Consider the following 144,179-nt stretch of genomic DNA (forward strand, 5'->3'; position numbering starts at 1 on the left):
TCCACCCCTTCAGTAAGTCTCTTCGGCATTACTGGAAAAGGAAAAGGAAAAGAATAATCATAATGACTTCCAAGCCTTTATTTAAGAACAGTGTCAAGTGCAACACTAAAATGACAAACTGATGAGCACCAAGTTTGTCTGCTGCGCCTAAGGGAGACACACAACGTCAGGCCTGCAAGATATGCCTAAAGTTCACCCTGAAAGCCAGAGCTGACAGAGCAGCCCATCTAAGGGCTACTCTTTAGAAGAACTGTCAGTGACCCTACCGAGTGTTCTAACTGTATCGGTTCCAAAGGCCCCCTCTGTTCAATCGGCTCTGACCAAAAGGTCCAATATCAAAACCACATCGATTTGGTCCTCGGCCTCTCTGAAGGCAGTTCCGAGTACTTCCTGGACCACGGTTCCAGAGGTGCAAGCTATGCAGCCTCCCCATTCGGCTCCGAAGTGAAAGGAGATAAACACCGGACTGAGTCGGATCCGGTGTCTAAGAAAAATAAGGATGTCAAAGCACAAAGAGCTTAAAAAGAGAAATTAGGAAACTAGCACCATCCTCCTGCCAAGTACTGTCCTCCCACCGAAGACGCCCTCACCGCGTTCATCTTTCCCATCCCCCCTTCTCTGATACAGTGCCAGATATCATTTTTTGTGAGGATGTTTATACAGAACCAATACCCATGGAACCGGCTGGAACAGAGGGCAAGTGTCAGGTCACAACATCCCTCTTTTGGACCCTATCCAAGTAGAGGACTGGATGACCTTCTGCCGGTTCCGCCAGATGGAACAGGATGCTGGGTTGATGTTAGCCCCTCAAGCCCCATCTTTCACGGGCTTCCAGGCACCTTTTAACTAGGTTTCGTGGGGTGATTCTGAGCCAGAGCTGAAGTGGACACTCCTTTGACATATGGTTCTGAGAGCTATTCAGGCACATCTCCAGATGAGAACGTGGGAGATCCTTCGCCTATCTTGTGCAGCGAGGATTCTAGACTGCATGCAGATCAGATGTTCCGAATGGCGGAAGCCCTAGACATCGATGTCTATACTGCCCAAGAGAAGCCTGATAAGATCCTTAGTAGGCTTCACTCAGAAACACCCTCCAGCCATATCACAGCCAACCTCTAATCTTGGATATCCTCCAGAGGCTTCTCCCCTTTTACATGCCCTGTCAGCAAGGTGTTAGTGTATCTCTTATCTTTGTCACTGGGTGATTTATCTGTTTCCCCTGTCAGAGTCCACCTAGCAGCTATATCTGCCTCACATCTAGGTGTGGATGGGAGGTCGTTATTCTCCCATGAGTTAGTCGAGAGATTTCTAAAGGGCCTAACAAATGTGTTTCCCGCTGCTCTGAAGGTGGTCCCTTTCCCTACTGTTGGCAAAGTTGCTTTCATCTCCTTTTGAGCCAGTGGCTTACTGTTCCCTTGCACATCTGTCAATGAATGTGGCCTTTTTAGTGGTGGTCACTTCAACACAAAGTGAATTACACCCTGTCTTAGCAGTTACCCAAGGTCGTGTCTAGATTCCACTTAGCACAGGACATTTTGCTACCTGTGTTTTTTCCCAACCCCTCTTCCGAAGGGGAAAGAGCCCTCCATTCTCTAGATATGAAGAGAGCATTGCTCTATTATTTGGATAGAACCAGTTCAGAAGGGATAAATTCTTTATTTGTTACTGGGGCCCTAAGCAGAGTAGGGAAGCTTCATCACATCTCCAGATGGGTTATGTTAGCCATATTGAAATCTTATAAATCAGCATGGAAACCATGTCCATTGAGTAAGGTGTACCCACAAGGTCCCTAGGTACATCTGCTGCATTTCATCGTCAGGTCCCACTCCTGGAGGTCTGTAGATCGGTGACCTAGTCAACAGAAGAGACATTTATAAAACATTATGCAGTGGATATCCAGTACAGAAAGGATGCAGAGGTTGGCAGGGCGGTTCTACACACTTTGGTCCAGTAAGAGTGCTGCCCTCCTCCATCTTCTGGTAAGCTTGCTAAAATGTCCCAGCATAGGGTTGCCAACCTCCAGGTACTAGCTGGAGATCCCCTGCTATTACAACTGATCTCCAGCCAATAGAGATCAGTTCACCTGGAGAAAATAGCCACTTTGGCAATTGGACTCTATAGCATTGAAGTCCCTCCCCTCCCCAAACCCCACCCTCCTCAGGCTCTACCCAAAAAAACCTGTGCACATGAGCAGTCCCAATGTGTGTCTCCACAGAAGACCTCAATGAACAGCAGTTACAGGTAAATGCAACTCTGTTTTTTCAAGCAATGAGTTGCATATTTAGATGTTTGTTCCTCCTGCATTTGGAAAACTAGACTTTTTCAACGGTTAGTTCTATTTACAGGCTACTTTCCCCCTCAGCTCTGGCAGATTAACATCAGTTACAGGTAAGTGCAACCCTGTTTTTTTCTCCCTCGCTACACTGTTGTTGTTTTTCTTACGGAGACTGGGTTATTTTCAGTGGCTGCAAGGCAGGTACATTTTCCCATTTTTATGGTGGGCGGCACCCGTTGGTTTTGCCTGTTGTACAGCTGCTGACCTGGGTAATCCAGTAGATAGAATCCCATCATCCTTTTCCAAAAGTTGAAAACAGGCACAGTATTGTCACTATACTAAAATAATACAGCTTCTGCTTCAGATTAGGTTATTGCACACAGAAAACAGTACTTGGCTTACTTTGACAGCAAAATAAGCTTTTGTACTAAATTCATGAATCAAAGCAGGGATAGAGGCGATAATGAAACAAGAAGTGTGTGAGTATAAAATGAAATAATGCTCTGTATGTTACTGGGCTGTTGTAGCACGCTGGCTTAGTTTTCATCCTTCATGTTGTGCTCATGTAAGTTCCAATTGTGCCCTGTCCTATGACAGAGACAAGTGGGGGCATTTTCTTTTCTAGGAATATTAATGTTTTGCGTGCAGAGCTGGGTTTAACCGCAGAAGCCTCCAGACAGAGGAACTTAATGCTGCTGGGCTAGGAAAGTTTTTTGAGATCCTGGAGAACACTTGCCAGTCAGACTAGAGCGCACATGGGCTAGATCAGGGATTCCTAACATAGCATCTGCTGACATATTTCCTAGTGCCTCCTTTCTGCCCCACTTCCTTATGCATTTCTTATCCCTTTTCAGTTAGGGTTGCCTATCTCCAGGTACTGGCTGGAGATCTCCTGCTATAACAACTGATCTCCAGCTGATATAGATCAATTCACCTGGAGAAAATGGCCGCTTTGGCAATTGGACTCTATGGCATTGAAGACCCTCCCCTCCCCAACTCCGTCCTCCTCAGGCTCCACCCCTAAAACCTCCTGCCGGTTGCCAAGATGGACCTGGCAACCCTACTTTTCAGTTCACATTTCTGGTGGTCTTCCCATTCACGCACCTTCCTTTTCTACTCTTTCTTTGCTACCTTTCACTTTATTTCTTTATCCTTTGTCCACTCCTCTTTCTCTTTCAAGTCTCTCTGTCCACCATCCCTTCTCTAGCCAGCTTCAAGATGTACTAAAGGCAATAGGAGGTGGGAATGGGGGGGGATTAAGCTTCAGCTACATCCCACAAAGTCCAGACAGTAGCCACAGTTTAAAGGGTAATTTACCCCTGAGCTGGCATCTCCTTGGTTTGTCTTCATTAGGGATTCTTTTTTGCTTGACCCTAGTTGGCCAGAGCAGTAGCTGCATCACTAGCAGGAGGGTTAGAAGTACCCTCCCTATGAAAAGTGAAAATAAACATGGAAAAGCTGGAAAAGAAAGAAAAATGATCTATACTCCCCCAGTCATAGCCTCCTTACATCTACCACATCTAGAACATTTGTACATATAAAACACACACCCTAAACAAAATGATTACCGGTACTGGTCCCAGGTGGTCAGCTGATGTTTCTTCACTGAGGCTTAACAATTGGGAGATTATTCTCAGCTATCAAGAAACTACTCTATTTTTGATGAGAAATTCATCAGGCCTGGGAAATCCATCCAGCTAAGGAGAGGCAGAGACAGGTGAAACAATAATTGGCATTTGTGAAAACAAGGAAACTGAAGCAGAGTAAGAGAGTTGTGAATTGGCTAAAGGTAAAGCCTCTTGAAATACAGGGTCTGTCTCTCTTTGGGGATCTTAGGTAGAGTAATAATTTTGCTGCCTTATATTAGTGCACTTTTGCTTCCATTTACAATCCACCGGTATATTTGTAAACAAAGCAAACATTGCTGTAAGTTTCTGGTGGGCTCTCAAAGGCCTCAATCTGTTAGCGTTGTGCCCTGCACCTGGAACAATTTATTATTTAAATGTTTATACCCACCCCAGCTATCCTTTGTGGCTCAAGGTGGCTTACAGTTCCAAGATTAAACATATAAATACAACAAAACCACACACACACCCAGCTAAACTTGTTAACTTGCACCTGGAATTTCTTGCCAGGATAGTGGGGACCTCATAATGAGATACAAGTGCAGCTCGCTACAAATTGCTTCTCAGGTTAGTTGTCTAATGATGAGTGCAGTCCTACCTGATCATCACACTTCCATTAAGAGGGCCTATTTATTTTGAACAAAGTACTATGATGAGAAATTTATAAATTGGGGAACATGTTGAAAATACTCCTGGTAGGGCTGGTTCTCTAGCCAAGCCACCCGTGATCGTTGGGGCAGTAAATATGGAGGGTGCTCATATCTTACAGGGTCTCTGTTCACTCTTGGCTGTTGTTGGAGCATAGGGTTGCCATCCCGTCAGTGGGGCACTAGAGTTCTCCCAGAAGTACAAATGATCTCCAGACTACAGAGATCACTTGCCTGGAGAAAATGGCAACTTTGAAGGGTGAACTTTATATCATCACATCCCTGCTGAGCTTCATACCCTTCTCAGACTCTTCCCTTCCCAGGCTCTGCCCCTGAATCTCCAGAAATTTCCCAACCCTGAATTTGGCAACCCTATTGGCACAGGAAGAAAAAGGCGTCACATCTTGTGCCACCACCATCTGATCAGCTCAGACCAAACCACTGCTGAATAGGAATTAGTGTATTTTGCTTGGGACAATAAAATACCTTGAACCAGCTCTGGCTGCTACTGCTAGAATTCTTGATTGACTCTTCTCGGACAACAGATAGAACCTACACATTGTACATGTTGTGTTACAGAATGAGGAGGTAGACTTATATACTGTAGATGTGGGCTTACATAGTTTTGATTACTTCTACTCCCTGTGAAATGAAGCTGTCTACCTAGAGTAAATATATGGGGAAGAGAGATTTAGCATAGTCCTTTCCTACATGCATAAAAGTATGCTTCTGCACCTGCAACTTACAGTCATCCAGGTTTTGAAGCTGTATAGTAGAGCCCCATTGCAGAGTAGACTATCATGTTTGCATTGCATAGAGCCATGAACCTGAGTTCAGTTGCCTGAAGAAATTAGAATCAATAAAAGACAATGCTATTCTCAGAATAGCATTGTCTTTTATTGATTCTAATTTTAGGTTTGCAGTTATTCTCAGAATAATGCAACCGTCTTCCATATCTGCACAGATAACAAAACTGCAAACCTATGGAGTAAAAGAGATAAATCCAGAGGGCTCTAATCTCAAAGATAAAGATGGACAAGGAATGCCTGGGGATAACACCCATTAAAATTGTGTCGTTATCTTTTATAAGGCTTGGGAAGCAGAATACTTGTTCATTTATGCATGCCCTTCTCATTTAGTCTAAAAGGTAAGTGCTCCTTCCTTTGTGTTTCTAGCATTAAAAAGTAATTGGAGCTGCTCTAACTTTCTGCAAATAATTTGCATTCGGTGTTTTATGTGTGTTGTAGACTAGTTCTGGAACTCATTGACCGGTCTTTGCAAGTACAGGACTTTCAGCTTAACTTTGTTTTCCCTCTGTATCCCCCACCCACACTATCTGTTCCTTCTTTCCTTCTGGCAACTCCCATAGCCTCTCTCCTTTCCCTGTTTTCTTCTGCCCACTCCAGTTTTCAGCAGCTTTTGTCTCCCCAGACAGCCCCTGTGTGGAGACTGTCAGTGTGGTGTAGTGGTTAAGAGCTGTGGACTCTACTATGGAGAACCGGGTTTGATTCCCCACTTCTCCACATGAGCGGTGGACTATATAATCTGGTGAATCGGGTTGGTTTTCCATTTTTGCACATGAAGCCAGCTGGGTGACCTTGGGCTAGTCACAGTTCTCTGACCTTTCTCAGCCCCACCTACCTCACAAGGTGTCTGTTGTGGGGAAAGGAAGGAGATTGTAAGCTGGTTGCCCAAAGAGAAAGAAGGCCCAATTCAGGTCTTAGCAAAGCGGCTGGGGTGTTTGGAGATAGTACTAATATCCTTTTCAAGAAAAGCTTTTGGATTCTCTCCAGGTTTGCAATCAGAGTGTCATTCCAACCCCCAAACCTCCATGCCATAGAGAAGTTGGGCAATTTCCTTGCTCTGAAAGAGGTTTAAGGCAGGGTGTATCAGGAAGCCCCCTTTGCAACGGTAGAATTTAGGAATAGAGCTATCTGTACATCATAGAAGAAATCCTACTAATTATTTTCTAAAGTTAGCTTGTAAATTACATTCAACATACATTTTCACTGCGATAGCCGTGGTAGCTAACCATGTGAAGACAATGCTTAGTGAAAATTCAGAAGGTGAAGGAAGCACTAAACAGGTTTTTTCACTATAGTAAATAGTCATATACTTCATTTCTTCTTTTTATGGTTAGCAGGTTGTACAAAAAACAAACTCTGCATAGTCTGCACAAGTCTCAGAATTTCACTGTTCTTGGTGCAAGATTCCCCTCTCCCTTCTTTTAATAATCATGGTTTCAATTTTCCATTATCTTTTCTGCCAGTAGGTTCCAATGGCAACTCATAAGGAAACGAAATGTTCTGAAGGATCAAAAAATAAACATTCAATTAATGGAGCTGGAGCTTCTCAAGCGCAATGGGGAAGAGCTTGGTAAGAGATTCCTGCTACTGTTAACAAGTCTTTGTGTGATAACTTTAGCTACTTTACAAAAATATCTGCTTTAAGTACAGAAAGATCACAAGGTGTCAGACCACAAGGATGCCCTGAATCTTTAATTCCCAATTTTAAAGATGATGTGAGCCCAAACATATCACCTGGAGCAAGTTAAGGCATTGCAGGGTATGTAAGATCAGTAGAGTGGAGAAGAGGGAAAGAAATGTTCTTTCGTACCCATTGGGGTATTATTTCATGTGCATCAAAGTTTTCTGAGTGGTGATGAAATGAACAGATAATACTGATAGTTTCTTTTAGAAGCCTGCTGAACACCTTCTGTAACTAGTAGACTTTGGTAAGAGACTGAGTCCAGATGCAAGATCATCTTACATTACCTCCGGAATACTGATGTCCTTGCTTGACTCACAGTGGAAATTCCACAAACCTGAATTTAGTGTCTGTATATCAATTTAAATTAGCTTATCAGGAAGAAAATGGGTGTGGAAAAGGCTGCAAGGAAAACTCTACACCTGTCACCTGCTTGTTGCTTTTGTGCTTTAATTAGACACAGTGGCACCTCTCCCTGCCTAGATTAGCAAGAATGAAACAAGGTATCAGTAATAACCGTTGGTACTGTAATCATATGTGGTTGAAATGAATTAGAGCAAAGAAATATTGGATGAAGGTTTCCTTAATGCTTGCAAGAGAAATTGGATATAAGGTTGTTGATACACCCAGTCTCTTTTTGTTGCATTATGTTGTTCCATTCCCAGAAAGTATTGGGTGATAGCTCTATATATCATAATACCTGCTAGATTAGTACTAGCCAAACTCTGGAAACAGAGAAAAATCTTAACAAGAAAATGCTTTTTGGATATGGTTAAAGACTTAATTATTTATGAAGTTATCAGCCTTCCAAATAAATGAAGATGTACTGCTTATCTGTATATGTTTAAGTAATGATAAAATAAAAAGTAAATAAAAAATGGACACAGTGGTCCAGTATTACTGTAGTCACAAATCACAATAAGAAACTCTACAAACTGGAATTAGTCACTGCAACGTTTTGTAGATCTGCAACTCTTGCTTTCTTGCAATAAACCCTCTCGGTCTCTGTTTCAGGAGAGTTAACTGGATTTCCTTGTTGGCTGTCATTTTTCTACTCCTGTTTGCACTCCTCATTGTGTATTATTTTATAATGTCATGCGATCAGTACAATTGCTCCTTAGCTGCACCAGCTATTGAAATTTTCACTGGGAAAACCCACTCTTGGATATTTGGAACAAAACGCCATTATTGACCTGGAAAGCTGCAAGCCTCTATATTTTTTGGGTAACTTTCCAGGTACGTGACTGAGGGTTCTTTGTTGAATTGCAATAGCGTGTGAACACTGTAGTCTCAGGTATTCAATCAAAATGTAATCAAAAAGCAACTTTCAAGACTTAGAAAAAAAGTCACGTTTAAAAAACCATGCGAACGTATGGGGGTGGTAAACCTGATCATTTTCCTCTTTCTGAACATAACCCAAGCCTCCTGTCCAATGTGCCATTGTAACTCGAGACCATTCTTAGTAGCCTCCACTCCTATCTTCTGTACCTGCAGTCAGCAATAGGAATGTTTCCATTGTCTCCTCAGTTTCCTCTTTATCATTTCTCCCCATTATTATGCCTGAAACCTTTTGCTTTTTTAAAAGGAGGGGATTTGAATTAAAAGCCCGTGGAAATTAAGTGTTCCACAAAATCACTCACCAGTGGCGAGATTGTTTCTCACTGTGCCTAGGGCTGAGCATATGAACTTGTCTTATATTGGGCATCATCATGCTATCTGTGTGTGGAATCCACACAGTTTTTCCACATTCCTCTCCTTTTGCAGCTCTTTTCAACCCCAGGAATGACCATTCAGGGAGTTGCAGGATAAGTGCATAGGAGCAGCTGTAAGGGTTGGCGGGCAGGAGTGAGGAGGGATACGGGGATGTAACTGACAACTTTCCTAAGCAGAGCTGTGCTTGCAAAAGGCTGCTCCTCCATTAGGGTTGTCAGGTCCCTCTTCTCAACGGGTGGGAGATTTGGGGGGGGGAGCCTGAAGAGGGCGGGGTTTGGGGAGGGGCTTCAATGCCATAGAGTTCAATTGCCAAAGCGGCCATTTTTCTCCAGGTGGTCTGATCTCTATCGGCTGGAGATCAGTTGAACTAGCAGGAAATCTCCTGCTACTACCTGGCAGTTGGCAACCCTATCCTCCATACAGTCAGAAGGGACTGCTAAAACAGAGAGGAAAGCAGGAAAACGAGGTGTTCTGTGCACAGAGTGGAAGGATACACCTCACTGGCGAAGCAGTCTTCAGAATGTTTACTCAGAAGTAACTCCCCTGTTGTTCAGTTGGAGCTTACTCCCAGGAACATATCCTTAAGATTGAACTGTGAGTTGGTCCATCCAGCTTACTCTGCCTGGCACTGTATTTCAGGGACTCAACTACAGATTATTCCACCCCCACTACAGAGGTCCTTGAACCTGCACATGCCAGTATCTGAGCTTGGGGACCTGTATGCAAAGCATATGCGCTACACCAAGCTAATGCCCCTCTCTTTATCTAGAAGAGTGGACTCCACTGTATGAACTCTTACCACCCGAAGGTGTTTTGTCTTTAAGGTGTCACATTACTGAATTTTCTTCTCTGCCCCAACCTCACTTTTGTGGTAAACTATTTTGGAACAGGAATTTGTTTAAGTTTCGGACTAGCTCCTTTTCAGAGCAAATACATAGCATTTATAACAAGCTGAAACACTGTACAACATATACATCTTGTGGTACAAACAAAACGGTAAATGTAAAGAAATTATTAATTGGTTTTCCTTTCACAAAGATGTGAAGAAATTTATGTTTTTCACCAGGAAATGTGCATGCTGTGCAGTACTTTAATATGTTGTAAAAATTAACAAAAAAGGTTTACAAAAAAAAGTACAAAGAATTGAAAAGACAAACTGGTCAAAATTAATTTAAAAGTAAACAAAATAATCATGTTTAATTTATATACGATTGTAAGTGGTGAGCCATGAAAAATGCACGTTTCAGTCTTTTAAATAATGGTTTCCCTTTTATTTACACAGTTAGTATAAGGCCTGATCAGTCTAGAAATTACTTTATTTTTATTGTTAATATTCTGGTGGGATTGGATTTGACAACTGGCTACCAAGCCCAGCCGCAACTTGTGGAAGCCTGGAAATAAGCCTTAAGAGGCAATATTTGCAATGTTCCTAGTTGTCTATTCTAGATGTTTGTTTGCTCATGAATTCATTATGTTACAGGCAATTTTGTACATGCTTCCTGACTTTGTCCACAAGGTAATTCCTCACTATCGAGGAGGATTGCAAGAAGGCGCAGTAACGCCTGCTGGTAAGTTCATTCTTCACTGTCATTACTTCACAGGTGGTTCTAACTTTACCAAAGTCCACATGTAACATGAGGCTAGGACCTCTGTGACTACAGCTCCTCATGATTAAAAAAAATAGCAGACATTTTGGGTTTGATTTGGATCATAACTGGTACATGGTAGAGGAGTTAAGCTCTTGTGCCATTTTCCTGGCATAGGTCCCTGTACATGGCATAAAGAGAAGGCTTTATTTACGTATCTGCTTATAGTCAGCTTTTGTTGCTGAGCCTGAAGGTTGCCCTCTCCAGATCAGGCCCTGAGCACCTGCTGCTGAGAGAAAAATGCCACTGGGTTCATGGAGCTGTCATCATTGTGCCTGGTTTGGCACTAAGGGAAGGGTCTAGGAACAAATAACAACAACAACATTTGTATGCCGGCCTCCCCTGGCAAAACTGGGCTTAGGGCAGCTAACATCATAAATACATACAATTGATACTACAAGTCAATAAAATGCTGATTTAAACAATGCTAAATTATACCCTTATTTGAGGTATAAATTTATATCCTTACAAAGAATTTCTCGTGGACTTCTCTTAGGATTCTGATCTATGAACATAAACAGCTGGGGGGGAACTGCACATTATTAAATATGTAGTTGTTACAATATAGTAATTAATCTCTGTGTCAGACAAAAAGCAACATGCAAAATAGGCCTCAAAATGTGGGAGCCGGTGTGACCTTTTAACCTACATTTTCTTCTTTTTGGTTTTCTCGGCTTCACAGATTACTCTTAACCTCTTCTGCAATAAAACAGTTACCCACATAGGTTATCCTATTACACTGCAGAAGTTCTTTGAGTCTGAAAGTCTACATTCACATGTAGCTTGTCTCCAGGTAAATACATTTTGATCCAGGTATAATTGGTCATGAAAATCTGAAGCATAGCAGGATTCTTTACAAAATCTACCATAGAAATGTAGCATTGCAGAACTCTTGTCAATGGCTTGGTAGGTGTTCCCTCACCACCAAGGTCACCTGTATATAACTGATCTGTGGGCCAGCATGAACTGTATGCAATATTCTAATTGTGGCTGCTAGACTGATGAATTTTACTCAGAAGACTTTAGTGAGGGATGTTTATCAAAAATTTGTTTGGAAGTCCAAATCTGTACTGGATCACAAATGAATACTGGGAGCCAGTGTGGGGGGTTTATAAGGTCTTGCCCTATGCTGTCTCTTTGCTTTATTTCGATGTCATCCCCGCTTTGCGACTCTGACTTTCAAATTGTTCAAAAGATCTACCCTTGAACATCTTTGGCTGATCCCCCTAGAACTTCATGGTGCTAGTTCTGTCCATATCCAACAGCTTCTTCAGACTGGTTGTTTGCTAGGAAGCCTTTGCCAACACCCTTAATCCTCCTAGGCAATCCGGGCTGTGTAACCGTGGTCTTGGTATTTTCTTTCCTGACGTTTCTCCAGCAGCTGTGGCAGGCATCTTCAGAGGACTCTTCTGAAGATGCCTGCCACAGCTGCTGGCGAAATGTCAGGAAAGAAAATACCAAGACCACGGTTACACAGCCCGGATAACCTACAAGAACCAATGAACTCTGACCGTGAAAGCCTTCGACAATATTCCTCCTAGGCAAGCTTAAGTACAGATAACTGCATTCACTCCTGTTAGCCCTTGTGACCTTTGTTTCTCCTTCTACTGCATCTGTTGTCTTCTCCATTGTCTACTTTAGACTGTTAAGGTCTTCATGATAAGAGACGTTCTTTTTGCTGATAAGAGCCTGGAAAGTATCTTGTATGGTGATAACAGTGGATGTATAAATGATAAATAAAAAACTGCACTTTTGGGACAGGTAGTGAGCGTAGCACTCTCTGTTTGCATTATGTTCAAAGTAAGTTATATAACACAGGGGTGGGGATCAGAGATAAATTCATCCCTCCCTCTCTGATCAATCTCCTTACTTCTTCGCATAGAGATCAGCCTCTCGATACCATATCTAGAGATAAAAGTGTACAAGTATCTGCACAATCAAAGGAAGGGATGTCCCCTTCCTATATTTTTCTCATTTGGTATCTCTGCTGTACTGATCCATGTAACCTTTGCCTTTCAGGTGTTACGCTTAACTATGAGGTCAATGGACTTCAAGCCGGGCTTATTATAAATGCATTGTGGTTTGCAAATGCTTACTACTTCCGCTGGTTCTTACCCACCATCATTTTTGACAACTGGAGTCCACTCCTATGGTGTGCAAATATTCTGGGCTACGCAGTATCTATATTTGTATTTGTGAAAGCCTATTGGTTCCCCACTAACGCAAAAGACTGGTATGTTGGCATTGTTTCTGTAATTGTATAAACATCATACTATGTATGATGTACTCTGCTTTTTTTCCTCCACTAGTAACCAAAGTAAATAGTTATTCCCCTACTTTAGTTTGCTGCAAGCTGTTATTTTGCTATTTTGTTTTATAAAGTTAATATAGCTGTAAAAATGGATCTTAATTTTTGTATTTGTTTTTTTTATATACCATTTTTAGCAAATTCACTGGTAACTTCTTTTATGACTTCATGATGGGAATTGAACTTAATCCTCGTTTAGGAAAGTGGTTTGACTTAAAACTGTTTTTCAATGGTCGCATAGGCATTATAGCATGGACTATTATTAACCACTCCTTTGAAGCTAAACATAAGCTATTGTATGGTCACGTAACACATTCTATGACTCTCATCAATGTCCTACAGGTAAGCGCACTCATTATAATACAGGTTAATTTAAAAATCGAACTAAAAGGAAACACACTGTATGGAGCTGCAGTCAATATCTACTATAATCCTGTGACTTCCCATTTTACTGTGGCTATTAAGTGGGTTGTTACTCACAATCTGTGCATGTTTATTTTGTGTGTGTGTAGGTAGATAACACACACAATGCCTATTTAGAGTAAGGATGGAAAGTACAAGACTTTCCCTCATCCCTACTCCCTGTGTGATGTAAATCTTTGTCTTATGAAAGTAGGAGTCAATAAGATAAGTATCTGCCAGCAGACTGTCATGTAGAGTAAGTGCTCAGTGAAATCATCAGCAAATTAACACTTGGGTTGTGTCTTGTAGCTTTCAAAGGTTGTCGGCATTCGTGTCTTGAGCTACAAGAATATCCATCCTATTTCCTCATAGTGATAGATTGAACTGATTAATTCAAAAGCTGGGGAAGATCAATGTATGTTATATCATGTTCACGTGACATTTTGGCTCTTTAGTATTTCACCCCCTTTACAGGGGTCATTTCTTCTCTCCGTTTCCCCTGTAACAATGAATGTCTGTGTGGAACAGAGATAACCAAGTTTGGCTCCAATCTCATAACACAACATTTGTGGCAGTGCCTCAGACACGATTAACAATTTTGCAACCTCAAAGCAGACGTTGATGAGACCGGGTAAAATGTCCACATAGCCAGAGCATATCGAGGAAGTATACAGTGGGCAATATGGCATGGGGGGCAATCTGCATCACAGATACTTGGAACCCAGAACAAATGTCCATCATAGATGGTGCCCCCATCAGTGTGTATAACAACTAACTGCCTGCTCCAGCTTTCTGTATGCAATAAAACTCTCCAGTGTCCTGAACACATTATTTTGTCTAATTGTGGTCATAAACGGAGAAAGATTGCTTTTCAGATACCAAACATATGCAATCAATTGTGCACAACAGACAACTGAAGCACACAGTATGGGCTCGCTTTAATTTCTGCAATGGCCAAATCCAAAATGGCTTTGCTCATCTCAAAGATTCAGTTTCTGATGGTGCTAGTGCTACCTGGAAGCGAGATCAGGATCTTCTTGCTCACTTTGGCTACCCGAGGGACACACCTCACCACAGAGACTTCCGCCAGTGTCAAAGGGGGTGTTCCCGGAGCGGAGCTGATACTACTCAGCTCCTAAAGCCCTTTCGCACTAAGAATACACCTTTTTGAAGGCACTGAGTTAAGTTTGCAAAAAGGCAGGAGAGTTCCACGGGGTTTTTTTGGAAGAGGCGTTTTCGGATGTGAAAGGCAGATGATGTGAAAGACCCCTGCCTGAGACCCTGGGGAGCCGCTGCCGGTCTGAGTAGACAATACTGAGTTTGATGGACCGAGGGTCTGATTCAGTATAAGGCAGCTTCATGTGTTCCTGTGGACTGCTGCGTTTGGCAGCAGACCACTCAGGCCACCGTTAGAATTACACTCTTATGCACCCCTACTCAAGAGTTAAATTCAGGTAGAACTGGGCCTGCCCTTAACTCACAAAAGAAACAGAGGCAAAGAAATCAACAAGTGACAAATGTGAATGCTTTAGTAGAATCCATGCTAGCTGTCTTGGTACACTCTGACAAAGAAGGAATCTGCTGCCTGCTACATACATTCCACTGAGTCCTAAAACTTCTTTTCACCTTTTCGATTTTGAATAGTCTATAATAGATACCAGCACTATCCTGGAACACTGCTGCATAGCAACCTGGGAGGGGAAAAGCTTGGTTGCTCGATAGGCCTATTCATAGTGGAGGGAAAAAACTCAAATGGAAGAATTGATGATGATAGCATGCACAGTGAATAATTTAGGAATAGATTAATTAATTTAAGTTAGCTTGTTATTACCCCTCCAAGGCCTAATTACACCCAGTTTTAAGAACCCTGAATTTAGAGCAATAAAAGTCCATTCATCCCAAGAAAACAGCATTAGATGATATGCCATCTATGATTAACCATGGTAATCTTTTATTTGCAGGCTGTATATGTCTTAGACTATTTCTGGAACGAAGCCTGGTATTTGAAAACTACTGACATCTGCCACGATCATTTTGGATGGTACCTAGGCTGGAGAGACTGTGTTTGGCTTCCTTACACCTATACTCTGCAGGTATTGGTTTATTCACAGTACAAGATACCATAAACCATCATTATGGTAAAGGTGGTCTACTTTGGACATACGCCATCATTCATAAATTCCCCTACCAGTTGAACATTTTAAGTGCAGTTAACACAATTGTCTAATTCCTGGTGAGGCAAAGTGGGGGATATAGTCATCTGTTATTTATCTGTGTGCACAAGAAGATATTTATAATAAAAACTGATGTTTTACAATTCCCTCTTTGACAGGGGAAGTATTCAATTTCTAGTCTTGGGTCTTTTTGAAGAAAAACTAAGAATGCAAGTAAAATGGAACTTACAGACTTTCTTCCCTCCCCTTCTCTCCTCAGGCATTATACTTGGTCTACCACCCTGTCCAGCCTTCCAGAGGCACTGCAGCTGCGATTCTGCTACTGGGACTGGTGGGCTATTATTTCTTCAGAATGACCAATCATCAGAAAGATCTCTTCCGTCGCACTGATGGCAACTGTAAAATCTGGGGGACAAAGCCTAAATACATTGAATGCTCCTATACGTCAGCTGACGGGACCAAAAACTATAGCAAGCTGTTGACTTCAGGATTTTGGGGAGTGGCCCGCCGTTTTAACTATACAGGAGACTTATTGCGGTCCCTGGCATACTGCATGTGTTGTGGATCTGATCACATCCTGCCTTATTTCTACATTATTTACATGACTGTTCTTGTGGTCCACCGCTGCATTAGGAACGAACACAGATGCTCCAGCAAGTATGGCAAGGACTGGAAGCGGTATTGTGAAGTAGTCCCTTATAGGCTATTTCTAGGTATTTTTTAACCCCTTAACCTTGGATGCCGGTAAAGAATATGTTTGGACCCCCAAATTTGGCCACTTGACATTCTCCTGAATTGAATTGGAAAGATTTGAGTTTGTGGTACTCAGTCTGTGGCTTGCAGAGACACATTCACAATGATCAGAACCCAAAACTGCCACATGACCATTGTATGCTGTGTTCACCACCCTACCAAACACACACAGTAACATAAAACGATTAACTATACAACTATAACAATGGTTTAAGCCTGTTCCAGTGCATGATGAAGATTTGCTAAGTTTTAACAAAGTGTTCTTGAACAGTTTGTTTCCCATCCCATGTATATTGTTATGTTATTCATAAACATGATAAATCACTCTGCAGATCCAAATCCCTTAACGGGTAATTTATCCTTTTTCCAATGTTGTGCTAACAGCATACATGCTGCTATAACTACATTTTAAATCAAATATTTGGTTCCTGATTTCAGCAGTTTGGGAAAGGGTCCCTCCTTACAATACAATTTCAGGACCATATGGTATCTTTTGTTTCTTCCAAAATTTTGAATTTTATAACTGCCCATGTGCCATAAGACTGATTAAAAGAGGCCTTTTGAGTTTTCTATCCTTACTTGAGGAACTGAGAGTAAATTCCAATCAACTGTAGACCTCGTTCCCTCAAGCAGATAAATGTAGCTCAAACAGATTTTCTGGAACTGAAATACTGAAAGAAATGCTAAACTTATCCTTGGAAATAGTAGCCTGCTGTTTTATCTACTGAATGAATTGTCTCATGTATATTTGTACTGTCAAACACTTTCTGAAGCCAATCCAATGAAATCCCTGAAAATCAATCCTGATACAGCCCCAGCCTCTAAATTAATTTGGTTGCCAAATCTGGTTTGGGAAAACTGGGAGATTGTACCAGGTGGCTCGGGGAACTAGGAAGAGCTCCACCCTCCAATGCTGTTATTTCCTCCAGGGAAGCCGATTTCCATATTCTGGTGAACTCCAGACTGCATAGGTTGGCAACGCTATGAATTATGTGCATGTCAAATGAAAGGACCAGAGTTCTAGAAATGTGTCGATGTTTTTTGATAAAGCAAAACCCAAATTATTTAAACGTATATTGTTAACGTTCACAATTTGTTTAATATAGAAAGAAGCACAAATTCTGCCAATTATATAGCCAATTGTATAAAGCCCTTAAAAAAAAGACAAGTCTAGCCTGCACAAGATGGTTTACTTCAGAATAAAAGGTAAAAATAGTCCTCTGTACCAGCACCGTCATTACTGACCCATAGGGTTACATCACATCCTGACATTTACCAGGCAGACATTGGGGGTTACCGCACTTGAATTCCCAGCGATGTATTAAGAGTTTGAAAATGTTATAAAAAATACTGTTCGCACTTTCTATGTATTCCCACCGATGTATTAAGAGTTTGAAAACGTTATAAAAAATACTGTTTGCACTTTGTTTGGCCCCTTTAGCTGTGAAGACGTTTTCCAACCATTTATAAGCCGTGGTATCCAAAAACCCTTTTAAAGCGATGTTTTTTACAACATTTTCAAACTCTTAATACATCGCTGAGAATACAAGCGCGGTAACCCCCTACCTGAAACCGATTTCTGTCGGGATCGAACTCAGGTTGTGAGTGGAGCTTTGACTGCAGCACTGCAGCTTCCCTGTGCCACGGGGCTCTCCCTTCAGAACAAGCAGGGCCAACATGGGGCTCCCCTATTCAATGGGGCTTACTCCTAGGGAAGCGTGCATAAGATTGCAGCACTTGCCACATCTAGCTGGATCCGGGTCTGTTGAGATGGCAATGGCCATTGATGCCTGGGAGGTTTTGCCCTGGATTTGCCGCTCTCTAGATGCACATTTTCCCTATCCAAATTCTCAAAACTCTGCATGGGGGCTTACTGTTGGCCATTTATGCACGGGAGGTTTTGCCCCAGAATTGCCGCTTTCTAGATGCACCTTTTCCCCACCAGAATTCTCAAAACCCAATAATAAGCCCCCACCCCCCCATGCAGAGTTTTGAGAATTCAGATGGGGAAAATGTGCATCTAGAGAGCGGCAAATCCAAGGCAAAACTTCCCATGCATAAATGGCCTTTCAGTTTGGAGAATTCGCATGGGGGAAATGTGCATCTGTGTGTGTTAAGTGCCGTCAAGTCGCTTCCGACTCCTGGCGACCCTATGAATGAAAATAATTCACAGTGGGTAGCTGTGTTAGTCTGTCTGCAGTAGTCGAAAAGAGCAGGAGTCCAGTAGCACCTTAAAGACTAACAAAAATATTTTCTGGCAGGGTAGGAGCTTTCGTGAGCTCACGAAAGGGTATGAGCTTTTGTGGCTCACGAAAGCTCCTACCCTGCCAGAAAATATTTTTTGTTAGTCTTTAAGGTGCCCCTGGACTCTTGCTCTTTTCTACTATGAATGAAAGTCCTCCAAAATATCCTAACTGTGACACCTCGCTTGGATCTTGCAAATTGAAGGCTGTGGCTTCCTTTATGGAGTCCATCCACCTCTTGTTGGGTCTTCCTCTTTCCCTGTGCATCTAGAAAGCGGCAAATCCAAGGCAAAAAAAACCCGTGCACACTGGGCCAGGCGTTCTCACGACAGATATCACGGAAGGGGGACTGACCGGGGGGGTGCGTGCGCGCGCGCCTCGGCTCGACGTCGGCGTCTCGAGTCGCTTGCAAGCCGCCTCCATGCCGCCAGGGGCCGGGTCAGCCAGCCGGGCGCCTCTGGGCTCCGTCTCCCGCTCCTCCTTCCCCCGGTCTCGGGGAGGGAGGCGTCTGCGCGCCTCGGTAACCAGGAAGCGCGGCCAGGAAACCGGCGAGCGCGTCGGGCGAAGCGGGGCGCCTGGGCCTGGCCCGGAATGGAGGCAGGAGGAAGCGGCGGCGGCGGCCGCCTGGCGGTGAGGGAAGGGTCGCGGGGTGGGAGGGAAGGCGAGACGACGGTTGGTGTGTGCGTGAGGCGAGACGACGGTTGATGTGTGTGCGCGTGTGTGAGGCGAGACGTCGGTTGGTGTGTGTGTGTGTGTGTGTTGCTAAGGGAGGGGGCGGGCGGGAGGCCTGGAGGCGGGGCAAAGTGAGGGGAGGGGTGGGCCGCGGAAGGCTGCCTGGGGCGAGGCGCCCTGGTTGCCTCGCACGCGCCACAGGCCCCTAGGGTGGCCGGCGACTTCCGGTCGCTCCTCGGGGGCGGGGGGAAACGTCCACAGGGCTGGGCGAGCAGCTCCTCCCCCCCCCCCGCAGCCTTGCGCCGCCTGTTTTATTCCTCATTACATCTTCGCGGGCTGCGAGTGTTGTTTACAGAGCAAGGAGTCCTTTTTTTATTATATATATTTTTTGAAATAATGTTTTTATTTTCTTGATTTGATATATCCACCTGTAAAACAATGTCCAGTGTTACAAGATAATAATAATACTAAAAAAAATATTGCTAAATTAACAATACATTGACTTCCCCCTCTCCGTCTGAAAATAAATTGGGTAAACTTTTGCTAACGAAACTAATCCCAATGCTATTTTAATTAACATATTCTTATCCTATCTAATTTTAATTAACGTTTTAATTAACATAACATATTTTAATTAACATAACAACATATTTTAACATAACAACATATTTTAACATAACATATTTTAATCAACATAACATTACGTAATTTTACTTAACATATTCTTATCCTATCTAACGCAGCCGACTTATGGCGACCCCTTTTGGGCGTTTTCATGGCAAGAGACTAACAGAGGTGGTTTGCCGGTGCCTTCCTCTGCTCAGCAACCCTGGCATTCCTTGGTGGTCTCCCATCCAAATACTAACCAGGTCTGACCCTGCTTAGCTTCTAAGATCTGACGAGATCAGGCTAGCCTGGGCCATCCAGGTCAGGGCATTAGATCAATACCTAATATAAAATTGATGAAAAGTGTAAATAAGGAATTATATCAAAGAGTGTCCTTTAAATGGTCCCATTGAAAATTGAATTTTTCCAAAAATTTTAGCTTCTAGGGTCAGTTCAGGCTTGATTTGATCTAGAACCCACTGATTTGTTTTTTTGGCCGTCCGCAGTATCCGTAACACTCTTCTCCAACACCACATTTCAAAAGACAGTTTTGTCAGGTCCTCCAGCCAACCTAGGTCGTCTCAAAAAGTCACTCGCTCAGACAGGCGTGTCAGAAGCAGGTAAATGTTTATTGAGAGCATCTAGTAAGCATGGATACACTGCACCTTCAAAGCAGCCAATACAGAGCTGGGCTACAAGGCCTAACTTAAAGCATGGTTACATGATTACATCACAGGTGCAAGATCAAACGGCCTGGGAAACAGCGAGATCGCAGAGCACAGGGGAAAGGAGGGAAGAAGGAGTGAAACAGGAATCTAAACACGGCTTGGCCGTTAGCTACTCAAGGTCGGGACTCGGGAGGGGTGAGGAACAGGGAGTGGGAATCACAGAGCAACTGAACAGCAAACGCAGGCCTAAAACATGTCAAGAGCCTGAACCAGGACCTGACCACTTGTACGGGCCAGACCTGACAACATACTTGAAAGAAACAAATTAGCAGACTCCCTCACAAGTTTAGGCCTAGCTAATGTCAGATCTTTGAGAAGACAGGAGTCACTGGAAAAGACAATCATGCTAGGAAAGGTTGAAGGCAACAGGAAAAGAGGAAGACCCAATAAAAGATTGATTGACTCTATAAATATATAGAGTCAAAGATGGATTGACTCTATTTTGACTCCTCACACATTGGGTAAGCCTGGCAGGCTGCATCTTCATGTAAAAAGGTTAGACAAATTACAGATCAAAAAACAGCTGACAGCTAAATGAAACTGTAGCCCTGGAGGTAAATACTAGGAAGAATTGCTTTTGTGCCCTAATTGTAGGCTTTCCAGAGGCATCTGGCTGGCCACCATTGGAAATGGGATCTGGATTAAATGGATCTACATTGTGATCTAACTGAGCTTATGTTCTTGTGATAAAAAATTAATGATCACCCTGTGATCTTCCAGTCATCCAAAACCAACTGATAATTTGTCTCATGTAATAAATGTGGATTTCTCTTCTACTGGACATGTAAGGGGATGTACTCAACTGAAAGTGGAATCGATGTATACACTGTATATTTTTTCACAATATTGATGGGCCTGGAAGTAGTTTCTTTTTTTAAATGCTTTGTCTCTGTTCCTGTACTAGCATAGAATCATAGAGTTGGCAGGGGCCATATAGGCCATCTAGTCCAACCCCCTGCTCAATGCAGGACTGGCCTAAAGCAACCCTGACCAGTGTTCGTCCAGCCACTTCTTGAAGACTACCAGTGAGGGGGAGCTCACTACCTCTCTAGTCAGCCAATTCCACTGCTGAACTACTCTTACTGTAAAAAAATTTTTTCCTAATATCCAGCCGGTACCTTTCTGCTCATAATTTATACCCATTATTGCAAGTCCTATTGTCTGCTGCCAACAGGAACAGTTTCCTGCCCTCCTCTAACAGAACGCCTTTCAAATACTTTAAGAGTGCAATCATGTCCCTCTCAACCTCCTGTTCTCCATACTGAATATTTCCAAGTCCCTCAGCCTTTCTTTGTAGGGCTTGATCATCCTCATCGCTCTCCTCTGCACCTGCTCCATTCTGTCCGCATCCTTTTTGAAGTGAGACCTCTAGAACTGCACACACAACTCCAGGTGTGGCCTGACTAATGCAGTATACATTAGGACTATGGCATTTTGTGATTTGGATGTTATGCCTCTTTTGATACACCCCATTAGCCTTTTTTAATACACTCATTAGCCTTTTTTGCTGCTGCATCATACTGACTGCTCATATTTAGCTTACAGTCCACCTGTACCCCAAGATCTTGTTCACACGCACTGCTACCCAGAAGTGTATCCCCCATCCATTATGCCTCCTTCTCATTTTTGTTTCCCAGATGTAGAACTCTGCACTTATCCTTGTTGAATTGCATCTTGTTTACATCTGCCCACTTTTCCAGTGTGTTCAGATCTTGTTGAATTCTCTCTATATTCCAGGGTGGTTGCTACTCCTCCCAATTTGGTGTCATCTGCAAATTTAATGTGTAGTCCCTCCACACCCTCATCCAGATAATTCATAAAAATATTAAAAAGTACCAGGCCAGAACCAAGCCCTATGGCACCCCACTGGACATCTCCCTCCAATCAGATGCAATGCCACTGAAAATTGCACTCTGCTCAATATTCCTTGATAGAAGTACCTTAGTTGTATTGTTGATTGAGATACAGCCTTTGTTAGTACGAATAGTCACAGGGCTCTTTCTAGCTTAGTCACAAAGTAGCATTTGGAAACAAATCCTCTCTTCCTCCCTTTCAACATGGGTAGGCATGGTATGAGACTATACCTAACCACTGTTCAAACGTTCCCTCAGGACTGTACTGACCATTGCTAAGGGCAGTCACACAGATGACTTTGTGATGCATATGGGATTTCCCTCTTCAACGTAGGCATTTCATGACAATGGTATACAGCAAGTGCCAAATTGCAACTAAGCAATATCATCATGCTGTAACAACTTGTAAGTATATAACCTTCTGAGGGAAAAAAATATATTGTAAAATGTTTGTTGTTAATCAACAGTGTAAAAATCACAGCCACGCTTCCCTTGGTCATCATGGCTACAACTGGCCTGACAGGCATGAATATAAAGATCTACCTAAAGAGCAAGATCACCTTCCTTTTGTGGAGGACCACAGCAACTTCGATATTGTCAAAGCAACCCAGTAAGTCTCCGGGATATCTTTATAAAGCAAACATTTTACACATTAAAGATATATTCAGTTTCCACAAGACTGTGTTTGAGAATGTAGTATACTCTGAGGCACGGTAGGTAGGGGAGAGCTCAACCAACCACACACAGTAAATTCTGGTAACTTTAACAAGTCTCTTTGGTCATTTATGCATGGGTACTTTCACTCACATTTGCCCCGGTCTGTCTCCATTGTTCTTTGGAGTTATGCATGAGTTTTCCGTCCATTAGAGATGACCTCACTGCCAGCCCTCACAAATCCTGGGACTTCCCATTCCTCTGTTAACCTGATTCTTCCCTCTTCCCTGAGCTCAGCCTGGGTGAAATCCCCGTGCATAAAGCAAAGCGTGGGTCACGCAAGCTTGGTTTCTCTCACAGCCAATTACAAAGCAGCGTGTAAAGAACTTCCAGCATCCTTTAATCCTTCAGCAAGCAAGAATAGAAACTTTGGCTTTTAGGTCAGCCTCAATTCCTAACATCAGATATGATCTGGATGTATGGCAAAAGGGTATAATTCCATATCCTTTTTATATTGTCCACTCTTAAAGTTAGGAAATGAAGTGTTCACAGTCTGTGTTATATGAGTTAATTATCTGGAATAAAGGTATATCTTCCATTGTGCCATTCAAACATACTTCACAGTAATTAACAGTAAATAAGTAAAATGGATTTTTTTCTTGTTCTTTTAGATATGGCCTTTTGGAACGGTGCCAGGAGTTGGTAGAAGCAGGATATGATGTAAGACAACCGGACAAAGAAAATGTAACACTTCTTCACTGGGCAGCAATCAATAATCGATTGGAACTTGTAAAGTAAGTTGGTATGTGAGTGAGATTGTATGAGCTTGTGCCTGTAAATCAAGGGTCCCCAACTCTTTTGAGCCTGTGGGCACATATGGAATTCTGACACAGCATGGTGGGCACAGAAGCAAAATGGCTGCCACAAAATGGTCGCTGCATAGGGTTGCCAGGTCCCTCTTCGCCACCAGCAGGAGATTTTTGGGGCGGAGCCTGAGGAGGGTGGGGTTTAGGGAAGGGAGGGACTTCAATGCCATAGAGTTCAATTGCCAAAGTGGCCATTTTTCTCCAGGTGATCTGATCTCTATCTGCTGGAGATCAGTTGAATTAGCAGGAGATCTCCTGCTACTACCTGGCATTTGGCAACCCTATCGCTGCAGGAGGTGGAGCCAGCCACAAAATGACTGTCATAGCTTAACTTCAGTAGCACAGTGCAGATTCTTGTGCTGTGGTGGCAGCTGCTGACAAAGCAACATTTTTAAAAATCTTCACAGCCTATCAGTCAGTATTTATTATCGCAGTCAACAACCAGCATAATTAAAAAACACAAAGAATTAATCAAATCTCCAATAATCAATCCAAAGCCTTGTTGGGCAAAAGCCCTACCTGGCCTCACCTACTTCCCTAAAGCAGTTGGTGGGCGCTAGAAAAGGTGTCATCGGGCGCTGTGGAGCTCACAGGCATCACGTCCAGGACCCCTGCTGGAAATAAATTAATTAGGTATAATATGAGTACGCAGCTTGCTGAGGTAAAGGGAAGATGACTGGGGAAGGCACTGGCAAACCACCCCGTAAAAACAAAAAGTTGCCTAGTAAACGTCGGGATGTGACATCTCCCCATGGGTCAGGAATGACCCAGTGCTTGCACAGGGGACCTTTACCTTTATAATATATGTTGTCTTGTTTATGTACTTGTATTTTTAAAGAGAATCTGTCAGAATGTACTGTTTAACTTCAGAAGTGCATATATGTCTATACTTATGCCAATACAATATCATTTTATTACTGTTCACACACATGTACCTTTTCTAAGACTTAAGATCAAATATAATTGAGTTACAAATAATGGCAAAAATTTTACTTTCCAGTACTTGTAGGTAAAATTTTATTTGTTGTGTTCTTTACTGTAATATTTTAATTGAAACTAGAAAGCTTTTAAAAGTACAGTATTTCAGAATAACTTACTTAACAAAAGTGCAGTATTAAGTTCACAGCTAGAACCCAGTGTTTGTTTATTTATTCAAAGCATTTATTAGCTGCCTTTCCACCTTGCGGAACTCAAGGCAGCTTACAATATAAATAAAACTATGGTTATAAAACACAAAAGAAGATGATACATGAGGACACTCAAAAGAGTTATCCTTTCTACAATCAGTTCTGTAAATCTTGATTATTTTGCTTGAAGTTATAAGAATATTTTGGTAGCGCTAAACTACACCAAATTGTTTGGCATGCGAGTGTATTATCACTTGCTGGATATTTTGTTCCTTAAATTGTTCAGTAGGTAGATGTTCAGTGATATTTTTGCTGAAGTAGATACACATCTACCTGATCTAAAAATCTTTTGTTTGGGCATTTGTGCAGACTTTTCCTCTTGATATTGATCAATCATTTATTTATGCAATGACTTGTGTTGTTGTTGTGCAGGTTCTTTATTTCTAAAGGTGCAGTAGTAGATCAACTAGGAGGGGACTTAAATTCGACTCCGCTTCATTGGGCTGTTAGGTATGGAATTTTACAATACCAAATTTTACAACCGGTTTAATCTATATGATCTGTAGTGTGTGCTAATATCATTTTGTTAAGGGAAACTAGATTCTGAATTTTGGCTGTTATGGACAAGCTTTGTTTAAAATGCATAATCAAAGAGATGTAGCTCTGCTTTAAAGAAGTCACACTGTCAACAGGGTTGTCTTTTTGTCAGTACACTGGTTCCTGTGCTTCGTGTGAGATTTCTGTGAATTCCCTGTTCCCCTGCATCTACCCGCCCATGCTGTTCCCTCGGGCCCGCCAGTCCCAAGAAGCTGGATTTCAGGGAGCACAGACTGAAAGAAGAAGAGGGAGGTGGGAAGGGTCTAATCCACAAGCATAACTGTGCGCTCAGTGCATAGGATCCAACACATGATCCATAGGGAAGTGTTCTTAAATAAATAGCTTCTGTCTTTTTCCAGACAAGGACATTTATCTATGGTTATATTGTTACTGAAATGTGGAGCAGACCCAGCTCTCATTGATGGTGAAGGATACAGCGGCCTGCATTTGGCTGTGCTTTTTCAGCACATGCCCATCATAGCTTACCTCATAGCATATGGTCAGGTATGCTTTTTAGTACACTGTCCTTTGTTTTGTTTTCTTAGTGTGACTTATTTTGTGTGGTGATCATATGTAACAATCATTATTGTTATGCCTTTAGGGTGGGAAATGATCAGTGCTGGAGGCAGTAGTGGTTGTAAGAACTGTGTTTATTGGAACCCAACAGACAGCTAACTAAACAGGCCGCAACTAGGCCTCAGTAACTCTGACTCCTCCTCCAGTTACGGTCACAAGACCCCATTTTACCAAGATGCACACTGGGTGACCTTGGGCCAGTCACCATTTCTCAGCCCAATCTTGTTGTGTGGATAAATGGGAAGGGAGAGAACTGTGTATGCTGCTGAGGGCTCATTTGAAGAAGGCTGGGATAAAAACTGAATGAATGAACAGATTATACTGGAGTCCTAGTGTTCCCACTTCATAATTTCACAGGCACAGCAGCTATTAATCTTCTCATGGGCATTTTGTGTGTGTGCAACAAATGGATGAACCTTTTGTTATCGGTCCTGCTAGTTTGAGTTTTGCTTTAAGCCTGAACATATATCTTAACACATTTCTGTGGGGGGAATCTGTTGTGCCCCCCACCTTCTAGTCCGTTGTGCATGGCCCTCTCTGCCTGCTTCACTTACCAAAAAGCAACCCAGAGAAATCTGGATATAAAAGGACCTTACATACAAAGAAGCATTCTTCCAGTCATTCCCAAACAGCATTCAAGCAATATAAGTAGTAAACAGTTTTATTGAACTTACAGAAAGAATATGAAGCAAAGGAGAGAGCAATATTTAGTTGAACATATATTTAAAAAACGTATACATACATTTACAGACATACAGAAACAAAGGCCTTTGGATCACTTCCAAAGAGAGACAGTGATGGCAACCATTCAAAGGGTCTGTGGTCTCTCAGTGGAAGGATAAAGAACTGGGGTTTTGGCTTGTTCCTTTATAGAGAGGAGAGGGGGTCCCATATGACCCCTCCCTGTCACATTCTTAGAAAATGAGTTTTCTGCAAATCATGACTTAATTGTTTAGAAATATCTTGTTCCATAATAATTCTTTCAATGTCAGTTTTGATATCTGATTGTCTTGTCCATCCATCAATGTTCCCAAAACAATCTCCTCCTAGAGTGGGCAGACAATTTGCCGCCTGCTTGAATGGCCTTGATTTGGAGCACGCAATGTGCTTTGGTTGACTAGCTCCTGTGCCCTTTAGGGTCAAGAGCCTAATTAGAGCTGATGTCAGCTAAGAGTCAGGTCTTGTGTGACTATAGATTATAATATTAAGGTATGCATGTGGTTATTATTTTGTTAACCCAAACTCATTTAATATAAGCTAATATGTTTAAAAATTCTCACAACAATTTCAGATGCAAATTTTATAATTCTTAAAATTTAACAGATGTGGAAAGTAGGCTGTTCAATTACAATTTTTCTCATGACTTCCTTAGTGTTTTGTGCTTATTTGTGAAAAATGTTACCTGATGTGCACTGTTTAAAAATTACTAGTTTTACAGTACAGCCTAGACCAGCATTTCACAACCTTTTTACCCTTGCAGAACCCTTGAAATAATATTCATGTCTCAGGGAATCCTACATATGATTACATATGATTCCTTTCCTTTATCCCTTAGAAGCTCCTTGATCCATTGATCTTGAGCAGTATAAATCTAATGTTTGACGGTTATAAAGACTGAAATCTTGCCACTGACAATGTAGCCTTGGGATCCCTGTCACTTAATAAAAAAGGCATTATGTCAAACAGAGGCATTAGATTTATATGTTAAAAGGGGAGAGATATAACGTGATCGAAGTTCCTCATAAAACCGGCATTCCAAGAGGGCATGAGCTAATGAATCAATTGAGCCAGAAGAGCAAGGACAGGTCCTGCCTGGGTATGGTATGTTCAAAATTCTGCCCTGCATAACCATAGAGGGGTGATTACGTATGATTTACATATGATTTACATATGATCAGCCTATTCGTCACTATTTCTCGTGTAACCCCTGGCGATTTCCTGCGGAACCCTAGGGTTCCGGGGAACTCTGGTTGAGAAACACTGGCCTAGACAGAGATACTGTCTTGTATGCCCATTGACTTCAGTAGATTCAGGAGGATGTAAGTCTGTTTAGGATTGTTCTGTTAGTATTCCCTGTAAATAATTCCTTACTAGGATAATGAAACGATAAATGATTAATGGAATATTTGACTTAATTTAGTTCAATACAGCAGTGCCAGTTTATACCTCTAGTCATGGACATGGCTGTGCTAACTTCATTTCCTGAAATGTTAGTATCTTTTCATACACAGAGTGTAGATACAACAGATCACAATGGACAAACCCCACTTATGCTAGCAGCCCATAAAGTACTTGGGTGAGTATGAGTATAAATAGCAAACTACTTATCTTATTGTATTGCAATACTTGCTCAACCGAGAAATAAGAAGTGAAGAAATAAGAAGTTTATTTCCAGAGCAGTTATTCACAGATAACTGAGAAGCTGCGGAAGGTTGGATTTTATTGTGGAAAGTATGATGTGGCCCAAATAAATGTACCTTCTATGAAACTGATATACCCATGTCCACCATTTATTGTGGAAGTGAGACCTTTCTGATAAGATAATCCAAAGTGTTTTTTTCTTCCTGCTGTGACTCTGTTATTGCTCCAAAATGTTATAAGTTCTCCTATCACCTAAAAATTCTTCAACTAAAAAAACATATTTAAGTCCAAAATATGTAATCTTGTCTCAAGTGACTTTGTGAGAGTCACCTGGACATTAAAACAATTTACATAAGAGTTTAAAAGTTTTAGCAAAAGCGCTTTAGTTAGACCTTACCTTTTAAAACAAATTTTGTTCCTTTGATAGCATCTTCTGAATTTTTTTCAGATGCTAGTTATATTGTGTATCATAGATTTCATTCTCTAACATAGTGTCTAGATAGCAGAGTGTTGGTTTCAACGGCCATTTATGCACGGGAGATTTTGCCTTGGACTTGTTGCTCTCTAGATGCACATTTTCCCCATCCAAATTCTCAAAACTCAAAAATAAGCCCCCATGCAGGATTTTGAGAATTCAGACGGGAAAAATATGCATCTAGAGAGTGGCAAATCCAAGGCAAAACCTCCCGTGCATAAATGGCCAACGTTAATTCACAAAGTGTTCTTAAGAACGGGGTTTTTGTTGTTGTTGTTGTTTTTGCATTAAAGCTTAATTTTTATTATTGTGAATTTTATTGTTTTGTCACGAAAAGATACTTCAAATTACTGTGCCAAAGATTATCCGAAACATAGTCCCATGATGATACTGTTTCTGTTTATATCTGGCCATACTTGTGGCCCACTTACATGATATATCTTACCCATTAATAAGTGCTGTGCTCTTGCACGGAGCTAACCAGGTCCAATGATTTAAGTGGAAGCTGTGCTAATATAGTAGTCTGACTTTTAGGGTGGCCTAGTACAAGTAATCTTTAATGAAATATCACCCCATGCATATCTATTCTGACCAGTCCAGTCATGTCAGATAAATTTATTTTCCTCTAAACATCTCTGTTTGCTCAAATGGTCTCTTGTCAACGTGAGCTGCTCCCATTAATTTTAGAGGTGCGGTACTCACTCATTGGGCTGGATCTATAAAGTGCAAGCAAGAATACATTGGTGAATTTTTTCCTCCTCTCCCAGTAGCCCCTGGTGCTGGGGATTGAGGGATCTACAAGAACAAAATGCTGTGCAACTATAGTGAGGAAGGGGGAAGGGGGTGAAATTGCCCCTCCTCTCTGAAGCTAGCAAAGCCTCTAGTGCCAGTGATTTCACCCACTTCTCCCTCTGCTCTGCAGCCCCATATGCCCCATGGCAATTGGTCCACAGCGCTGTCCCAACCTCTGCCTCACCTTCTCGGTGGTCTAAAGGGGCTTCCAAGGTAGAGGGGAAGTTGGTGAAGATACGCTCCGTAGGCTCAACCCATTTTCCTTTATTGGCTGAGAGGTTGTTCAGCTCATAGTAGCCATGCAAAATCACACCAGTGTTTGTGGTTGCGCTCTGTGCATGAGAGAGGTAAATGGAGGAAAGAAGCAAGGGGGAGCTGTCCTTGCAGCGGTAGCTTTTGAGACCGGCATACTATATTGGGGGGGGGGGGGGAGAGACCTCAGCTTTCCTAGGTAACTATTTAGTTTAGATTTTTAGATTTTCTTAAATTCCCAGATATCACCCTGCCACATCTAATGTTAAGAACATGATTTAGTAAAGGAGAGCGTTTCTGTCGTTAGGTGCCTTGTCTTGGCTAACTTCTATATATACCTTTACTTCCTTCTAGGCTGGAACCTACTCGATTTTTATTAAAGTTTAATCCTTCTCTGAATGCTGTAGACAACATAGAAAAGAACACTGCCTTGCATAGCGCTGTTGCAGCAGAAAATATTAGCGCTGTAGATCTCCTTCTCGAAGCTGGGTCCAGTTTGGACATCAAAAATATCAAGGTGTGGCCTGCTTTTATCATGAAGAACCTTGTAACCAATAAAATCACAAGACAGTGTTCAAAATACTGCTCTAGGGCTGCATCCTTTCCCCCTAAAGTCAAAGACTCCTGAGTTTTATTTCAAACGAAAGAGCAATGATAGCTACAGGAAATATTACATTGCTATTCCATTTTCCTAAATCACTCATGAGCCTGAGCTCTGTGCAGAGAACAGAAATCAAATGGGAGTGTACCTGGGTGCCTTAATCTTTACCAAAATTTTAATCCCATAGTAAAGATGAAAACCAGGAATTCTGAAACCTGTTTGTAAATTAATGTAGGATAGTGTGGCTGTGATCCGGAAAGACCTGTTTCGAGTCTCAACTAAACCAAAATCTCCCTACATGGGTGAGGCAAATCACTAGCCCAACCCCACTTGCAGTATGGGAATAACACTGACCCTACTTCATGTGGTTGTAAGGATTAGAGAGATTATGTATTTGATACATGTACTGTTTGAAGTGCTGCGTAAACGTTGGTTGGGATCCAAAGAACCTCCTGACTTGTTCTGTGGGACCAGGAGGTTTCTCAAACAGCAACTCTGCTGCTAGTTATATGGCAAACTGCTTTTGAAACAAAATACTTTCCAAAGCATGTTTTGATACAGCATGGCATTCTGTTATTCAAAGAAAAACAATCCAGTTCCGCTGAGCATGACCAAGTCCCAAGTGACCACACTTTACCTTCCAGCTTGTAGTGTTGGTGATCTTATTATTTTATGAAATTACAGTGTTACTGAAACAAAATGCTTGTTTCATAAAGCTCTCTTGCTTTCCCACGCTTTACAAAGATGGAACAGGGTGGAAATATAATAGCACCTGAGTAAAATCAATAGGAAGATTTCTAAAGGGAGTAATGATTGTTCTGTTGGATGGTAATGCAGAGGTAGATGATTGTTACTGTTTTAAAAGAGGTCTGTCTTAAGGTATCCTATTATGTGAATTAAATGTGCGATTTTAAATGGAACGGCTAAATAAATGCGAAATGGAAGAATAACATTTTGAGGGATTTAGCCTGTGCCTTTATTAACCCTGTTATACTTCAGAATTCTTAAACATCCTGCTCTGTATGATTCCTCTGGATTATAATGCTGTTTTATTTTAACTTTGTTTGGAGGTCTGACTGCAGGGTGCGTAGAGGATTATTCAACCCACCAATTATTTAGTTATTCAACCCGCCAATATTATAATACTCCATTCATTTATCATAATTTAATTTGTTTTACATTAAGGTTATCTAATAACTTCTTTCCTTGCCTTCAGTTTTAAACATTTTTCAGTCTTGTGATGCCAGCAAAAACATTTGCTTGGTTCACCTATAATGCCAAATCATGTTGTGGTATTATCTGAATGGTTCCATCGCTCACATGCTCCCAGCTCCCTCCCTCTTTCTTTGCATGCTCTGTTTCTGTCCTTTTTTGTTGCAAACCATAGTTTGCCATTATAGCTGAACCATAAACTATGGTTTCCTCTTGCCACTCAAACATGACCTGGAAACCAAAATAAATTTATGTTTTTCAGTTCTGCTTGGAAAGCAAGCATAAAGCATAGTTTTCTGGGTCAGTTGTATGCAGTTGCCAAAAAACCCAGGGAGGGATTAAAGGGAGAAGACTAAGTAGTGCACAAGTCCAAGACTTGGACCTGATAGCCAACCTATGGCTTGGCTTTTGCATTGTGCTTTGTTATTTTTCACTAAAATAGGACTAGGCAGTTAAATGGATTTTAAAATCAAGTCACCCACCTAAGTTTCCTAATTCCTAATTTTTTCTTGGTTTCTAAAGTAATTAATGTATCTGTTTAAAGGGAGACACACCGCTTGACCTTGCTCATCGAACTCAGCATCGCTTAATTATTCACCTGATCACGGAAGAGGAAAGAATGAGAGCCAGAAAAACTTCCAGGTTTCTGAGAATACTGGCGAAAAATGAGGTATTACACATGGAAACAGATTCCAGAACGCAGCAGCACACTTAAAATAAAAAAGTACTTGTATGTAAATTAAGGATATTGTCAGACCAGCTGGAGAGTGAAGCATGGAAACAAAACTAGAATTTACTGAAATTTGGAGGGTAAACCCAGCATGATGCAATTGGTGGTGGAGTTGGTGCTGTTCAATCTCAGGGTGCCACTGGAGCGCACTCTGGTCTGAGTTGAGAGCCAGTGTGGTGTATTGGTTAAGAACGGCGGACTCTAATCTGGAGAACTGGTTTTGATTCCCCACTCCTCCACATGAGCGGTGGACTCTAATTTGGTGAACCGCGTTGGTTTCCCCACTCCTGCACATGAAGCCAGTTGGGTAACCTTGGGCTAGTCATAGTTCTCTCAGAACTCTCGATCCCTCCTACCTCACAAGGTGCCTGTTGTGGGGAGAGGAAGGGGAGGAGATTGTAAACCGGTCTGATTCTTCCTTAAAAGGTAGAGAAAGTCAGCATATAAAAACCAATTCCTCCTTCGTCTTCCCTGATGAAGTGAACAAACTGCTCAGAAGTGTGGGGCCCCATCACATCTAGACTTGCCACCGGACTGTCATGGCTGTTAGTATTATGCCAAGCTGGGATAGTTAAGGTGGCTCCAGGAAAGAATAAACACCTTTTTGTGGGAGGGTGTACTTCCAAGAGACTTGAAAGACATAGTTGTAAGGCCTCTCTTGAAGAAGGCATCCCTGGATTCCACTGACCTCAACACTGATGTCTTCTGAATAACTCTTTGAGGGGGGCAATAGGAGCCTTCTTAGAGTCTGAACCTTGGAATAATCAAACAGCAAGAAGACAAAAGGGACAGCAAGGCTCGAAGGCTTGCGCGTGTTTATTTAACCAAGACAACCATATCCGTGGCTATCAGTGCATTCCTAAAGAGAGTTACTCCAGTCTAAGCCCATTAAAATGAATGGGCTTTGATTGGAATAACTCTCCTTAGGAATGCACTGTATAGGTCTTTAATTGTAAAAGGGCTGCCAGGTGGAGGAGCTGTTGCTGCTAGGTTGGCTCTGCTTTGAGACGAATAGGCAAGATTGTACCAGAGATCATTAACAATCACAGCTGACATTTTTTCTCTCCTCACTTGGTTTTATCCATAGCACATTCCAAATGAAACCTTTCTTTCTTTTCTTAGTTCTTGCTTTTGCTGGTGATGGCATTGGTATTGATATGGGCTGTCGGATATGTAGTGGATTTAAATTCTGATTCTTGGCTTTTGAAAGGAATCTTGCTGTTCTTCCTATGTGCCATCATCTCCCTGTTTGCAAGGTATGTAGAGTTACCTTTCTCATTAATGTTGAGTCTGTGCTGTAGAAAGGGGTTACTGGAACTGTTGGTAGGCTGTACAGCTTTGGAGGATTGGCACAATCCAAATAAACCCTGCAGGCACTTCACTGGCTGCCCATCAGTTACCAGGCTCAGCTTAAGGTTTTGGCTATCACATACAAAGCCTTCCATGGCCTTGGATGCTCATAGCTGCGAGACCGCCTCTCCCCCTATGTTCCACCAAGACAGCTTCGCTCATTGGAGCAGGGTTTTCTGCAAGCGCCAACCTGCAAATGGGCAAAATCAAAAACTGCCCATACACTTGCCTTCTCTGTTGTAAACCTAAGAACATAACATAAGAAAGGCCATGCTGGATCAGACCAAGGTCCATCAAGTCCAGCAGTCTCTTCACACAGTGGCCAACCAGGTGCCTCTAGGAAGGCCACAAACAAGACAACTGCAGCAGCAATGTACTGCCTGAGTTCCACAGCACAATATAATAGGCATGCTCCTCTGATCCTGGGGTGAATAGGTATGCATCATGAATAGTATCCATTTTTACTAGTTGTGGCCCCACCTTGTGGAACAGCCTCCTTGAAGAGGTCAGGAAGGCTCCTGCTGTCATGGCTTTCCACAGACTTGCAAAGCTGAATTATTCAAGACGGCTTTTCTATGCAGGCAGTAGACTTGCTCTGTACTAAATGATTCACAAAGTTAGTTAGAAAAATTGTTAGGGACTGTGGTCTATACTACTGTGTATAGTTTGTTGAAACTAGGATCCTGCTATGGAATTTTGCATCATTTAATGTGTCATGTTAATACTTATGCCTTGCTTCAGTTTCTGTTTTTAAACTTCTGGTTGGTTCTACAACCCTAATTCTTTTGCGTTGTTTATTGAATGTCCCATCCATCGGTTGTATTGACTCACTCTGTGTCCAAGTGAGAACAACAGACTGTAAATAAATACATACACTCCTATTAATACCGATTAAATTTAAAGTGTACTCTTAATTTCAGCGATCGCTGAGTAATTCAGGGGGTTGTTTTTACACAATGTGATTCCCATGACGGGGGAACTAGTGGATTAGCAGTTATCCAGAACACACCACCAGAACTCCTTGGCTTTGTAGAACACAGTGCGCGTTTATTTTGTACAGTGCACAGATAAAAACAACCATCACGTACACTTACTCCACTATATTTCCCCAACACAGAGTAATTGTCATACAGACTTATATACAGTACTGCACCAGATACCAATTAGGCCACCTGTAGACCTGCCCACAGTATTGCATCAGCCTACTGCCTAAATCTGGTTTGCTGCAGTTCACTCTGGGACCTGCAAGGCTCTTGCTGCCTCTTGCATCAGCTTAGATGTCTCTGATCTGACAGCTCTTTGACAACTGTCTCTGTCAAACTTATTACGAGCAACTTGTATCTCTGACATCCCATGGAATGCACTTGCCTGTAGATTGTCATATTTTGTAGTTCTACACATGTACCATAATGTGCAGATCCTCAGTGCACATAATCTGGGAAGCCAAAGCCAGTCACTACTTAGCATGTACATAAACTGAATTATGTAAGCGTAGGGTTGTTACAAGTAGCATGTTGTGTTTCTTGTGTTTTCCAACATTGAAGTGATTGCCGTATAAGAAAATCATACTGTGTGAATCAGTTTCATCGTTCTTTGAGTTCTGCCCTCAGCCACATTTTATAAAGAGAATACAATAACCCCAGGAAATGGTTCCATTAAATGATTATTTGGATTGTATTTCAGGGGATATACTGAAATGTCTTTAAAATTTCCATTTCAGGCAATTCATAAGTTTCAACAAACTGAAATATTTTCCAGTAGCATTTTTGCTTGGCTCCATCTTCTGGATATCTGTGACCTGTTTCATCTGGTTCCTGCCTGATATCCTTTAGCATGACAAATATCTCTGATTAAACACAGGTCTTGTTCTTGTAGACATGAATGTGCTTCGTTTTCCGTGGACAGCTGTATGAGTGTAAAGTATGTATGAGTGTAAAGTAAACTAATGTATGAGTGTAAAGTAAACTAATGGGTTGCAGCATGCTTAAAATATGTTTCACTGGCAACATTTCTGTAGGGCCCTTTATCCTAGGAGAGGTGTGTTCTCATCTCTGTGTTTGGCACAGAACTCCTGGCTTGCTGCATACTGTATATGGTATGAATATGCATGAGTCTGACATACAAGTGTGGTATTTGCTGCCTTATATCTTCCTTGTCACTACACAGAGAGCTTTATTTTCAGATTGTAAAACACGTCTAAAAAAAAAAGTAACAGTGGAGACATTTGTAAGTACTGTTTTAAGCCAGCTTTAATCTATTCCAGTGCTAAATAGTATTTCAGCATTAATTACTTCATGCTTGAAGTGGCATTTTCTTTTTGCTTGGTATCTAATGAGATCTCATTTAATACAGTTGTCTGAATTAATGTCTGTGTACTGTTGGAGTAAATTCCAGTTAGGGTTGTGAGCCTACATTTGCCTGGCTCCCAAGAAACATATTTGATGTTGTTGCTGCCTGCCGGAGGCTTCATCTCACAAAATGTATTTTAGATGATGTCATTGTAGACCTAGGTTTCAGGCATTAAACCATCAGTCATGATCTTTTGCAAAGATGCAATTTCCACACATGGAATCCATATGAGTTTCCACCCACTGATTTCCCTGTCCTTTTTGTAGCTACACAGGGATACAGAGTAAATGGGAGGGAAAGCTCCCATTATACATCCTTTTCATCCCTGCTAGAGCTGAACAGTGCACGAATGATCACAAAAGTACCATGCTTAGACGAAAATGGTTCCACTGAAACAAAAGCACCAACCAATGATATTCTGGCCTCCAGTCGAAGGTGAAATTCCATCATTCAGTGATACTTTCAATAATCTTGCCAGGTAGCCTATTAAAATCTTCTACTAGCCCACACACTTTAACTTTTGCCTAATTCTTTATCACATGTGACATTACTATGTAGCATATATATATTGATGGGAGGAGGAGAAGATTTGCATTCATGATCAAATGAGTAGTTGTAAGGTGTTTTTCTGAACCTTATAGATATGGAGTCTTAAATCTGACTTAAAAGGTAAAAGATGATTCCTATGAATTTTATCAGATATTTCAGTGATCGATATGTTACTTCACTGTGTGTTTAAAGCCTTAGAAACAGTTTGGTGCTTCTTAAATTGCCATAAAGCAATTGCTAGTGAACCGTAAAGGATTGTTTAAGGAGGAATGCAGGCCCACTGTGACTCTTTTGTGATACATTTTGTGGGGGGAAATCACTTGCATCAGTTGTGATATAGACACCACAATGGATTGGGTTAAATCTCAGGATGCTATTGGAGTGAGGTCTGATTCTGCTTGTATAGATGGCTTCCAGTTGGTGAAGACTGATAAAGGGGACAAGCTGCAGAGAAGCGTATAGCTCACCATGTTTAGGCTTGACCCCTTGCTCTTTGTGACTGATAGTATTGAGCCTGGTTAGTTTGATTCAGTAGGTCTAGTAGGGAGTAAATGCCCTTCTGCAGGAGAATGTAGTTCCAGCTGCATTAAAAGAGGCAGTCATGAGATCCCTGCTAAAGAAGGACCCAGATTACCTAATGCCTGATAGCCAACATTCATAGCTTGGAGATGCTGCTGGATCCTAGCCTAGAGTTGGAATCTCAGGTCTCCTCTATAGTGCCTTTCATAAGCTTTGGGTTGATATGCCAGTTACTGCCATTCTTTGAAAAGTGTGATTTGACTGTGGTGATCCATGCTCTCTAGTTAGAGTGGGGGACAATACAGGCTGCCGGGGGTTTCCTTTGAAAACTTTTCAAAAACTTCATTTGGTTGAGGATATGGCAGTTAGGTTATTGTTGGGGGGCTGGACATAGGGATCATGTCCCTGTCTAGAAAGATTTACACTGGCTACACAGTTGCTTCAGGGCACAATTAAAATTTCTTACCTTTAAGGCCTTAAACAGCTTGAGGGCGGGATACTGGAAGGAATGCCTCCTCCCATATTGTCTAGCCCTCAGCTATGACCCTGTACTCAAGCTCTGTCCTCTGTGTTACCACCTCCAGAGGTCAAGCCGGTGGCAGCCAGAGATAGAGCACCTCGCCTTTGGTATGCTTTTCCCATTGATGCTCATATTGTGCTGAGCTCACTTACCTTTGGTTGTCAGGCCAAAACCGTCCACTTTACACAGGCTTTTAACTAAGAGGTTCCAACTTTTTTACTGTTTTATGGCCTGTTCATGTGTGTGTGTAAAGTGCCGTCAAGTCGCAGCCAACTTACGGTGACCCCTTATGGGGTTTTCAAGGCAAGAGACTAACAGAGGTGATATGCCAGTGCCTTCTTCTGCATAGCAACCCTGGTGTTCCTTGGTGGTCTCCCATCCAAATACTAACCAGGGCTGACCCTGCTTAGCTTCCAAGATCTGATGAGATCGGGCTAGCCTTGGCCATCCAGGTCAGGGCAGCCTGCTTATAATATAATTTTTCACTGTTCTACATGTCTCGTGTGCTTTTATGCATCAGCTTATTTTTATTGGCCTGCCTTGTTTTTATTGATCTTTATGTATTTTATTGGCTTGTTTTATTGGCATTATTTTTAAATCCTTTTTATTCTTTAGGTTGATTTTATGTTATTGCTCTCAAGCAGGTCTGTAGGGGAAGCATACAAATTTTCTAAATAAATGCTTATTGGCAGCAATATGCAGATATGACAACTTATTCCTTAACTGGAGATCACATTTTTCAGGCACAGTTTCTCAGCTTCCTTTCTTTCTTGGTATGGTGGGGCTTCTCTATTATTTCTACAAAATGTTCCGAGCTGATCCTGGATATATCAAGACTACAGAAGAAGAAAGAAAAAAGGTATTTTGATTCAAAAAGCACTTCTTCCATGTTTTCTGTGTGATTTTTATTTGAGTTGGGAAAAGCTGACTGTGACCAAGCAGCAAATTCTGAGGCTAGTGGTGATAATTTCATCTTAATAATTATTGATGTCATTAAATATTTGGTTGTTACCAAAACCTGGGGAAGGGAGTGAGAGCATAGCATGGAACACAGTAATCGGTACAAGAAAATGAGGATTTGTTCCTTGTGTCTGTCGCATAATAAGGTCACGTTAGAGGGTCTTACAGACATCCTCTATTGAAGGAAGCAAAAAGAAAGTACAAGATGTTATATCAAAAGTAGGAGAGTGTTGTAAACTGCAAATTGAAAATGCTACCTGAACTCACAATATGAAAGAAATGTAACAAGCATGCAATTACGAACAATATTCCATGTATCACTAACAGGTACGTATAGATCCACAGAAAAAAATGGACAGTATAAATGTGTGACTACATCAAAAAGGAGCTAAAACAAATGACAAAGAGATTGCCAGCCTATTTTGAGTAGATCTTCATCAGACCATTTCTGTTTTACCCTGTTTATTCAGTTTTAAACCAGTTCAAGGCAAAGAGCCAAAAAAAAAGGTCTCTCACCCCTGCTGTATAAGATGCAAAATGACATCAGCTGGTGAACTGGTGTCTGTTTGAAATTATAACGATCTGAATAAACAGGACAATACAGAAATGATATGATGAAGATTCACTCAAAGTGGAGTTTGGCTGGCAAGTAGTTTTATCTACTTTTTTGGTGTATCATATATTTACATATACTGTCCATTTTTCTGTGTATTTATATACCCATTATTGATACGTTGAATATTATTCATAACTGCATGCTTGTTATGTTTTTTCATACTGTGGGATCAGGTGGTGTTTTCAATTTGCAGTTTATAATACACATCTGTTTTTGATATGGCAATTTGGTTTCGCATTCCCCAAGCTTCTTATTGCCTCTCATAGGATGTCACTTTTGTTTGCAAGTTGTCTGTGTCTTGCATATATGAAAAGAAAAGCCACAGTCCAGTAAATAGCTAACTCATCGCCCGCAGAGTTACAATCTAAAGAAGGTATCAGATAAAACAATATAGGAACGGGAAGTTCCTCAGGCACTATGATAAATTTGAGAACAAAGAGAGGAAAGGTGTGAAAAGCTTAAGAGCAAGAGGAATAAAGACATGCTTTGAAGCACATCCTTACTAATCGAAGGTGGCTTAATCGTAGATCTCATGATGCCTGCTCTGCCTGGGGCCAATATGCAGCTATTGTCCTGGGCGTAGGACTATTTTGTATATTCTTATAGTAATCAAATGCAATAAGATGTGACCTATTTAGATTAGAATATTGTGAAACTGGTGAAAACGCCACCCCGTCGCTATTGATATTGCCAGTGGAGGCATATTGTGATAATGCTACACAAAGAGAAACAGATAATGTAACTTTTGAGAATTTGATGGATAAGGGGGGTAAGATCATCAAATATTCTCAATAATGAAAGAATAGTTGAAAAAGGAAGGTGGACTTTTGAGAGAAAAGACACATTTTGAACAGGAGATTCAGGACACTTGTTAGGGAAAATGTATAAACTGTTGCTACAGTATGAAACTGAAACAGAACAAGTAGAGAACTGTATGATAAAATGGATGGAAAAATTTAGGAGCAGTCATGGATGTGACTCAGTGGGAGAATATATGGTCAAAACAAATTATGTTTACAGCATGTCAAATGCTGAGAGAAAGCTGCTATAAAGTGTACTTTAGATGGTATATAACCCCTAAAGATATTGCAAAGGCCAGTAAAGGATTTGATGGAAAATGGAAAATGTTGGAAATGCTGAAGCATAGATGCAACATTTTTCCATATGTGGTGGTCTTGTAAAAAAAGCAAGAAAATATTGGAAAATAATACATGATGAAATGCAAAGAATATTGAAAAGTACCGTATATACTCGTGTATAAGCCGAGTTTTTCAGCCCAAAAAAAGGGCTGAAAAAGCCGAACTCGGCTTATACACGGGTCAATACGGTAGGAGAGGGGAGGGGGGAGGAGGGAGGAACTTACCGCTCGCAGCCTCGCCCGGGAGCCTTTCTCCTGCCGGCAGGGGCCTGGAGGGGCCGGCAGGAGGTTCCTGCTGGCTGCTCCGCCGCCGCCCAGGCAGCAGGGAGCCTTTCTCCTGCTGGCAGGGTCCTGGAGGGGCCGGCAGGAGGTCTCTGCCAGCTGCTCCGCCGCCGCCCAGGCGCCTGGGCGCCTTTCTTCTGCCGGCAGGGACCTTCCTGGGCCGGCAGGAGGCCCCTGCCGGCTGCGCCGCCGCCACCCACGCGCCCAAGCGCCTTCCTCCGGCCGGCAGGGGCCTGGAAAGGCCTCCTGCCGGCCCAGGAAGGCCACGCCGCCGATTCGCCGTGTCTCCCGGTAAGTAGGGGGTTCAGGGGCTCTTCCCCCTCCCCCCCTTGAATGGCACTGGGGGTGGGGTGGGGTGGGGCGGGAGGGCCTGGGAGGCCGGCGGGAGGGCGACCTGGGGCAGGGGCCCTGCGCTCTAAAATGGCGGCCGCCATTTTAGAGCGCAGCATTGCCGGTAAAGGGAATTTCTTATTGACCCTCGGCTTATACGCGGGTCAATAAGAAATTCCCTTTTCTGGCCTCAAATTTGGGGGGTCGGCTTATACTCAGGTCGGCTTATACCCGAGTATATACGGTAAGTTTCTGATAGATCCAAGAAGTATGTTGTTAAATATTTTGCCAGATAATATGCCAAAAATATATAATGAATTGTTTAAGTATATGGTGACAACGGCAAGAGGGGTGTCAGAAAGTGAAAAGCAGAAAACTGAATGGACAAATAAAGTAGCAGAATATGCATCTATGGCTAAGCCTTTAGTGAATAATAGATCAACATCTGATTTTTACGAAAAATGGAAAGTATTTTTGAGTATATAGGTGTCAACTAATAAAAATAATAGAATTTAAGAATTTAATATATGCAAATATAATATTCAAAGAAGGCATAATAGAATAGAAGTTATAAAGTAAGTTCCATTATAATGTCAGAATTTGATGTGTATGTTTGCATGTTTGTATTTTTTATTCGTTTGAAAAATTAAAAAAGTATTTTTTTTTAAACCTACCCCATCTCATTCATCACTGTTTTCATTCAAAGGAAAGATAACAAGTGAGCACATGATGTTATGTTGATGCCAAGAATCCTCAGCCTACAAAAAGTTACCGTTTTTGGCACTCCTGTAGCTATGAAATGTAACGATGATTGCAAAACATTTTATGTCTTTCAGAACATTATTACCCTTGCAGAATCTGGCTCCTTGGATTTCAGAACATTTTGCACATCCTGTCTTGTAAGTCAGGCTGTACTGTTTCGTTATATTTATTTCATTGTTCATTTTCACATGCATTATGTGCAGGCCAGAATACAGGAGCTTCCTAGAGGTTGGGCAGATACTCTTGATACCCCACTGTGTTGCTGGCTGACCAGCTTCTCAGCAACATGTGCCACATACAGGCTGATGAGAGGCTTTCCTGTTCTGTTACTTCCTGACTGCCACTGCAACTAAAACTGAAGACCTGGTCATTCTATGACAGCAGGGAAAGTGGACAGAATGTGTGATTGCATAGAGAACTATTACAGATGGGCAGTTCTGTTTACTTAAAGTCAGTGTTTCTTAGAGGATTTATGAGACTTATTTATTTATTTATTTATTTAAAACAATTTTATGCTGCCTTTCCACCCAATTTAGGGCCCCCAAAGTGTGTGTGTGTGTGTGTGTGTGTGTAACTGTTAAAAGCAATAATTCTTTACCTGCTAGCAGAAGACAATGATCAAGAAGGACAGATGACTCTCCCTGGGGAAGGAACTCCATAGTTTTGGTGCCAAGACTGAGAAGGCCCTTTCTCAGGTTGCCACCCATCTAGCCTCAGATGGCAGGGCCCCCTGAAGCAGGGCCCCTGAAGATGATTGTAGTAGTTAGGTAGGATCATATGGGTATGGGCAGTCCTTAAGATAATGCTGGGCCACAGCTGGTGAAAGGTGCTCCTGGCCAACTGCTTTTCCAACAAGAGGCTTGGGTCCAGCAGTACCCAGAAGCTATGAATCTGCTCTTTTAGGACTGCTCCTTCATACAGAACAAGAGACACCTCAATTCCTGTGCCTATCCTTTGCCTACCAATAGCACCTCTTTTTGTCAGCAATCAGTTTATTAGCCCTCATCCATCCCGAAACTGTGATTCATCATTTCCAGAGCTGAGTATCGTCTGCATATTGGTGACAACTTACCCCGAATCTCCAGATAATCTCTCCTGGTGGCTTCTTGTAGATGTTAAAAAGCATGGGGGGGGGGGGGCAGGTGAAACCTTGTGGGACTCCAGAGGCCAAGGGCCTGAGCGGCAGTCCTCCTGCACCACCTTCTGAAACCTATCTTCCAGGTAGGGGCAAAACCACCAAAAATGGTGCTTCCCTGTCTTTTCTCTGAAAGGCAGTCCAGAAGGATACCATGATGAATAGTGTCAAAAAGCCACCAAGAACTTTAGGAGAATCAACAAGGTCCCCTCCCTCCATACATCTTTCAACACAGGTCATCCTCCAGGGCCTCCAAGGTCATTTGAGTACAATAACCAAGTCTGAAAAAAGATGGGCAAGGATCCAGACAATCTGCTTTGTACAGGAGTCCTTGGAGTTCTCCAGCCACCACTCATTCCGTCACCTTGCTCAAGAGTGACACGTTTGAGAATGAACAAAAAGCGGGGTCTTTTCCACAGGCAGAGGTTGCGCAGCAGTGTGACATGGCTTCCAGTTAGCTTGCTGCTTGGCCAACCAAACATCTTATTTATTTTGTCAAAAGGGGCTTCAATAGCATATAAGTTGAGTTGCACTTGTTGAGCATTGTATAGGCGAGGAGGTGATTTCCCCCTTACATTTTCTTTATGTGGCTCTCCAGATCCTCAGAGAGGATTTTGGGGGAAAACTTCAGACTGTTAGAGGAAGGAGGGTAAAGATCTGCTCTGCCAGCTGTTTCCACGAGCGTTCCTGCCAAATCCAACTTATTGTGCCATTGATCTTGGCTGACTGAAGATGGGATGGTGGTTCGTAGTGGTTAGGGTTGCCAGCTCCGGGTTGGGAAATACCTGGAGATTTTTGGGGCAGAGGAGGGTGGGGTTTGGGGAGGGGAGGGACTTGCATGCCATAGATTCTAATTACCAAAGCGGCCATTTTCTCCAGGTGAACTGATCTGTATCGACTGGAGATGGGTTGTTATAATAGGAGCTACTCAGTTAGTACCTGGAGGTTGGCAACCCCAACAGTGGTGGATGTTGTGTTTGGTCTATAAGTTGCAAATTCAGTTTATAACGGGGACCCAATCGATAAATTTAAGCAACAGATACTATGTACATTTTGAATGGGACTATGTTTTAATTGTTTTTCTGGCATCCTTGATCAGGTGAAAAAACCTCTGAGATCCATGCATTGCCACAGCTGCGAATCGTGTGTCGCTAGATACGACCAACATTGTATCTGGATTGGGCAATGTATAGGTGAGTTTATCTGAACACAACAGGAACTCTGGGTTGTTTTGTGTTTTGGTGCTGAGAATGCTTCTGAGGACAGAGAGGTCCTTAATTAACCAGCCTCTAGTGGTGAAGTGCGGCATGAAGGGTTGCTGACCAGCTGCACAGAGGATTGGATCCTGATGAGCTCTACATTCCACAATGTAAGGCCATTTATGCATGGGAGGTTTTGCCTTGGATATGCCACTCTCTAGATGCACATTTTCCCCATCAGAATTCTCAGAACTCAACAATAAGCCCCCATGCAGAGTTTTGAGAATTCAGATGGGGAAAATGTGCATCTAGGGAGCAGCAAATCCAAGGGAAAACCTCCTGTGCTTAAATGGCCTAAGAGTACAATAGCTTCATGAGAAGACTGCACAGTTTGGATATTTTTAAAGATCTTGGTTTAAGATATTTAAGACTTTTTATATCAGTGCATGTTTTATTGAAGAATATGGTTTTCAGATACCCAAGTTATGCTGGTCCATGATGATTTTTGACTGCAGCAGTGTTACCGTAATTTGAATTCAGGTAATACTGCTAGGGTGTATTGGGAATATTTTGTGAATGGGATGTAACCATTTCACCTTTTTTAACTCTAGGTGTTGGCAACCATTGTTATTTTGTCCTGTTTCTCCTTTTCCTGACAATGGTGAATATCTGGGCTTTATATGGAACAGTTTTATGTATGTATGCCTGACTCTTACTTCTCCACGTAGTTTGCTAGAAACTTCTTTCTGTTGATCCTTAGCATTCTTGGTTTAGCATTTAATCCAGACTGTGATACAGTATCATGCTGCAGTGTAAATGACAGAAAGTTGAGGACATAGGCTTGGGTTATGAATAATCACAGCAGAAGTGAAATAATCATTTCCACACTTCTGCATGGGAATTGTATTGTTACTGGTGCAAAAAGTGTCGTCACGTAAGAGGCAGTGGAAGAATGACTAGGGCCAGCTTTTGCAAACAGAGATACTGGGTGAAAAAATTTCTAGTGCTTTGCTTTCTTGCAGAAATGTTTACACTTGTAAAGATTTGGGGTTTCATAAAATTAATAACAATGAATGAATGTCATTGCCAATACAATATTAGACAGACTTGGTCATTTCAAAGTTGTAATTCATGTTTTTCAGGTAATTATCCCTAGGAATTGTATGAGAGAGTACATGTAGGTTTTGTTGATTTGTAATTTGGAGGGTGAGAATAATACCACAAATGCATACAATCAAAGTGAAAAAATCAAATTATGAATTGACCTGATGAGCATGACAAATCAAAACCAAAGCTAAAAATACTTATTTGTGTGTCTCCTCTCACATGATGGAACAGATATTGTAATAATCAAATAATAATAATAATAATAATTCCTTCTCTCAGACTGGTCAGAACACTGCACAGTAACATACCAGAAAGACGGAGCTTGGATTTCCTTCACACAAATAGTGTCTTGTTCTCCATGGGTGTCATATATTTTCACACTTGTATCCTTTCATACTTCGTGGGCTTCACTGCTACTAGCCCTTCAGCTTTATCAGGTATTGTTTTGACTTATTTAATGTATATTGCTTGAAAGCATTGCATTTCTTGATCACTTTTCAGCCACCTACTTTTGTGTTGCCCAGATTTACCGTTTCGGAATCGAACCAAAGTCTCATACATACCTATTCCATGCTTTGAATCAGTATGTACTGCTGAGGAGAATCTCTACAAACCCATCGATTATTTAGATGATATTTGAGGTTTGAAAACGTTGTGGCTTCCCTATAGGAACTCAGAGCATTTGGCAGTGTGGTCTTGGCAGCAGCATGTCTAATACCAGTAGAGCTACAGCCAGTAATGAGTGGGTCCTTACACTAATGTCTCTGTGCAACACACTTGTCCAACAGTTTGTTCAGCTCAGGAAGTGGGGGGAGGTGCTTAGCTACCTTAAGGCTTATCCCCCACATGTTTACTTTTTAATAGCACCATTTCAAAATTTAGGATATTGCTTGTGTTGAAGCACTACAAACCTTTGTCTGAGCTCTTGCAAATAACCGGTCCCTTAAGGCTGGGTTGTCAGTGTAATTCTGATGTAGAGCAAATGGTTGTTGTTGAGAAAGCATTAGGGTTCTGGTGGGAAGACATGGGAGAAAAATAGAACAGATGTCAGTATCTAAATGTATGGGATGAATAATTTATCCTGCCCACTGTTGTGATGAGTGCGGAACTGAAAACTGTCCTGTAGCTCAGATGCTCGTTATTATTCTATGCTAAACCTTCTGTGACCTCTGGAGTTAGCTGACTTGGGAACATTAAGCCTTTTATAAAAGGACTATTATATGTGGAGAGAGGTAGTTTGGCTACATAAATAGCTACTTTTGTGGGGCTTTCCACTCGTGAAGCAAATACTGAAAATTTTGATAATCTACTTTGGTCCTTGATGCCTTGCTGAATGTCATTCAGTCAAAGGTTTAGTTGGATTTAAGAATGTAACAGTAGCATTTACAGCCTTCCGTTCTAGCTTGCTCATCTTCATTTGCTGGGCCCGATCAAGGGGGGTGTACAAAAAACAAGAAACATATTTGGTCCAAGGTTGGAGTTAGATCTCAGCTGCTGAAATCCAGCAGCAGCCATCCATACTGCCATGAAGTAGTACATTAGGACCCATCATGTATTGTAGTAAAGTAGAATAGGTATGTGTGAATTCTCTCTCCATGTTCTGTGAAGAGATACAGGTAAAGCAGTTGGAAGCGAATGCTTAATTATTGCTGCCAGAATATCATTAGCGTGTGTGGAAGGAGCCTGGGAGACCAGGGATAAAAATGTTGACCTGGGATGCTGATGATCAACCTGACAACTTATAAATATGTGGTAGAGGAAATCTTGCTCTGAAGAAAATATGGTCTCCTTTGTACAGTTCTGGAACTAAAGTAATCTAATAGATGAAGTTAAGCGAGAAGATTTGGAATATATTTAGTCTTCTTTTGGTTGTTTTTAGTGATTCATGTCTATGAGACTTCTTTGGGTTTGATCTGAGATATGAGTTACTTGATGTTGATTGTGTAGTTACGTAATCTGTAATAATTGTGTCAATTATGTGTAGGTATGTGGGGGGGGTTGTATAATTGTATACAATATAAAAGTCGAACAGAACAGGAAAACTTCAAAAAGCCTGCTTAGGGAATTAACTCAGTGTTTGATCGGGTCCTTGGTTTGATGTCCTCTGTCCACTAACATGATGGTGCTGTGAAAGGTCCCTGCTATTACGTACCTTGGTCAGGTTTAACAACTTTAACTGTATTGCACAGACTCTCTGGTAGTACATTAGGGGGAGACTAATAAGTGAGGTTGATTCCAGGATTGCATCTCTGACTTGATTATTAATGATTGACCAAGTTCTGCAGACCAGTTTCCCTTTTACTTTTGTGAGTAAAGAATAGACTATTCTCTCTCAATCTAATCTACCCCACAGGGTTGTTTTGATAGAATGGAGGAGGAAAGAGTTGCCCTGAGCTACTTGGAGGTAGCAAGATTAAAATGTGATTGGTCGATCGTGACAGAGAGCTCAAGCTTCATTGTTAGTGTTGCCTCTCTTTCATTGTACTAGTCACCCATTTAACAGCATCAAAAATTGTTGTATTTATGGCTGGTTTAAAATGCAAGGTGGGGGGAATTGATTTGGGTACATATGACTTTTCAGGTGGCACATTTCTTTCAACGCAGTTATTGAATTGGCCTTCAAATGTCTCTTTCCCCTTTTTATTCTTCTAAGGTTGTATTCCTTGGATTGACCTCACATGAAAGGATTACCCTCTGGAGGCAGAGCAAGCGATCAAAGCATCCTGTTTCACTCAGGAAAACTCCATATAAGTAAGTGGCTTTAGGAGAGAAGCATTCTTTTTCAAAATTCATATTTCAGCGTCTGTTATGTCCTATGCTGCATGCCCATATGCAGTCGGCATTGCCAAATACTGAACTATCTTCACACAGCTTTTTCAAAAGTGATCAGTGACAGCGGGATGGCTAGAGTGTACATATTTCCCTTACGATACATTATGTATGGGGAAAGAGAGGAAGCTCTGTTGTTTCACTCTAGTGAAACACCATCACGTGTATGCTGCACCTTGCTTTGGTTCTGGCAGAGATTCAGAGAGGGGGAAAGAATCCGCACCTGACTGAAGTTTTTAATTCCACCTGAACTATCTTGTGTTGGTTTAAAATATTTATGCGCTACCTTTCTATTGCAGCCTGGAATGTAACTAAAACCCTGGCCCAACTAATTGCAAGTCCTGAAGTTACTTTAATTCCCCCTTTCTTTTATTTTGGAAATTGTCTAAGTGCTTGTGGTGCTATCTTGTGCAGAATGTCCTTTGGGATTTCATAACCCCTCAACTGTCCCTGCACAAAAGTGGCAGTGCTCATTAAAAGCAGGCCCATATCCTGTCATGTTAAAACTGTATCACAGAAGGGGTTCCTACGAAGTGTCAAACACAGGTATTGTTTTTGAGGGGCTAGGTGAGTGTCATTTTCATGTTAGCTTCAGTCCCAAGCCATGCCAGGACGTTCATCTAAACTTTAAAAGTGATACTGGTCCAGATCTTAAGATCTGTGTCAATTTACAGTAGTGTCTTGAGAGGAGAGCCTTCCAGTCACCTAGTTATGCTCTTGCTTCCCAGTGACCAATTGAAAGATGTGCCCTGGCCACAGCTAAATCTTGAACTGGACACCTTCACCAGCAGTAAGGGGACTTGTCAACAGGAGGAGACCCTAAGCTTGTACCACCCACAATGGATATAATGTGTAACTGTTGCAAAATAACTGTTCCAATAGATGGAGGACCCTTTTTTCTACTTTTAATGGTTTTTCTAAGTTCTAAGAGTTTCTCACGTATAGCTGACTTTGTGTTGATAGCGTATTTCCTATGGTCTGGTTAACACTTGCGTAATCGTGTACTGAAGTGTTGTTTTTAAAGAGCTAATTCTTCATGTGGGAGGTACGCATGGTCATGCCAGCTGCATCAATGTGGACATATCGGTTCTTACAAACAGTGCCTCTGTGCAGCCATGAGCCAGGGCAGTGGACCCGGCACCCTCCCAAGGGGAACATGAGGACAGTCACCATCGGTGATGACCAGCCCTGTGTTTCAGAGAGATTATTTTGCTGATAACTGAGCTAAGACACTTCTATTTTTACCACCTCTCTCTTTTCTTCTCCCCTTCCTAGTCATGGGTGCCTGCAGAACCTAGCAGATTTCTTTCAGTGCAGATGCTTTGGGATGTTGAAGCCCAACATAGTCGACTGGACAAAGCAGTATACGCTAACAGTTCATTCAGTGAAAGATAAAAATATTCATCCTGTGTGAAGAAGACCGGTACCAAACCCTTTTGGCTTCAGCTAGAAGCTCGAACAAATAGTTGAATTTGGCAGATTGTATGGTTTGTTCTGAGATAGCCTTTATTGCATTATTGCTATATTTGAGTGTGGGGGGGGGTTGAAGTTTGCATGCATAAATTGCTGCAAACTGGTAACACGATGATGGCAGTGGTTTGCATATGAAATTTTCAAACGGTTTCATTTGGAAGGAAACACAACTGTGAAAAATTTCAAATTGTTAATGGGATGTGTTTTTATAAAGCAGCTCAGAAATCCTATGCATTGTTGTTTATATGTGTCCAACTCTTAAAATTGCACTTGATAGTTAAGGGAAATAAAGGATGTTTGGAAATTTCCAAATATTTTAGTATATGAAAACTGATTTGTAACTTGTAATTACTTCTCTGTCTCTCTGATGTATAAATCTGTATATAAAGGCTGTTTAGATTTAACATATTCATGTGCACATTTATTAAATTAGAACTGGGTTGTTGTTCTTTTGGTATTTACAAGTATAGTTACTTTCAGGGGATATTACATTTTTGAATCAGTTAACTAAATAACTGTGGCTAGGGCCCTAATAATGACTCTCAATTCTCTCAATTCTGCTTGTGCATTTAGAAACATGTGGAGGAAAATGGGTTCTCAGAATGCACTCATTTTCAGAACTCAGCTTGTGGTTGTAAAAAGTCCTATGCCTTAAAACGGAAAAGACTGTAACCCTACAAGTTAAAGTTTAAATGATACACTGCAACACCCAAGAGGGCTACCTCAGATTGATCAAGGAGAATTCTTATGTTTCATCTTCGTGGCCTCCTTGCAGTCCCACATGGGAACTGCGCATCCGCAGGCCAGCCGTGTGCATGCGCAGTTCCCATGTGTGCCTGCAAGGAGGACCACTCAATGAACAACAGTTACAAGCAAGCAACACTGTTCTTCCATTGGGATAAACATGTAGAGCAACGACTGCAGCTCCTCAATCTTTCTTTGGATTCCCTTCAATCAGTCACCAGACAGAAAGCTATGAGCATGATTAAGAAACATTTATTTAGGTACGATTACAACAGTACAATCTGTAGAGCATGATATATTTGTTCTACCCAATTTGTCAGTATTCTTCCATCTGGCCAGCTCCCCGACTATTGTTCTTATTTGGCTGCTCCTCAGTATAAGTGTGCCTTTATGTTAGCATGTCTAAATGCCTTACCAGCTAGAGTTTTGCAAGGGAGGTACCTTAAGATACCATACTCTGATAAAGTATGTGATTGCGGTGCAGGTAGTGTAGGCACTCTGTATCACGTGACCTTTGTATGCAACTATTTTACTGAGGCTAGAAATCTTTTAATTTTTCCTTTGTTCCAAAATATAGATCATGCAGAGACATTACCTCTACTAGAAGATTACAATAGACCTATCACTCTTTCAGTTGAAAATTTTTATGCCCTTGTGATCGATATTCGCAGCCATTCAAATGTGGTCTAGTTTTTTTTAATATATTTTAGTAATCTGCTTAAAACGAATAAGTTAAGAAGCAGTGTGAGGTAGAGAGAGAGAGCAAGGCATGCAGCTGTAACCTGATAGGCACATTTTACAGTGGACTTGACATACTACAAGAGTTCTAGGGCACCCTGCTGTGAATTTAGTGCCAGAGGAGAACAAAGCAAAGGTCATATTGAAGAGTAGAAGATAAAAATTAGTAAACGGAAGGGGCACAAAATATGGTATATGCTTGGGTGAGTGTAAAATAAGGTAAACATAAAATTTCTGCAGTTATGTCCTGTGTAGGATTGGATTTATTTAGCCTATTACACAGTATATTCATTTAATTTTTATTGCATTACACCTAGCCTGATAGCAACATTAAGACAGCATCATGACTTGAAATAATGTTGCTTTCGCTTTTTATTTCTACCAGTCCATCCCTGCTAGAAGAAATATTTTTCTTTCACAGAAGGTGATGGAATAGAGGCTAAAAATGACAATTACTGTCCATCTAGTAACCATTTACTGTTTTAAAAAGCAAGAAGGTAGAGTTCAGAGTCAGGATTGTGAACCATGTCAGAGTTCACTATCAGAAGAACCTGAAAAAGAATAAGTCGTAATCAAAGAGTATAATACTTTCCTCAACATCCATAATTAGTTTAAGAAAAAATATCCAACCGCAAATTTGGAAGTAGTAGGTATTCAGCAGTGCCCTTGAGTTAATATCACCTGCTTGGAGATAGGATGGGAATGACAGGATCACAGGGAACTTGTCAGTAGTCTCGTAAGTGGACTTGCTTGTGATGATAGGAAAAACGTCTTTTGTGATTATCACAAACTATTTTGACATTACAGTTGAATGCCTTTGTTTCATGACATACTAGCACCATATCTTGAATGTGCCATTTTGTTAAAAAAAAAATTCTACAGAGTGTAAAATAATTGGGTTCAGTTTAGATACACTGGCATAAAAACCTTAACCTTGAGGGTATATTCTATATATTTGGGGGTACTGAAAGCAGAACTATCGATCTGTTTTGTTTCAAAACAAGTAACAATGCTGAAAATATCTGTGAACATTCCAGACTTCAAGTCATTAGACTGTGTATTTTGTGTTCAGAAAAGAAATGGTTTTAGACCAGCCATCAAGTAATGCTTTCCTACACTAAAATATACTACAAAAGCTGTGTAAGAAGTAGCTTATTAATTTTTCCAATGAAATAAAAAGAGTGTTCTTAGTAGCCCTCTTAGCTTTAAATTACTGTTTAGGCCTCAGTGGGAAAGAGCTTATTCTTGCTTTTCAACTTGAGTGAGGCCACCAAATCCAATTCCTTTAGGTCCAAAATTCTTTGCATAGCAAACTGCAAAAGAAATAGAAATGCATTATGTTTTAGCTGCATCCATAAGGCACCCATCACTAAGCAAATCATAAATACTGACAGTAGTATTGTTCTTTTCATTGCCTCTAGTTGTATACCCCACCAATGCATTTTAGATTTTATCACTGTAGACATTGCCTCAGAAAAGCCAAAAGTAAGCAGCCCCCAGACAAACCACCAGAACTGCTCTAGTATACATGAGAAATTTTGGGAATAACTTTCAGGCATCTATTGAATATTATATATTATCTATTGAATATTATCTATTATCTGTTATCGATCTAATAACTGTTTCCCCCCTGCTACTTCCAATGTTTGAAGCAGTTTTGGAATTGTGCTTTTTCTTTTCTTTTTAAGTATATGGAATAATGGGTGCCTCTTCCTGTCTGCACTTGTAGACTTTCGAAAAGCGGAAGGGATGGTGGGGAATGGCAACTTTTCCATAGTAAAGGAACTGACTAGACCAGAGGCAGCTTGGTTTGATTTAATCAACTGTAGAATACCAGGGTTGCTGTGCAGAGGAAGGCACTGGCAAACCACCTCTGTTAGTCTCTTGCCATGAAAACCCCAAAAGGGGTCGCCATAAGTCAGCTGCGACTTGAAGGCACTTTACACACACACATATTGCTTTGGAGTTCTATGGGAGTGGGGCGGAGCTGCAATAAGAGTTTCACCTGCCTCAATGAGAACGCCTCCTTTAACCTTCGTTGTATGCTGTTCAAATTTCACTGTGCAATTTTATTGTGCTACGATGTTCAGATCTAGCACCCCAGTAGCAGGAACAAGCGATTTCCCAAGACAGTCTCTCACGCAGAAATGGTACAGTAAGGTTTGTCATTTATTGGGAGGAAAGGGTACTGTCCGTTTTCAGTGCTTTCTGTTCCACGAGGTTCAGGTGATCCAAGTTAGACATTGTTAACCATTTGTTTGGCAAGATGACTGCATCTTCCGTCCTGCATGCTTCCCTGCCATGGCATTTTTTTTTTTTTTTGAGCATGCTGGTTGAAATCTAGAAGGGCGAAGCTAGAAGTGGAAGCCCTATTTCTACAGATGAATTACCACTGAGATTCAAGTGTGCATATGTAGACTAGAGAATCAAAAGCCCAGCTCTGAGGATGGACAGTAGCTCTTCTGGCAGAATATGGGCAGTTGCCCTTCTGACAGGCACTGCAATCCTTAACAGAATCAAACCCTTCCAAGCTCATTTTCCTTTCTCTCTTTAAAACATTTATTGGCTGCCTTTTTTTACTTTGCAGCATTCAAGGCAGCTTACAGTATAAATAAAACAACAGTTGTAAATCAAAGACGAAAGTTTAAAAATTTCATTGGGCTTAAAAGGGTATAACTTCTTAAGGATTAGGATCACACTCTACATTAATTTACTACAAAAGAGAATTTGGAAAATCTTCAATAAATTCATTAAGAACTGATTTTGTTTGGAATATTGGAATTCAAAATTATCTGCTTCTGTACAGCTGAATGTGATGGTTGCTTTGATATATATATATAAAACAGGTAGGATTCATATGCCAATTTACAGCACAGTTTTATTATGGGAAATATTGGATCACTATGTTCTTTCTGGGTAGTATTTAAAAACACAGAAAAGTATCCTTGCTGACACTCCCTCTCCATGATAGGACATGCTCCATTCAGAACACTGCTGGTCACAGGGAGGGAGCATACGCATGGGCAGTGCTTCTGCACATCGGCACTGCACACACGAATTGGTGATCACATTGAGTAGCGGGCAATGCGCTCATGCCCACTCCCTTTGCATGCTTTCAGTCAATGGGTGGAGGGGTTGTGTGTACTGAATCAAACCAAAGCTCTATAAAGAAGCAAGGAGCTAAGCTCTCAAAATCTGTCTCTTGGAATGCTAACAGCTTATTCAAAGGAATTGATTTTTTTTTTTTACCAAAACATCAATATTTTAAGCATATTCTTAGAATTTGGAAGAAAGATCCAATCAGCATTGCAATAGAACAAAAATATTCTAGTCTTTAATATAAAGGAAAACAAGTCGTGTTTATGATACTTTAGTAAAAGTGTCACATTTGCAGGTCGGTTACAAAAATCTACAGTTGTGTTAAGTCAGCAGTACTGATATGTTTAGTTTTAATCTTGTGCTTTCCTAATAGAATGGATTGTGGCTGCACAGAGGGACAAATTAAACTGAACAGTAGAAGTGTCTGCTTTCAAAATTAGCATCCACATATCTCGCCCTCCAGCCATACCTCTGTAGGAACCTGGTAGAAGTTACCCAGTGTCCAGCCATCAAAATATTCTGCATTCCCCTGCTTCAGTTCCAGCAGGTTTGTTCTACTAGACACTACTGAGGAGGAACTAACTATACACACAGCTGCCAGGTTTGAAAGCAACTGCAAGTTGTGTGACGTTCAGTGTAGCCCTCAGGGTTTTTCCTCTAGGGCTAGTCAGCGAGCTGTGAAATGTAATGGAATTAGCTCCCAAATGGGCACCACTTGGTTCTATGAAGCAGATTTATATTGTTTGTTTACAGAGTCATGGTTGCAGCATCTGCCCATCACTAGCAGCTTTCATCTGGTCCACAGGACATGTGGCAGATCTGGGACTTGATCTCCTGACTTCTTAAAATTTTAATAATAATCTGCATTTTTTCTCAGAAGCAGTGCTAAGTGGCGATGTGTTTAACCCTTTTCTCATACCATTTTCCTGAGCTTAATTCCCTACCTCCAGCCATGGCTCTAATGAAATTTTGGAGCCCTTACCCACCGTCTGCTTTAAATTTTGAAAATGACAGGAAATCTAATCAAGGATCTCCCTCAAAAGCGTAGACAAGAACTACAGGACTAGCATTCCTTGAAAGAGAATTCTTTTCTGCATCTACTACAAATCTTCAAGGGGTACACTATAATGTACTAGTATCTTAATAAACTTCTCTTGAATTATAATGTAAATACACTGTACTGCACTTGCCTTTACAGTAGATCTCTCCATCTTTGTCTGTAACATTTGTAGATTCTAGACTCTTTCCACAAAAAGCACATCGGAAACATGTCTTGTGCCAAGGCTGAAAAAATGAAAGCAAAATAGCAGGAGTGGGGTTTAAATCACAGTACAGCTTTACGTGTACATTTGTGCCATTTAATCAGCTGGTAGACGGAGAAAAAAAACCAGCTGGGAAGATCTATACAAATCCCATTGGATTTAACACTCTCCGCAAAACTAATATTGGCTTCAGTAAAGGGAAGCTCATTATTTCCATAGTTGAGCCATGCAAACCTGAATTACCATACTAGGGGCACATTCCCCCCAATGCCACAAACTTTACTTCATTAGGAGAGTTAAACGTGCAAAATCAATTGGACCAAAATGTTTTAATCTTGGCTCAACTGAACCATGCATGAGAGTACACTTATGGTTCACTAGCATTCTGTATATGAATCAAGTCCTATGACAACAACAAAAACCCTTGGGTTTGGCAGTTGGCCGATTGTTACAGCCCAATAACATTTCACATGATTAGCGAACGTCTTACCTTCCCTCCTCCCATTATCTTCTCTGCAGCATAAACTGACTTGCCACAACGAGGGCATTTGTCCACATCTCCAAACTTTTTGGCAAACTTTGAAGGGTTGGTAGGCGTAGAAGGACGAGCAGGCTTTGGTGACGATCTGGTAGCAATAATTTTAGTACATGATTTATTTAAGTTTTAAAAAATTCAAAATAAATTGTAAGCTACTGATTTCTGGAAAGTTCTCAGATCTGCTGATCAATCGAACCTACTCTGACATAAACAGTATGGCAAGCACTGTATATGTGTGTCATGACATTCCAAATGCAGTGAATCTCACCCTTGGTTGAAGAGTACTGTCTCTAGAGGGCCTCTGGGCCTTGTTCAGCCAGTAATATAACCAGGGCAAAGGATAGCACAGTTGTGGTTATGAGTGATACATGGTCAAGTGATACCCTGAAACTCTTGTTGATCTCTAAAGTGCTATTGGACTCAAATCTAAATGGTCAAGTGATAACATGTAACCAATGAATAGGGTTGCCAGGTCCCTCTTCACCATCGGGAGGTTTTTGGGGCAGAGCCTGAAGAGGGAGGGGTTTGGGGAGGGACTTCAATGCCATAAAATCCAATGGCCAAAGCGGCCATTTTCTCCAGGTGAACTGATCTCTATTGGCTGGAGATCAGTTGTAATAGCAGGAGATCTCCAGCTAGTACCTGGAGGTTGGCAACCCTACCAATGAACTATGGGCAGATTGGGAGGGGAAAACAGCCCTGGAAAAGGGCTCCACTGCTGGCCCCACCCTGGTCCTAACCCCCAAGGGAGTCAGGGAGGGAAGGAGAAAGCCTGCCCCATCAGCACCATGCTGTCCTGGGTGCTTTCTTCACAGGGCGGGGCAATGAAAGGCTGGGCAAGGTGCCTCCTTCCCTGTGCCTTACTCTAAGGATCTCTAACTCTGCATATGCAACTTTTAGTAGCAGTAAAAATAATACTTTTATTGGGACTAACCCCATTTTACAAGGTGGTATAAAAGCTTTTGAGTTACAGAAGCATTTCTCAGGCTATGGGCAAAAAGATCACACCTTTGTACTAAAGAATGAGTAAAGCAAAGTAACCGCTGACTCTAGTTCCATGCTGACCACCACTAATGTAATTAGAATCTCCCCCCTCCGTGCCTCTATAAACATGGATACTCTCAGCCAACTCTGACTGTGAGTTTACTAATATGGGTAGGGTTGCTAGGTCGCTCTCCAACACCGGTGGAAGTTTTTAGGGCTGAGCCAGAGAATGGTGGGGTTTGGGGAGGGGAGGGACTTCAATGCCATAGAGTTCAATGGTCAAAGTGGCCATTTTCTCCAGGGGAAGTGATCTCTATCAGCTGGAGCTCTCCAGTTAGTACCTGGAGGTTGGCAACCCTAAATATGGGAGACAAAAAGTGAGTAACAAATCTGCTTTGAGAAATCTTAAAACGTGCCTTGGGGTGCATTATTTGCCCCATTGGGGTGCTGCACATGTAGCCCATCAGGCATCAGTTCACGTGCAGCCCCCCCAAATGAGAAAATGACACTGCTGGGGCGATTTTGGGTCAGGAAAATAGCATGTGGGGGAGGTCGAAGACCCTTCTCTCCTGAATCACAGTCTCACTCTGAATCAGGCCTCTCCACACTTGGGAAATTTGTTCCTCTGCTCTGACTGTTGGCATCAAATCAGGTTGGGAGAACTCTAATCCTACATTACAAATTATAACGTGTAGAGTTGGAGTTCTCCCAATCTGACTTTGGTGCTACCTGTCAGATGTTAGGCTTGTCATTTGCCATCTGAGGGAGGCTAAACCCCTGCCCTTGGTCCCAATTGCCTGCCTAGGGTTGCCAGCTTCCAGGTAGTAGCTGGAGATCTCCAGCTATTACAACTGATCTCCAGCCAATAGAGATCAGCTCACCTGGAGAAAATGGCCGCTTTGGCAATTGAAATCTATGGCATTGAAGTCCCTCCCCTCCCTAAACCCTGCCCTCACAGGCTCCACCCCCAAAATGTGCAGCTATTTCCCCAACCCAGAGCTGGCAACCCTACCCCTGCCCTTGAGAAATTGAGGACCTGGAGAAAAATTGCTGGAAAATGGTTTCCATAGTGATGCTTTAGGAATTTCCCCATGTCACTATGGCCTTTAACCCAAAGTCACATCACATCCTCCCCAAACTTCACCCTCCCCAGCACCACCATTAAAATCTCCTGCCATATGTGAAAGCAGTTCATGCCTGAGTTTACTCTGGTACCATGAACTATGAAGGCTCAGATCTCAGAGACCACTTCTGGCATAAAAGAGATTATTTATTTATTAGCAGGCACAGACAAAGTGGACTGTGGACCTAAAAACTGTATGCTACAATATCTGTGAGTTTTTAAGGTGCTTTCATTACCTGTCCAAGTAGGCTCCAGTTGGTGGCTGGAGATCTCCCACTATTACAACTGATCTCCAGGTGACAAAGATCAGTTTCTCCTTGAGAACATGACTGCTTTGAAAGGTAGACTCTTTGGCATTATACGCCACTGAAGCCCCTCCCCTCCCCAAACCCTGCCCTCTTCAGGCTCCACCCGCAAAATCTCCAGGTATTTCCCAACCTGGAGTGGCAACCCTATGTCCAAGCATTCTGCTATTATATTGCACTTGACTAGCCTGGAAACAGGCTTTTAGGGCAACTTACAGTACCAAAGCTACATCAAACAGCAAGATTAAACAAAAATTCAACCTAAAATAACAATTAGAAATTAAACAATAAGGGGCAAATAACATTGGCTGCTAGGTTTGGCAGCCAACATGCAGCATGTGGATTGGTGAGGTCTAGTGGACTCAAATCTAACTTTGAGAAGTAATTGTTTTCTCGTACTACTAGTCTGGTACATTGGTAATGGCGGGGCTCCAATTCTATGGCTTATTTAGTTGTAATTGCAATATTTCATGTGTTTATATTAAAATGAACAGAGAACTTTACAAAAGAAGTAATACTTGCCTGGTTTTATTCTTTTCTGCAGTTTATCCCAAATATCTTTTTAAGTGCTCAAAGGAAATTTTCCAAATAGAGGCTGTCTTCCTCTAGGGAGAACACTGCTTTGTGACTATTCCAGTGTTAATAAAATCTCAGTACAATGAAGCTGGTTTCATCATTGTGCTGAGAACGTCTTTCTTTGATTATACCACTCTTAATGAGTTACAATTACTATGAATATCTAAGTCTGAGATTATATGTAAAGGCTCTTTCTGCAGCATAATTGCCCACTGGAATAGGAAATCATTTTAAAGAAATGCTCTGCAGAGACTAAGCATCATTAAATTTGGGGGGGGGGGAGAGATTAGATCTACAGAAGAATAGTCTATAGAAGAGTCTATTCTACTACTTTTCTGCATGTTGTTATGGAAACAGAAATGTCTTAATACAATGGAGAATATTATGATGAGGCGACCAAGAATTTCACTCACTGCTGCAGATTCAGACCCAGATGATCTCCGGTGTCAGTGCTGAGGCAGCCTGCACCTTGTCCATATCCAATTCCTTTGGGACCGTATTTTCTCCCATAACAGGTTTTGCAATAGATTTCTGATTCATGAGCTGCTACCGTTGTACTGTCCAGAGCTTTTCGACACGCCACTAGAACAAAAGAAAATGCATGCCTGAGCATTTTGTCAATGTGTTTTTATTAAAATCTTACCCTTCCATGCCAGGGCATGAGCTCCCCCCCTCCACATTTTCATCCTTTAAAAAGTCCCTTCCTTTTCTTTCCTTTATCCCTTTGAAGCTCCTTGATCCATTGATCTTGAGCAGAATAAATCTAATGTTTGAGGGATATAAGGACTGCAACAAATCTTGCCACTGACAATGTAGCCTTGGGATCCCCGTCACTTAGTAAAAAATGTATTATGTCAGACACAGAGGCATTAAATTTATATGTTAAAAGGGTAGAGATATAACGTGATCGAAGTTGCTCATAAAAGCGGCATTCCAAGAGGGCATGAGCTCATGAATCAATAGAGCCAGAAGAGTAAGGACAGGTCCTGTCTGGGTATGGTATATTCAAAATTCTGCCCTGCATAACCATAGAGGGGTTAGCATTCAGTCTAGATAAACAGAAGGCTCTAGAAAGATGAGGAGTTGTCAAATAACAAGCATAAGCAGGCAAACCACGTTGTGGTGGTATTCCGAAGAACCGGGATGAACAAATGCAGCGAGCACGAAAAGTAGTGCTGTTATAATCAAGCTCTTTAATGCGCTTTTTAATTTTGGTGAAAGCTTCAGTTTTCCCAAGATCTACTAACATATCCTGCGAGAAGACCAACAATGACAATTTCTCATCTAAGATTTATTGCCATGAGGATTTAAAAGGGTTGTGGTTCAGAGAAGCTAGGAGCCCCTCAGTGCTAAAGCGCAGGTTAAGTTGTAGCTTCATTGACAACAGTTATCCAAATGGCAACACCAAAAAGAACAATTAGAATAATTTTTAGATTGAAAACCTGAATAGCCCCTGGGATATATTTGCCACCTTTGGTATGGAAAAAGTTGGCAATAGCACCAACCCCAGGTTTAATTTTGTTGGACACCGCTTTTTGATGGGCATTCCAATTTAGATTATGGGAAAAAAGAATGCCAAGATAAACAAACTCCTTGACTTGTTCAACCTCAAAGCCATCTATCCAGCGAAAAAGAGGCATTTCCCCCCTCTTAGAGAAGATCATCATCTTAGATTTGTGATGGTTTATTTTATGATCTTCTTTAGAGCAGTACTCAGAAAAGGTTTGTAAGGATCTTTTCAAACCAATTCTTGTGCAGGACAGGAGAAATGCATCATCAGCATAGAGTAGAATTGGGGTGGGACGACTTGCAAGCTTTGGGTAATGACAAGACTCTGAGAAATTGGTTGCCATATCGTTCAGATATAGATTAAACAAGAGAGGAGCAAGGAGGCAACCTTGTCTAACTCCCTTGGCCAGTTCAAAGACCAGGATCAATTTAGTTGTAATAGCAGGAGATCTCCAGATAGTACGTGGAGGTTATCAAGATAAGAGACAGCACAATAAACAAATAGTGTCAGTGAATATAATAGAGTCAAAACATACAAAAATACAAAAACAAACACACAAAAAACCACAGACAATATATACATTAATCAAATGCACAAAGTAGCCAACTAAGGTAACAGCTAATACTTCATGATGAAATTGACATGAAATACAATGTCCATTCACAAATAAGCAAAGATTTGACAAAAAGTCATGAAAAATATGGACAAATGTTTGTATTTTCCCATAGGAAATAACCGAAGAACTGGGAACAGAACTCCGATAAATCCACAACAGTTCCAAGGACGTGTCATCTAGATCATGTGACCACGTTTCGCTATGGGCTTCATCAGCTGTACAATCATGAAAGACAATTCAAAAGACCCAATGGGTAATATCTTACACTAGACCCAAAGGTTCCTTTCAGAGATCTCCATATTTTTCATGACTTTTTGTCAAATCTTTGCTTATTTGTGAATGGACATTGTATTTCATGTCAATTTCATCATGAAGTATTAGCTGTTACCTTAGTTGGCTACTTTGTGCATTTGATTAATGTATATATTGTCTGTGGTTTTTTGTGTGTTTTTGTATTTTTGTATGTTTTGACACTATTATATTCACTGACACTATTTGTTTATTGTGCTGTCTCTTATCTTGATTACCTACTTTACAGCACAGAGCCTTGCTTTCTTCTGGAGTACCTGGAGGTTAGCAACCCCAGAGGGGAGAGACCTCTGTGTGGATGTGTTGCCATAAAGTCCACCCTCCGACTCATCCACGGTCTCCAGGTGAATGGATCGCTGCTGCCTACAGGTGGGCTGCCATGCTGTGGCATCTCCAGGTCCCACAGGGAGACTGCCATCCCTCCCATGGTCCCTTTAAAGGGGGTGGGGGGCAGAACACTGACTGACAGCTCATCTGCTTGGTCCTGCTCCTCTCCTCCCCTGGTGGCTCAACTGGCTCACTCCACCCCCATTTCTCCAGCCCCCTGATTGGTGGGGGTCTCCATGTGCAACAGGGCTCCACCACCACCATCCCACACCCCAGCGGGCCACTGCCACACTGCTGTTCCACACAGGCAGGGGGTGACATTTAAATCAAGTTTAAAAAAATAACAAAGCCCTCCATTTTCCCTCCAGCTGCTGTGTGAGTATCCCCTTAGGGAGTGGCTCAGCTATGCTGTAGTTGCACCCAGCCAGCCTTGGCTCCACCCCCGGGGTTTAGGATTGCTCTGCCTGTCTTGCTTGAGTCTTGCAAATGCATGTTTCTTTGGCACAACTTTGGGAAGTGACTATTGTCTGATTCTATACGTTTTTGCATAGAACTCACTACATACAATAAAGCCAAGACTAGAATTCTAATTATGTTCCCATTATTATGCTTGTGTGAGTGTGTTAAGTGCCTTCAAGTCGCCTCCGACTCATGGCAACCCTGTGAATCAAGGTTCTCCAAAACGTCCCATCCTTGACAGCCTTGCTCAGATCTTGCAAACTGAGGGCTGAGGCTTCCTTTATAGAGTCAATCCATCTCTTGTTGGGTCTTCCTCTTTTCCTGCTGCCCTCAACTTTTCCTAGCATTATTGCCTTTTCCAGTGACTCCTGTCTTCTCATAATGTGACAAAAATACGATAGCCTACATTTAGTCATTTTAGCTTCTAGGGTCAGATTATTATGATGATGATGCTTACTTTGCAGTAAATGTGGGAAAAGTCACATTCTCTGTGAAGGCGCCTCTGACATGCACCTAAACCAGCATGGTATAGTGGTTAAGAGCGGTGGTTTGGAGTGGTGAAGTCTGATCTGGAGAACCGGGGTTGATTCCCCACTCCTCCACATGAGCTGCAGAGGCTAATCTGGTGAACTGGATTTGTTTCCCTACTCCTACACGCAAAGCCAGCCTCACCCACCTCACAGGGTGTCGGTTGTGGGGAGGGGGAGGGAAGGTGACTGTAAGCCGGTTTGAGTCTCCCTTAAGTGGTAGAGAAAGTCGGCATATCAAAACCAACTCTTCTTCTTCTTCTTAAACAAAAGGCGCTGCAAATAATCCCAAAATTCAAATATCTATAATTGGCTTTTGACATGGGGTGAGGGGAGGACATAACTATTTCCCTCAAATTAAGACTATTAAAGCAAGACGCTCCTATGACTTTGTGAGACAGCACCTTCCCTGTTCTGCACGATCAGCTGAGAGGAAATGATAATTATGTTTACCCTAGATGTGAAGGGATGATGGAAACTCCCACCGACAGATAGTGCTTCTATTTCTGGCACCTTCGGGACAGAGTATCTGTTTGACACAACAGATGGAGCAGAAGCCCTTGAAGTGCTATTGTTGAAATAGCTCTGAAATCTGCTGGTCCGTTGGCAGAGGCAGCCCAACCGTCACCAAGTAGTTTGGGGTTTACAAATTGTGATCATGCCACATGTCTGCCTGCTGCAAGTGTGTCTGAAGTAAAAGCCAGCGGGGAAGTATTGTGGGGAAACTGCACATGTGCCTCTTTCAGGTTTGTCACAGGGTAGATAAAAATAGATGATTTCAAAAGGACGGTGTTGTTGTTTTTTCACTTTTCCATCTAATGTCAAGATTAAATGCCACATTTATCAGTAGTCAGCTACCACTGGAACAGACTCACTCACTGTGGGGGGAAATAGATCCCTGGCAGCTACTGTTTGAAGTGACAACTTATTGTTACTCGTCAGGTAAGAAATGAGACTTTGAAGACTGCTAAAGCCATTTGACAGTCATACAAACAAATTTAAAGGCTTCAACTTGAAAAAAATAAAACTTGATGCAAGTAGCATCCAATAAATATTTGATACATTGGGTTCTCCAGCTGATAAGAATAATGTTAAAATTATTATGCACCCATTAGTACTGATAATGACTTAAACTTTTTAACTTGGTAGGGAGGAGTCTCACAGAGCCTAATATTGCCAGTCTGACATTAACAGGTAGAATCTTTTGGCTTTTTTCCTTCAACAAATCTAGGGAGAAACTTAACAGAAGCATCATTAGGTAGTTTCAATACCCAATATCTTATAAAGACATCAGCAACTGGAGCCTCCTGGCTAATTCTAGCACTCTGTGGAATGCTTATTTATGTAGTAGATTTGTATTTTGCTTCCTCCAAGGAGACCAGAGTGACATATGTAATTCCTCTTCTTTCTCTGGCTTATCCACAGAACAGCTGAAAAATGGCAACTGGTCCAAGGTCAAACAAAAGATTTGGGGATTTCTAGGTCTCACCAGTTCTATACTACCGGTAACCAATACACCACATTGGCTCTCAGGGCAAATATATATATATATATATATGTGTGGAGAGAAAGAGAATTACCAGCAGACGTGCACAACCTAACTCCTCGTCTCACACTCAAATTGGCCCTGCAAGAAAATCAATTATTGATCAGGCTGTTAGAGGTGGGGAGCCCTTCCTAAAGTTTAATAACCTCTCCTGTAACTTATGACTGTCACTCCTTGTCTGATCTACAGTGGATCTGAGTTTAAGTTCTGAAAAGATGGTTTAGGGTCAATCATTAGGAAAAATGCTCTGCCTGTCAGGATATATCAGTAAAAGAACAAGCTGTTATCTGCTCACTGTCAGTCTCTCTCTCATGTACTACCGCTTCATCAGAACCTGTCCTATTGCTGTTATGAATTGACTTGTATAGTATGAGTTCTGCATTCCCCCTAGAACAGTCTGCATTTATTGTTATTATGCTATATATTGTTCCTTTCCAGGGTTCTGCTGTCACGTTTGTTATAATCTGCCTCAGTGTTTATCTCCATGCTGTACAGTGTTTGTTCACCACGACAATTTATTAAGAACCGTGAATGGAATGGAGTTCACAAAAGGCATTTTGGCCACCTTTCCCTTTCCCACTGGAGCTCCCTAATCTCCCCAATTCGAACTCCTGAAAGGTACGGAACGCAGCAAGGCGGTGCAGCTGGAGGAGGAGGAGGAGGAGAAGAAGAGTTGGTTTTTATATGCTGACTTTCTCTACCACTTAAGGACTCTCAAAGTGGCTTACAATCTCCTTCCTCTCCCCACAACAGACACCCTGTGAGGTAGGTGGGTCTGAGAGCTCTAAGAGAACTGTAACTAGCCCAAGGTCACACAGCTGGTTTCATGCATAGGAATGGGGAAGCCAACACGGTTCTCCACATTAGAGTCCACCGCTCTAATCAGAAGAAACCACAAATACACACTTGATCAAGTTCTAACATGAACAAAGCAAAAGCTTTGAACAAAGCAAAGCAAAAGGGGGCAATTTTCCTCTTTCACCCACCTGCACTGCCTTCTCCTGCTATTCCTAAGGGTCCCCCAAACTGGAGGAATGACTTTGGAGTGATTCTTAGTTAAGTGATTCTTAGTTAGCTGGTTTTGAGAGCCAGTGTGGTATAGTGGTTAAGAGCAGCAATTCCTCAGTCCTCCACACGAAGCCTGCTGGGTGACCTTGGGCCAGTCACAGTTCTCTCAGAATTCTCTCAGCCCACGTGGAGGCAGGCAATGGCAAACTACCTCTGAACATCTCTTGCCTTGAAAACCCTATGGGGTTGCCATAAGTCAGCTGAGACTTGACGGCACTTTACCCACACACGTGAGATGTATAAGTTTATTGCTGCATGAAGATACTGGACAAAAACGGAAGCTGTGGGGATGTTGATAAAATAAAACGGTGCAGATCCACTTACTGCAATGGAAGCACGTCTTGTGAAAGCTCTTGCTGTTGCACTGGATTTCCTCAGCATGATAGACTGTCTTATCACAGGCACCACATTTGGCTCCTCCTCCCCAGTTTGGCATCTTGGAAGCTTTTGGTGGTCTGAGGACAATACCTTTACCCAAAAAAACAAATAAGCCAGAATTAGCAGAAATTCATCTCTTTGCTACATAACCCCCAAGATACAAACTTTCTTGTCCTACATGTTTAGATATTACGTCTTGTTGGCCAAGTGGTTCCCCGCTATGTAATAGTAGACATAATGGAGTTATCATTCCACTGCGACATGGAAAAAATGGCTGCTTTGGAAGGTGGAGTTTATGGCATTGTACCTCTCCCTCCCCTCCTCAAACCCTTACCTCCCCAGGTTCTACCCCCCAAATCTCTAACCCTATTTTCTTCCCACCCAACAGCCAACCTACCTTTATTTGCCCCTGTGTTTTGACCTTTCCTTCTCCCCCCCACCCCCCAGCAGCCTCTACCTAGGAAAACAGATTTGGCCAGCTTTGCTATTAGAATATAGGATGCTTTCCCCTTGATGTTAGAGATAGGGTGGTGGTTGGGTCCCCCCATTACAAGGTTGTACTGAGCCCCGAGATTTTATGTTTGAACGTAGTGAACCTGGTTCCTGATTAGGGTTTCCAATTGCCCGGTGAGGGTGGGCAATTGCCCGCCAACTCATGGGGCTGCCTGCCACCCCTCTGCTGGCCAGCGGGAGGAAGTAGGCCAGCTGGGAGGGGTGGTGGTGATCCGCGTGTGCTCACGCTGCACCACCAGCCCTTCCATGTTACCCTGGAAGTGCTGGCAATGCTCTAGCAATCGCCCCAAAACTCTATTGTTTCCAACCCTACGTTGGGAAATTCCTGGATATTTGGGGGTGGAGCCTTGGGAGCAGACATTTCCTCCAGTGGAACTGATCTCTATAGTCTCAGTCATAATTCCAGGAGATCTCCAGGCCACACCTGGAAGCTGGCAATCCTATGCAGGCCAGATCTGAGCCAAGAGGAACCTGCAGTGCTGCCAGTATTGGGTGGGACATCACTTGTCTTGGCTGTCCCCAGGCGATCTAGGTAGGGTTGCCAACCTCCAGGTACTAGCTGGGGATCTCCCGCTATTACAACTGATCTCCAGCTGATAGAGATCAGTTCACGTGGAGAAAATGGCCGCTTTGGCAATTGGACTCTATGGCGTTGAAGTCCCTCCCCTCCCCAAACCCCGCCCTCCTCAGGCTCCACCCCAAAAACCTCCTGCTGATGGAAGTGGCAACCCTACAGTAGGGGTTGTGTTGCAATCAGGAGAACTGGCAGACATTCCAGCACAAGTAAAGGCTTCTAACATAGGCCCCATGAAAACAGACAAGCAGAGGCTGTAGCCAGGCAGCATAGGTGCAGTGAGCAGCATTTATTGAGGGTAAAGCAACATGTTATCTTAGGAAGTTTGTGTTCCCAGACTCAGAATTGCCAAGATAATCTGAATTTGTGTGTGGGAGGGGGTGTATTTGCAAGAGAGGATTGCTTTACCTTTCTTTCACCAAGCATACCCTAGAAATACAAATCACTCTTGCATTTTCTTTACAAGGGAAATATGTGTTAGGGACCCCACATTACTCTCTTGGAGTTTAGAACCGCCCTAACAGAACTGACATTCTTAAAAGGAGAAATTAGCGAGTGCAAAATGCAGTTTCAAATTTGTCCAAATGGTTCACTGCCCTCCCATTTGCACCTGTTCTTTAATTCCCACTGTATTTTTCTTCCTAAAAAGAAAACGTATGCTATCTGTATTTGTATTCAGGCCTGAGTGAGGAGACTGAGACCTGCCATGTCCCGCTGAAAGGAGCAGGCTAATACTATGGAAACACACAATTATAGAGCCAATAATTTCTTGAGTTAGGTGATGGGCTGGCAAGCCTAGGCAGCCTCTTCTTCATAATAATGCAGTGATTGGTTCTGTCACAAGAAGAAGGAAACACATTTCTTTCCCTAATATATGGACAAGAACAATATGATGGCAGTGATATGATGGCAGTTGTTTGGCCAATAGAAGCTTGTGGCCAAAGCAGATACAGAACTCAGATGTTTGTTTGTTCGGGAACATCTGTGCCACCTCTCTAGTCCTGCTTGAGAAGGCTTATTTAGGAGTCCTTGCTTTGCTCATTGTGCTTTCTTGATGTCTCTGAGTCACACTTTCTAGAAAGATCAGAGTGTTCACCTGTCATTAGCACATCACATTGTTATTCAATGAGATGTTCTGCCTGCTTAGCTCAGCCGTTCCTTATCCTTCTCAGCAGGCCTAGTCACTTTCTTATTATAGTGGGGGTTTTCCTCCAAAGATAGCAGTGTTCAGTTCATCCCAGCCTATACAAGGGATATGAGACAAAATCACAACTGAGATACTCCTAGCTGAGTCAAAGGGTATAGAGGGATTCGTCTACATCTTCTCCTAATAAAACTGCCATTTAGATGTCAAAAATGGGTGAATTTTATGTGTTATACGACAGAAAGGAGGAGTGTTGACTGCTTCACTGTTTACAGCACAGGAGGACAGACATGCTTCCCTAGTTAAGTTTTGAATTACATGGGACTATTTGAATGAAATATGAAACTGCATTATGCTGAATCAGAGGGATTTTTTTTTTAAGATTTGCTGATTTTCTAGCTATTGCCATTCCTAGAAGAAACAGATCTGGCCACAGTTACATATGAAGAACAAGAAGAGTTGGCTTTTATATGCCAACTTTCTCTACCTTTTAAGGAGAATCAAACCGGCTTACAATCTTCTTCCCTTCCTCTCCCCACAACAGGCACCTTGAGATGTAGGTGGGGCTGAGTTCGGTGAGAACTGTGACTAGCCCAAGGTCACCCAGCAGTCTTCATGTATAGGAGTGGGGAAACCAACCCGGTTCACCAGATTAGAATCCGTCGCTCATGTGGAGGGGTAGAGAATCAAACCCAGTTCTCCAGATTAGAGTCTACCACTCCTAATGACTACACCATGCTGGCTCTCCATTTTGGCAATATCCAGGTTAGATTACAGGCACATTCTCTGTATGGGGCTGCTGCTGAAGACTGTAGTGAATATCCTAACAGGAATCTGCCATGAGAAACAATATAGTGTCAGCTGATGGCTGCCAGTTGGTTTCTGGGTCCAAACCAAAATGCTGGTAATGATATTTAAAGCTCTAAATGGCCTCGAACTGGGCTATCTAAAGAAGCACCTCCACCTACATGAACCTACCTGTGATCATCTCCTGGGGTCCTGTTCTGTGTGCCTGCACTGACTGAAATGAGGATGATGGACATTTCCCCTATTATAGGGGATATTTGCTTAAGCTCTGACTCACAAAAGCTCCTGCTGCAGGCAAGGTTGTTAGTCTTTAAGGTGTCACTAGTGAAATGTCTGGAGCCCAATCCATGGAGGCAAGGGTAGAACTTGGCTAACTAACGCTGCAGAGCACAAAGCCTCAGCCGGGTATCCATCTTGGGAAAAGCCTGCACTTGCCCCACTTCCCCCAGGAACATGCTTAGTCTGACTGCCCATCAAAAAGTATCTGCCACTTGGCCATCAGGTGGCAACTAACGGGAGCACACAGGACACTGGACGTCTATTTTATTTTGTTTTATTTTGCTACAACAGACTGACAGTGAAATCCTAAAGAGAGTTACTTTAGTCTAAGCCCATTCATTTCAATTAGACTGGAGTAACTCTGCAGAGGATTGCACTGTAATATGATTACCCTTATGGAATTATGTATTATATTAAGATATCAAGCAGGCCCCTTTCATCTGTTACACCCAGATTATAGCACTTGTTGCTCCAAGTAGGCTGCCAGTTCCCCTCCCTTCTAATTTTTCAATATCTGTTTAAATCATTTCCGATTCAGCAAGTGTTTAGGATTGGATTAAAAAATCTTTTATGTTTCCTTTGAAATCGTTAGCGGTTGTTCCTGTTGACCAATGTTGATTTCCTTCTTTGCTCTGAGCAAAGAAGGAAATCAGCATTGGTCAACAGGAACAACAAACGCTAACAATAGCAAAAGAAATATAAAAGATTTTTTAATCCAATCCTAAACACTTTCTGAATCAGAAATTATTTTTCAATCATTTTCCAATAATTTTCAAGATTTCTACCCTACACCTCTGGGAAAAACCCAGAAATGATGTTACACCTCTCTAGGAATTGCCAGAAACTCTTTAGTAAAATTATACTGTTTTCAGCAATTCCTAGAGAGGACTGCTATCACACCTGGCCCGATGGTCATTTTAATTTTTTGTTCTCCCACTGCCACTCTGAGTGGCAGCAGGAAATGAGAGACAGGATTGGGCAATTCCCCTGTTCCCTCTGGGGGACAAGCAACCCTACATAGTAGCTAGGGTTGCTAGGTGGCTTGGAATGGTGGGCAATTGCCCACCAATCCATCTGCTGCCTAACAGCAAGGATTGTGCGCATGCGCAGCCACGAGCAATGAGTTCTTGTCACTTCCGGAAAGCTGCAGCGTGATGGGATGATTTACCACTCAAATGGGGGTTTGAGTGGTAAATCATCCCGTCGTGCTGCAGTGCTTCCGGAAGTAAACCGGAAGTGACGGGATCGCGTTGCTTGTGGTTGCGTGCTTGCAATCCCTGCCCCCAAAATCTCCTGCCGGAGGAGAGGGGAACCTGGCAACCTTAATAGGAGCTTGTATCCAAGTTTAAAAAATCATAAAATATTAGACCAGAATTAGAAAAGCAAAAATAATTTAGCATAAAACATTAGAAGTAAAATATGCAACCCTAAGCTAATAAAACAGTAAAATCGTTTTTAAAAACCCAGGGGAAAAAACAGATATAAAACCAATAGTCAGCAAGGAAGTTAAAAAAATTCTCAGGCATAATGTGTGGTCTTCACATGTTTCCAGAAGGCTAGATGTGAAGGGGAAGGAAGGGCATCCCGAGACAGGGAATTCTAGGACCTAGGGGCCACCACCAAAAAGCCTTCTCCCACAGGCCCACAATTTTATCTTATTGTCCCATGCACAATAAGCCGGGCAGCAGCAGTCGATCTTAGGCTGCAGGCAGGTTCATACATATGAAGGCGGATCTTAATTTGATGTAATGTTACCTAGTTTGATTTATCTTTATCTCGTTAGGTGCCTTGGGTGCTAAACATATACAGGGCATAAGTATTAATTACAGCACTGGTCCTTCTAGCACAGTATTGTCCATTCTGAGGGGCAATCTCTTTCCAAGGTCGTAACCAAAAGTCCCTGCTACTTTAAACCTCTTTTAGGGAAACTGGAGATTTAAGACCTGGGACCTTCACCATGCCAAGATGTGCTCTCTCATAGATTTATTGCCTCTCCCTAGGACTTGTTTTGTTTGTTTGTGTCAGCTAAACAAAGGGTGCTCCTGTAGCTTCATCAACTCAAACTATTATTTATCTAGAAAATATATATGCTCCCATTGCCATGTCTGCACTGCAGAGTCCTGCTCACAGTTGGCTCACAAAGTACAAACAATACAATGAATCATTGCCGCTATAGACATACCTAGAAGACTGGCATAACGTTCTTACAAATACTACTTAAGGGGGCTTATCAGAGTTCTGCCTTTTACTGCTATAGTCCTTTGTAGACCCGTTACCATTAGAGGTCTGAAAGGAAGCTTTGTCGCAGATGCTAATTATAGTAGCACTGCCGCACTTTTTCCATTCTTTTCATCACCATTAGATGAAAGGCCAGTAGGATGCGTCAAAGCCTGCAGCCAGCCAGCCACCTCTGTGAACAAGTAGATCTGTGGAAGGAGAAGACAGGCTCTTGGCCCTCCGTGAGCCATTTGGCAGCTTTGGCACATTTCCTTGCCAGGAACTACTTCTTGCACAACATCTTTTCTTGTTCCACCCTTTCAGTATAAATGTATGCACAACAGTTGGTCAAAGGCAATCTAGTGCTTATTTATTATTGGATGCTGCTGTGATGATCTCACACACTTGAATTGTGCCGGAATTTTATCAGTAAGAACACAAGAGCCCTGCTGGATCAGACCCACGGCCCGTCTCGTCCAGAATTCTGTTCACACAGTGGCTTGTCTTTGCTCCCATACACCTTAGAGTACATGGGAAGCCCTGTAATACCAAACCTTAGCAATTATTCACTTCGGAATGCTACAGTCATAAAATATGAAGATCGAGTGCATTTTCACATTAATTTTCTATATAAATAAAAGGTTACCCCCCCCCAGTTTTATCCTTAAATCAGTATAGTCTACACCCCCCTTCAAATTAAGCTGTTTTCTTTGAACTACTCTTTCTTGTGACACACATTAAGTTGCATTTAGGGATAAATGTATAGCCAGCCCGAGAGCAAACTGCAATTGATTTATGTACTGTCCATGGAACGAAAACTGGATTCCGTCCGAAGATTAACACTATCTGTTAACAGAATTTAAATCTATCATAAATTATTATTATTTTTAAACTAGTACTAATACTAGGAGGAGGAGGAGGAGGAGGATCAGTTTTGCGTATCACAAAAGATACATTTCCTAGAATAAAGTGGCATTCTTTCATCACCTTCACTTCTCAAAACAATTTTCACCAATATCACACTTGAGTCTAAATTACATTAGTTAAGAAGGCTTTAACTTAATAGACAGGAAATACAGCGAAAATTCATACTCCTAGTAATACAGTGAAAATTCATACTCCTAGTAATACTCAACTTATAGGGCTGGATCCAGACTAACTTGCCTACTCACACAAAGCACTTCTGCCAATAGAACAGAACGTCCCTGCCTCTTCTCCACCCACTACAGCCCACTGCTCCTGGGGGGCAGGGGACCCTCAGGAACAGGATAAAAGGCAAATTGGGGGGGCTAAGGCAGGGAGAGGGAATCTGTAGAAATTAGCCCACCCACCGAATCCAACCCATGATATATTAGCAACTACCAACTATACTGGGATGCTCTTACAATGCAGATTGCTCCTATGACTGTACAATATAGAACACATCATTTAACTATCTCAAGCAGTTTATTCACTGAATTTTAGGAATGTATTTCACTTTCTGAAAGGATAACCCCAATGTGCTCTTCGGTAAATAAGTACGAAGAAGCAGAGTTGCTCGATGTTTTTTCGTCAATACATACCAGAGTGAGCTGTGTTCTCTTGCCTCCTGTATCTTGCTGAACAGTCTGAGCCTGATGGACCCAGCAGTCTTTAAATACTTCAGGAGGTTATTGGCATTGGCTAGGAAAGGGCAAGGGACGGACAATATATGTATGACTACGTGAGCGACGCTACTGCTATCAGGTGGCTTAAAATAACTTGTGACAAAGCCTTGGATTCAGCACCCGCTATGAGCAAGTTAGAAAACAATGTTAGCCCCTCAGATTACACCCAGACACCCTCCCCAAATACAGTTGCCTAGATAGACATACATTAAATAAATCAATATTATCATGGGACATGAGTTGGATTAGAAGTTGATTATGACAGAAATCTTTAAAATTAAGGCTACTCTGAGACAAAGGATTTAAGAATACAAGAAGTGATAACACAGGAGCCGCCGCTAGGATGAACTTCCTTTCATTGGGAAAACATTAAATTCAAAAGATAAGCCACCCAAAGAAAATGAAATCAGAATGGCAATACTTCTATTCCTATGCATGTGATTCTCAGTTAGGATCAGGATTGGTAGTGGACATGGAGAAGTGGCTTTAGCATTCCCCTGTGCCATTTTCCCAACTTGAAATGGTCCCAGTGGGTTGCTATTTGAAGAAACCCACATGATCCCTGAAATACACGTGGGGTTCTCCAATGCTGCCCCCTTCCAGATCTTCTCAGGCTGAGAAAACAGCACAGATAGGATTGCCAACCTCTAGGTAGTAGCTGGAGATCTCTCGCTATTACAACTGATCTCCAGCCGATAGAGATCAGTTCACCTGGAGAAAATGGCCGCTTTGGCCATTGGACTCTATGGCATTGAAGTCCCTCCCCTCCCCAAGCCCCACCCTCCTCAGGCTCCGTCCCAGAAATCTCCAGGTATTCCCCAGCCTGGAACTGGCAACCCTAAGCGCAGAGGAGAAAGCAGAAGCCCCTTCTCCACATGCATTGTAGTCTGGATTACTGTCAGGCACCACACAAACAGGAAGTAAGAGAAGTCGCCACAACTTGCACAGTTGGGGAGGAACCCAGACCCATCTTGTGTAAGGTGTGAAGAGGTGGTTTTAATGGAGTGGAAACAGAAGTTTTCTGGTGTCAGGGATTCTGATTCAACATATGCAGCATCAACAGGCCTTACTACCCAGACCCTTCCTAGTTCAAAAAGGATTCCAGCGGTGCAGGATATCGCAGCAGTATTTCACAAGAAGACCCATTATAGCCTCTGGGAATAACTGGTTTACAGTATATTCCATAGACTCTGTTAATCTCAATTTAAGTGAAAACATTGGCTTTCTCTGCATCAGACTCATCCCAGCTGCTGCATCCATTAAAAAAAAAAATTGCTAGAAGTGCACGATGTAGTTATTTGGTCTAACTGAACGTGCAGAGACTACGAATGCTGTTAAGATATTTGAAAGCAGCACATCAAAAACATGAAGTCAGACATAAGATCAAAGAGAGCTTCACAAAGCAGGCAAGTGAATCAGGTAATCAGGTCATGTTTCAGACAGGTGGAAGAAAGCACAGCAAGCAAGTTTGAAATGCAGATAGCTGAAGACATTAAAATATATGAATGTTTTTTTTTAATAGAAATACAGTCTGCATGGAGATCAGGAACCAGACAACATCCAAGAAATTTAAAATAAAAGTAGACACAAAATTGTGGCTTGAGGAAATCTTTTTTGACTTCAGAGCGCAGCAAGAAAGATTTCATTTTATCGTTGCTGTATCTAATTCTCAATGTTGTACCATCTGTGGATACTTAAATCCAGAGATTAAAGCCACAGACAGACAAGGCAGATCTTTCTACAAGCCTGACAGAAGCCCCAAATTTGCAGAAAAATCTGCCAGTGAAAAAAATACACAGGGGTTAACTTCTCAAAAATAATAGCAGTGCCTGTACCTTTAAGAAAGTTGCTCTCAGAGGCCATTGTGGTAATTGCTAGGCAACAACAACAGCATTGCTACATTTAAACCTTGGCTTCCTTCAGTAAAAGGCAGGAGGGAGGCACCTTTCCAGAGGGGAAGGACCTCAGTAGGATATACTGCTGTATACATCACCCTCCCAAGCAGCCATTTTCTCCAGGTGAATTGATCTCTGTAGTCTGGAGATAAACTGTAATCCTGGGAGATCACTAGGCCCCACTTGGAGGCTGGCAATCCTAGGGGCACCTCATAAGAACATAAGAAAAGCCATGCTGGATCAGACCAAGGTCCATCAAGTCCAGCAGTCAGTTCACACAGTGTCCAACCAGGTGCTTCTAGGAGGCCCACAAGCAAGACAACTGCAGCAGCACTGTCCTGCCTGTGTTCCACAGCACCTAATATAAAAACCATAATATAATAATCCCTTAGTTCTTTTCCTCTCTGCTATACAGTGCAAATGTCTTTGTTAGAGTTCACAGTAGAGCCAGAAGGAGGGATGCATGTGTTGAAGTGCATAGACATTGGGGATGGGTGGGACGGCAGAGCTAAATCACTCTAAGTATATATGTTTTATCTCTTGAATGGGATGTTCCTCTCTTTGTCTGAACCTGGGAGCTGCCCTCTGACCCGTTCTCCTTCTGTCTCAGCAGCCATTGTTGCTCACACTTTCTACATGGACTCCAATGGAGGCAGAGGTTTTTGCAGGTCTCTCTTGTAGAAACAGTATCTCATACTTGCACACACATGATGCTGGACCAGCTAGCCACTTGTGACAGGGAAATGTACTTTTTAGATTAGTTTTCTATCTTTCTATCAACTGGAGCTTGAATGTGAACAGAACCTACTTGAATAAATGTAAGCTTTACTTTTTGCAATATACTTCTTGGGAGGATTGATTTTCTGCACTCAATATCATGCTTCCATGGCTGGGCAAACTCTGCTATATTAACAAATCTATACCCAATAGCATGATACAGATGACCATTTGATGAAGATTGGTTAGAAAAAAGTGCAACAATGTTTTCCTTCTCTTGTTAAGGTTTGTGAAAGGCTGAATGATTAACTGAGACTATTACCTTAGGATGGGGGGTGGGGGTTCCTATTTGTCTTTTCCAAGCATGGACTAGCACTGCATCGTTTCCCTTCCTTTAGCTCCCAGATTAAAGACAGATACCCTAATTTACTATTTCCCACTTTTATTTCTTAAAGTTGGCCTCTACCAAACAAAACAGGATGCATAACTCTCTCTCTGGAGCATCTGTGAAGGGATCCCAGCTATGCATTTAATATCTGATCCAAGACGCCGGCGTCCATGCCACTCTGGGCGGTGTAAGTGGCTCAGGCGCTGGTGCAGGGGCCCCGGATGCTGGCGCAGGCCCTTCCTCACCTCCTATGGACTTTCACCCTTTCAGCTCAGGCTGTAAGTGATCTTTGCCTCATACTGTGAGCATTTCTTAAACATAATTTTTCGAGCCATACTGTGTCATTCTCTGCTCCTCCATTTTATCCTCACAACAACCCTATGAGCTAAGTTGGGCTGACAACCCAAGGTCGCCCAGCAAGCTTCTATGGCAGAGTGAGGATTCAAACCTGGGTTTTCCAGATCCTAGTCTGACACTTTAATCCCTACACAACACTGGCTCTCAATGGGAAGGAGGATGGACTCCCATCCTTAGATATCCCCCCCCCTAGAATGAGGAATTTGCCTCACAGAAGAATCAAAACTCAAGAACATCTATTGTCTATAGTGGTGAAGAAAAGTGAGGGAAGGATGATTCCCCCCCCTTCTCTTCACATGTCTCAAATACAGGAAAAACTGTTGGAGAGAAGGGAAAACATCTTGTGCTCCAACAAGCTCCAGAATTTTCCATAGCTGGTCAGTTACACACAGTAACTGCAACAATGAAGTGAAACTTGGTTCTAGCTATATTAGTATAGCCTCATCTGGGTTGGTTCTTAGTCCTACTAGAATGACCTTGAGAACTGGGATATATTTGTGATAAAAACCTCTTTTGAAAAGATCCTTGGTTTTGATTCATTCATTCATCAGGTTCACTTTTCACATGTTAGCATTTTGGGTAAGTTATCTGTTTTACATCCAGGAAAAGACAGAACTAGAGCTTCTGAGTATTATCAAGGTAGCAAGGACTTAACAAAGCAAAATGCATACATGTGCCTTTAATGCCAACAAAAATGGTATTATGTGGTAGGGGTCCTTCCCTTAAAATCTGCCAAGAGGCAGGTCAGCAGACTAAATATCATGGTGGTTGAATATTAATGAACCAGCTGATAATAGAGCTGACTTATTGGCTGTGACTCAAACTGGCAGGTGAGAAGATATGCACACACTGCACAGCTCCCACCCCCCTCTGTTCCAAACAGCACTTCATGGCTTAAGATAGCTGAAGATGCTTCTGAAATTCAATAAAGAATGGTGAGATGCCCGTTTGTCATGATTCCTGTCTAATAACTTAGCCCCGCCCCAAACCCCTATACAAACATAGGTCAGTTCTTATTCTGGTGTACCTACACAGCCAGTTCAGCTGATAATTAGCTCAGGGGAGGGGGAAATGAGAGCACATTACAAGCCCACTTTGGTGTGCCCTACCCATAGTGCCACCTATGTCTGAATGGAGCCAAATCTCATTTGACCAGGCCCCAATCACTTTGTCGATCCCTGTATTTATCCTAATCTGGATTTGGCCCCATTTAAGGTGCTACACTGCTGTGTAGACAGCTAGTGACATCCAAGTTAAGGCTGGAACAGCGGGGAGGCAGATATTTACAACAAGTTCTTGCATCACTGTCCAAACAAGCCCATAATGTGGTAATTTTATTATGCTGTATTTCTACAGAAGCTCTTGCCAGCGTTTTGTTTCAATCAAATGTGTGGAAAATTAGAAAATTCAGACTCAAAATACAATCTGAAGCAATTGATTAATACCTTAAATAAATCATATTTACATAGACGTGATTAAGACTTTAAATTTTACAACAGTATGAATAAAAACACAAGAATTAAATGTTATTTTAACTAAAATAACCAGCACCTTTACAGTTTTAAAAATATATTACATGCTTCCTATTCACAATACACCATTCATGAATCTAGTAAACCTCTGTGCAAATAACGTACAAGAGCTTTATTCTACACAACTATGAAATTTAAACTGAGTTCTCTTATAATGCTTCTTTATGTAAGCTTTTTACAGATATTGACAAATGTCCTTGTTTTTGTAAGAGCGCAAGTCAATTGAGTAGAACGGTAAATAAAAAGCTATTCCAGCATGATGAAGCAATCTGTGCATTTCAAGATCATTTACATGCTACACATTGATCTCGCTTATAATACCAGAAATACGAAGAGTTCCAATTACATCCATCTAAAAGAGATCAACGGTATTCTCTCCCAAGTCAAAATTCATCTCCCTTTGATGCATCGAGTTTTCTTTGCAGCTCTGACAATGTTCCTTGGGAACGTCCATTGATACTTGGCTCAGGAGCAGATGAACAAGAGCTAGGAACTGTGGCTGGTTTGCTTGGTGCGTGGAAACATCTTTCATTGCCTTCTTTAGAAACTCTACATGTAATAGGAACTGTGGTCTGCATAAGTAGGGAAACCATTAAAATAACTTGTGAAATAGCAGGCAGAAAACTGCACACCTTATTTTGGAATACTATTCAGGACTATCTATATTGCAGCTAGGCAAAGAAGAAAAGTACTAACTAGGACTGACCCAGCCTCGTTTCCATGATCAGGTTATTATGACGAGGAAAAACAAACAAAAGAGCTACAGAGGACATAGTGGGCAAGTCTCATGGATGACAGGTAAGGCACTCCTGATGTAATTCCCCCCCAATTGTCCTGACACACATTTGACCAACTGACAAATCTTTTTGCCCCCTCTCCTGCACCCAGCAGATGAATTAGGCTCTTGCCCGCAAGAGCTTCCACAAAAAAGTGTATTAGTCTTCAAGCTGCCACGTATTTCAGCTATTTGTGTAAACCATAAGATAAAGTCTCCCTCTCTACTCACTAAAAAGAACACTGACCATGCCTGAAGGGTTTACTCCTTGATACATTAATATATTTAGATGTATAGGCCTATGAATTCCAATCATCAGGATGCATCAATTTTTAAAAAGTTAATTAAAACACTCAGTTTTGATTACAGCATCATTAAAATTCCTGTTTTTCTGCAAATTTAATTCTAACCCACAAAGCCAGACCAAAAGAATCAAATTGGAGTTGTTTTCTGTTGCTCCAGAAGGTCAGACCAGAACCAACGGGTTGAAATTAAATCAAAAGAGTTTTCGGCGAATCATTAGGAAGAACTTCTTGACAGATAGAGCAGTTTCTCAGTGGAACAGGTTTCTTCAGGAGCTGGTGGGCTCTCTTTCTTTGGAGGTCTTTAAGCAGAGACAAGAGGACCACCTGACAGCAAGGCTGATTCTATGATTCACTATGACTTTAGGCAGATTGTGAGAGGGAGGGCAGGAAGTCAGTGCTCAGTTCTCGTGGTCCTCTCTTATATGACTAGAGTAACTGCCACTTGGGGATCAGGAAGGAATTTTCCCACAGGGCAGACTGGCCCAGGGATTCTGGAGGTTCTTTACCTTCCTCTGGGGCACAGAGCATAGGTCACTGGGGGAGTGGGGTAGGGAGGTAGCTGTGAATTTCCTGCATTGCACAGGGAGCTGGGCTAGATGACCCTTGGGGCCCCTTCCAGCTCTATGCTTCTATTGCACAGGCTCCACTCAGTGCTCTAAAGGTTAATTAAAAAAAAAACACCTTCTTTATCTGCACAATCAAATGATTTTTCAGGTGACAGGAAATTAGTGAGAAAGATGTTTACATGACATCAGCTTTGGCTGTGGTAAAATGAGCAAATCCAGCAATTTTTTAATATCCTCCACAGAGTTTAACAAAAGATGTACCGCTGTTATAAATAAAAGTATTAAAACTCATTTATACTGTGAACAGCTGGTGTTCAAAGATGTTTATGGCATTATACTGAATTATCTTTCTTTACTCTCTCTGAATCTCATCTGAGCTTTCTTCACAGCTTTGGGTTTTCTGAAGATCCTGACGCTGCGGTCAGTTGCAATGAAAAATTATGAGGTCAAGGCCACAGCACAAGATTTGAGCTGTTCCTTAATACAGATGTCAGCCAATGCACATGGCTTTATCTGGCCGGCACAACTATCAATCCCAGAAGTATAAGCAAATTGCCACATGGTGGCAACCACAGAACTTTGTTGCCTAAGGAAGAAGCTCTTGTAGGCCAAACATACCCTGTGTGTCAGTATCTCAGGAAGTTTTTGACTGGCCCTCTTCCTGTCATGCTAATTTTGGGATGTTTTCTGTGAGAGAGGCACTCAAACATTAGATTGTGAACCTGCACTCTGGAATAGTCCGATCAAGTAGCCAACCACACAAGGCTGCCATTTGCACAGAGCAGCTCTAACACCCAACAAGGAACACTGCTACCTGCTGTATCAAATGCAATACCCACAAGAAGAAGAAGGGTTGGTTTTTATATGCCGACTTTCTCTGCCTCTTAAGGGAGAATCAAACCGGCTTACAATCACCGTCCCTTCCCCTCCCCACAACAGACACCCTGTGAGGTAGGTGGGGCTGAGAGAGAGCGACTAGCCCAAGGTCACCCAGCTGGCTTCTTGTGTAGGAGTGGGGAAAGAAATCCAGTTCACCAGATTAGCCTCCGTCGCACCACGCTCGCTCTCACAACACAAAACCTAAGTCAAAAGATATTTACTAAACAGCCCTCTTACCTGCTGTAATGGAATTGTTAGAACTTGTTTTCCATTTAACCCGTGGCTCTGCTCCAGTAAAGCATTTTGTAATGTTTTCCCTTGCTTCAAATCGACACTTTTAGGAACAGAACGAACGCCTTCTGCTCCTTGATGGATCAGGGCTGATCCAAGTCCTGGATCTGCAGACATCTGCACAGTAGCTGGTACAAGTCCCAAGTGCTGCAGTGTAAAGTTCAAGACAGAAGAACTTTGGGCCTGGATAGGATTAGCACGGACAAGTGAAGGAAGAACAGCACTGTTCGCCACAGGAATGGTAGGTACAGAAGATGGTGGTAGCATTAGGTTCAGAGGTGTTATGTGAAAAGCAGGTAAATTAACTGCTGTAAATTCTGATATCACCGGAATGTCACCTATGACAAGGAAGACAGAGAACAGACCATTAAAAAGCGCCACACTTTCATGCCGTGGGGAAGATTCCAATTTGCCTAGACGGGAAGAAGCTCTTGTAGTGCAGTTAAAGATCAGCTGTTTGAGCATGTAGAGCTTTAGAAGAGACGCTTGCATAAGAGGGTTAATGCTGATCACCCAAGCTTCTCAAAGCGTTGGGACTTTGAGAATCAAGTCCTACGCTCATTTCAGATCCACAAAGGGTACCGAGGATACAAAATGAAGATTTTGTTAGCGACACTAAGAGAATAGGGAGGCGTACTGTTAAATACGGAAGGCATACAGGCTACAGGTACCTCTGCCAGTCCTAGGTGGAAACTGATTAACTCCATCCTCCGGGGATGGGGTGAGGGGTGTTACTGATGCTGCAGCAATTTTGGGGAAGCCAACACCAGCAAAAGCTGAGTGAAGGTGTAACAAGGAAGACCGGAGGGGCCCAGCACAAATAAATAAACAACGTGGCAGGTCTTGGGGTAAAAATATTGCTGCAGCTTTATTTTCCTACACGAGCGATGAGGAGAGAACTATGCATGAGCTCCTTAGAAGAAGGGCAGGACAAAACAGCAATAGATAATCGGTCACTGACGGGAGAGAAGATGGAAAGACACTGAAATGAGCTCTGGGATATACCAGGGGTGCTTATTCTTTATTTATTATATTCATAAGCTGCCTTTCTCCAAAAATAGGACTCTAGGTGGCTTTAACATAGACATTAAACATTATCAAAGAATACACACCAGCAGTAATGGAACTGTAGGACTTCTGTTCTGCTAAACTCATCTCGGCTTTCCCTTTGTTAGAAACAGTGGTCTCATTGCCAAGTTGGGTGCACTGAGTAAGAGGAATCAGGTAACTTGAAGGAAACCATGCCTGGAAAAAAAGAGAGTAAATGTTCTATTTGTAAGTATTTCTGGCAAGTTACATGGTTTCCGGTTAAGGTAGCTCAGCCATTATCTTGATTTTTCACTTTCCATATCCACAGCATCCTATCATTCCAGCGGCAACTTTCAGTCATGCAAGACCCTTCTCTGAGCAGTGCAATCCCACGTCACATTCATTGAAATGAATGGGCTAAGACTGGGATAGTAGGAGCCCCGTGGCGCAGAGTGGTAAGCTGCAGTACTGCAGTCCAAGCTCTGCTCATGACCTGAGTTCGATCCCGACGGAAGTCGGTTTCAGGTAGCCGGCTCAAGGTTGACTCAGCCTTCCATCCTTCCGAGGTCGGTATCCAGCTTGCTAGGGGTAAAGGGAAGATGACTGGGGAAGGCACTGGCAAACCACCCTGCAAACAAAGTCTGCCTAGGAAAGGTCAGGATGTGATATCACCCCACGGGTCAGGAATGACCTGGTGCTTGCACAGGGGACCTTTACCTTTTTAAGACTGGAATAACTGCAGGCGTTTTAATCCCTTAACTCTCTCACAGAGAGTATGGCCAAACAGAAATTAGTATTAACTCAGGGCTGGATCATATATTCCTGGAAAGCTTACACATACAGTGAGGGAAAAAAATATTTAATCCCCTGCTGAATTTGCCCGTTTGCCCTCTGACGAAGAAATGACCAGTCCATAATTTTAATGGTAGGTCTATTGTAGCTGTGAGAGACAGAATAACAACAGGAAAACCCCCAGAAACCCAGAACACAAAAGTCAGAGATTGATGTGCATTATAATGAGTGAAATAAGTATTTGATCCCTTTGCAAAAGATGTCTTAATACTTGGTGGCAAAACCCTTGTTGGCAATTACAGAGGTCAGACGTTTCTTGTAGGTGGCCACCAGGTTTGCACACATCTCAGGAGGTGTTTTGTCCCACTCCTCTTTGCAGATCCTCTCCAAGTCAGTAAGATTTCGAGGCTGATGTGTAGCTACTCGAACCTTCAGCTCCCTCCACAGATTTTCGATGGGATTAAGGTCTGGAGACTGGCTAGGCCACTCCAGGACCTTAATGTTCTTGAGCCACTCCTTTGTTGCCTTGGCCATGTGTTTTGGGTCATTGTCATGCTGGAATACCCATCCTCGACCCATTTTCAATGCCCTGGCTGAGGGAAGGAGGTGCTCACCCAAGATTTGACGATACATGGTCCCGTTCATAGTCCCTTCTATGCGGTGAGGTGTCCTGTCCCCTTAGCAGAAAAACATCCCCAAAGCATAATATGTCCCCCTCCATGTTTGACGGTGGGGATGGTGTTCTTGGGGTCGTAGGCAGCATTCCTCCTCCTCCAAACACGGCGAGTTGAGTTGATGCCAAAGAGCTCGATTTTGGTCTCATCTGACCACAACACTTCACCCAGTTCTCCTCTGGGTCATTCAGATGTGCATTGCCAAACTGCAGATGGGCCTGTACATGTGCTGTCTTGAGCAAGGGGACCTTGCGGGCTCTGCAAGATCTCAGTCCTTCACGGCGTAGTGTTACCAACTGTTTTCATGGTGACTATGGTCCCAGCTGCCCTGAGATCATTGACAAGTTCCCCCCGTGTAGTTCTGGGCTGCTTCATCACCGTTCTCATGATCATTGCAACTCCATGAGATGAGATCTTGCATGGAGTCCCAGACTGAGGGAGGTTGAGAGTTAGAGTTAGGGTTGTCACCTTCTCACCAAGCTGCTTGGCAATAGTCTTGTAGCCCAGTCCAGCCTTGTGCAGGTCTACAATCTTGTCCCTGACATCCTTGGACAGCTCTTTGGTCTTGGTCATGGTGGCTAGTTTGGAATCTGATGGATTGATTGCTTCTGTCGACAGCAGAACCCTAACCCTAACCCTAACCCTAACCTGGCTGGTTGATAGGGAATCAAATACTTATTTCACTCATTATAATGCACATCAATCTCTGACTTTTGTCTTCTGGGTTTCTGGGGTTTTTCCTGTTGTTATTCTGTCTCTCACAGCTACAATAAACCTACCATTAAAATTATGGACTGGTCATTTCTTCGTCAGAGGGCAAACGGGCAAATTTAGCAGGGGATCAAATATTTTTTCCCCTCACTGTAGTTCATAAGCCGTTCTTGGTTTCGATGCTCACTGACATCGTTTATGCAAAACCGTCTCTGAATTACTGACGGTAGTATCATCCCACACTAAAATCATCCCACACTTATTCCCATGTACAGAGAAGCAAAGGAAGACTCTAAATAAAAGATGGAAGAGCATCGGAGGAGGGGGAAAAAGTATAATGTCGCTCTGTACTGCGGTACCACATAAAAGGAGAAGAATTTCAACATGGACAGCTTCGCTAGGGTCCGTGAGACTTGGATGACCCATGTCATGTGCCAAACACTCCCACCCACTGACCACACGTTACTTGGTGGACTGAACAACTATCCAAAAAAGCAACGTCTACCTGCAAAGAAGGGTAGGAAAAACCATGCTGAATGTTAAAAAGGATAACTATGGAATGTGGCTACTTATCTTCCCGTATCCAGTTTTGCGTTTAAGGGGACTCTAATCACCCAGAACAATGCCAGTGTATCAGAATTTTCCATTTATCATTTAGGTAGTATGCACTTTTATTTCATTTATTTATTTTTCAAATTTGTATTCCGCCCTCCCCAGCAAGCCGGTTCAGGGCAGGTAACATCATTAAAACATAATACAGTCCATCATCATATAAAACAATAAAACAGCATTAAAATCCTAAAACCCCATAACAACCCAAGACAAAGATGACACACAAATACTAAACTGTGGACACCCTTCCAATCAGTGTTGTTTACCCATGTTGGATGGGTGGGGGGGAGGCCTGTAATGATGGTATCTGTGGCTGCCCTCAGTTATAGACCTGGTGGAAAAGCTCTGTCTTACAGGCCCTGCAGAACTCTTTGAGGTCCCGCAAGGCCATGATGTTACCAGGCAGAGCATTCCACCAGGCCAGAGCCAGGGCCAAGAAAGCCCTGGCTCTAGTTGAGGACAGCCGCATGCTCTTAGGGCCAGGGACCACCAGCAAATTCTCATTGGACGATCTTAGTGTCATTCAAGGAGTATACCAGGAGAGGCGGTCCCAAAGATACGAGGGTCCCAGACAGTGTAAGGCTTTAAAGGTCAAAATCAGCACCTTGAATCTGATCCGGTACTCCAACTGGAGCCAGTGTGAGACCTCCTCCCCAAGCGCCACCCTTTGTCCCTGACCTTGCAGGAAGGAGAAGAACCATTAACAGGCTGTGCCCCAAATTCCAATGACAGCGAGGCTGTGGTCTAAGAGATCATGATCAACCATGTTAAAGGCTGCCGACAGATCAAGAAGAATCAGCAGCCCTGACCTGCCTCAATCCAGCTGTCTACGGAGATCATCTAAAAGGGCGACCAGAGCCATCTCCATCCCATGGCCAGGGTGGAAGCTGGACTAGAATGGATCTAACACCGATGTATCATCCAGGATCCGCTGTAACTGCAACCGCTCTCCCAACTACCTTGCCCAGGTACGGTAGATTGGATATGGGGCAGTAGCTGGCAAGATCCTTCGGATCTAACGATGGCTCCTTTAAGAGCAGCCTTACCACTGCCTCCTTAACATCCCCTGGGAAGATCCCTGAATACAGGGATCAATTGTTGATTTCACCCAGGGGTGCCCACACCGCATCTGGACTGGCCTTAACCAACCATGATGGGCTAACAGGGTCCTGTCCACATCAGCTTCTGAAAGCCAGGTGAAGTAGTCCAAAACTGGACCAGAAGACAGGCAAGGGGCCTCTAGTGCCCTTACTGTATCCAAGTTGGCAGGAAGGTTATGGCGGAACAATAGGACTTTATCTGCAAAACAGCTAGTTAATGCCTCACAGCTATGGGCCGAATTTGTATCTACACTTGACTGTCCATCAAGAGACGTTAAGGACCAAATTACTCTAAACAATTGTGCTGGGCGAGAGCTAGTGGACGCAATTTTGGCTGCATAGAAATGCTTTTTAGCAGCTTTCATTGCCATCTCAAGGATTGCACAAACCACCTATAAGATCAGTTCTTGTAGGTTATCCAGGCTGTGTGACCGTGGTCTTGGTATTTTTTTTCCTGACGTTTCTTTCTCAGACTGAGAGACACTGTCCTTCAGTGTTACTTCTCTGAAGATGCCTGCCACAGCTGCTGGCAAAATGTCAGGAAAGAAAATACCAAGACCACGGTCACACAGCCCGGATAACCTACAAGAACTGATGAACTCTGACTGTGAAAGCCTTCGACGACCTCTAAGATGCTCTTGCAGCTTTGTTGCGAGCTCGTCGCCATACTTGCTCTAGCCGTCTAAGCTCCCGGTTCATACCGCTTAGCCCCTTAGGGACTAAGCTTAATGACTAGCTTTAAGATCACTGAATTAGGATTGCTGATCTACTGCAGTAACAGAGATAAGTCAGAACACTTAAGTAAGTGGCAAGTTAGAGCATTTCGAAATATTTCATGGCCACGTTAAAAAAAAATGTAGGAATGTAAGAAAGGCTGCACTAGTAGAGGTGCTTTTCTTCGGAAGACGACCCTCTGGCATCAAGCTGTGGGGCTTTGCACTGGAGACCTCTGTTACTGCAATAAAGCCACAGATCTAACCCAAAGTTCTTAAAGCTGGAGTAACCACTTAGACCCTAAATGAAAGTGCACACTAACTAAATAATAAATGGGAATTTTTTTGATCTTCTAGCTTGTCACCTTGATTCAAATTAATCCACCCGGCAATGAAGCGCTTATACCTTATGCGCAGGCGTCTCCTGTGCCGGGAAGGAGCTGTCATCTCCCAAAAGATTTCTCTGCTTCTGCTGCTCGGATTCATGTTCCCTGCTTTTGTATTGATTTTGTTCCTCTGCTGATGAAGTTAAGTCTTCCTGGTCCAGATGTAAAGCTATGGAAGACCGGGTGTCTGAATTCTTAATGGATTTTCCCTGGAGGGTGGAAGTATCATTTAGGCTATTTGTATTTTATTTATTTATTAGACTTATAACCCGCCCTCCTCAGCAAGCCGACTCAGGGCGGGTAACATCATTTAAAAAATACAATAACATACAATATAAATAAACATTAAAATCCATAATAAAACCGTTAATAAAATTCTTTTTTAAAAAAAAAAACCCTAAAATTATGGCGCACTAATCTAAAAGCTGTAGGGGACCGTACAGGTGGTAACCCTTTATTTTTGTTGTTCCCACTAAGGGGAAAAGGGGGGGGCAGTAAATGGTGTAAATAATATGAGCAAATATAGGCGGCTGTCCTCAATTGTAGGCCTGGTGGAAAAGCTCTGTTTTGCAGGCCCTGCGGAAAACTTTCAGATCCCGCAGGGCCCTGATTTACCTTTCCAAAGATCTGCTTAAGATTGCTCACAATGAAAGCTAAAATACAAATTAAAACAGTAATAATAAAGTTACCTCACCAAAACTAGCAATACAACCACCTCAGTCTGCAGACAATGGCTAGTAAAACCACTAAAACCTCCATGCAGACAAACAACATAAAAAGAACACCAGAACAGTCATAAAAACCATGAAACAGGTAAGATACAGGCTTATCAACCTGTCTTCCATTCAAGCAGGTTTTCAGTTTTACATATTGTACCACAAGCATCTCAACTCGTGCTGACTGTACATGCAGACAATGCCACTGGAAATGGTTTGTACTGTTAAGTGTTTTTTAAAAGAAATTAGAGCACCAGCACTAAACTAATTAATAAATGCTTTAGAGTGCCATCCTAAGCAGGCCTTCTCAGAATTCTAGTCAAATCTCTTCAGTGGGTCTTATTCCCGGGAAAGTATCCTTAGGATGTCATCTTACATTACAAGCTTTCACTGTTATCTTTGAAAATTCCTGATAGTTATTTAAATAAAAATTTAAAACAGTAACACCACTGAGCTTGTTTTTAAGCTAATGTTCATGTTTCTACTTTCCTAACCATTTCTCTCTCTCAGCAAAGTGCCCATCTGTATGATGGATCCTTTGTATCCCATAAGAAACAGATTGCCTTACTCTGCCAAGAGACACCCAGTTCTCAAAATTGCAATACTAAACCAGTATCTGCAAAGGCGAGTGACTGGAGAAGAGAAGGTTAAGGGGTGACATGATAGCCATGTTTAAATCTTTGAAGGGATGTCATGTTGATGAGGGAACTAGCTTGTTCTCTGTTGCTACAGAGACCAGGACACGGAGTAATGGATTTAAACTAAGAGAAAAACGATTCCACCTAAACATTAGGAAGAACTTTCTGACGGTGAGGGCTGTTCAACGGTGGAATGCGCTGCTTCGGAGGGTGGTAGAGTCCCCGTCTTTGGAGGTCTTTAAGCAGAGGCTGGATGACCATCTGTCGGGAGTGCTTCGATTGTGGGATCCTGCATGGCAGGGGGTTTGACTGGATGGCCCTTGTGGTCTCTTCCAACCTTGTGAACTTGTGACTACCTTCTCCCAGAAAACCTCAATGGAAACATCTTGCCACGGCTCCTGGAGAAAGAATGCTGGAGAAAGCCTTGGTGTGGCTTGGGTCCAATGAGATTCTCAGCAAGCAGACTCTTATGACACCTTAAAGACAAACGGATGCATTGTGGCATAAGATTTCAATGACTGGAGACCGCTTCATGAAAGCTTATGCCACAATACATCTGTTAGTCTTTAAGGTGCCACAAGACTCTCATTTGCATGGTGTAGTGGTTAAGAGCAGTGCTTTGGAGTGGTAGAATCTGATCTGGAGAACCCGGTTTGATTCCCCACTCCTCCACATGAGCGGCAGACACTAATCTGGTGAACTGAGTTGGTTTTCCCACTCCTACACATGAAGCCAGCTGGGTGATCTTGGCCTAGTCACAGTTCTCTTTGAGCTCTCTCAGCCCCACCTACCTCACAGGGTGTCTGTTGTGGGGAGAGGAAGGGAAGGTGATTGTAAGCTGGTTTGATTCTTCCTTAAGTGGTAGAGATAGTCACCATATAAAAAACAACTCTTCTTCTTCTTTAGAGTAACTGACTAACACTGCCCATCTGCACAAAGGAGTAATTCCTAACCAGTTTCAAATTCTCCCCCGCCCCAGCAAAGCTGCTTAAATACTGCAAGCATTTTTACAGTGTTTCATACCTTGAATCTGCACACTACCTAATCTTCCCCCAACTTTGTCACTTTAACACTATCTTCCCAATTTCCACTTGTCTGTAACTACCTGCCACACACACACACACACACATCCTGCTTAGGAGCTCATTGTTGACTTCATTGTTGCCAAAGGACCATCATCATCAGTAACATGGAAGCAGCACGGTTCATCTCACACCCTCCTTCCCACTGTTCCCTCTACATGCGGTATAATTTCTGCACTTGCAGATTCCCAATTTGGCAATTCTGGCGGATGGGCCATTTGTCAATCTTTTCCAGTGCTACCAGCCAGCCACTAAAACCACCAAGATTTTTGTCTTGAGAGTTTACGATTAGTAAGGCAGGGCCAAGGACGAGGATAAAAGGACAGCATGGATAAGTTAAGAGTACAAAAGGCAAGACTAGCTTGGTCCAGGACAGAACTTATGAAAGAAGTAGGTTTTTAAGTAGAAGATGTTGGTTTGAAGAGCAGATAGGAAAAGGCTACCCTAAGCAGTAGTATAGTACAAAGCATGGTAGGAAGAGCAGAAAGAAGAATCAGGGAGGGAGAAAGATGATGCACTTCTACAAAGTACAAAGAAAACAAAAGAGTTAAGAGAGTTGTTATTGGGGCACACACTTGATAAAAAGCATGAGGAATATTTATCACACAGTGATAAACTTCCATCCGAACAACTAGGAAGGCCTGCTGAGGGACTTCAGGTTTGGGACTGAATATCTTTTTTTAATAAAAAAAAGGAGCAACAATTTGAAGCAAACAGCCCCAGAGCACTGACATGCAGAAATGCAATAGCCTTCTCTGAGGGAAAGTAACTTGCCTCTTCATGGGGAGAGACAAAATGCTCCAAACCACTCTGGACAGGGAGGAACTACTTTTGTTGGAGGCTGACTGAAGCAGTGAGACACAGCAGGCAGCCTCCTGTGCGACTGGATACTCTGGCCTCAACTGAATTATATGTCATGACACACAATTGGGGATTTACTCGCCTAGTGAGATCTCACACATTTCATTTGCCTGTTTTCCATCATTCACTATTTTTAAAAGAATACACTTTTACATGGCTTACCAGTAACGTGTCTTGAAGTTTTACCTCACGTTTACATTTTTTCACCGGACTATACTCCAGGACTAATTTACACCTTTTAAGAAATTTCTCTGGTGTACAGCCATCTTCTAAACCTCCTTGCTTCTTGGCAGCCCCGATGCTCTCATCTTTAGCTGGAGCATCTCTCTTTCCCACACTGATGTCGTTGCCTTCAGTAAGCATTTGGCCAGGGGCTGCTTTTGAACCAGTTTCTGCAGGGTATTTGATTCCAACCACATTAGCACAGGCAAAAGGCTGCACTGTGAAACCTGGATTGTACGCTGTCGCCATCTGCGTTTGGGAAGGATGCACATACACGGAGTACGCCGCACTGGAATGGATATGAGGTAGTACTGGTGGAAACGCTGAGCTGTGGATCAGAGGTAGGACTTCTACATGAGAAGGCAACAAGAATGTTTCAGACTTTAAGAATGTTTCAGACTGCAAACAAGATTTAGCTTGCAAAGCCAGAGTGTGTGGCAAGGGAGAGGAAGCCAATTTCAATTTTCTTTTTTTCAATTCCCTACGGAAAGAAACACATTGTGTTAAAATGCTTTCATCCAAAATTGCTTTGTTAAGAGAACTAGACACAGCAGAATTGGCTCTACTTATTTAGAAATAAAAGTGTTGCGAAGCACTCCTCTTACACCGAAGATGGTGGCTTAGATCCAGCAATTTGTCTCTAGAAGTCACTGGTGGACATGGATTTTCTGGAAGAAGAGGGAATACTTTTGTCCTCCTCACTGCAGCCCCTGTCCATGTGGCTGTTTGTCCATGTGGGTCCTGCGACCCCAGAAATTCTCTTTCCCGGAGGCAAAAGGGACTGGAGAGATGGGAATGCAGCAAAAAATCTCTGTTCCTCCTGCTGAGGGATCACTGGCTCCAAACCATTATTTCAAGTTCAATTGTTCAAAGTCAGTTATGGAGCAGTCTCAGCAATTGTGGCAATATCAACTGTAATCATGATCTGAACTGTTATCAGTTTCTGGCATAAACCGCTAGCTGAAAATTGTCCGATTTCCATAGCTAGTCTGACATGCATTCACAAGGCAATCAAGAAGGCATCGTCCTACACAGCTCTGACAAACTTACCTTGATTGCTCATCTAATTGCTGTTTGCAAATTGCCGCAAGTTGCGCCATCTTGCTTGGAAAGCCTGGTGGAATGTGACCTTCAGGAGAAAAGATAAAACAAAGGGGCTTTACTGGAACAATATAGTTTGCACAGTTTACAGCTGGTTTGAACAATTCATGGCCACCAAATCCTCTTTTCTGCGTCTACCGTCTCTCTGGTAGGGCCTCGATCACACAGTACACAGCCCAGACCCCCATCCCAATTAGGGGGATCGACACACAGATGATATAAACATAAGAAACTATCTTAATTCATTGGCCCGTCTAGCCTAACTTGCAGCAGCTCTCCAGAAACTGAGGTAGAGGTCTTTTTCATCCTTGCTACCTGAGATCTGAAGAGTCCCGGGACTGAGCATGCCATGCTTCATCTCTAAGCCTAATGGATACAATCTGAAAGATTCAAAATGCCAAAAAAGTCACAGGCACTAGGATAAGCATGGGAAGATGGAAATGCAATTGTAAATCTCGCTTCCTGTACGGCTGTCAATTGGTTGTGAAACCTAACATGCATATTTAAAAACTGTCTGCTTTTCACACATCAGAAACTTGACACTTGGACATTTAAGAATTCCCTTTTAGTTTTTCACACATGCACATGAATAGTGGTAAAGGAGCTGAAATGAACCTTATGTAGCATTGGGAATTTGGCCGTATCTACACTATTGCATGTTGGTCTTTCTAGACTTCTGGGGCTTATGCAAATGAATGGATTGGCTATAACTTTGAGTCACTCTAACCTTAGTAAGAGTACTCAAAGACAAGCAAATTGTTGATTCCAGCCTTGGGCTGGTAGACATGCACATGCTTCATGCCCCTCCCCCCCTTGTGCAAAAAGATAAAGAATGAACAACACGGTATTAAACATGCCTATTCAATATTTTCAAGCATCTACAAGATAATACACAACAGAACTTATGTTTCAAGTACATACTCGTGTTTTTCTTGATGGGACTGCTTGGAGCAGAATGAATTTTCCGATGATCACTCTGTGTATTCTTTGGCATTTTTATTAAAGACGGATGCCGTGTGAAGCCTTGTTTACACCTTGTAGGGAAAAGGTTCTTGGAACAATGCTCTTTGGAAGACTTCTGTTCCACAGGATGAGCTGGAGCAACAGTCATGGGCGAAAGTACAGATGGCGCATCTATAAATAAATAAATATCTGTGGCGAATTGTGCCTGATTCAGAAACTTACTACTCTTATTAAAGTTGTTAATGTTCTAAACAGCTGTGTCAAACCAGTTGTTATCTATGTACAGAAGACAAAACTGCCCTTCTCTGAGCGGTTTTTTTGGTTAGTGGGAAGTTTATAACTTAAAACCAATTCTAATGTAGAAATAAGAGTACACCTACCCTGAGCATCTGAAAAAACATCGGGTCCTATCCATTTAAATGCTGGCTTGCGGCCCTTCTCTTCTTTAATGTGAACCTTCTGGATTAGATCAAGGCTGCTGAGAACATTAGCAATATCATACAGTCTCCGGATTTTAGCTGAAACAAATTTAAAAGGCTAAGGAAAAATGCAGCTCTGCAATTTCACTATTAAACAGAGTTCAGAATTGTGAAATTTAGACAAATTATGCTTCCACCTCTTCCTGGGAGAAGAATTCATGAACCAAATGATACGTGCATATTTCACTCTTCTGGACCAATAGCCCTCAGCTAAATATATTTTCATTACAGTTAAAATGCAATTTATTTGTTTGGCAAAGTGTGAATTATTTTGATTTTAAGGATTTCAAGAAGAAGTGAGCAACGTACCTTTAAAAAAAAACAAGGCAGAAGCTCAAACCACACACAGTATAGGACACATGCATAGAAGTGGCAGTTTCTCTTACTTACTTTTAAACTTGCTTTTATCTAAATTCTCAACATGGTCTTCACCAATCAAAATTTTAGCGGCAACTTCAAGACTCACAACTTGAGGGGTGGATACAAGGAACAACATCACAAACTTCTGACTCATCACTCTTAATGACTTGTCTTTACGACTGTTTACTGAAGCTATACAAAGATGAGAGATAAAAAAAGCCTTCATCTTGAAGCCCGTCCAAGCGGTAACCAATCATGTTCTGTTTAGGGTGCAGCCCAAATGCTGCTGTTACGCCCACTTCCATTCATTTAAATGAGGCTCATGTTAAGAGTGCACTTGGTAGAGTACGTCCATTTTCTTTAATACATTTAGAACCCCAAAAAAATTCAAGTCCCATGAGATACAAAAGTATTGTCAGGCATAGCCTGAGAATGGTATGTTGTGGGTGAGCCAGATGCCAGCCAAGGCCAATGTGTTATTCCTTTTCCTAAGTGTTTTGACTCCCTTCGTGGGAACCTCTGGAAGCTGCTCTTGGGAGGGGGGTTACCATGGTACCCTGGGCTATCTGTCTTTTGATTATCTATTTACGCCATGCACTGTACAATTGATCCTTAGTATCCTCTTGATTCTTAGCTTCTGTTACCAGTTGATCTTTCCTAATAAATCAGCTTTCGTAGGATTCCCTGCCTGCTGAGTCTGTTTATGGGATTATCACGGGACTAGAGCTCACGAGTATTAGCATAAGAAGTCTGGAAACACAGCAAATCGTTACCTCCTCGAAACTCCATCCCGGGAAGTTCAACGAAGCTTATATCCATATGGCTGCTCGGAATATCATGCTTTGCCATCAACTCAATCCTCTGATCATTCCCCTCAGGTTCTTCTTCACCTCCTCTTGTTTTAATCAACTGAATTTGCTGCATGTATTTGTTCTCCTCGGCCACTTTTTTCAAAACCTGTAGTGTTTTTTTAAGATTATGACAACCATGCCAAGCGTACCGGTTTTTGGCGAGCCGGTTCACCATATGAAGACTTTCTAGAACATTCATTATGTCATATATGCGTCTGCGTTCAACATCTAGAAGGGAAATATAAGGTTTCTTTTAATATAGAGAATGTTGCAATAATGAAATTTTTTTTAAAGTCTTAATGGTAAAGAATCACACCATTCAAAAAATAAATTCTGATTATTAATAGGCAAATGTTGACATAAAATTTCTACAAGAAACTCATACATCAGCATATAAAATATTTATTTAATATAAAATTAGGAATAACTTATGCAGCTTCTGCTTCAGCAAAAACAAGGAGTTGCTATTGAAATTATGAAGTCCATTCAATATTTTAAATGATGTGAAAGATCCAGGTAGGATATATTTTTAAAGGAAAATTTGGCTTTAGATTTTAGAGAAACTTTGTGCCCCTAATACGCACAAAATACATTTTTATGATTCTCCCGTTTCAGAAGGTAATGACATTTGCTGAAGGAGAGATTAAAATAGCAATGGAGTCAATAATCCAGATTTAGATAAAATATTTAATCCTGGTAAAACAACACACTCTCTTCCTGAGTCTTTTCATATAAGCATAGTTTTTTATAACTGATGGATGTGTAGAGATTTTTCAAACCAATAGAAATAAATTAGACATTTTATTCAGCTCCCCATAGGAATTACTCAAGTACTGATATTTTCATACTTTCCTTACATTTTATGCTGAAGATTCTGAGATTGTATTTTAACCCTAGCAGTTTACACACACCATTTTATATCTGAAATTTCCACTTTAACATGTCTGTTGTAAACCATGGAGGTTGAGAACATCTACTACAATATAATGATACAGATATTATTATACTAAGATCATGACATTCTTATCTCCTGATACTCCTGAAAACATTGCAAGGACCACATAAAGATCTCTGATATTCATAACTTATTTATTTCTTATCTATAACTTATCTATTATCTATTTGAGGCTAACATTATTTCTCTCATAAATAGTGTTAAAGATGATCTTAATAAATGGACTCAATTTATCCTGGACATAAAGAATATTTTGCAAAGGTTGTTCTTCATGTAGGATAACATCATGACAGCCCCACCAATTATTAATCGTAGAATGGCAATTTTTTAATGCAACAACAAATCTAGAATTTAAGAACAGATCTTACAAGAACCTTATGAAAAGGTGGTTTGACAGTCATGGATATTTATTACTTTACATCACAGTTGGTATAAACTATTGGAATGATCCATATGCTATGTTGACATGCTTTTTCTTCGAATATGTTTTAATATACACACATACCTTTATTGGCATAATTACATACTTTAGGCAATGATCGAAGCAGGATATAAGTACAGCACACTTTAAATTAGGGATTAGTAATAATCCCTATAAATTATGATTTACAAAATATACTAGTTAAAAACAGTTTTAATCTTCAGCACCTCAGCAAGAAATTGAGCTACCATCGCCGTTATTTCAGGGATCGAGTCATTCAAGAGAAATTGACATTGCAGTTCGTTGTTCAAAGATCTTTTGGTAGCTAATAAAGCAGACAATAGTTTTTGGCGAGTACATTCATAAAAAGGACAATCTAAAATTATGCGATCAATAGTATCGATTGAATTAAGATTACACGAGCATAAACGTTCATGCCTTGGGATTTGGGAATATCTGCCGGAAAGCATCTTAGATGGGAAAGCGTTTACTCTAGCTAATAAAAAGGCTCTACGTTGTGTGGGATCATCCAAGGAAGAAAGATAGTTAGCCATTTTACCTATACGGTTAGTTAAACCGAGCATGGCAGGCGAACAGATATATGGTTGAGCTGGTAGGAACCTTTGGAATTCAATATCTGTGAATCTCTGCTTAATATATTTGAATATATAAGTTTCTTCTGCCAAGAATAGGTCGTCAAGGGAGATTCTGATTTGATTTATTCTATGTCTGATTAATGCATCCCAGGGCGAGTTGTGTAATTCATTTTTTACTTTGCTTAGTAGGGAGCCAGGTACATCACTGATCCAAAACTTGAGCCAGTATCTAATCGCTAAGGTCCAGGCTTTAGTTTCGATCAGACTTTGACCTGTTTCAAGACAGATCGTAGAATAAGACACGCATTTAGGGATTCCCATAGTCTATCTAAGAAAGGATGCCTGAAGGTTTTCTACTTCTAGATTAAAAGAGGAAAGCCATATGGGAATGCTAAAAAGTACTTGGGGTAGTATTTTAAGATTAAAAATTCTTATTGCCGCTGGAATATACTTGTTTCCTTTGTTAAAATAAAATTGTCTAAGTTGCGTCAAAGAAATCTTTGCTGATTTTATGGTTTTACTTCTGTGCACCGACCAACTGAGGTTATAGTTAAATAACACACCCAAGTATTTATAGCTTCTGACTTGCTCAATATTGGTATTCCAATTCGCCATCTATAAGAAGTCAATTTCTTAGAAAATAGAAGAACTTTTGATTTTGAGATAGTTTATAGAAAGATGGTTCAATTGACAGTAATTGTTAAAGGAGTCTTTGAAGACTCCTGTTAAAATACCTTTGAAGACCCACTTTGCTGAAAGATAACGGTATCATCCGCATAGAGAAGAAGAGGTACTGGAAGGCCCCCTAATTTAGGAGGGTGACCGTCAATTGGTTCTAAAAATTGAGCTAGATCAGCTAGGAAAAGATTAAAAAGGATGGGAGCAAGGATGCAGCCTTGTTTGACACCTTTTTGAACTGGGATCTTATCAGTTAATCTGCCATTTTGGGAGTATCTGATTTGGCATGTAGTGGACGTATGCAATTTCTTCAACAGAAATAAGAGACGTAAATCTATGCCTAATTTTGATAATTTGGTCCACAGGATCTCTGTAGATATTGAATCAAATGCGCTATTTATGTCAATAAAGGCAGCAAAAAGTTTTTTTGTACCTATTTTTGTGTATTTTTCAGCAATCACTGAGGCAATGGTCTACCGTTGACTTATTTTTAGAAAAGCCGATTTGTTCAGGGCCAATGATAGAGTTGGAGCTAACCCATTTTAAAATATGGCTTTCAAGATGTTTTGCATATAGTTTGCCTAGAATTGACAGCAGACTAATTGGGCGAAAATTTTCCGGTAAATTTGGATCACCTTTTTTATAGATTGGAATTATGATTGAATTTACCATGAATCAGGGAGAATGCCAAATTGGTCAATGAGCGTGAATAGATTGGCTAGAGGTGGAGCCCACCAAGTTGCAATTTTTTTAAAAAGGTCAGCTAGGAGCCCATCAGGACCTGGGGCTCTACCCGTTTTCAAGCTGGCAATTAGATCCATAATTTCATCTGTACTGATTTGAGGCCAACTAGGGATACTCAGCGGAATAACATCGTCTGGGTTGATGGATGAGCCCTGATTAGAATTAAATATCTTTGAAAAGTGGTCAACCCATATTTGAGGATAAATGTTAGGACTAGGGGAGGATTTATTATTTAACATCCCTGTGATTGCCCGCCAGAAAATCCTACTATCATGTGATTTGATCGATAAAAAAAGTTGATTCCATTTGTTCTGAAAATATATTTTTTCTTTATAGTTAAATCCTGAAATGTTTTTTTATATGTGAAGTATTGCTCCTAGTCACTGGAGCTCCCTAACTGACAAGCAACCCCAAGACTAGTCCTTAGTTCTTGTTTCATTTCTAAACATTCTTGATCAAACCAGGTTGATCATTTGGGCGAAGATTTACACATAGGTTTGGCCAATGAACTACATTGTTTAATAATTTGGTCGAAAGCTGATAATACATCTATATGGACGTAAGAGTTAGATATAGTTGCTCTCAGATTAGTCGTAGCTTCCGTATGTAAAAGAGCAAACATTTCTTTTTCAAGAGAGTGTCCATTTAAGTCATTTTAGGATTGAATCATTACTTTGCTCAAGCCTAGGGTCCAGGGACTGGATACATGGAAATGTTAGAAAGAAAGACAGAGGGAGATGGTCACTGTCTGTGTGGGATTCAATATGCATTGACTTTATAAAAGGTAGAGAATTAGGGGAGCAAATGCCATAATCGACAACACTTCGACCTTGGGCTGAGATAAAAGTGAAGTATGTAGATTTAGGAAATTGGGGTAGGCAATTTAAGGTAATTAAGTTATGCTCAATGCAAAAGTCAATCAACTTGTATCCAGCTTTGTTTAGCAATGAATCTTTGGATTGGCGAGGTAAACTTAATTGCCAGGGTAGCGTATCATCTCCCTCTAGTCCCCAGGGGATGGACCAGTCTCGAGTATTGATTCCAATTCAGGCGTTTAAGTCCCCAAATAAAAAAAATTGGGTCGATGGATATTTTTGAGAAGTCTTCCATAAAAAGTTTGAAAGATTTGACCAAATCGAATCTAATTCATCGTTATTTGTCAGTGGGAGGGAAATAGATGTTAATTACTATAAACTTCAATTCAGAAGTAGGAGTACAGCTTGAGCAATGGGATCACAATTATCAAGTAAGTCTGTTTTAAAGAAAATGTTACATTTTGCTAGTATAGACAAACAAGCTTTAAAGCGACCTTTTGTATGTGCTTTATAGGCTAGAAGAGAAAAGGATTTATATCCATTTATACTAATATTATTTGCGGACCACGTTTCCTGCAAGAGGATACAATCAAAAGACATTAGAAATTTGATAAAGTCAACATCCTGCATTTTGTTGCCCCATCCAGATATGTTCCATGACACCAATTTGAAAGGTATATCTTGATTCCTGGGAGATAGTCAGTCAGTTCCTTCTATCAGGTCTAACTTTTTATGGGTGTCATGGACAATACAGCTGACCTAGTTATTTCTCTACCTTCTTGTGCTGAGTTAAGCAGGGATGCTGGTAGGAGAAGCGATACCGTGGGGCATTTCTCATTGTTACCAGGTAGAGCAGGTGGAGCAGTGGAGATAATTTCAGTATTCAAATTGTCTTCCAAAGAGAGATTGTTCTTAGTAGAGGAAGAAACTTTAAATATTTTAAGCTCTCGTAGTCGGTTCTTTGCCCTGACCTGGATGGCCCAGGCTAGCCTGATCTCATCAGATTTCAGAAACTAAGCAGGGTCAGCCCTGGTTAGTATTTGGATGGGAGACCACCAAGGAATACCAGGGTTGCTGTGCAGAGGAAGGCACTGGCAAACCACCTCTGTTAGTCTCTTGCCATGAATACCCCCAAAGGGGTCGCCATTAGTCGGCTGCGACTTGACGGCACTTTACACATACACACAGTCGGTTCTTTGTATATTCCAATCTATTTATGATCCCCTGTTGTTCAGTATCAGAAAGATTTCCAAAAGAACAGGGAGTCTTCAATTGAGTTATTCAGGTTGCAATCAGTCAGCTGTACGAGGGGAGATACTAGTTTCTCAGGTTTATCCCATCTGGTGTGGTAACAGCCTAGGTTGAGATTGGACATGGAGGGTTTTCGGTCGCCCACTTGGTTTCTCTGAGCAGTCCATCTTTGAGTCTGGCTATTAGATGTTAAGGCACTCCTTTTTCTCTCTCTTTCACACGTAGTGGGGACTTTTGGTTTGATCACATTTCTTGGGCAAAGGGTAGACACAATTGTGTTTTTAAAGAAGCGACATGGGATACACCTTTTCCCCACAGACTCTGTTTTTGCTTCTGAATTGCCTCGGGGATTCTTGGCGTTTTGAAGGAGAGTAAGGTTTTTTTAGTTTGTAAGCCCTGGTCAAGATGTTCAATTCTCACCAAATCTCAATTCTCACCAAATTCTCACCAAGAAGTATATAAGTATACTTCTCAATATAGAGAAGTGTACTTAGGTGGGATTTCACTTGATATTTATTTTCCCACTGTGGTACCTTGCCTCTATATCGGCAAATTGATAGGCATATTTTGTTTGGTTGGAGGACAAGCTTTTGGATACAGTCCCGCAGATCCCTCACAAGCAAGTTGTTTCCTTCATTGTGAGGTTCCTTCCAAGTGGAGTTAGCAGTATCCTGTGAGGACAGGAAGGGAGCAAACTCCCCAGATGATTTCAAGTTGTTTAATGAAGAGGTGAGTTTTTTTGTTTCCAAGGTAAGGTGTGCTAGCTCAGCTTCAATGAGGTTCAGTTTCTTAAAAATGCAATCTACAGTTCTAGCAATCAAAGTGTAATTCTGGTGGTCTGAGAAATCATGGTCGTTACATTCAACAAGTGAAGGAATTGCTTCATCAATCTCTTCAGCCTGGGAGTTGATTGGACTTCATCCTCCTCAAGGTTAGGGCAGGTCTCCAGAGGGGAAAAACAATTAGCAGTTTCAACAGCAAACACCGCCTGATCCTCTTGGGTATTCTTTGGATCAAAGTAGTCCCTGGTTTTAGATTGCTTGCTGGTAGGTAAAACAAATGAGTCATCCAGATCTCTTACTCTCTTAACAGAACCCATTTTGTTGAGTAGGAAAACTCCAGGTTTCAGACCAGCGAAGGGTAATAGTCCACAAACAAGTCCTTGGAAAAGCACTGTTAATTAGTTAATTGGTTAGTAGCCAAGCATATGGGTGGATTCAGCGTGAGACGCAAAAACAGCAAAATCCTTGCTGTTCCAAATCCATCACTCAGAGCAAAGACATGCCCGTCTAAATAGGCAATTAAATAGAAGCCTTGAAACTGAAGATTATAAAATAGACAAAAATCCAGTAAATCTCAGAAGCTGTAAAGACCGAACGGAGTTGCCTGGGGGCAGCCATGATGTAACAGACACTCGACTGTCACTCTGCTCCCGAAAGCTTCTTCAAAGGCAAATTAAAATACACAGCAGCACAAGGCGAGATATTCAGACGGTAAACTAATTAAAATAGTTTAAAAAAACCTTGGAGGAGGACGCGGTGTCTCTCAGACATCCTTCTGCAGCCAACCTTGAACCGGAACCCTGTCTATGTTTTAATATGCCATTAGTCTTCTTAAGCCAAGAGGAAAGCTGAGGTGTAAATATAATAGTATGAAAAAATCCTATTTATAATTCCTGTATCAAATCAAACATTTATAACAACCCTTGTACAATTACAGCACTTGAAGCCTGGACCAATACTAGAAGTGAATCCATCAATGTTATTATCTTCTGTCTCAGGATGCAATAGAGAAATTATGTGTTGGGGGAGGGGGTCCCACAGAATAGCTGACATGCTGACCTCTAAGTCACAGGGCAGAGCCAAGTGCCTCTCGGGGTGGCCCACTTAGTTCCAGAAGGCCCATTATGGCCCTTGTAGCTCTTTGAGTGGCGCACAACTGGTTTAGCATATTGCTACCATGCTGGTTCCAGAAAACAGGGCAATTAACATACTGCTAGAAATACAAAGAACAGTTAAGCTTTGTGGCTTGTCTGTTCTTTTTATTTCTGCAAGTTCACAAAAACCACTACTATTCAGTCTGCATTTTGAACACTCTAAGAACTGTGTGTATATTATATGACTGTCCATCTGTTCTTGTCTATAACCATGGTTGGTTTGAACGAGACGTGTTGATCTAATACATTATACTTGAACCTAAAACCTCTAAGCCAGGGGTGCCTAACGCATATGTTACGAGGGCAGGATATGACATAAATGTCACTTGGTCGGGCTGGGTTGCCAGCCCATATTGGGACTGGGGAGGGGGTGGCTGCTCTAAGTATTGCTGAGTATTTTATAGTACACATCAGGTCATGTTTGTAGCAGTGATAAACATCCCAGCCCACCCTCAAACTTACTAAGTTCTTCTGCTACTTCATCAAGGCAAATTTCGTTGTTTGTAGAAGAGTTGGGATAATGAGGATAGTGAGCTAAAAATCTGTGACACAGCAATCCTAAGCTTTTCTCTTTACGGCTCGGTTGGGATTTTTCATATTCATCTCCTGATAAATGGTCCTGCATAGAGAAAAGAAAAAAAACCCAATTAGTAATGTCTTATATACAAATATTAAGAGTTGACAGATTTAGTGCCAGCATCTGTGATGAATGACTAATACCAAGCGCCTTTTCAGTGACAGCTGGTGAGCCTCAAAATAATGGAACTACCATTCAGTGTCTGCTACGCAGAAGCTATAAACCCTAAAAATAGCCAGCACTCCAGATTTGAAGTTTATACCAGAGACTGGAATTAAGTAACATCACTTGCCTAGCTACTTCTCAAGTGTATACTTAAGAATAAGCACAGGTGACAAGAGCATTCATAACACAACAACAAACAAACAGAAATATTTTGCCTCAAGGGTTTCACTTCTGTTGTCCAATAATTTTTTTTCCTGTTCCCGATTTCTAATCTCAGGACTAGCGGCACTGATCAGCATTTTAAGGTTAGCTGTTGGTGTCCAGGGGTCTGCCGGAGAGAGTTCATTAGGCTTTGGTGGTGTCGTCAGATGGCAAGCAGCAGCAGGCTGGATCTCTGTCAAGAACAAATTGGAGGTAGTTCTCTGTTTCAGAGGAGTTTTCACATTGCTTTCATGTGGTTCAAAAGACTGGTTCTCCTGAGCCAAAAACAGAAACAGTGAGACTCAAAATCAGGCATAACAACCATGCTGAAGCAAAGCTGCTGCTATTATCCATACACTATCAGTATAATGTTTAAGGCAACACAGTACATGTTGCCAAAATACCCATGCAGCCATTTTTTCTTATTGTTGGTCTCATTGAATATCTCTCCACTTCTATTTTGTCTCTCTCTTTGAACTTTGGTAATTCCTCTTTGGCATTTTGGAAGGGTAACTTTTCCCCTTTTCTCTTTGCTATTTACCTCCTACCATATTGTATAGGACTCTTGTGTTTAGGATTCAATCGTTTTAGTTTAGAAACAATATGGTACTGTACATATTGCTCCAAAAACAGCTTCCCTGTGCAAAGTTCTCTCTCCATAAAGTGTAGGGAAATTTATCTGCATTCTAACATCACAGCAACATGTGTGGTATAATGTCTTGAGTTTGAAACTACGGGCACTCATATTCCTTTAATTCTCATCTTCCCTCTCCTGCTGCAGCCCAAAGTGTTCCTGGAGATTCCCTTTGGACCCCAAGAGTAGCATTTTGGGGCTGCAGTGGGAGGTGAGATAGTCATACTTTGTAAGGAAACCATTCTGTCCACCAAACTACTCCACTGGACTTGCCTATATGTTCTGCTTCCCTTCTGTGACTGATTTTATCATTTGCCAAATTCATTTTTTAAAGCAAGTATAAAATCCAAGAGCCTACCAAGGAAAAATAGGTATGTATTCTAATAAATACGTAATAATACATAATCACTGTGAGTCACTATGGAGGCTGCTTAAGAAAAAAAGCAGCACACAAATAGGTTAAAGAAATAAATAATAAACCAAGAGAAGATACAATGGGATCTTGCATTACATATGCCTTCACCATACTGAGTTTTGAACACTGGCAGTGATGCACATTTAGGTAACTGCATTATAGTGTTTTTATAACTGCATTAGAGTATTTTTATACATAAATAAAGGAATCTATTTCTTTCAGTACAAATGTTTGTGCTCTGTGGGTGAATTTCTATAGGAAAGCTCCCCCCCCCCCGTAGTTATTCATTGTATATCTTGCAGTTACCAATAACCATTGTACTGTTTTCTGCAAAGGTCTCCACCCATCCTGATACTGTTGAATCACGTGTGTGTGTAAAGTGCCGTCAAGTCACAGCCGACTTATGGCGACCCCTTTTTGGGGTTTTCATGGCAAGAGACTAACAGAGGTGGTTTGCCAGTGCCTTCCTCTGCACAGCAACCCTGGTATTCCTTGGTGGTCTCCCATCCAAATACTAACCAGGGCTGACCCTACTTAGCTTCTGAGATCTGACGAGGTCAGAATACCCTGGGCCATCCAGGTCAGGGCCTGTTGAATCATACATAGTTGTTAATGGAATTATACCTGTGGCTCAATTAATGGAACTCAATCTCCAGTTATTGCAGGACCCTCTCCCCCCTGTGACTTTTGCAAATGGGATACCACTGCAGGGATACAAAACATGTTTGACTCTGAGAGGAATAGCTGTTCACCAGCTTACTTATTTATGTCACAAGATCAAACTAAAACTTGAGTGTTAACTCAGCAGATCTACAACAGAGTAATGACGACTCTGGAGCTGCGAGAACTATTCTTGGACAAGACAACTTCAACCTCACACATAGATTTCTCTATGCCTATGCAAGGATAACATTGAAGAAGAAGAGCTGGTTTTTATATGCCGACTATCTCTACCACTTAAGGAAGAATGAAACTGGCTTAATTAGTGTTCCTTCCCCTCCCCTTGACAGACACCCTGTGAGGTAGGTGAGGCTGAGTGTGTGTGACTAGCCCAAGGTCACCCAGCTGGCTTCATATGCAGGAGTGGAGAAACCAATCCAGTTCACCAGATTAGCCTCCGCTGCTCATGTGGAGGAGTGGGGAATCAAACCAGGTTCTCCAGATCAGAGTCCACCGCTCCAAACCACTGCTCTTAACCACACCACCATTGCTGGCATTAAAGACCAAACAGAGAATACAAGAGTCTTAACAGCCACAAATAACTTACTTTGTCTTTGGTGTTCATTTTAGCACTCTAAACGTCTCTCTAATTCACATTTACTTCAGGTGTGGAAATTCACTTAAATATGCCACATACTTTTGGGTTGTGTAACATTTTGGGCATTCTGAGAGAGAGGAGAGGGAAAAGTAAAAGTCACCTTGTGAGCAAAATGAGGTGACATCAGTGCCTTTAACAATAGGAACAAAGTTGAATTGGGAAGTGGTGCAAGAACTTCTTAACAAACAGTAAACAAATTGCAGCACAATTTATAGTAATTTACCCAGAAGCAACAACCAGAGTTTAACAGGACCAATTCTACAGTAAGTGTGCTTTGATTGTAGGGATTTGTCCGACCACAGTAAAACGAATCCTGTTGTTAAACTGCATCTAGATAAATATAATTATTCAGTTCCAGTCATCCCCACATCACCATTCTTTCTGGTACTAATTTTATATCATTCTCATTCACAGGCACATCTTTTTCCTGCAGTTCAGGGCTCGGGTTCTTTATTAAATAATGCTGAATTGGCACCCATACATCGTTTGATACAATTTGCTGAGAATGAGAAACCATAGGTCATGATCATGTTGAGACCAAGTGACGGATAAAAGGAAATAAAGGGGTACACTTGTGAAAACGGTGAACAGGCACAGGAGGACAAATATTTAAATACAGCCTGGAAATATAACAATAAAGGGGTGGGTGGCAAAATGACTAGGAATGATGTGCAATTGCTGTATAGCCCAGTTACAGGAACATTTGAACCACTTTAATAAGATACATTTGCCTGCCCTTCTCTCCCAAATGTTAAGTGGCACCAATAGGGGCAGTTTACACAAGATGCACCAATAAGTGTGCCATTTCCATAGCCACACTGGGTTGAACAAGAAATTCCTAGACAGCACACATACTCTTGTTCTGAGGATCGCAGTTGAAGTCACCCTTTCAACAATCCAGTCCAAAGGTTAGCCCTGCCTGAACAAACCAACATGCATCAAACCAAGTATCCTATTCAGTTGTTAGAATAACATTTAGGGAGCAATCCAGAGCTGGTCTACTTGGAATGTTAACTCAGATCTATGCAGTGGGGCTTACTCCCAGGAAAGGCTTCTTAGAATGGTGCTGTAGAACAGAAATACATGTGTATAGAAGTCCGGCATTATAAAATAACAGAAGACTATTCAGTGAACCCATGACAGTCAAAAACAGAACACCCACACAGTAAGAGGCATTATCTGGGAACTGTCTCCTGCAGAGGGACGCAGACTCATTTAAAAAATTGCCTTTACCATCTGCCTTACTTCCTTAGAATTCAATGAATATGTAGCTAGTTGCCCATTCAGACACTGAACAGACCTAAATGTGCTGAGTTTGTTGAATCATGTGTCCTCAAACGTTACCATGGGACCTTCCCAAGAAAATGTTCTGTTGTGGAAAGAATCACCTCCTTTCCATCAGGTTAGATCTGGCCAACACACCTTCTGGAATACCTTAGAGATCCATTTGGGTGATACCATTCACAAATCCCAAAATAGTTGAGTTGATCTATGAGGAGTCCTAGGGCGCTTCAAAGGCAGGCAAGTTTATTGCAGTGCAAACATTTGCAGTCAAGAAGACATGGCAACAAATTATGCTCTTACATGGGGATAAATATTTATAACCAAAAGGGCCATTGTTTTGTTATTTACAGTTGTTAGCCTTTCTTCTCTGTGTGTACTTAGAAGTACAGACTAAGCTAATCACATACAAAACACGCAAGTGTACACCAGCACCATTTCTGCATGGTAGGTTTTGCCTTGGATTTGCCCCTCTCTAGATGCCCATTTCCATCAAAATTCTCAAAACCCAAAAATAAGCTCCCATGCAGAGTTTTGAGAATTCAAATGGGGAAAATGTACAACTAGAGAGAGGGCAAATCCAAGGCAAAACCTCCCATGCCTAAATGGCCGTTCAGTTTGGAGAATTCAAATGGGGGAAAATGTACAACTGGAGAGGGGGCAAATCCAAGGCAAAACCTCCCATGCATAAATGGCCGTTCAGTTTGGAGAATTCATATGGGGGAAATGTACAACTAGAGAGGGGGCAAATCCAAGGCAAAACCTCCCATGCATCAATGACCCAGGAAACTCAAACCGTGTCTAAGAATATTGCCCTGAGCAGGGTCACGCTCTTCTAGGTCTGTTGAAATCAACGTGCTTAGAAGGGGATGACTCTGCTTAGGATGGCACTGGGGGAGTGGCCACAGGACCATCTGCGTCACCCGACGGATCTTGCAACAGACCAAACCCCAACGTCGTCTCCCGCCCGCCCCCCCACCCCCGACACCCACAGAGGTCCATCTATCCGACCCCATTCGCGCTCACTTCTCATAACCCACACCTCATCCCCTCCCCCCCCCGTGACCCCACAGCCTCTTCCGTTGGCTCCCCCTCCTTCCCCCCCACCCGCCACAAAACTCGCCTCCAGCCCCCGAGATGCGCCCACGCTCCTCGGCTGCGTCGCGCGGAACCCCCAACTCCCTTAGGCTCCACCCCCGTTCCTGCCACGCCACGCCTACGGCCCCGCTGATTGGCTGCTGGAAGGAAGGGGCGGTGGCTTCCCGGGGTCCCGTTTAAAACGTTTGGCGGCGCCGACCCCGCGGACGGAGTTCTCCCGGCCGTCCGGCGACCCCCAGAGTGAGGGGCCCCAGCCTGCAGTCCCCTGGTACCCCCTCTGCCTAGCGGCTACTCACTCACTCACTCGGTCGGTCGGCCGGCCGGCCAGGGTCAGCGGTTTGAATTCGGCCCGCGGCAGCAGGGGAATGGGCGGAGGGGAGGGCGTGGCCGGGCTGCGGCGAGAGGTGGAGTTCTGAGCCAATCAGACCACAGCGGCTGTCCGGTGCTAGCCAATCGTCGGCCTCCTCCGCCCTATCTCGGCTGGGAGGGGAAGTTCGGAGAAGTTGAAGGCTGTCTTTGCCGAAGTTCGAAGGAGTTTGGCGCGCGTGGAGGGCGCGAGAAGGAGAAGAGGGGAGAGGAGAGGAGAGGAGAGGAGGGGAGGGGAGGGGAGCATTCTCTCGTTTAGTCAGGTAGGGTAAGCCCTAGTCTTTTTTGGAAAGGACCAGCCTAATAATCTATTTTTACTATCCGAGTTAAAAAAAAAAGTACAGCTAAGCCCTACAGTGAGGCCATTTATGCATGGGAGGTTTTTGCCTTGGTTTTTCTTCCTTTCCCCCACTACAGTGAGGCCATTTATGCATGGGAGGTTTTTGCCTTGGATTTGCCTTCCTTTCCCCCACTACAGTGAGGCCATTTATGCATGGGAGGTTTTTGCCTTGGATTTGCTTCTCTCTCTCGATGCACATGTGTGTGTGTCAAGTTCCGTCAAGTGGCAGCCGCCTTATGGCGACCCCTTTTTAGGGGGTTTTCATGGGAAGAGACTAACAGAGGTGGCTTGCCAGTGCCTTCCTCTGCACAGCAAAGGTGCACATTTCCCCCATCCGAATTCTCAGAACTCTGCATAGGGGGGGCTTATTGTTGAGTTTGGAGAATTTGCATGGGGGAAATGGGCATCTAGACAGGGGAGAATCCAAGGCCAAACCTTCCATGCATAAATGGCCAGAGTAAGCCTTTTCCTTGTAGTTAATGTTAGGAAGCAGGTCCTTTATAGAGCATTTGTCTTTTTTGCAAATTTAAGTTGGGTTTTTTTTTGCCTTTTTGTTTCAAGAGTAGGTTCTGTGCATTGGAATAGCTGAGTGGCAAGCAGAAAACAACACAGAAACCGACTTTCCTCTATACCCAGGAAATAGTGGGGCGGATACCCAAACCTGGGAGAAATCCCAGTTTATGCACATTTTAACTAAGGATAAGTTTGCCGTCAATGCAGTCTCATGGTGTGGTATAACAAAAGAAGGTGTAAGGAGTTCACTCCAATGAAGATGTTTGCCCCTGTGGAATTAGTTGATACAGGAACACAAGGCAGTGCAGGAGTATGAGTCAACAACACTGTGATGGGACAGTCCCTGGAGCCAGAAGTAGTATTGTAGCATCATGAAAAAACAGGTGTGGGCTTGGGGTTGATTCACTACATTCCATTTTAAAAGTTTCTCAATCATCACTCAACTGGTTGTGGGGCTGCAAATCAACACACCTAATATAAGGTAATAAAGATGGGACAGCACTAGATAATGCTGTATTACCAGATAGACCTGCCCTGCTTGTCTAGCAAAGGATTTCCACCTTATACAGCTTAAAATATTTTTAGAATTAGTGCATGTCTTTCTGAATATTTGTAGTCTCCCTTTCTTCCAGGTCTTTATAGACTCAACTGTGGTTTGTTTGTTTGTTTTGTGATTTATAGCCCGCCCTCCCCGGCCAAAGCCAAATTGTGAATGTAGTTCCCTGGCCCTGAATTCCCTACAGACTATCCAGCTGCAAAACAACAATATGGAGCTTGATAATGCAAGGAAAATACCAGTTCTAAGGTAACTAAGGCCCCAATCTCAAGGACACTTTTCTGGGAGATCTGATTAGGATTGTTCTCTACATGTAGGTTATGCTCCAAATAACTTTGCAACTAATCTTGGTTATCTGTTTTCCTTTCCTAGTTGGCAACTTGTATTTTTTAAAAACAAATATTTTGAATTCAGCAAGAGCTGAAGGGTCAACTGCACTGATTCCACATGATTCCAAGACACAGATGACGACTTCGGTAAGTCATTTCCTAGCATGAAGAGCGTCGGTTTAGTGACAGTTAAGTTACTGAGTCCCATGTACAAGACAAATTTATGGACTTTACATTTTATTATTCAATTTTCTGTTGTAGTCAGAGCAGCTTACACAAAACCACATATAAAAATCACTAGATAACAAAAAACAATTAAGAGAACTAGACAATTTAATCAGCCGTACAGCCACAATGCCCAGCAAAAACACTATAAACCAACCTGTTGATTACCCGCTATACATCAACCCGTTAAGTGCCTTTCAGAAGTTAAAAATCTTACGCTACAAAACAAGTCAAAAATATTCAGAAGGGTGTCTTTCAAACCTCATCTGGAAGATTATTTCTCAAAGTGTGTGCCACAACTGAAAAAACATGGGTCTTACTGTAACACAGTCAGCGTGGTGTGGTAGTTAAGAGCGGTGGTTTGGAGTGGTGGAGTCTGATCTGGAGAACCGGGTTTGATTCCCCACTCCTCCACATGAGCGGCGGAGGCTAATCTGGTGAACTGGATTTGTTTTCCCACTCCTACACACTTTCTCAGCTCTACCTACCTCACAGGTAAAGGGAAGATGACTGGAGAAGGCACTGGCAAACCACCCCGTAAACAGAAGTCTGCCTGGTAAATGTCGGGATGTGATGTCACCCCATGCGTCAGGAATGACCCGGTGCTTGCACAGGGGACCTTTACCTTACCTTTTAAGTGGTAGAGAAAGTCAGCATATAAAAAACATCTCTTCATTAAGGGGATCACCAAAAGAGTCTGCTGGGCTGTCCTACATTGGCACATGGGTTTGTATTGCATTATTTATATGTGTAGGTCCCAGGTCATGAAATGCATTAAAGGTAAGAACCACCATCTTGAAGTGAGCCCAGAAGCAAACAGGCAGCCTGGGAAACTTTTTTTTCCAGTATTGGAAAAAATATGCATATGTTCAGTACCACCTACCAGCAAACGGGCTTCCATTTTGCACCAGCTGAAGCTTCCAGACTGGGTTTAAAGGCTACTCGTATACTGCACATTACAGTAGTCCAGAGGAAAGGTTACAGAAAAATTACAGGTCAGTGTGGCAAGATCAGCTAAGTCTAGAGCAAGCCAAGTGCGGATGGTAGAAAGAAGGCATTCCTAGCAACAGTAAGAACAAGGTTCAGTATGTTCTTTAACTGATTTGATAGGGATAATCTTACTCCACCTAGAACATTCACTCACTAGCATCGCCTGAGTCTTGTCTGCATTTCATTTCAGTTTGTTCTTCTCATCCACTTGATCATAACATTTAGACACTGATTCAGGATAGAGACAACCACCTCTAGAGGTATAGTTAAGGAAATACAGGGCTGGGTGTCCCCAGCATATTGATAGCCAATCCCAAAGGGGGAGTAATGAAACCTTGCAGAACTTCAATGTAAAAGCTGAAGGGGATGATTTAGAATTAGTGAGCACCACTCTCCGAGCCCTCTTGAACAGGAAGGACCTAAATCTAAATGGAGATCTGTGTCTGAACTCCCTATCCCATGTTGTAAACAGTCTAGAAAAATAGCATAATCGATGGTATCAAAATTGCTGAGGGTTTGATCAAAATTAACAAAGCAGAATCTCCTTTAAAGCCTTACAGGGTCTGGGACCCTCATATCTTCAGGACCGCCTCTTCTGGTACACCTCCCCCAAAGAACATTACATTCACTGGATAATAACTTACTGGTGGTCCCTGGCCCCAAGAGTGTGCGGCTGTCCTCAACAAGGTAAAGGTCCCCTATGCAAGCACCGGGTAATTCCTGACCCGTGGGGTGACGTCACATCCCGACGTTTACTAGGCAGACGTTGTTTATGGGGTGGTTTGCCAGTGCCTTCCCCAGTCGTCTTCCCTTTACCCCCAGCAAGCTGGGTACTCGTTTTATCTACCTCGGAAGGATGGAAGGCTGAGTCAACCTTGAGTTGGCTACCTGAAACCGACTTCCGTCGGGATCGAACTCAGGTGGTGAGCAGAGCTTGGACTGCAGTACTGCAGCTTACGACTCTGCACCACGGAGCCCAATAAGAGCCAGGGCTTTTTTTGGCCCTGGCTCCGGCCTGGTGGAACACCCTTCTGAGTAACATCAGGGCCCTGTGGGACCTTAAAGAGTTCTGCCGGGCTTGCAAAACGGAACTGTTCGACCGGGCCTGCAACACCCGAGGACAGCAGTGATATCATCTGTGCTGGCCTCCCTATCCCTTCCCCCATGTTATTTGATTAAGTTGTGAGATATAGGGAGATTGTCTAGTTGCACTTATTTTTAGCAGTAACCATTTGTTGCACCATCTGTTGTTGTAATTGATAGTTTGTGAATGTTTTATTTGATGGAATTTATTGGTTTAATGAATGTGTTGGGCCTATTGGCTGATTTTAATGCTGCTACCCGCCCTGAACCTGGCTTTTACCGGAGAGGGCGGGATAGAAATCGAGCATAATAAATGAATAATTAAGTAAATGTATTGACCTGAAAATGTATATCTTCTACCAGTATGACTAAAACAGGTCCAGTCCCAAACTAGGCCTGAAGCCATACTGAAACAATAGAAGGGGGGGAAGTATTATTCCTATATGGTTGAAATTGCTCTGCTGCCACATTTTCTATCATTTTGTTTCCAAACAGATTATTAGAAACAGGCCTGACATTTGTCAAATCATCTTTGGGTAAGAATGGCTTCTTCAATATGGCTTTACTGCTGTCTCTTTTAAAACTTGGGAAAAATTTCCTCTGCCAAGGAGGCATTTTTCCTCTGCCAGTGAAACTCTCAAAGTAACCTGGCTTTACCTTTCACAGCTCCAATATCCCCATCCTAGGGGTTGCCAGATCCACCCTGGCCTCCAGGGTGGGGGGGGTGGGGTTGTTAGCTCCAGGTTGGGAAACCCCTGGAGATTTGGGGGTGAAGCTTGGGGAGGACAAGGACTTCAGTGGGGTACATTGCTATACAGTCCACCCCCCAAAGCATTCCTTTTCTCTAGGGGGACCGATCTCTGTAGTCTGGAGATGAGCTGTAATTCCGGGGAATCCCCAGGTCCCACCTGGAGTCTGGCATCCCTACCCCACCCTCATCAATCAGCAAGAGTAATTTAAAGTGATCCACAAAACCATGACTAGCTTCTAATGCTTCTGGCAACTGATCTAGATTTAACCTGTGATCTAAGATGGCTTGTGCAGTGACAGAATTTATAACTCAGAGACATTCCCTTTTAGTTGGCAGTGTTAGGCAACTGGTAGTATTAGGACTTGCTCTAAGAACACATAACCTTTGTCATACAAACTACTGTACAATAGGTTTTCATTTCCATTCATATTAAAGTTGTTTCATGGCATTCTTCATGGCAGTCTTTTTATTTGTGGCTCCAGAAATATTACAGGCCATGTGAGAGTGACTTTGTCAGCAAAAACATAGCAAAGTGGGCAACTATACTTTTTTCTTCCGAAGGGTCAGCCCTAGGACTCAAAAATAGTTTGGACCACCTTACAGATCTCTGCTGGATAAGATTCAGCTGAAGCAGTGGTGGCAGAGAAGTTTGTCCCCCACCCCCACCCCAGTCTCATCACTATGATCGCATAGGCTGATCCTTTGATACATTTGCTCTTTTTTGAAATTAGCTAAATAAATAATGTGGGCTAATGAGCCCTTTACCTGAGTCTCCAAGTGAATGTCTGACAGAGACATACTGTTCGTACGGGGAAAGTCATCCTGCTTTGTAGAAGAAAGTGGCCAAGATGAATGACAAGTGATCTCATGTTTATCCCACTTTTCTTTCTCTGGAACTTGTGGTGACTTACATGGGACTCCTAGGGAGTATGCTGTGCAAGCGCTTCCACCCATTTTTGCTTGGCTTCAGCAAGGCTGCTGTATCAGGTCTTCTCTAACCATGGCCTGGGATTCATTTTTTTACCCTCATTCTTACTGAACCCTTCACAATTGGCATGTGACCCCTGGAAAACCTTGACACTGCTGCAGGGCTATCTGTGAGTAATTTTGCAGAGTGACATACGTTTTATGTAAGTTTATAGCGACTGTCCCTATTCAAACACTTGTCACTTAAATAAAACCTGCATAAAGAAATGGAATAGGGTTGACTTGGCTACTGGTTTTGCGGCTGCAACCTCTTATTTTCATTCTCTCTTCTTCCTCCGCTAGGTATTGCCATTTGTTGTGTTTCATTTTAACAGAAATTGTAAACTTCATGTTACACTTTTATCTCTTCGTTGCAAGAAAACAAATCGTAATATGCTTCGAGATACTTCAGCTAACAGTAAGTAAATAAGGATTAATGGTGCTGACAATCTATAAAAATAGAAAATACGGAAAGCACACATGGCAGAGATTAGTGGCCAGTAGGTGGTGGTGTTTGATGCACAAGGCGACCTCTTTCATTTACAAAGGCTGGGGAGGACTCTCATGTTTTATTCATTAGCGTGGATAAAATTAAATCAGAAGTCCTATTGTTGAAAGGGTGGATTAAAATTTTCTTTTAATTTCATTTATTTGCCTTTAATTGTTACATGATCCTTTAAGGGGCGGGGGGAGAGGAGATCCGAATCAATTTGTCTCAAAGCTTGCTTTATAAAAGAAGAATGGGGGACGAGATGGATCCTGGCAATCCAGATTCCTAAACAAATTAACACCTCCAGTGGTTAATAATAGGATTCTTGCTTTGTTTGAGGGAATGCTAATTAAAAGTTAATGCATACAGCTGGAAAGACGCTGAGAGAATGCTAAGGAGGGAACACAAAAAAGCAAAAAGATGCTTACTGCCAAGCACTACAATGTTCTGGGACCGTGTTGGCGAACTTATGGCACGCGTGCTGGACTTGGCACGCCGAGCCCTTTCTGTGGGCACGCGCGGGTAAGTTGAGCAGCCGTCGCGTATGCCTTCCCTGGATTCCCCGCCGTCCAGCTTAGGGGCTTTGAACAAACATTAATTGTTCAAAAGCATGCCAAATGCAAACTTTTACTTTTCAATAAAAAGTTGTTTGTATCATTGAAAGCTCTGTTATTGTGTTTTTCTTTTAACGCAAAATATGTGAATGTATGTGTTTTTTCTAAACGAAAACCTCAGTATTCAGTGTTGAATAAATTGCAGTGTTGGCACTTTGCGATAAATAAGTGGGTTTTGGGTTGCAGTTTGGGCACTCGGTCTCTAAAAGGTTCGCCATCACTGTTCTAGGATGTAACTTGTATATTGGAGTTGTACAGTCATGGGAATTCAAGTGGCACGGTTGTTCTGACTTATGGTATCAAATGGGCATAGCTGGAGTTAAATCTTTTGTGGTCAAAGCACAGGAAAGCTTGATTCCCCCCCCCCCCTCCATCCAAAGCTTTGGGAACTTGAATACTAGAGAATAGGCCTTTTCTTCTGGAGGTGAATTGCTTTAATTGGATTTGTATTGTTTTAGTTCACTAATCCTTTGGTAGGTAAAAGTCATTCCCAAAGCAGTTTGGAAGCAAGGTCAGTTTCTTTTTGAGGAAAGAGTACGAAGACTTCTGGTGTTTGTGTAATTTCTCTTTATTTACAAATATACAGGTTTGGCATGTGGGAAATAACTGAGCCCATAAGAAGAGTTGGTTTGTATATGCCAATTTTCTCTACCTTTTTAAAAAAGAATCAAATCTCCTTCCCTTCCTCTCCTCACAACAGACACCTTGTGAGGTAGGTGAGGCTGAGAGAGTTTGAAGAGAACTGTGACAAGCCCATGATCACCCAGCTTGGCTTCATGTGGAGGAATTGGGGAAACCAACCCAGTTCTCCAGATTAGAGTCTGCCACTCATGTTAAGGAGCAGGGAATCAAACCCAGTTCTCCAGCTTAGAGTCCACTGCTCTTAACCACTACACCACACAGTGCTACTGGTGAAGTAGCATCAGTCATGACAACCTCTCCAAATTGACAGTGGTTTTCCTCCTGCTCCATCCCCACCCACCCCCATCAAGGGAAGAGGGATGTTTTGTATGTTCTCAGATATGAACTGGGGACCTACAAGGAATCATGGCAGGGGAGAACAATCTGAAAGTTCTATTTCATGCCCACAAAATGGCTTGCTTCAAGTATCCTTTAGGTTCTCAGGGACTTGGACAAGGTATTTCCAGTTCCCCTGCCCGTTTTTTCTTTAACTGACACTCAGGTGCTCTTAACATTTCATCCCTGTGAAGTGCTTTTAGTTCTCCTCAGGCTGGACTATTAGCTCCCCCCCCCCCGCTTTTTTTGGTTTATTTAAAGGCCCTATTTTTCTCCATACCTAGGTAGTCCCCTGAGACTATAGAGACCCCACCCTCTTGTGAAGGTGGCCTGGTTTTGGTGCTCCTTCAGTCATCTCCATGGGTGCCAGGCAGTGGGCTCTAAAGGGCAGTGATTGGGCTTTGTGTGCTTGGAAATCCAATATTCCTGAAACAGACCTTGAGAGAAAGTGACAGTCGGGAAGAACTGAATGTACGTTCATTGCATAATATTATAAACCGTGTGAAACATCCTAAAAATTTGGAATTTGGGGTAGCTGCCTTTATAGAAATGCACTACAAACATAAAGGTATGCAAAATTATTGGTGTTCTAACCAGTTACTGCCTTACTGGTAAACAGCAGAAGTCCACCAATTTGTTTGTCACAGTTTCTATAGCTAGCATCTCTTTGCTATACCCACCCCTCCAACGAGGATGAAGCTGAATATGACGGAGTCAAAGTGTTGTCCCTCTGGGGGGGGGTGTGTGCAAATTTTTATCTCTGAGGTTACGCTGAGCTTTGTAGACGTTCAGAAAATTTCCAAAGTCAGGACAAAGCTTGGAGCTGGGAAAAAAGTGCAGGGGCTCATCTTTGTAGTTGCTCTCAGATGTAAGAAACTTCAAGTACTCCAACGCTGATTGTGACTGGGAAGACCATGGGTTGGATCCAGTGGAGCATTTCTGCGGACAGAAGGATTTCCATACATGGAGCATGACTTTCTTGCCTCATCCCTCCCCCTGCAGCCCCAAATGACCCTGTGTTTCAGAGAGCCTTTTGGGCTTCAGTGGGATGGTGTGTGTGTGTGTAAAGTATCGTCAAGTAGCAGCCAACTTATGGCGACCCCTTTTTTTTTAGGGTTTTCATGGCAAGGGACTAACAGAGGTGGTTTGCCAGTGCCTTCCTCTGCACAGCAACCCTGGTATTCCTTGGTGGTCTCCCATCCAAATACTAACCAGGGCTGACCCTGCTTAGCTTCTGAGATCTGACGAGATCAGGCTAGCCTGGGCCATCCAGGTCAGGGCTCGGTGGGATGGTAGAGGCAAGAAAACTGCACCCCATGGATAGAAATCCTCTGACCACAGAAGTGCTTTGTTAGATTCAAACTCATACCCCCCTTCTCTATCTTGGAGCTGAGGAAGAAGGTAAGTCATCTGCAATTTGTTATTCCTATGCCTTTGATTTTTAATGGAATCTAATATGGAATTTTATGGGTGGCCTATGGAGTGGGCCCTTACATTTTGAGATATAACAGAGCCCTAGAGCAACTAGTATGATGCAGTAACACACTGATCCATTTTTTAATAATCACTTCCAACACTAACAACCATATAATAATTCCGAGACAGTCACTATTGGCATTAAAAACATGATTACAATGCCTCCATTCTTATAACAGGATTAGCAAAACAAGTGCCTGGAGTGAACATGAGCAGGGAATTATTATAATTCTCGTTACTCAAATAAATGAATTAACTATATTAATGGCCGAATTCCATGTTGGATTCATCTCTCTTGATTTAAAGAACGCCACTTGTTTCCATGCAAATGACGATGCCATCCTTAGTATAATACATCTTTTTATTTTTAATTCGTTCAGGAATTGCAACACAGCAAGGTGTAGCCGAAGGGTTTTTTTGTCACTTCAGACTACATCTAGAAAGCATTTTAGCATGCAATTACAGTAGTTATAAAATATTCCCTGGTTTCTTTTTTTCTTACGCTCTCGTTCTTCCTTGCCATTCCTTATTCCTGAAACCAATCTCTTTTACTTTGTTCTGAGCATCTTATGCTTTATACATTTTGGTCAGATTTTCCTTTTATCTTCAACTGTCCTTTCATCTTTTCAATCTGCTCTGTTGCTTTCTTGCTGGGTTCTTCTCCTCATGTCTGAAAATCTATTTGTTTCACAAATGCTTTAAAGCTTGTTCTCAGAAGATACATATGGATGCTTGCTTTCCTTCTTTAAAAGTGTGCAGGTGGAACACTACCCTGAATAACAGATTCATATTTATGGCCCAGTTCGTGAGAAGGATAATGGTAATTGATTTGAATTGTTACTTTCTGGGGGGGGGGGGAATCAGTATGTTAATATTACTGCTACACATTTAAAAGAAAGATAAAGGTTCCCTGTGCAAGCACCGGGTCATTCCTGACCCATGGGGTGTCATCACATCCTGACGTTTCCAAGGCAGACTTTGTTTGCGGGGTGGTTTGCAAGTGCCTTCCCCAGTCATCTTCCCTTTACCCCCAGCAAGCTGGATACTAATTTGACCGACCTCGGAAGGATGGAAGGCTGAGTCAACCTTGAGCTGGCTACCTGACACCGACTTCTGTCGGGATCGAACTCAGGTCGTGAGCAGAGCTTTTGACTGCAAAACTGCAGCTTACCACTCTGCGCCACGGGGCTACTGCTACACATTTACATTGAGGAACAGAGCTAATAATGAATTTGAGTTTGTAGCATCAGTTTTTATATAGAAATGCCACTGCTAAATGCCATTGCTTTGTAAATCACCCATAGTTACTAATAAAAGCAGTTCACAGAGCAAATCAAGAAACTGCTGCAGAAAATGGAGTCTTTGCTTAAAAAAAACTGTATTACTTGAAATAAGTAAGGGGAAACGTAATTGTGATGTTTATTCTATAGAAATTATTTCACTATATTTTCTTACGTGGAGTCCCCCTTTTATTTTGGTTTTGAGTTGATTTTAAGCCACCATGAATAAACTGAAAATGTTGTAATGCTACAATATGTCAGTTGTTGATTTTTTAAAACGGCTTCCACTGATTGGGGAGGGGGATGGCCACCACAGGGGACGGGCACAGTGAAAATGGGGCTGATACGGGTGGGACTGAGAAGACCTGCACTTTTCAGTCTATATAGGTGCTACCTCAGCTTTCCTGAGATGTTGTCCAAAACATTGCACTAAAGCAAGTGTGGGAAAGATTGCAGGAAAGACTGGGAAAACCTGAGAGCTGCACTGATACACCACAATGCTGTGGGATAAGCAGAGAGAAAAAAACATTTCCCAGTAGCATCTAAACTGGGGCAGACAATCTGCGTATAAGTTTGTTTGTTTATAGCTAATTTTTCTACACAGTGAGGACCCAAAGTGTCTTATAATAGCATTCTCTTCTCCTCCAAATCTGTGAGAAGAACTGAGAAAATGTACTAATTATTCCAGTAAGAATGGTATTAAATAGCTCTCTTCTGCATATAGTGCATAGGCCATATCTTCTCGATTGTGCATGCACATTGCAAAATCGCAGTGTGTATTTGAGCGGATGGATTAGTTGTGCTTTGCCCTGTCGGGTATACCCACATTGTAGCAGGAGGAGTTGGAAAGGCGATGAGTGACTGAACTGAATGGACAGGTAGTGCAGGTTCCCTCCAATCCTATCCTTTGGGACAAACGGGGAATTCTGGTCAACCATGGCTCCTCAGTATGGGTGCGCATGGTGAAATGCATGTTTGTATCCATTGTGGATGTGATAGTGTCTAAAGCTTCTATAGAACCTTCGGTTTGGTCAAAAGATCAGATCTACGAAGTGAGCTTGATAACAACAGACTGTTTTTCTTAGAGGCACTTTGATCCCAAACTTCCTTGCCTGGAAATGTTTGCACTTATTTCATCACTGCACTTATTCATTAAATAATTTCACTCTGCAGTAGAAGAAAATTAGATTTTTTTTAGCGCCAGAGTCTGTTATCATTTTTTGGTAAATTATTTCAACACTATAGTATACACTAATTTTTGCAGCCAGACATTTATGCTAGATTACATGTACATGTCTGGCTGTAGTGTGAAGCTTGCTTAAGATTCCCCCCCCTCCCTGTCTAAATGGGCTACACATCCTCCACTGTGTTATCTTGCTTTACTTTCTTGTTGTGCTGTGACATAATACTGATCCCAGGCCCCCCACCCCATTGCAGGTCTGATTTATTGAAAGTCTGCTTTTTGACAAATTTGTCACCTGAGATGATCACCTCTCACATTGTGCATATAATGGACTATTTAAGGATGATGTTGCTATGAAACGCTTATTAGAAGAGTTGGTTTTTATACCCCGCTTTTCTCTACCTTTTAAGGAGAATCAAACCGGTTTACAATCTCCTTCCCTTCCTCTCTCCACAACAGGCACCTTGTGAGGTAGGTGGGGTTGAGAGAGTTCTGAGAGAACTGTGACTAGCCCAAGGTCACCCAGCAGACTTCATGTGGAGGAGTGGGGAAACCAACCTGGTTCACCAGATTAGAGTCCACCGCTCGTGTGGAGGAGTGGGGAATCAAAACCAGTTCTCCAGATTAGAGTCCGCCGCTCTTAACCACTATATCATGCTGGCTTTCATTAAAGACACAATCCCTACGGAAGGGGTGCTGTCAGACTGCAGTACTTCGTTGCGTTTCTTTCATAAGGAACTTCACTCCAGACGTAGTCGCGAGTTTAAAAGTTTTATTAAGAAAGCCAGCGAGTTCAGTAAGTCCATAGAAACATAAGGCTAGAATACAGACATGGGGAAACACCAGTACATTTATAGGGTACATACAATAGGATTGATTATGTTCAGGATATAACACAAAAGGACGAGGTGCGGCAGAGCTGTCTTGATAGTTCAGATACAAGGCAACAATACAGAAGGTAACTGCTGGTAACTACTCATTGAAAACGCATACAAGGAATTAACGCGTGAAATAGCTAGATGATCTCCAGGGCTCCCAGGCATTGTACTGCGGGACCTGGTATCATACTAGCGATTATCCCAGGCGGGTCTCCATTGTGGTGCAGATGCCGGGCGGGGGACAGAATGCAAACTGGGAAGGACGGAGCGAACTCAAACTCCATTTTGTTCTGGTGAGGAACCATCTTGTTTATCCAGGGTCGACAGAAAGCCCTAGCTGACAGGTGCCTTATGCAATCTGCTCTGTTTTTCACAGGAAGCTTTCATTCATCTCTATGTGCTGAAAGAGAACAATGATGCGCCTTCTTACAATGATTACATATTACCCCATCAGGATGAATTGCTATCTATTTAGTAACTGCAGTAGATTGGTGCAGAACAATAGATTTCTTAAGGTTATTGTCAGGTTAAAATACATTAAAAGGGGGAAGACAAAGGTGTATAGAATATCTGTTTCAGTACCATTAAATTCCCCATTTCCCTTCTTTAAAAAAAAAAGTTTGCTCTTACAGAGTATATTTTGCAGTTTCTGAAGATCATGGTTATGTCTAGCTTTCAAAAATGAATTTACATCTGGCTTTTTTCCCAATCCTGGCCTGTCAGTCAGCTGTACAGCATTTTGAAAAGATTGCTACAGTTCCCCCTAAAGGCAGTGACATTTGTTTAGCTACAATAGAGAGTTGTCCATTAAAATGACAGGGGGTGGGGAGATACTCAGCCTACTATGCTCACGATAGTCTGGCACCTTTTCAAGAGCCATTTGTTCTGAAAATAGATCACTATGTCCTTTCAAGTAAAACAGCTTTTCATTGTGAAACTAAAAAGAAGGGAATGCATCATCTTTGAGTACAGCTATGTCTAAAGGGGTGGCGGAGGAGTCTTGGCCACTGTCAGAATGAAGAGTTGTTGAATTTGGCACTGGTATTCAACTTTTCGCTGTTGCATCATGCACACAAAATCAGCCTTGTACTTTGTTGGCTACTTCACATAAATGAAGAAGGAGTCATATAATACATTTGTCCGTCATATACTCCAAAATGAAAGCACGTTCATTGAATCAAGTTGAGTCGTTTTCAAGGGTTTTGTTAAGGACTGGGGCAGAGCCAGCGCGAAGGTGTTAGCACTGTCATCTTGCCCCCTTCCACAGGTGTTGAGAGCCAGTGCAACAGCTGCCTCTGGTGGTGTTGCATGTGGCATCTCTCTTCGTTTATAGTTTCTTGTGTTGCTTCAGTAGAGTGTGAGAGAGAACACAGCCTTGTGGCTTGCATAGCATAATCTTGGAGACAGAACCAAATAACTCTGTTTGAACAGTATTTTTTCCAGGCTCTATCTATCTATATCACTGACAGGACTACCTGCTGGACCACCTCTCCCGATACACCCCCCAGAGAGTGTTGCTCTCGACTGAAGAGAACTCGTTGGTAATCACTGGCACTAGAATAATCCGGCTGTCCTCTACCAGGGCCAGGGCTTTTTTGGCCATGGCCCCAGCCTGGTGGAACTCTCTGTCAAATGAAACCTGTGCCTTGCGGGACCTAGCTCAGTTCCACAGGGCATGTACGGCAGAGATGTTCCGCCAGGCCTATGGTGGAGGACAGCGAAGGTTTGTAGATGAGCTGGCCTCCCTGCCCCCTGCCCCCTCCCCTTTTTCTCCTCGTTCCCTCCTTTTCCTTACCCTTTCTGATCTTCTCCTTTCCTGTTCCTTCTCCATCCCTTGTTGCTGTTTGCCTTCCTGGCCTTGGGCCAGTGGGCCCTTGGAGATTATTGGCCTCGCTGATTTCTACCTCTGGCCAACCTCCTCAGTGAATATTTCTGTAGGAGCTAGTATTGATTTAGGACGCCATCAACATTTAAATTGAGTCTAGTTTTATTGTTTTAAATTATATGTTTTAATAATAATTGTATTTATATCTATGTATTTATTTTGTTGGAAGCTGCCCTGAGCCTGGCAGTACCAGGGAGGGCATGGTATAAACTTAATAAATAAATAGACCCAATGAACAGGCTAAGCTGGAGAGAGAACTGAAAAGCCCAAGGAACCTTTTGGCATATGGTTCTGGGTATGAATACAAACTTTTTAAAAACGTGGATTAAATACTTCCAGGTTCTGACGATCTCTTTCAAAAGACAGATGAATGTTTTATCCAGATATGGAATTAACCAGCTTCCTGAAATTCTAGTATCTTCTCCCTTTAGATCAAGGGTGTCAAACTCATTTGTTATGAGGGCCAGATATGACATAAATGTCACTTGGTTGGGCTGGGCCATTCCTCACCAGCCAAAATCAGGAACAAGGGGGGTGGTTGCCTCAACTGATGAGCCTGCAGCGGGCTTAAATATGGACTGGGGTAGGTGGCTCCCTTTGCTGGCGAGACCTCAGTATCTGATTTTTTATGTTTATTTTTTTTATTGTGAATGTTCTAACATAGGGCTTTGGATCTTGTTTATTTGTAATATCTGAGAGCCACTTGAAGCCTTATTAAATGGAAACATGGAATACTAAATAAAAATCACTAATTTATTTTTAACAACTTGCCCTAGCGATTTTGTGTGAGTACGAAATGACACAAAACGATATGTGGATCTTAGCATCTCACTATCCTCCCTTGGGAGATATAAGAGCATGTTCCACTAATGTGCTTAGTTGTCATGACTGTCAGTTCTAAGTCTACTCAAATTATTATATTTAACTTGAGACATGGCAAAAGCATGGGTAGTTTTCCGTCTTGTTAACCAAAGTCAAGGCAGATCTGAAAGAGAGCTCTCTTTTGTATATTGCTTGCTAAAGCCAAAGAACTGTAAGAAAGAAAATATAATATCAAAAATTATTTAAAGGCACGCAGTCATGTCTGTTGTGAAACAAACCCCTCTTACTGATTTATTGAATTCTGACCCCTTGCCAGGCTTATTTGTTCAGGAAGCTTCTGAAGCTATCATAACTGGAGTCCGAGGTGGTATTCCCAAAAGCCATTTCGAAGAGAAGGTTGTTACCACTCACACATATTGGAGTTTGTATCATGTAACCAACTATCCAAAGCAGCTTGCTTTCCAGGAGTTCTGCTTGGGGAAAAGCTGAAGGAACAATCTGAGGTCACTCATCAGTACCACATTATTTTCTGAAATTTGCCTTGAGGGGTTGGGCTTTGGCAGGCCTGTTGGGGCTAGAAAGACTCAGTTAATCTTTGGGCTATTGGATCACTATCTTCCTTCCCTAGAGCTCTCCCAGGTTCCACACAATGAGTCTGATTCTTCTTCTGTTAGGGTTCTATTTTGACCTTTTACCTGGATCTCAGGGCCACTCTTGAGTAATATTCGTTCATAGCCTGGCCAGAACAAGACATTAACACAGAGACGCTACTCACAAACAAGCTTCAGATATTCAGACTTCACCAGCTGTTTTCTTCTCTGACTCCTGACCAGATTCTCTTATACTGCATTGCCATGCTTATTTATGTATAGTTTGCCAATATACATTCCCACCAAAGCACCACATAAGCCATACAGCAAACAATGAGGGAGTCCATATAACTTGTTAGAGCATGTACTCTCAATAACAGTTGCACTTCAATGCAGACAAAAGAATGCGTGGCAGGCTATGGTTGGTAGCGGTTTGTTGCTTAATATGTGAAGGTTTCTGCTCCTTAGCTGACTTGAAGAAACAGTGCTGAGAGGTATCAGACGGCAGCGCTGAAACAGCTTGGAGAAAAGCAAACAGCGTAGCTAGCTCAGTGCAGCTGTTTCACACCAACGCGGGGTTAATGCTTCGTCAGTTCTTCTCCAACTAAAATAAAATTAACTCCAAGTAAAATAAAATTAATACAATTTACAATTGTATAAACATTCCATTGCAGAAACAGAAAGAGAGAGATAACTCACCCATAGACTGAACAATATAATTAAACAGGGGCGCTTCTAGCATGCCCTCAGAGGAGCGTGTAATATCACCAATTAAGGTAACTGTAAGCGCAGCGATTTTTTGCAATCTGGAAGTTTCAATGCAGGTCATTTGATAGATACAACATACAGAAGATCCTCCTCCAAAAGGAAGCCTATTTCATCCACCTCCTAAATACTGTAGCACCATCTGGTTTAAATGACTCTTTAGATTTCTCTTCATATTTCTGAGATGTGCCTTTAATACCTAGGTCCTTTTGTTACTATGAGTCACACGTTGTATATTAACGCAGCTGCGCTTAATTGGCATTATTACATGCTCCTCCCAAGCCTCCACCCCCAAATCTTCAGGAATTTCCCAACCTGGAGCTAGCAAACCTAAGGAGAGAAGGAAGCAGGATAAGGAAAGAAGCTATGGGGGCTTTCGGGAACGGGAAAGAGGAAATAGTGGAGGAGGGGAAAATGAGATGCCTCCCATAAGTCTTTGTGGGTTCCTCCTTGTTATATTGCTTATCAGATGTCCCATCCTATTTATTGCATTGACTTACACCGTGTAATCGGTCTTGAGTCTCAGTGAGAAAGGGAGGCAATAAATAAATATTCATGTGACATATAATATTCTGTGATACATATAATGTTCTATAACTTATATAAAACACAATTCCGTTTGCCTTTAACTGAGCAATGTAGCAACATGAGGGGAGGGGGAGAAGACCCTTTTTAAAGCAGTGACCAAAGCTCTGCAGTTCTAGACTAAATTTTAATAGAAAATTAGAAGCGTCCTTCAAAATTCAAATAATTAAGTGGAAGGTTGTAGCCAGGGTGTTTGTGTGTGAGAGTTTAAATTAGGCAAAATTAAGAATTTAAGAGAGCCTTTTAGTTAATGAGAATGTTAGCATGTTGGAATTGGAAGCATCTTTGATGAAGATCAGATATGTTTGAAAGAGAAGGAAGTCTGTTGGCAAATTAAGAAGGGGGCTGCTTTACTAGATGATTGGCAGTATCAGTCTGGAGATAATGATGATGCTTGTGTAATGTTTACAAAAATTCCTCCTGCTCTTTTCAAATCATTTAGTCGAGTAATCAGCAAACCACAGAGCAAGATAAACACTTGTATGGAATCAATAATAGCTCAATTTTTATTTTTTATAATTAAAGAAGAAGAAACACCTGGTTTTCCTTACATGACATCAGTAATTTTAGCAGCAAAGGACAGGGCTATTTTTTCAATTAATGAGAATTTTGTTGCCAAGGAATTAATCTGTTTCCCCGTCTCATGAAAAAAAAAAGAATCCCTCCTACAAAATGAGTTTCTCAGCAGGATTAATTATAGAAAATGCAAAGTGAACTTCAGTGGCTTCCAAATATTTTCAGCATTTGCTCTTCTTTGAATTAACCGGGGGAGGGGGGCTGTTGAGAGAAAAAGATGGCTAATACTCTTAGCACGAGCAAAAGGAAGGTGGAAAAAGACTCTATGGACCCTCTGGCCGGCAATTACGATCCCTCATGGGTGAAACAGATAAAGCTGTCCTAGTGCCTCTCCTTCCAAATTATAACTGTCTGTGTTCAAGTCAGTAGTGGGTGGCTTCAAGGCTGAAATCCTTACTAATTAGCTTGTGCTGTAATATTGATGGGTCATCGTCACTGCTAGATACTTCCCTTTCTTTGACTTGTGCTCACTGCAAACATTTCTACAGCTGAACTTAAAGGCGGAATGGAAAAACAAGAGTTGGAAGAATTAAATATATCCTGAACTAACTGGTGACAGTAGAGCCCCATGGCGCAGTGTGGTAAGCTGCAGTACTGCAGTCCAAGCTCTGCTCACGACCTGAGTTCGATCCCAACGGAAGTCGGTTTCAGGTAGCCGGCTCAAGGTTGACTCAGCCTTCCAAGGTAGGTAAAATGAGGACCCACCTTGCTGGGGGTAAAGGGAAGATGACTGGGGAAGGCACTGGTAAACCACCCCATAAAACAAAGTCTGCCTAGAAAACGTCGGGATGTGACGTCACCCCATGGGTCAGGAATGACCCAGTGCTTGCACAGGGGACCTTTACCTTTTAATTGGTGACAGAGGATCTAGGGCTGGGAAGGACAGAGGACCTGAAGTTCAGGGAAAGGAGGAGAAACATGCGAAGAGTTTCACTATTCCAGCACATCAGTGTAGTGTGAATTATCAGTAGATGAGCCAAGAAACAAAGGGTGTTTGAGATACATGGAGAGGAGGAATCATGGGACATTTGTGCTGGTGTGTGTGTCTCGAGCTGGAACAGTTATGAGAGTTTCAACTGTTTCAACGGTTTATGAGAGTTGCTGAATGAGAAATGGTGGCTGTGTTGGTTCTTTCCAAGCTGAAGTGGGTGGGTTGGTGGAGAAAGGCTACTAGGAGCGAAGGTTCAGTGGGTGGTGCCTCTTACTTCTGCCTAGAGGGTCAAAATGCTCAAGGCCAGCTATAGGAAGCATCACTGGCCAAAGGATTCGTTTTGAGTGAGTTCAGACAACTGCATGTTCTCAAACAGTTAAGCTTGCTATAGTACGCTTTGAGGCAGCCAGGCGCTAAAGAAAAATGGAAACACATCATATTGATGCCAGCTTCTGCTTTCTCACTAATCTTCCTCAGAACACCTCCGTCTAACCTTCCTTCATGCTAGTACTGAAGCTGCCATTTCTGAAGGAAAAGGCACTCCTAGTCTATTAGTGAGTGTCGAAGTGAGATTTCATTTCACAGTCCATCTCCTTAAAAGGCTGTCAGAGCAGCAATAAACTGAGGATCAGTTAAAATCAGTGACAAAAACTTCCATTTTTTGTTATGCTTCTGCATATGAGAAACCAAATTATTTCCACTCCAGTGACAATTCCTGCTCTTACGCCTTCCCACCTGACACTTAGCACTTCGATAATAGTCAGAACACAGGAAAAAAGAAGATTATAGCTTTATGTTAGTGACACTGGAGTTAGGTATGAAGAGGCACTTCTATTCAAAGCTTCTATTTACATGCACTTACAGCTTTCGGAATAAATTAACCTTTGGGTTCATAGCTGTGCTTGTTTGCTTAGTAGAAAGGCAATCTTGATTTATATTAAAGGTCTTTTCTCTCCCTCCCCCAACTAGCTTCAAGTTATACAAGCTTTAGTTTTGAAATGTGTATATTTTTTTTTACCCAGTTACAATTTTCAAGAACTGCACGGATTCATTTCATATGTAGTTTACTTGTAAAACCAAACCAAACGGCTTAGGAAACAGACTGATGTCCAAGACAAAATCTCAGTCACCATAGCCTTCATTTCAACTACAGCATCATAGTGCAACAACTAAAATGCATTATTTTATTCTACTACAGTTTTAAAATTCTGGTGAGCTGCTTTGGTTGAAATGAGTGATATAAATGATGTTCAGTGTACAGTAATTAAGATGAATAGATGTATTTCATTTATATACTGTAACCTTATTCCCTTTTCTATAGGTATATGTTACAGAAAATCTACTATACTCTTTCACAGGTCAGTACTGTTGCAGATGCATATGTAGATGTTCTTTTAATTTCAGGCAATGGATTTAACATAGGGTGCTTCCTCACAGGACTTTGCCCTATATAGAAAGAAGGAACTGCTAGTGAATTTGGGGGTGTCCACACAACGTATTGTAGATGGTTGTGTAGTTGTTCCAACCATTTGAGTCTTCTGCAAAATCCTGAGTTGGTTTCAATAGAAAATCAGTGTTAACTTCACTAGCAAGCAAGGGGTGGACTATTATTGAACATAGAGGCTGACTTGTGCTTCATTGTTGTCCTACCTCCCAGGGACACAGCTCTTCTGGCCAGAGTTGCTGGACTGCCATGCGTGGCGCAGGATTGTCTCCCCTAGTGGGATCGATGTGGCCAGGTGGAGAATGAACACAGCAGATGGACAGGTTGTAGAGACAGAGGGTGGCTCCATCATATGGCACCTGGACACTTCCTTCAGACAGGGTAGAAAGCGTGCACCTCTCTGAATGGGGTCAAGGCGTTTGGCTGCTCAGCATTTGTGATGGTGTCCTTTCTTGGGCATGGAGCGTTGATGGGAGCTGGGCTGTCACCCACCTCTTGTGATGGTTTTGGTTTCAATGTTGTGGGAGGTTGAGCCGGTGGGGCCACCTCCCCTGGTCTGGAAACCCCATAAAGGGATCTTGAGGGTGGGAGCCGTTCCATGTTATGTCCAGCTGGCACCCAGTTCTAACCCTCAGGTGGCAAGGGAACTACACAATGGTATATGCCCATGTGGGACCCCTGGACTTGCCATCCTGCAGTGCTCTCCCAGCAGGTGGGCTGGGGGGAGGGTGTGTCTTTGGCCGACAGGCAGGTCCCCCAGTGCTGGATCCATGCCCCAAGCTGCGCCAGTTCTCCTACGATGGTACTCAATAAACAGTGGTGGCCAATTTTTCTCCAAGTCAACATGGTCTGCACGTTCTTCCTCCCTTTGCCCTTGCTTGCTCCTTCTCTCTTTCAGTTTGTAATAAACCCCATGGTGACACAGAACTGATACCAAAAAGCAGTTGTCTGCAGTAAACGGTAAACAGAAATTGTAATTGTGTGCCTAGCAATTCTAGCTAGCTGCCAGTTAATACAAATGAGTGTCTTTTTCAGAGCAGGGATTTCTTACAGCAGAAAGATGGAACTGAAAATACATTGGAAAGATCAGAGGACTCGTAAATATGAGTATTAAAGGACAGTTCTGTCTTCTTGTTCTTTCCTATTTTTGTTTAATGCACACAAAAGCTTGGTCAACAGCGTTTTCTTGCTCCATTGATTTTCAAAAGGATTCTCTGCTTCCTGCCGTTAGATTATTTCCAAGAGACTGTCTCAGGTCAATAGGCACCATGGCTTGCTCAGCTAACTCACTCATCATGCCCTTCTGTATTCTCTCCTGCCCAAAATACATACAGCATGGCAGGGACGAGAGTACAGCCTATCAATCTAAATTCAAGCTTAAAGCAACAAAACACATTCTTTTGCTTTACCATTTATGCTATACAGCTTTAAGTATATGAGATGTCTCTTCGGAGCTCTTGAACCACGGGCTAAGCTGTGGAATGTGATATGAATGACAGCCGTGGAAAATGTACAGTGCAATCCTAAACCCCAGTCTGAAAGGGCTTTGGATGCCGATGAAGGGTTACTCCGTCGTATCCCCAAGAGAAGCCACAACTGGTGTACACACAGGCAGTGTATGACACTTAGTTGGCTTCATAAGACACACACACCCTCGAAAGATCCCTGCCCCATATTGGGGGAATATTATGCCTCTGGTGTAGCCCATGGAAGGAAACAAACAAAAGTACCCCTTCAAACCCTCAAGCCCTGGCATAGCTTACAATGCCAGCTGCACAGGTAGTCTATCACCGGGCAGCCCTCCCCAGAAGCCAGGCATATTCCCCCCTGACACCCAGACACAGCCCCTCTGCACCATATGAACCTCAGTCAAAACATATGGAGTTACATTTCTTAGGCCTTGCACTTTGGCAGTGGAAAATACCCTTAGCAGTAGCAAAACAGAGGGGACAAACAGCCATGGGAGAGAATAAACATGATTGCAGCGCTTGCCTAAATCTGCTCTAAGAACTCTGACAGATATGCTGTGTTAGGAGACAGCCACTGAAGGGGAGACCTCACTCCCCTAACGGGGTGTAAGGGCATTGCCTCCTGAGGGAGGGGTACGTCTGGCCCACACTGGAACAATTGACCCCATGCCCTGTACATGTATCTACTCAGTGCATAACCTCCTACAATAGTTGCCAGCTGCAAGTGTGAACAGTACTGCAAGTATGGACAGTACTGGGGGGAAGGGAGATGATGTTACCCAAATACCATGCAGTTGGCACAATGACTGGTATGCTGTGTGCTGTCGTCGTCCCCCACCCCAACGTGGGCAGAGGACATAGGAGGGACAAGTGCAATCTGCAAACTGTATTGCTGTAGCCTAAACACCCATGGTAGCTATTGCTTTGCAAGGGCAGACTGTGCTGGCATGGTTCCAATGCCTCTCATGGAATAGGTAAGCATGGGCCCCATGGCTATGCCTTGTCTCCCTACAGGAGCATCACACCATAGGGGAAGGGCATGATGCAATATTTCCAGCCCCATGAGTCCCACACCCGTGAGGTGGGTGTGCTCATGCACCTTGTCTGGGCTACTGGCAAACATTGTCTCCTACAGGCCCTTGAGCATTTTACTAAGGTCATTGTGGAGCAGATGTAGTTCATGCATAAGCTCCCTCAGGTTGTCCAGCACAGTGCTGGTCCTCTCCTGGCCCACCAGGAGCCTGTCTGCCTTGGTCTTCATTTGAAGCTGGCCTTCAAGGAGGGCAGCAAGTAGAGGAGCTCTCGGGTGGGGGAGAAGTGTGGCAATAAGTGTCCTTTTCTCCTGTGAGGTGCCAGGCCCATTGGGGTAGCTCCCCCAGCCTAAGATAGCTGGCTGGTGTTTCTTCATACATGGACTGGGCTGCCATGCCTATACCTACATATGCCACACATATCAGCATGGGGCTGCCCCAACCTGTCAGGTCCCTGCTGAGTTGGCCCACTTGCCCAGCTGGTCTGTTCTAGGCTGTGAGGCCACAAGCCTGGTGATCGTCAAGCCACTCCATGCCCCCCTGTGTATATGGGTGGCAGATGGACCACATCTCCTACCAGTGGCTTGGGGGAGACTGCCATTCCATGCTCTCCTCAGAGGAGGAATTGTCCATGATGATGGTTCTTCTGGGGATGCAGTCCATGCAGTGTGGTCTCTCACAGGGCTTCTCTGTGTGGGGATTGTTGGAGACCAGGCTGGGAAACTGGGGAGAGGTTGGGGTGATAATCATGTTCTTGGGTCCTTCATGCCCTGGTCCACTGGCATTTGGACCTCCATGGCCATCCAGCAGCAGCATTGGTGATGGTATGTGCCCACTCCATGGCAGCTGTGTGGCAGAGTGTGCCAGGTTAACTGGTCATGGCAGGAGCTGTTCACCCACACCGTGGGCAAGGGCATGGTATATATCTGTGGTTGACTGTCCCCCAACGGACAGTGCATGGTTGTGGGGGCATAGCATGGGACTTACCCTCAGGGAGGATTCTGGGATGGTGTGCCACCCACCAGTTCCCCTTATCCGTGTGCCAGCAATCCTCATAGTGTAGATTTCCTGCCCTCTACTACTGAGATATCATGGTTGAGAAGGGCAGTAAGGGGTGACAGGAGAGGACAGCCTATATCCCTCTGACGTTCTGCTCACGGTGGAAGGCCATGTTATTGAACTTCCAGCAATCCCAGATCTGGGCCAAGCTGTGTAGTGGGCTCTGATCCTTCAGGGCCTGCTGGATGACCAGCCATGCACCCCTGTTTGGGGTGATAGTGTTGACCATCAGCATTGGGAGAGCTGGGCTGTCCCCAATGGCCCTGAAAAGCAGCTTGAAAGCACTGGCAAGTCACATATACGTATATGCCCCTTATGCCCTGCTGCTGTCATGTTGCCAATTGTCACTATTCTGTGTCTGGATGGCCATGCATTACTCCCATGCAGTGGCAACTCCACTGCCCTCTGTGACAGATTGCACTGGCAACTCCTCAATGTCCCATAATGCTGCCACCTGGACATCTTTGCATGATGTCTGCCAGTTCCGGGGGAGGGGGGGCGTTGTCTCCCTGTGAGCAGGTGTTTATTTTGTGCCGCACCTCCAACCCAAGTGTGGACAGCACCAGTGTGATGTCAGGGGCTGCGATGCCTTAGATGGCGGTGACTGGCTATGCTATGACCTGCAACTCATGGCTGCACTGGCATTGCTACTGTGGACCCAGGCACACCCTGGGCCCTCCATCCCAGCATTTGTCGTCCAGAGACCAGCACCTCCTACACCACAACCAAGGTGAGGGCAGGACTGACCAAATAGTAATAGGGTGATTCTGACTTTGTAATAGGGTGGGAGCCACCGTAGTATAGTGGTTAAGAATGGTGGTTTGGAGCAGTGGACTCTGATCTGGAGAACCAGGTTTGATTCCCCACTCCACGTGAGTGGTGAAGGCTAATCTGGTGAACTGGATTTGTTTTCCCATGCCTACATCTGAAGCCATCTGGGTGACCTTGGGCTAGTCACAGCTCTCTTAGAGCTCTTTCAACCCCACCTGCCTCACAGGGTGGCCGTTGTGGGGAGGGGAAGGGAAGGTGATTGTAAGCCGGTTTGGTTCTTCCTTAAGCGGTAGAGAAAGTCGGCATATAAAAACCAACTCTTTTTCTTCTTTGCACAGAGTATATTTTTGGTATATATGGCTGACCTTGAATATCTGGAATTAGACAGCAGTACTTTCAATATGGAAGCTGTGGTTTCCAGGTAAATATCAACTACAGCGTCTGCATCCCTCTTCTTTTAGAAACCAGCCATTATTTTCTTATGGTTTTGTCTTGAAACGAACATAAAAGCAACACAGATTACAACTGTTTTAAAACCCAAATTATCACCAGGTTTTGTAATACTTGGTTTTAGTGCTTTTGTTATGTATGAATATATATATATATATTAAATTCATATCCTGCTTCCAGGCAGGGGTAGGATGAAATTTCAGACATCTTTGAAGGCGCATAATATCAAGATTTCCAATAAAATGGAATTGCCCAAAATGGGTCTTTTTACTAGTTTTTTATTAGGTTGTTTTCCTTTGAAGTTTATTGTAATCAAAATGATTACAAAAGGATGGCAAACGGTGGCAGAAGTAACAAGGAGGTACTGCAGGGTATCAGAGCCTCAAGCTCCAGGCCCTTTGGTGAACTAAATCGCTCCCTCAGCAATCATCTTTTGCTTATAGGCCACTCACTTCCTGGAGCTCCAGTATTCTTTTCTGAAGCATGAATCATAATCTAAAATGTCAGGAAACATCCATAAATGGAAATGATGAAGGTAAAAATCCCTAATAGCAAAATATATGGTGGCTGGTGTAAGTGTTGACAGCAGTTTCCTATAGCAGAATGTGACAGTTGACAATCAGTACTTTAACTCAGTGGAAGTATGGCAATAAAGGACCTTGAATATAATTACATGTAGAAAACAAAACAGTCATCAAAACCACTAGCTTAATTTCCCCCCATATCTAAGAAAAAAATCAAATAGTCATGCAAATATAGGGAATTATACTAAGTAACTTTAACTATCAGTTGAATCACTCCAAGCATCAAAATGATGTGCACCAAAATACATTGGAACAAGTGGGGGATGAAGACGAAGAAGAGCTGGTTTTTATATGCCAACTTTCTCTATCTTTTAAGGAGAATCAAACTGGTTTACAATATCCTTCCCTTCCTCTCCCCATAACAGACACCTTGTGAGGTAGGTGGGGCTGAGAGAGCTTGAAGAGAACTGTGACTAGCCCAAGATCACCAGGCTGGCTTCATGTGGAGGAGAGGGGAATCAAACCCTGTTCTCCAGAGTCCACCACTCTTAACCACTACACCATACTGGACCTGCAAGACTTGCAGGGGAATTCCATTCTCCCTCCTTTGCTCCTTTACCTGTCCACCCTTGAACTCTCACTTCCCCACAGGGACCCACTAAACTTGCAGGGGAAGAGGGAGTCTTGCCCCCCTTTTTTCTTGTTCTGCTTGCCTGCACACAACCCCCCCCCCCAAATTGCCACTCTGTGAGGAGCAGCAGCAGCGAGGAGGATGGAAGTTTCTGACCGACCTCCTTCCCAACCTACCTGTAATGCTGCTTCTTACCATGAGACGTAGTTGCTGCATGAACCAGCCAATCTGGTTCATGCAGCAACCTCTCCTCATGGTGGGCCCACAGAGGTGTGTTGTATGCACAAGTGCAAACATCATGCCTCTGTTTGGAGGGATTTAAGCCCTCCTCCATACAGAAGTATGCCAGTTATTGTGTTCCTATGTATACTTGCAAAGGAACTTATTTAAAATTTAAAAAATAGACATCATGGCTTACTAGCTGACCACCTACACATTTCATTCAGGAACAGAGGACAGTGTAATCTGGTAGATATCACCAAAGAACATAAGAAAAGCCATGCTGGATCAGACCAAGGCCCATCAAGGCCAGCAGTCTGTTCACACAGTGGCCAACCAGGTGCCTCCAGGAAGCCCACATACAAGACAACTGCAGCAGCATTATCCTGACAGTATTCCACAGCACCTAATACAATAGGCATGCTCCTCGGATACTAGAGAGAATAGGTATGCATCATAAGTAGTATTCATTTTGACTAGTACCCATGGATAGCCTTATCCTCCATGAACATCACCTTGTTGTCATATGCAGATCTCACAGTAAAAAAAAAAGGCAACCAAATTAATATATACAGATCAAATGTGTTTGATATTACTTTCCCTCCTAGGCTCAGAAAGCAAGATTACTTATTTAAACACTGAGAATGTAAAAGAAGAACTACAAATATGTGCTGAAATAATCCCAGCCAGCAAATGCAAATATAAAGATCTTCCATAGCTTCTAAAAAGATGCTTAAGCATCTTAGTAGGCAACTTGAGTAAGAAATCTCCCTAAAGATTTCTTACTCAAGAAACCCTCTCTTCAGCCACTGAAAATGTTTTCCTACACCCCCATATTGTTGAGACTTAGCAGAGAAATAGAATAATCAACACCGTGTTTATTGTTCTCAGATTTTGGTGAAAAATGAGAATTGAGATGGTTTCAGATATGGTGGCACCCTGGATGGCAAAATATTGCACCCTCAAATTGGGTGAAAGTTGCATGTGGCAAAATGGATTTTTGCAACCTAATCAGGAGGCAGAGTACCAATCCTAAAATCTCATTAATGTAACTGTAAATATATGAGATGGGCAGAGTCCACATATTTTGTCTGGTAGCCAGTTCATTTTTGTAACCAGCTTTCTTTCTTCCTGCTCCATGAAAGTACAGTAAGTGTGTCATTTTTTACCTGCTGATTGGTAAGGAGGTTTTACAGGAGCAAGCATTGGTGGGGCACTTCAGCATGTAACGTGCAGCTATTTACCATGCGTAGTGTGTGTGTGTGTGTGTGTGAGAGAGAGAGAAATCTTTTCACCAATATGTGTGTTAAGTGCTATCAAGTCATAGCCGACTTATGGCAACCCAGTAAGGTTTTGAAGGCAAGAGATTAGCAGAGGTGGGTTGTCATTGCCTTCCTCTGCATAGTGACCCTGATATTCCTTGGTGGTCTCCCATCCAAGTATTAACCAGGGCCGACCCTGCTTAGCTTCTGAGAAATTACGAGATCAGGCTAGCCGGGGTCACCCAGGTCAGGGCCTTTCTCACCAATACAGGACACTTTTTTCCAGCAGAAGGTGCACCTAAGTGTGATTCTGAAAGAGGCATTTTCTGCTTCCCTATGTTGCCATTTTTTTTCCAAATGTGGCAGAATATATGGAATGCTTTCCTTAATGCCTGCCAGAATTTAATTTCTAGGTGCCATTAATGAACATGGACTGACTGCTGAAGCAGTTTGTAATTTGGTCAAATCTGGTTTTGTTGTATATGAGCAGGTAGGTAGCTCTGAGCTTAAACTATGAATAATTGATTAAAGTGTAATTTTGCAGAGTTTGATAAGGAGAACACAGCAGGAGCCTCTGAGCAAAGGAATTACACACACTTTACATAAATTTGGACTCTGGTACTGAACAAAAACTGCACATCAGGAGAGACTTCATTACACGGGCGCAATGCACATGATGTATCAGTGATACAGGAACACCTTCTGCCTCAGTTCTGGATTTCACAGAGGTACGCATGCATAGAAAGAGGAGAGTGTAGCCGTGACAAATGGAAGTTTAGAGGAAAATGTTCACGCTGCTTAAGGAAAAAGACGGCTGAGGCTGACTAGTACCTGTTTTTCTTCTGTATTTCTAAGCGCCTATATATCAGGCAATATGTCTCTCTCCTAAGACCTAGTGCTATAATAACAATAACAGTGCTGTGTTGCAGTTTTTGTACTGAGATATTGTATAGATGCATACTGGATGTTGGCATGTATAAATTGTATGTTATGTAACAACAACAAAGTTATGCAATGGTTGTTTGTGACAGCAACCTGAAAAAGATTATTCGCAACAATATAGTGGTATAGAAAATTCCCTATTGGTAGATTCCTTGATGTGTAATGATATTCATATATGTATGGAAACATTGTGATACTTACCCTTATTTAGCCACAGTGCTACACTTTTGCTAACTTCCTGCATTCTTAGCATGAGGTTTATCTTTTGTAATAATAATAATAATAGCATGTTCCAAAATATCTTTTCAGGCTCAATCAAGTCGCAACAAATAATTTTATGCCAACTATATACTGTAGCCACTAATTATTTCAAAATTGCCCTCTTAAAATAATCCTGACCCAGTTCCTAAGAATTAACCATTACATTTTATATTGGGCTAAATTTATTATTACAGTGAAACAATAGGTCATAATAGACGAGACATAATTCTTGTGAACGAAAAAAGAAGGAAGAAAATCAACACTTGAGCAGTTACTATAGTAAAGATTACAATACTCTTGTATAACAGCCAAGCAATGGAAAATGGGGAAAAAATCCCACCCTAACCTAGCCTTGAAAAACAGTTTGTACATGGAAACTCAAGAAACTTCATATAGCGCTCTTCAATTCCAACTACAGGAATTATTCCAAATACCTTGAAGCAAAACGTAGAGGAAAACATTTGCCATGCTATTAAGCACAATACAAAAGCAGTCATTTCCAGACTTGCCAGAGATCCAGGAAATCCTAACACATTTATTTGCTTGTTTAAAATATTTTTATCCTGTCTCAATCCCAGAGTTAGAAGAAAAGACAGATGTAAATTGCCTTATCCCATATGAATTTACCCGTCCATTCCTGTCATCTTCGGCGGCCCTGCTTTGGGTGCCTCTGCAGTTTGAAGCTAGATGGGTGGCAGCCTGAGAAAGGGCCTTCTTGGTTGTGGTGCTGAAACTTTGGAGCTCCCATCCAAAGAGATTTGTCTATCTCTCATTATCATGGCCTTCTGCCAGCTAATGAACTTTTTAATTTTGTTTGGTGTACCCCCAGTAATTCTTATTGGCCCTCCACCCTGTTTGTGTTGTGGTGTGTTTGTATGCCTATATGTTTCTATTGAATTGTTTAAATATATATGTACCTTATTTTAAATACTTTTAAAATGTTCTAATGTTTGCTGACTTGTTGACCCTATTTGGGTAGAAAGGGGTTGCAGAAATGTTATAAATAAAAATCAGGGATAATCCGTATCATCCAAGAACCTAGCTATGCCAGCTAGACAGTCACTGATCTGGGGTCTCAATGCGTGGATAAGAAAGTGGTGCCGGGAGGGAGGCTTTGTAAGGCACTTAGGAGAACTTTCTGGGACAAGCCAAAATCGTACAAAAGAGACGGGCTTCACTCGAACCAAAAAGGAACCACATTGCAGGCACTTAATATAAAAAAGGCAGTAGAGCAGCTTTTAAAATAATCCCGGGGGAAGCTGACAGGAGCTGAGGAGCCTCCAGTTCAGGATAAGACCATCCAAAGGGACATCTGTGTAAATGCTCAGCGTAATATAGATAGGAACATAGTAGAACTCGAGAGTGAGGGTAGGATGGCAAAGGAGGACCATGTGTGGAGATAGGGTCGCTGGAGGGAGGAGAGGGTTGCTGGAGAGAGAAACATGTTATAGGTGTTTATATGCCAACGTTAGAAGTCTCCAAGCCAAGATGGGGGAGCTGGAGTGCTTGATACTAAATGACAAGTTAGGTATAGTGGGTATCAGAAACATGGTGGAATGGGGAAAATCAATGGGATACAGTCAACCCTCGGTATAAGCTTTATAGGCAGGATGTAGTGATGGCTACAGGCATAGATGGCTTTAAAGGGGGTTTAGACAGTTTTATAGAGGATGGGTCTATCAGTGGCTATTAGCCATGGTGACTAAAGGGAACCTCCACATTCAGAGGCAGTAAACCTCTGAACACCAGTGCCAAGAGACAACACCAGGGGAAGGTCTTGGCCTCTACACCCTGTTCTTTGCCCTCCAGAGGAACTGGTTGGCCACTATGTGAGACAGGATGCTGAGCTGGATAGACTACTGGTCTGATTCAGCAGGGCTACTATTATGTTGCAATGTTCTTATGCAACCAATGAAATTAGAATAAATGCTTAGGGCATAATCCAGCCAAAATCAAACACTTAAAAGTTCCACTGATTTTAATGGAAGAGCTAAGCACCTAATTGAATTTCCCCTATCAAAATCAAGGATGTTTAAAATAACCTTGATAACTTCTGCTTCATCATGTTAATTACATTTAAGTTGCACTTTTCTTGAATGCTCAAAGCATGTTTATCTCAACACAGTTATTGCCATATCACAGAAAGTGAGGCTTTGAGAGTGCTTTGCCTAAGGGCCAGATTAGGCTTGACCCTGGAGATCCATTATTAGAAAATCTGGTAATTTTTCAAGAACACAAAGCAGCCTTGGGGTGGAGGGATTTGGATCAGGGCTATGGTTGGCAGGGATTTCCCTTTTCTCCCATTTTGTTGATGCAAAACATCCACCTTTCTAACCTACAATATTCAAATAGCATCTCTATTTTCCCAGGTGTGGGGCAATTAGCAGGTGTAGTAAGTGTAGTAAGTGTTTGAGATTGGCCAAACAGCATAGGGGAAGAAATTTAAATCCCAATCCCTCTGGTGCAGTGAACCAGATTTCCCTTCACTGCTTGCTGCTTTATACCTCCTTCCTTTGAAAAAAATTAGGTCTAATTTAAGTCACTGATCTCTTAGTACAACATAGCAAGTCAAAGGCTGAGGTGAGATTTGACCCAGGGATCTTCCAGCTCTCACTCTAAGCGACTACACTTGTCATTACAAGACCAGTCTTACAGCTGAAGATGCATAGTAGATATAGATTGTATCTGCATGCTTGAATGGGTTAAATACTCCTTGTCTTACGTAACTAAATAATTTTGTTTTAACTGGCCTCTTTGATCAAAGGAAGAGATCAGTAATTTTGCCCTATGCCTACCTTCCAGTGAATTAAAAATATTACTGCTGCCCAGAGGGCTGAGGCAACCTAAAATTGCAGAATTTGCTAAGAGGGTGGGATTTTTCTTATTGAAGCAAAATAGGATGTGGAGTTCCTGGAAAACAATGTCTAAGAAGGCTGCTGAGATAGATAGTAGGAACAGAAGCTGTTTCAGTCAGCCAATACATGGCAGTATAGACTGGCCCAAATACCAAAACTGAGTCACAAAGTTTACTTGAAATGTTTAAAGCTAGTTATTCCTATTTTCTTGTGGCAGAACAGACAGCTCTAAAGTATTTGTTACCATTTCGATACTTATGTACTCTCCCCTCAAAGAAGACGTGCTGTGCAATCCTTAAGCATGTGTACTCAAAAGAAAGTCCCACTAAATTCAATTGGGCTTAATCCTAAATAATTATACATAGGATTGAAGCCTTAGAGCGCAATCCTGAAGGGGGTGGTAGATTTGCGACAGCTGGGAGCAGTGAAGCTGCTCCACCTCCTCAGAGGCTTCCTGGCCGCTATGAAGCCAAAAAAAGAGCCTTTTTTAAAAGAAAAAAAGGGAGAAAATGCCCCCCCCCCACATTGAGGCTACACCACCAAAAAAGATGGTGCAGCCCCACTGCCGCTCAAGGGGGCGTGTTTCTGGGGCGAAAGGGCTGTGGAAGCAGCCTAAATGTAGCTCCACCCCCGGGAACGCCCTGAGAACACCCCCCCACACACACACATGTCAGCGTGAGCTTTCCCTTCTGGGAAAGCTCTGCTGCCGTGGCTGCGCTGGTGGTGGGGACCAGTTGTGCCTGGATGCTGGCGTGTTTGCCCCCACGCCGGCGTAGATGCTACCTTATTCCATGATAAAGTGGCACCTATGGTAGCGCGGGGTCACACAAGATCCTAAGAAGCTGCGCCCCCCTCCTCTAGGAATGGGCTGCCCATTACCAACTTGAAAAATGACAACAAAAGAATATGGCACTGTGAAGTATAACTGCAGGTGTTGCTTTTCAACAGTCTTCAAGGACCTTAGTAAAAACAAACAAACAAAACAAGGAGCCTAAGAAACAGATTCCACAAGATTTTGTTGAAGTGTGCACCAATATTAAATAAATAGTTATGGTCTATTCTTGTGCCGTCAACTTAATTAGATGTGACCCTGAATATCTAAGGCTCTTAGCACTTGACTAGTGTGTTACATTGTACAGAGCTGGAGGTGCTGGCCTTGACGTCATCCTGAGAGAGAAAGAGACCCTGCCGGGCAGTGGGCTTGTATTTTTAATTATCTCACTCAGCTAATCTCCCTTGTACCCCACCAGCTAGGAGAGATTAGCTGAGGAAGATAATTAGAGATAAAAGCCTGTTGGCCAGCAATGTTCCTTTCTTGCTTGGTGTGACTTTAGGACGAGAATCACCAGCTTCTCTTGACTATGGATTGTCAGCCTTCAGAATTCTTAGCAGTCACAGCCTGGCTAAATATTATATTAATCACATGAAAAATATTCTGGGCTGACTTAAATATGCTCTCAAACCATGTTTGTCGGGATAATGGGAATGCAGAGGCAGGAGGATGGGTGGGAATGTGCTTAATCCATCTCACTCTGCACATGTAATGTAGCTGGGCTTTTGTTTTCACAGCCTGACTGGAGGACAAAAAAAATCAATTAAAACAGTTGGGAGGATTTTCGGGGTGAAGTGGAAGGGGAGTTAAGCGCTTGTCAATTCTCCCCTGCAGTCGTCCTTGTCTCTGCATTGGTTATTTGTTGGGAACCCTGTGCTCCCCTTGTGATAGCTTGCCCTTCCCTCAAACCTGAATTCTGAAAGCACCTTCTGTGCAGTGAACACTTGAGGAACATTTGGAGAGGTTCACATGAAGGTAAAGGTGAGAGAGAAGGAGATGCTACCAATCAGCTGGTTTTTATCTCTTGCAATCTCTCTCAGCTAAGTCTCCCTACCAAATGTGAATTAGGGAACATTAGCTGTGTGTGATGCTGGCCGGCAGCATCTCCTTTTCTCTCATTTTGATTTAAACACCTGCAAATTTTCTGGAGATCATCTTCAGAATCCTTAATCTTCCAAGCTTTTCTTATGGTAACTAACGTGTGGTCAGGCTCTTAATCAAAGGAGAAGCACCACATCAACAATACAATACCTTTATTGGCATCATAACATGATATAACACGCCAAAACATCAGCGAAAATAGGTTACAATCTTCCGTTGTTCATTAAAAATAATACTTATCGATTAAAATTTTATTTAAGTTCTCTTAAACTGGGTGGGCTTGATGCTTCTCTTGGTAAGGGCTGAAGCTCGGAAGGAAGCTACTGAAGCCGTGAGGTTTCTGTCTTGGTCCGCTAAAAGGAGATGCATCAGATTCCTTTTTGATCTTGTGCACCAAGGGTCTGGCAAATGGCTAAGCATTAGATGACGAGGTCCGCTATGGAGAGGGCAGTCCAATAAGCTATGTTCCACCGTGTCGGGAATTCTAGCATCACAGGCGCATAGTCGGGCATTATGGGGATCATGATGGAAACTGCCAGAAGTCACTGCCGATGGAAAGGCATTTAATCTTGCCATCATTAAAGCTCTTCTCTGGGTTGGTAAAGCTAAATTGTACACTACATCAACATTTAACTAAACATGCATCTCATTACCATTTGTTGTAATGTAATTCCACTAGCTTTTATGGAAGTTTTCAGGATGGCTAATATAGTACAATTAGACGTATTTTATTTATAATATGCTACCACAGTTCAGTGTTTGAACACCTTCCCCAGGTTCTGTAACCTATCTACAAAAAATGAACTCTCAGATTGACCCAACAGTCTCTGTAAACCCCTGAGGAAATGCTGTCTTGCAGAGACTGAGGATCAAAGCAGAGATACCCAGAGTTAAATGATTAAAATTCTTTGGATGATGGATTGGGTTGAGTTCTTAAATGATTTTGTTGCCTAATTATGGCATTTATTTAATACATGGTCTCATATTTTAAAAATATACCCTGAACACTAGCAGTGCAGTTGGCAGCGTCATATTAAATAGGTTTTGATTTACCGGTATATGCTAATTTTATCTCTAACCCTTTCACAAATCAGACTACATGAAAAAGACAGGCCAAATTCTGCCTCGCTAAAAATGATGCACCATTCTCACTGAACTGTTTTTAGTACCAATAGACCCCATGATGTGCAAATCCCAGCTAAAACACAATTCTTACGTATATCTGATTTTCTCTGGATTGTACCTATTAACAGGTTAGAAAAAGGGAAATAAATAGTACAATCCTATGCAGTAACACCCTTCTAAGCCCATTTACTTCAATGGACTTAGAAGTGTGTAAATCTGTTTAGGGTTGCACTGAGAATGCAGTATTTTCTTTTTTAATTTTTTATTGTTTTTTAATAAAACAAACAACTTGACATACATCACACATTCTTCATACATCATATCTGCAACAAGATCCTCCTCCAATATACAATAGAGCTGTTCTAATATTCTTTCAGTCTACACAAACACTTGCTTCTATAATTAAATAGATATATAAGCAATTATTCTCTGGCCTTTATTTTAGAGGTTATTTATCTTAATTTAGATTATAATGAGCTTAGTGCGCATTCCTGAGCCTCGAGGGCGAAAGCCCTTAGGAGGCCAGGAAGTAGGGCTGTTGATTCGGTAAAAACTGAACCAGAAGAATACCGAATAAATGCAGATTTGGTAAAATTCAGGTTCGGGTTTACTGAGTCCGCAAAATCTGGGAGGTTGGCAAAGCCAAATTTGCCATTCCTCAAAAAGCCAGATAAAAATCTGGCTTTTTTGAGAATGTATTTCCACAGCTCCTGTATCTCTATGGAGGCATGGGGAGAACTTTCCCACCATTTAAAGCCCAGCTTCTCCATTGAGATATATTGCAAAGATCACACTAAAGCATCTGAACACAGCCACTTTGCCAATGCATTTCAATGGTGCATTGGATGGGGGTGACCGCTTCCATACCCCATAACTCCGGACCCCCTGACCCAATCTTTACCAAACTTGGGGATTCTTGCAAGGAGAGGTCCTTCTAGCTACCCTGAAAATTTGGGACCTTTATCTGCAAAATGTCCCCCCAGGAGCTGCAGAAAGATGTTCCCAAAAAAGCCAGATTTTTGTTCTACTACTAGAGACTAAAATGGCTACCCACCTGAAACTAACACCATACATGTGAAGGACTTTGAACACTCAAGAAAATACTGCATGGGTTAAGGTACATCAGGAAATTCAAAAAATACTGAAAATGAACTGCCCATTAGAGGCCAAAACCATGCCAGAAATGTAGTGAAAATTGAGAAAGAAAGTTGAGATGTTCAAGCCCCTTACTTTTTAATTAACGAAAACTGATAATTCAGAGAGCCTGTTAGACATATTGTTATATTTATATAAAGATATTCAGTTGCCAATTTAAAAAAATGAAAAAGCCCTAGTGGTGCAGTGGAGTGGGGTGAGGGCATGGTTGTTGCTGAGGCAAGGAAACTGTGGTGAAATCTGACATGTAGAAGCCCTGTTGCTATGTGCTGTATGGAGACCCACAGGTCAACAATGGTGAAACTACACATGCCTATCCCCATGGGGAAAACACCCATTTTAACTGTCTGGAAAATGTCATCCAGCAAGGCAACCAATGCAGTTTCTATCTCATTTCTGAAACAGAAGCAGGGTTGAAAAGAATTCAGATCATCCATGTCATCCAGAAACACTAGGAGCAGAATCTGCCTTGCCACCACTTCCTTAAGAACATGACGGAAGGGGATTGTTGTTCAACTCTATCTATGGAGGGTTCCATAGATAGTTTCTTACGTAAATGTGTTATTATAGTATATTTAGAGCCTTGGGAATAGGTCCCTCCTGTAATGAGGCATTAATTATCTGCCACTTCCTTCATGTCAGCCCTTCCTTGGCAGATTTAATTAGCTTAGAAGGGCTGAATTCTTAATAAGTTGTATGCTGCATGTTGCATTTTAAGGATTCAGGTGACCATGGAATTCTGGAACATTTTAGCTTACTCTTCACATATTAGAGATCTTCATTATTTTTTCCATGGATGCATGAGAGAGGCTTACTGTATCATTAATTTACTCCAAATTATCAGTGTGGTCGAACTATGTGGCTTGGCTGCGCAGTCAGATTTCCCCCTGCACCTTGGCTAAATTCATCGCTGTATTTACAACTGCCTGTCTGCACTTTCCCCCGGGAAGCGTCGCATAATTCATGATGTCATGG

General features: G+C 42.3%; 3 protein-coding genes and 1 pseudogene across 3 annotated transcripts; 2 read left to right on the plus strand and 2 right to left on the minus strand.

Moving 5' to 3' along the window:
* The first annotated feature begins 6,825 nt into the window (after nt 1-6,825).
* On the plus strand, nt 6,826-16,001 carry LOC130479783 (7-dehydrocholesterol reductase-like; annotated as a pseudogene).
* Nucleotides 16,002-18,865: 2,864 nt separating this feature from the next.
* Nucleotides 18,866-49,434, plus strand: ZDHHC13 (zinc finger DHHC-type palmitoyltransferase 13). The gene is made up of 17 exons (XM_056852208.1): nt 18,866-18,903; nt 22,600-22,742; nt 23,458-23,580; nt 25,212-25,289; nt 25,736-25,880; nt 28,184-28,248; nt 30,187-30,349; nt 32,190-32,315; nt 33,498-33,631; nt 35,446-35,546; nt 38,397-38,521; nt 41,825-41,887; nt 43,985-44,078; nt 44,696-44,779; nt 45,471-45,628; nt 47,845-47,942; nt 49,296-49,434. The coding sequence occupies exons 5-17, from the start codon at nt 25,752-25,754 to the stop codon at nt 49,432-49,434; spliced, it is 1,479 nt and encodes a 492-aa protein (XP_056708186.1). The 5' UTR covers nt 18,866-18,903; nt 22,600-22,742; nt 23,458-23,580; nt 25,212-25,289; nt 25,736-25,751.
* Nucleotides 49,435-52,080: 2,646 nt separating this feature from the next.
* On the minus strand, nt 52,081-65,687 carry CSRP3 (cysteine and glycine rich protein 3). The gene is made up of 5 exons (XM_056852206.1): nt 65,549-65,687; nt 59,276-59,444; nt 55,827-55,962; nt 55,256-55,358; nt 52,081-52,288 (listed from the first exon to the last, which is right to left on the minus strand). Exons 1-5 carry the CDS (start codon nt 65,658-65,660, stop codon nt 52,215-52,217), a joined length of 594 nt encoding a protein of 197 aa, XP_056708184.1. The 5' UTR covers nt 65,661-65,687; the 3' UTR covers nt 52,081-52,214.
* Nucleotides 65,688-78,054: 12,367 nt separating this feature from the next.
* Nucleotides 78,055-104,456, minus strand: E2F8 (E2F transcription factor 8). The gene is made up of 13 exons (XM_056851699.1): nt 104,433-104,456; nt 102,131-102,391; nt 101,636-101,792; nt 93,700-94,005; nt 92,957-93,118; nt 92,468-92,605; nt 92,046-92,258; nt 91,074-91,152; nt 89,964-90,504; nt 86,525-86,713; nt 81,600-81,732; nt 80,434-80,825; nt 78,055-78,243 (listed from the first exon to the last, which is right to left on the minus strand). Exons 1-13 carry the CDS (start codon nt 104,448-104,450, stop codon nt 78,055-78,057), a joined length of 2,778 nt encoding a protein of 925 aa, XP_056707677.1. The 5' UTR covers nt 104,451-104,456.
* Between the last annotated feature and the right edge of the window lie 39,723 nt (nt 104,457-144,179).

Source organism: Euleptes europaea, chromosome 6 (genome assembly GCF_029931775.1).
Source record: "Euleptes europaea isolate rEulEur1 chromosome 6, rEulEur1.hap1, whole genome shotgun sequence".
Taxonomy (NCBI): Eukaryota; Metazoa; Chordata; class Lepidosauria; order Squamata; family Sphaerodactylidae; genus Euleptes; species Euleptes europaea.

Excerpts from the sequence above, each read along its gene's own strand:
- ZDHHC13 (XM_056852208.1), top strand. The coding sequence starts at position 25,752 with ATGGTTATATTGTTACTGAAATGTGGAGCAGACCCAGCTCTCATTGAT. Across the intron at positions 38,522-41,824 it reads CAGAAGAAGAAAGAAAAAAG|AACATTATTACCCTTGCAGA; the intron begins GTATTTTGATTC and ends TATGTCTTTCAG. Across the intron at positions 41,888-43,984 it reads CATTTTGCACATCCTGTCTT|GTGAAAAAACCTCTGAGATC; the intron begins GTAAGTCAGGCT and ends ATCCTTGATCAG.
- CSRP3 (XM_056852206.1), bottom strand. The coding sequence starts at position 65,660 with ATGCCAAACTGGGGAGGAGGAGCCAAATGTGGTGCCTGTGATAAGACA. Across the intron at positions 55,963-59,275 it reads CTGGGTCTGAATCTGCAGCA|ATCGTCACCAAAGCCTGCTC; the intron begins GTGAGTGAAATT and ends TATTGCTACCAG. Across the intron at positions 52,289-55,255 it reads CTACTGTAAAGGCAAGTGCA|TTTGCTATGCAAAGAATTTT; the intron begins GTACAGTGTATT and ends TTTCTTTTGCAG.
- E2F8 (XM_056851699.1), bottom strand. Across the intron at positions 94,006-101,635 it reads TGAAGTAGCAGAAGAACTTA|ATGTTGAACGCAGACGCATA; the intron begins GTAAGTTTGAGG and ends TTTCCCTTCTAG. Across the intron at positions 81,733-86,524 it reads AGGAGACGCCTGCGCATAAG|GCATGGTTTCCTTCAAGTTA; the intron begins GTATAAGCGCTT and ends CTTTTTTTCCAG.